Genomic DNA, 111,075 nt, shown 5'->3' on the forward strand with positions numbered 1-111,075 from the left:
GTTCACTGGGTTACTGTCATACATACAGTGTGGGCGCACTGTGTTATTGTCATACATACAGAATGTGGGCACACTGTGTTACTCATACGTAATGTGGGTTCACTGTGTTACTGTCATACATGTAGAAGTTGGTTCAGTATTGACAGCAGACATTCCTTGAAGAACATGTGAACACAGGAACATCAGTGGAACCTCACCATCTTTACTGCATGAGAAAACCCTCTCTGATGTTCTGTTTATACTCAGAGCTTTCCAACCTGTTCTTAAGTTAAACGTTGCGATGTTCTGAAAATTCACTTTCAGTATTTGACATGTCATGTGGTGTGCTTACCACACATGTAAATTATTGGCGCCTTCTGGTAAATTCATCTTTAAACAATATTCCACAGTACTCTGAAAAAATGTTATGTTTATTATAATGATCAATGGTTGCCACATTTTGAACTGATCGCACAAGGGGGTGTACAACATTACTACAGACAAATAACCAGTAAAAAATAAAAAATAACCTGTATGATTAAAAAAATGTCTTCAATCTTGAACTATTGTCGGCGTGTCTTTCTACAGGAGGCCTTGTCTCTTCAGATCCTCGTACGTCTTCTTGTTGATCACATTTCCGCTGAAGTCTCCGTACTCCTAGAAAATTGATATTGTATGGCGTCAATATTGTGCAATGACCACGTAACGTGATAATATCTATAATCCTGACTCAACGCACTCACCTCTGTGTCCGGCTGCCAACGCTCCGAAGCCTTCTGGGTCTTCAGCTTCGCCCACACTGGAGCAAAAAACACAAACCACTGATCAAAACCAACTTTGAACATTTTTCGCGACACGGATTTTATCACCGAGCTCCAGAGTCTTACAAGACACGGCGTCCTCAATCTGTGTGACGTTGGCAAAGTGAGCTGTGTTGGGGATTCCAAGACAGCGCATACCGTGAGCATGCCTCCACTCCTGCAGAATAAACAGCACAAAACACGGTTAGCTGCAAAGGAATGCAGTTACTATAAACAGGATTATATTTAGGTGCTCAGATAAACTGCCTTCTCTGTGGATCTTCAAGTCAAACCACCACTTACTGCAAAGTGTCGCTGGAAGGCTTTGGGGCCTCTGTAGTTGAAGTTTCCACAGATCTCACAGTTGTAATTGATGTTCAAGCCGTGGAGTTTATACAGCCAGTAGGGAATGGGCTGAGGGCAGGAAGCAGCGTCAGGTTCATTCAGAGAAATCAAAACCCAAAACATGACAATACGGACAAACGAGAAGTATCTGAAGATCTCATGAGAAATGTGTTAGACGACATTACAACACAGCAGCAGACAGGCTAACACCCGCTGCAGTGAAACATTTCACAAACACAACAAAGAGTTAGCCTAGAGCTGCTAGGAGCAACACCTGTCCGCTAGGTGGAGAGAAGAACCACCACTGGGCAGCGATCGGAACCACAAGATAACGTCAAACATCCTGAAAAGCTACGATAGTGGTGGTTAGCTGCTGGCTGTAGACATGCTAACATTTGCTGGGGTGCTGACTGCAGACATGCTAATGTTAGCTTGGGTGCTAGCTGCAGACATCCTAATGTTAGCTGGGGTGCTGCCTGCAGACATGCTAACGTTAGCCTGGGTGCTGGCTGCAGACATGCTAACATTAGCTGGGGTGCTGACTGCAGACATGCTAATGTTAGCTTGGGTGCTAGCTGCAGACACCCTAATGTTACCTGGGTGCTGCCTGCAGACATGCTAACATAAGCTGGGGTGCTAGCTGTAGACATGCTAACATTAGCTGGGGTGCTGGCTGCAGACATGCTAACGTTAGCTGGGGTTACCTTGCCATCCCAGCCCAGAGGCAGATTCTTATTTTTAGACACTCTGAACTTTTATGCTCTTGCGGGCCACATTAAATGATGTGGCGGGCCACATTTGGCCCCCGGGCCTTGAATTTGACACCAGGATTTCTCTTAAAGTCTCTGTCAGAAGAAATCAATGTTGGGGCAGCAGTGGCTCAGTGGTAGAGCGAGTCGTCCAATGTTCCCAAAATCGGCAGTTGTGAGCTGACAGTGGGAGGTGTCAGCTCACCTCCGGAGCACTGCCGAGGCACCCTTGAGCAAAGTGCCTGTCAGGTTCATGCAAATTTAAAACACAGACAAAAAGGAGAAGACAACAGTTTATATTTTTTACTCGCGAGGAGAACGGACAGAGGTGTGCTCGATACAAACGTCAATCCGCTCTAAGGATTTCTCTGCCGAACCCTCTTTTTATTTAGGGCAGTCCCTGTTTACATTTATTTTTTCTAAGGGATGGGGGGCAGAAAGACGACAGTAAAACAACATCTGGCATGATGCAGTCATTCTAATCTGTTTTAGGGCATCCTCTCCTTTGAAGATAACAACCATTGTCATTCTTATTGTCATTCAGAGGTCGCATCCTGCTCAAATGGCTCCCACCAACACTCTGGTGGTCCCCCTGCTGGTTTCGTCTGCCTAGAAAAGAACTTAAAACATAGCAATACACTTCATACAGATATAAACATTAACATGGCCATGCTACAAAGAATAAAGGAATATAAAAAGAGTAAATATGAGATAATTTATATACATTATTCTAACAGTGCCATCCCCCTTTACAAGATTCTCATTTGGGCGCTCCTCCACAAAAGGGCTACCCGCCACTCTACCACCCCCTGCAAGCGTACAGCCCCCCCCCCCCGGTGTGTGTGTGTGCTACAGGGGCCTATACAGACTAACGTGTATACATGCATTTGAAGCACAGTGCGCCCTCGTTCTTTGCGGTCAATGTGTTCCAGGAACCACGTGCGATTGAGCAATCCCAGATCGTGATCTACTTATCTTATTATTTACGGTAATTTAAACGTTTATGACCCTCCCCATACTGATATTAAACCACCCTCTATCTGTAATACCTTTTCCCACACTCTGATAGACTGTTTAAAGCACTTTTGTGTCTCACGAAAGTCAGAGCCTGACGGAACAGAGTAAACTTCCAGATGCGGTCAACCAATACAATGCGCGTACAGTATCACGTGACTGCCTACTAAAAATCCGCGATGAGGTGGAGCATACCTAGACGTGATTGGAGCAGACTTCAATGGACATGTTGGTGCAGGAAACAGAGGTGATGAGGAGGTGATGCGCAGGTTTGGTATCCAGGAGAGGAACGCAGAAGGACAGATGGTGGTTGACTGTGCAAAAAGGATGGAAATGTCTATAGTAAATACAGAAGAGGCAGGAACATAGGGTGACCTATATGAGTGCTGGTAGGAGCACACAGGTAGACTACATCTGGTGTAGATGGTGTAACCTGAAGGAGATCAGTGACTGTAAAGTAGTGGTAGGTGAGAGTGTAGCCAAACAGCATAGGATGGTGGTGTGTAGGATGACTCTGGTGGTGAGGAAGATGAAGAGGGCAAAGGCAGAGCAGAAGACGAAATGGTGGAAGCTAAAAAAGGAAGAGTGTTGCATGACTTTTAGGAAGGAGTTAAGACAGGCTCTGGGTGGCAAGGAGGTGCTTCCAGATGACTGGAAAACTACAGCTGATGTGATCAGGGAGACAGGTAGGAGAGTACTTGGTGTGTCATCTGGAAGGACAGTAGATAAGGAGACTTGGAGACATCTTTTCCTAAGATGGCGCTGCACTAGTGGCGACTGATTACGGCAGCTCTCCCACACCGGTCTTTGTTTCCTTTCTTTTTAACTGTTTTTCTTACTTATTTTTTCCATCTATTTTTAAGTAACTAAGTAGTGTGCCGTGGAGACCAAGTTTGTTGTACTCGCGCTGGTCTTCATGCTGTTTTTTACATTGGTCACGACCGTGTCTGTGGACCCTGTACGCAGCCCTATTGTTTACAGTAGGGATCAGCTGTTGGCGCTCCGTAGAAACACGGTGCTGCCACAGGAGAAACCCGACATCCCCCGGGAGCTGAGGAGGAGGAAGCGGGGGAAACGTGCCGGAGTTGCACGCTGGGCCAGGAGGAGGAAATTCAGACCCGTCCTCCCGTCCATCATCATGGGGAACGTACGATCTCTCCCCAACAAGATGGATGAGCTGGCGGCGGTGACCCGGCATCAGAGGGACTTCCGCGAGTGCAGCGTCATGGTGTTCACGGAGACATGGTTGAACGCGGCGATTCCAGACACGGCCGTTCATCTGGACGGGTTCAATCTGGTGTGGGCGGACAGGACCAGGGAGAGCGGAAAGAGGAAAGGAGGAGGGCTGGCAGTGTTCGTGAATGATCAGTGGTGTAACCCTGGACACATCACTGTGAAGGAGCGGCACTGCTGCCGGGACATTGAACTGTTGGCGGTCTGCGTGCGGCCGTATTATCTGCCGCGGGAGTTCTCACACGCCATTGTGGTAGCTGCGTATGTCCCCCCCTCTGCCGACGCGGATGCAGCCTGCGACGTCCTCCTCTCCCTAACGAGCAGGCTGCAGACGCAGCACCCACAGGCCCTCATCCTCATCTCTGGAGACTTTAATCACACACACCCGTCCTCCACTCTGCCCACCTTCACCCAGTATGTTACTTGTTTCACCAGAGACAGTAAAATACTGGACCTGTGCTATGCCAAAACCAAGGAGGCATACATATCACCCCCCCCCCCCCTGGGAAGAGCAGACCACAACCTGGTTCATCTCCTGCCCGTCTACAAGCCTCTTGTGAAAAGGCAACCAGCTGTGTCCCGCACTGTGAGGAGATGGTCCGACGAGGCAGAAGATGCTTTGAAGGACTGCTTCCACAGAACAGAGTGGGATTTATTCTGTGATTCTCACGAGGAGGACATTGACGGTCTCACAAACACCGTCACAGATTACATTAACTTCTGTGTGGATAACACCGTACCCACCAGGACTGTACGGTGTTATCCCAACAACAAACCCTGGATCACCCCGGACATTAAGGCCCTTCTTAAGGAGAAGAAAAGGGCCTTTAAGTCTGGAAACAAGGACGAGCTGAAGGCTGTCCAGAGGGAGCTGAGGAGGAAAATCAGAGAGGGGAAGAACATGTACAGGAGGAAGATGGAGGACCAGCTGCAGCAAAACGTCAGCGAGGTGTGGAGGGGCCTGAAGACCATCTCAGGCCATAAAGGACCCGACCGCCAGGTCACTGGGGACCAGAAGTGGGCAGATAACCTAAACAAATTTTTCAATAGATTCGATCAGGCATCCAGGCCCCCCCCAGCCCAGCCCTCCACGCTGTAGCCCCCTCCTCCCCCTCCCCCCCGGCCCTGCCCCTCTCCAACACCACCACATCTCCTCCCCCTCCCCCTTTACAACAATCAGCTGACGGCCACCCCCCACTGCTCAGGTCATGTTACAGCCACCCCCTACAGTTCACCTCTTCAACCCACCCCCCTCACCCACACCCCCCAGCACACAGTCCCCCAGCCCCACCCTGTCCCTCACTGAGTCCCAGGTGAGAAACCAGGTGAGAAACGAGGAAGGCTGCGGGTCCAGACAGCATCAGCTCCAGGCTCCTGAAATCCTGCACAGACCAGCTGTGTGGGATTGTTGGACACATGTTCAACATGAGCCTGAAGCTGGGAAGGTTCCACAGCTGTGGAAAACGTCCTGCTTGGTTCCCGTGCCCAAGACCCCGCATCCCAAGGACCTAAACAGCTACAGGCCGGTGGCACTAACGTCCCACCTTATGAAGACCCTGGAGCGTTTGGTCCTCTGTCATCTCCGCCCCCCGGTGAGCCCATCACTGGACCCACTCCAGTTCGCTTACCAGCCTGCCATCGGGGTGGATGACGCCGTCATTTTCTTTCTAGACCGAGCACTGTCCCACTTGGAGAGGCCTGGGAGCACTGTGAGGATCATGTTTTTTGATGTCTCCAGTGCTTTCAATACGATACAACCGGCACTGTTGAGGGACAAACTGGAGATCACTGGGTTGGACCACCACCTCACGGAATGGATATTGGACTATTTGACCAATCGCCTGCAGTTCGTGAGGACCCGGGACTGTGTGTCGAACACAGTTGTCTGCAGCACGGGGGCACCACAGGGAACGGTTCTGGCTCTGTTCCTGTTCACCCTGTATACTGCAGACTTCTCCTACAACTCCCCCACGTCACCTGCAGAAGTTGTCTGACGACTCTGCAATCGTCGGCCTCATCACCGATGGGGACGACAGAGTACAGAGAACTGTACTCTCTGCCAGAGGAGTTCAAGGTGGAGGTGGGACTGCATCAGAGATCAGCTCTGACCCCCTTCTGCTGTAGCTGTGTTAAGTATTCTTTAACCCACTTTTTCCAGAATAAATCTGACATGTATTGCACCTGCTTCCATCACCTGTGAGCATACACATCAGCCTCCTGGCAGTCACCTGGTGGTAAAGATGGTGAGGTTTTCAACAGCAACCGGTGGTTGGGTGTCAATGTTTCCAGGTCATTTTGATCTGTAAATGCTTTGGTAATCGGTCGGCTATTGATTATGGATTTCACCTCGCAAAGAACTGTGTGAAGTTCCTCTTCAGCCAGATTTTGCACATTCAAAGTAAAATTTAGGACTTTTCTCACAGAACAAATTAGCCGCTCCCAAAATCCTCCGTGATGCGAACCAGCAGGGGGGGTTAAAGGTCCATTTGATTCCTTTCTGAAGAAGTGCATTATTGATCTGTGACTGGTTCCACTGCTCAATGGCTGTTCTTAACTCACACTCTGCTCCAATGAAGTTCGTCCCATTGTCTGAGCGCAGTTCCTGGACTTGACCTTGTCTTGCTATAAAACGTCTGAGTGCATTTATGAAGGAGTCGGTGTCCAGTGAAATTGCCACTTTAATGTGAATTGCACATATAGCCAGACAGGTAAAGATAACACCATATCTCTTCACAACACTCCTTCTGCTCTTCACTTCAAATGGTCCAAAAAGTCCAATCCAAGATGAGTAAATGGTGGCTCATCTGGAGTCACTCTTTCAGGAGGTAGATCTGCCATCTGCTGGAACACCCGCTGAGCGTTCAGTCTACGACAGATGACACACTTAGATAAAACTCTCCTTATGGCTGTACCAGCCCCAGTGTTCCAGTACCTCTCCCGCAGTTTGGCTAGCCTGTGGTTACGGCCACCATGTCCCACCTCTTAGAGAATATGCCTCAGAAGCATGACTGAGATATGGAAGTCTTTAGCCAGTACTATGGGATGCTTAGCCTCCGCAGGCATAGATGATCTACTCAACTGACCACCAACTGCCAGAACACCATCTTTGACACGTGGGCAAAGTTTATAAATGTGGCGATGGCCCTTAACACTTTCGCCATTTTGCAGCCTGGAGAATTCTTCTGGAAACTTCTTCCTCTGGCAGAACCTGATGATTTCCAGTTCGGCTTTCTCCAGTTCTTCCACTGACAGACGACTTGGAACTGTCTTCCTCTTGAAAGCGTCCATATCCTTCTCCAAAGAACATCTTCGTTGCGTCACATCCAAATCAGATTGTGAGAGTTCGGTGTTCAACTGTTTCCTCTTCTGGTAACAAGCTACGAGCCAGTCCTTGAATCTTAACATCCAAGCCACGGACCTTTTCTGACCAGTCCAAGATGAAAAGTAACTGATCATGTAAGTCACAGAATCACTCTCTTCTCTGGACTGTACAGCATTCACAGCAGCAGCTTTTTTGATCTCAGGGTCATCTGGTGGAAGCTGATGAACTTCCTCGTGATTAACAGTTCACATACATTCAGGTTGACGGAGAAAAGGCAGACCCGAAACCCATGTTAGATTTTTGAGAAATGCATCCACTTTCAAATCCACATCGGCTGGGTTCCTTGCAGTGTCTACATACCTCCATTGACAAGACGGTGAGACCTAGATAATTTCTGAAACTCGGTTGGCAACAAAGACTTTGAACCCGGAAGTCTCATTCTTGATGAATTTTAGCACAGATGCACTGTCTGTCCACAACACAGAATTGTGAAGTACCATGTGCAACTCTCTCCTCCACAAGACATCCATGCGGCTTGCCATGGTGGCAGCAATGAGCTCCATACGAGGGATGGTAACCGACTTAAGGGAGCTACCCTAGCCTTTCCCATGACAGAAGCACTGTGTAGTTGTGAGTGCGTGCTATGTAACAGCAGGTATGTCACTACTCCGTAGCCATCTTCACTTGCGTCACAGAAATGGTGCAGCTGTGCAGTAGCTGTTTCTCCAAAGTCTGGTGGTTTCAGGCATCTCATGATGTTAAAATTCTCTAGACGGCACAGTTCCTGCAGCCAAGTCATCCATCCATTAGCAACCGAGTCAGGTATGATGTCATCCCAGCCAACTGATTTCCTGCACAGGTCCCTTAATATTTTCTTGGCAGGCAACACAACAGGGCTCAGGATTCCAAGAGGATCAAAGATGGAGCTGAAAGTTGAGAGTATTCCTCTCCTGGTGAGTGGTCTGTCCTTAATGATGATCTTGAACTTAAAGCTATCGGACTGAATGCACCATTCCACACCAAGCACTGTCTCCAACGGTAGCTGATCCTGATCCAGGTCCAATCCTTTCATGTCCTTGGCTGTGTGACTTTCAGGTATTACAGTCATAACCTCACATCTGTTGCTTATCCATTTCCTAAGCTGGAAACCACCCTCCGCACAGATGGAGACAAGGTCATCATAGAGAGATACAGCTTTGTCTTCTGAAGGCACAGACACCAGACAATCACCGACATAGAAGCAATGTAGGACCTTATCAATCACTTCTTGGCTGAACTGTTCTTTATTATCTTCTGCACATTTCCTGAGAGCAAAGTTGGTGCAGCTGGGAGATGAAATTGCCCCAAAGAGATGCACCAACATCCTAAAGTCACTGAGTTCTTGATTTAAATCTCCATCAGGCCACCAGAGAAACCTCAAGAAATCGGCATTTTCAGCTGATACCTTTACCTGGTGAAACATGGATTCAACATCTGCCATGATCACCACTGGTTCTTTTCTGAATCTGGTCACCACCCCAATCAATGAACACGTCAGATCTGGTCCTTGTAGGAGCTGAGCATTAAGAGATGTTCCTTGGAAACTTGTTCCACAGTCAAAGACAACTCTGTTCTTCTTCTTTGTTGGATGGTAAACGCCATGGTGAGGAATATACCAGACCTTGCCATTGCAGCGTTCCAACTCCTCTTCAAGCACCTTTTCAGCATAACCTTTGGCAACCAAATCTTTCATAAGGGATGTGTAGTCTGAATAAAACGATGAGTCCTTCAAAAGACTTTTCTTCAAGTACTTGGCACGTTGCTCCACAATCATTCTGTTATTTGGCATGTTGAGTTCCTCATTTCCGATCTGGTAATGGCCATTCTCTTGCTTTCCTAGTTTGTAACCAAGTCCATAAACCTTTGATCCTCTCGACATTCCAGCTTGCTCATCCATACTGCATTCAGGGAAATCCATCTTGAACTGTTGCTGCCAAAGTTCATAATTCACAACTGACACTCTGTTCACTGACAACTCTGGCTGCTCACAATCTACTGCTTCCTCACTTTCTCCCTTTAGGTCCATTCACAGTCCATCCCAGCATTGTCCTGATAGAACAGGATCCTACATTTACACTGTGAATGATCTGTAATGGTTCCAAGGCCTTAGGAACATTTGCATCTATTTCAGGCAAATAAACTTGTTTTAAATGAGGCCAGCCCTGAATGTCCCTCTGTCTTGGAATGTTCCCACTGTGGACAGGAATACGCTCCTGTGTGTCTTGGGCAGTTCACAGAAATTATCATATTTTAAGACAGCCACCCCAATCCTAGATAGAAGGCCAAAACAGAGCCCTTTCCATATACAGGTAGTCGCCGACTTACGACCGCGATTGGGACCGACAGATCGGTCGTAACTCGACTTGGTCGTAAATCGACTCTTAAGTGAAAATTAAATCCAGCAGCGCTGGTTCTTGGCTGGGGGTCGTCCGGATCGTCAGCTGGGGCAGCGTGTGGGTTGGTGGGAGCGCGAGACGATCTTTCATAATCATTGTGAGCTTTGTCTGAATTGTTCGTTTCTTTTTCTCCTCATAAATTTCACGATATGGACGGAAAGCGTCGTTTGCCATCCGTTCAATCCTTGCAAATGTTTATATGTTCTATGTCCATTTCTTCAAAGTGTGCACGGAGTTTAGTTAACAGGGAAAAGCCTTCTGACAAGCCTTTGGTGGTGAACATTTTTTCTGTTTCCTCCTCTTCTTTCTCTGCTTCTCTTCTCTCTTCTTCTTCCACTCTTTCTTCTTCCAGCGCGATCAGTTCTTCATACAGCGCGATCATTCGTGAGTTCTCCAAGGAGAGGTTTTTTGCCAGTTTCACTATTTTCTCCAGAATCTGATCAAGTTCTTCGTCACTTTCAAATCCAGCAGAAGAGTTCACGTAACGCTTGACAGTTTTTCCATACGCCATTCATACATTTCTCCGTCACAGCCTCCTAAGCAGCCCAGCCCATCAGTAGTGGGCTGGGCTGCTGATCTCAGTGTGACTGAACAGCGTGTGTGCGCCGTGGGGACTGAAGAGAGCGCGGGAGTCTGAGAGCGTGAGTACTGTGGCTGGAGGGAATGCCCGCGTTACCCGGACATTGTGGTCGTAAAGTCGGTCGGTCGTAAGTTGCACAGGTCGTAAGTCGGCGACTACCTGTATGCAGAAGCTACTTTCTGCTGATTTCCAAAATGATCCCTTAGTCGAGCTTTAGCCTTAACATAGCCGCTCTCTGGGTTCATGTGCTGGCAGCTTGTAACTAGTTGCTTAGGATGTCCTCTAGTATACTGCTCCAAGAAATAGAGTCTGTCACTGTAGTTTTCAGTGTTTCTTTACACACCATTCTCAAAAGCTTTAAGGAATGCATGATATTTCAATGGATCACCATCAAAAATTGGGATCTCTCTCCTTGGTAATGATGAGAGGCATTGCTGTTGCATCAGAAGTGTAGTTATTTCATTTTGCTTTCTCATACGGTAATTCCCAGCATATTGTTTTGATCCTCATTCTGTGATCCAAATTCTGCATTCCATACATCTCTATTTTGAGTTTGGGTGTTCTCATTAGCACTGTAATTCACTCAATATTGTTTGGGTTTGTTAAGTGACACAGGTTCAGAATGGATGAAGTGAGGTGCAGTTTCCTCCGTAGGCTTTGCTCCTGGGTCCATATAATCATGTTTAATTTCCTTTTGTTTCAGTGACATTTGTGGAATAGATGAATTTGCATTAGCATTGAGAGCTTTTTGGTTTGATTTTTCTTTTTCCAGGTAAGAGTTCATTCCATCAGAACGCTTGGATAAGGAACTCTTTCCACTTCAAATGCTCTGAGATCGTAAAACGTTTAACATAGCCATGTGCACTTCAATATCTTCATCCAATTTAAGCTGCTCTTTCTTTCTCTTCAGCTGTTCCTCTTGTTCTTCCAGCTCCTGTTTGTTCTTCAGAAGTTTCTGTCTTGCCATTAAAGCTGCCAAGTCAGCCTCAGCCTTAAGACGTGCAGAAGAAGCAGAAGAAACAGTTGACTTTCTTCCAGTAGAGGAGTTTTTGCTTCCTACATTTGATATACTGTCACTTGGTTGTATGTTTTCTTGAATGTCCTCTGTCAGGAATGTGGACACAGCCTGAGTTGGTGTTTGATGTTCATCCTCTGTTGGATAATGAAGGACTCCTTCTCTAATTGCAGCAGGATCTGAATGTCCAAAGTTGATATTATGTTGTGGTCCTTCAGATTCACTTAGCCACTTTTTAACCTCTTATTCAAATGTGTTACTGTATTCCGTGATGCTGGCAAACCATTCGTTTTGTTTGCTTTGTTCATCCTCAGGCAGCAGAGGAATCAACACATTATGTGATATGATAGCATTTTCACAAAGTTGAATTAAATACTCAAGATGAGGTTGAACATATCAAACATTTTCCCTGCTTTTCATTTCAGGTATGAACCCTTTTATTTTATTCACAGTGATTTTGTGTTCATGCTGAAGTTTTTCGATTTTATTTGCCCAGGCCTTGGCTGTGAGTTTAGTTTCTCTTTCCCACACTCCATTTCAACACCAGCATTTGTTTCACTCATTTTCATAATTTTCATTTTAATTTTTTTGTTAAAGTTTGTACCTTTTTGATTTATTATTTATTTTATTCAATTTATTGTTTGTGCATTTAAACCACATCCACAGGCGAAAATAAGGGTCATCCAGTAATCATCATCCCACACAGCAGCAGCACAGCAGAACGGAGGTTCATACATTCATTACATGGAGATAAGTTCAGCATCAGAATGAACGATGATGATAACACCAATGCGCCGAAGAATTCAGTCAACAACACGCCATCGTTCCCAATGAGCAAACAGCAGTCAATATGGAAGCCGCGTTCCTTCCATCAATATTCAGCCTCATGCGTGCATCTACAGGTGTGGCTCACCTGGCTGTATTTCACTTTGCCAGCGGCTCCAAATCTGTTAAACAACCAGCTCCTGCCTCCGTAGTTTATCTCCGATGATAGTTGTTTGATTTGATCCACTTCCTCCTTTTGTCCTCTTGATCATTTCTTCCGTTGAGCTGTCAGACGATGTTTCCTTTTGATGCTTGCCTTTTTGTTGACAAAAACGTAGCGATTTCAAAACCAGTAAGTCCCTGAGAGGCTGACGACGGGGCTTCCTTTGTCAGACCCGCCTCCAGACAAAAATGCCACGATATAAAAAAATAAGTTTAATCCTTTATTAACGAAAAAAGAATAATGAACTCATAAAAAATGTTCACAGACTCATATAAGTGATCACAGACTCGTAGCGATAAAAACGTTACGTGATGTGTTCGGAGTTTTGCGGTCAACAAAAATACAGCAACCCCGCTCAACCTGTCTCTCTCCTCCACACAGGTGAGATGATGCCCCGTTTAACCTATATTAACGTTCACACCCACATCTATTTGACCCACTTATTCCCTCAATAAGATCACGAAAAACAACATCACAAACAACAGCATATACAATATTCAAATCATCATATCATCTCATAACACAAAATAACTATAAATTAATTCATGGCTCCTACAAAGGTGGTTTACTATCAGTATGGGGAGGGACATTAACGTTTAAATAATTGTAAATAATAAGATAAATAGATCGCAATCTTGGATTCCTCAATCGCATGTGGTCCCTGGAACACATTGACCGCAAAGAACGAGGACGCACTGTACTTCAAATGCATCTATACATGTTAGTCTGTACAGGCCCCTGTAACACACGCACACACATGGGGGGCCTGTACGCATGCAGGGGGAGGTAGAGTGGCAGGCAGCCCTTTTGTGGAGCGCCCAAATGAGAAACTTGTAAAGGGGGACGGCACCTTGCTCAAGGGCGCCTCGGCAGTGCTCCGGAGGTGAGCTGACACCTCCCACTGTCAGCTCACACTCTTTTGGGCGGGAGCGGGAATCAAACTGCCGATCTTAGGAACATTGGACGACTCGCTCTACCACTGAGCCACTGCCGCCCCAACATTGATTTCTTTAAGAGACTTAAAGAGAAATCCTGGTGTCAAACTCAAGGCCCGGGGGCCAAATGTGGCCCGCCACATCATTTAATGTGGCCCGCAAGAGCATAAAAGGTCAGTGTCGAAAAATAAATGAGTAAAAAGTATGATTTGACCAAAAACTACATTTCCCGCAATGCAGTAATTAAACCCATTTTAACTTGGACAAAACCATTTTGAACAAACTTAATGTCTTGACGTGTCTGATGTTATTTTTCTTTATTTCTTTACAATTGCAAAGCGGCTGTGAAATATGGTGTCTAAAAATGATCAGTCAGAGGAAAGCTTTCCGTGGCTGCTTCCAAGAGCTCGAGATGTGATACAGTTTTCGCATGATTTGAAGGACTCAAAATAACATGCTTTTTCTCTCGAATATATTGTTATACTCATGTTTCAGATGTAATTATTTTATGAATTAAAATAAAATTTGGTGTTCAGTGTTTTTTTAAACTTGAGTCTTGATAAAGAGGGGGTCTTCTTATAATCAGGGTCGTCTTACATTCGGGCCAATACGGTAATTGCTTTGATTGCCAATTTAAAAGTCCTACAGCTACCTACCTATTTATATTTACAAGGAACGTTATTATTATTTATTATTATTTTGCTCTAAAAGGTTCAGGAACATCAGTTCATTGATGCAACGTGAAACTGGAAACGTTCTAATTATTATTCTGTTCGTAGTGACCCGATTGGCATAAAATTCTGGTTCAAAGCCCTGGTCCTGTACGTCCTTTATTCATTTACCGGTAATATGAATCCATTAACGTCAGTAGATGTTCTGGCTTCATGTTTGTTGACCAGCTGTTTTATCTGTCAAAAACGTACCTGAAAAGGTCTCCACACATTGAAAACTATCAGGCTTCTAACTCTGTGTGGATTCTCATGTGCTTTCTGTAAGTATTTTTCCATTTAAAGTCTTTATCACATGTTTCACACCTGTAAATGTTCTGACATGTGTGGACTGTCCTGTGTTGAGCCAAAGCACTACTGGACCTGTTCTCTTTCCCACATATTTCACACCTGTAAGGCTTCTCGCCAGTGTGGGTTCTCTTGTGTACGATCAACACACTATTGTTAATAAAACATTTCCCACATGTTTCACACCTGTAAGGCTTCTCAACTGTGTGGATTCTCTTGTGTACTATCAACCCATTATTCCACATAAAATCTTTCCCACATATTTCACACCTGTAAGGCTTCTCGCCAGTGTGGATTCTCTTGTGTGCAATCAACACACTATTGTTAATAAACCCTTTCCCACATGTTTCACACCTGTAAGGCTTCTCAACTGTATGGATCATCTTGTGTCTTCCCAAATCACTGTTGGACCTAAAATCCTTCCCACATGTTTCACACCTGAAAGGTTTCTCACCAGTGTGGATTCTCTTGTGTACGATCAACACACTATTGTTAATAAAACCTTTCCCACATGTTTCACACCTGTAAGGCTTCTCAACTGTATGGATCATCTTGTGTCTTCCCAAATCACTGCTGGACCTAAAATCTTTCCCACAGGTTTCACACCTGTAAGGCTTCTCACCAGTGTGGATTCTCTTGTGTACTATCAACACACTATTGTTAATAAAACCTTTCCCACATGTTTCACACCTGTAAGGTTTCTCACCTGTGTGGATTCTCTTGTGTACTATCAACCCATTATTCCACATAAAATCTTTCCCACATGTTTCACACCTGTAAGGCTTCTCACCTGTGTGGATTCTCTTGTGTACTATCAACCCATTATTCCACATAAAATCTATCCCACATATTTCACACCTGTAAGGTTTCTCACCTGTGTGGATTCTCTTGTGTACTATCAACCCATTATTCCACATAAAATCTTTCCCACATATTTCACACCTGTAAGGCTTCTCACCAGTGTGGATTCTCTTGTGTGATACCAACGTATTCCTGGACCTATAATGTTTCCCACATGTTTCACACCTGTATGGCTTCTCATCTGCATGGATTTTCATGTGAGATTGCAAAGTCTTGTGGTTCGTGTAACCCCTCTTACATATTTTACAAACATATTGTTTCTTACTGGTGTTACTGGTTCTCTGGGACTGAAACTGAGACTCAATCTCAGCATCTTTTCTGCTTGTTTCTCCTCTCCCTTCATGGCTGACGGATACATGAGAGCTGTTAGAGATCAGCAGGTCAATGTTTGCTGCTCCCACCACAGAGCTTATAACCGGCAGGTTGTCAACAGACTCTTTCAGGTGTAGAAGCTCTGGTTCCTCTTTCAGGTGTAGAACCTCTGGTTCCTCTTTTAGGTGTAGAACCTCTGGTTCCTCTTGGTCCACACTGAACTTCCCCTCCTGGTTCTGGAGCTGCTGGTCAGCAGGAACCTCCACCTCCTCCTGCTTACAGACATGATGCTGTGGGCCATCTGGAGGGACAACAAAAGGAGTATCACGTTAGAGGTAAGATCTTCAGCCCGAGTCCAAGTTCGGACCGAATTTCGGGTCGGGCTTTAATACCCGCGGGCTTGGGTCGGGTTGTATTTTTTAGGCCCGATCTTACCTCTATATCACGTTACTATGACTACCAACTAAAACTGTCACACAAACGGAGACATGCCAGGAAATCAGTTGTTTGTTAAAATATGGATGAATTGACCGTCAAATCTCCTGTTCTTTCATTAAATGACGTGTTGTTTACCTATCCTGTGTAACTTCAGTTCGGCTCTGAGGCAGAGATCCAGCAGTCGGCGTTGATGATTTCTCTCTTCTTCGTTCTTGACGGTATTTTTTCTTAAAGCTCCAAAAACTTCCTCTTCAGCAGCTTTTAGTCCATTTACAAATGAATTTCCCAGAGAATCAAATGAAAACATTTTTTAACTGAACTAAATACCACAAAAACTAAGACAAAATAGATTTTCACTGACGTCGGGAACGCAGAAGCTAAAGCTACTAAACGTGTTTGTTGACTTCCGCTTGTTGTCCCCCAGAAAAACGTCCGACTAGGAAATCGTCCAGGTTTTTAATTCTGCTGTAGCTGAAGGTATGGATTCAGAATTCCACTGTTTCAGATCGATAGAAATGGTGAATATACTTCCTTCACTTAATTCTTTTTTTTAATTCACTCAGGACTGAAAAAATTCGTGGACTTTAATTCTAGTTCAATAGGAGAGCTGGTACATTGATCCACCTTAAAGAAAGTAGTTTAAATCAATCAACTGGACTTGTCTAAACTTCCTTGAGGACGGTTGTGATTTACATTTCTCCGTACGTTTTCTTTTGAAGAATTACCACAGTGAAAGAAAATATTTCTGAGAACATTAATTGGTTAATATGTATTTGACTTTACTCAGCTCCTTTGACAGATCCCCTGAGATTCTTTGTTCATCAGCTGATTTACTTTTCAAGTATCTACCCTGCAAGATTGGACTATAAAATTAGTCACTTGATTGTGAGAAGTTTATTTTTGTAATGAAACATAGAAACAGAACAGAATCTTCACCTACATATTCCAAAACAATGCTACTTTAACACAAGATGGTCACATTTGTTTATTTATTAATTTAGTTGGGGTCTTTTTTCAGACATGTCATTACAATAGACTTCACCAACTTCAACTAATTTACAACATCGACAACATTTGATGGGGTGACGGGTAGAAGCCATTTGGTTTGTGTAGTTCTCGTCCCCAGAATGAATAAAACACCTCTCATCTCAATGTTTTCATCAAAATCAAATATCCATAACCTGTCTGGTAGAGAATATTCTATCAATGGCACTGAATGACCAGCTCAACAGTTCCATTGTAGATGAGCAGGACACTTGACAGTGTCTTATGTATCTCTCCAGCCTCATAGAATCTCTCAGTCGCTGTCACTAGTCCTTCGTTTCTCTTATCAATGTCTCGGAGGTCACCCAGAGCACAGTCACATTGACATTCTTGGAAGGAACAGCAAGTTTTGTCAATGTTAAAGATCACATGTGTCAAACTCAAGGCCCGTTGGCCAAATGTGGCCCGCCACATCATTTTATTTGGCCCGCATGAGCATAAAAGGTAATAGTGTCTAAAAATAAATAGGTCAAAAACTACAAGTCCCACAATGCAGTAATTAAACCCATTTCAAATTTAACAAAGCTATCTTGAACAAAATTAATATCTTGATGTGTTTGATGTTATTTTCTTTACTCATTTGGATACTTTGATTGATGGAGTTCTGTGGGTTTAATAACCTAACAAATTAAAAGGATTCATGTTAAAACAGACAAAGAAGCAAAGAAATTTTTCTGTGTTTTCTTGGTGAAAATGAGTTTGACACTCCTGCTATAGATGATCAAAACAAGAAGTTGACCTTGCTAGTGTTATTATAGTTTCTGTACAGTATTGTTACAATCACATTAACCTATTACCATATTAGGAGTTAACCAACATTTCCATCTGTACTGTAAACTTGCAATGATAACAATGACAGATCATTATACACTACTTTAAAGGCAGACAGGGTTCCAAGACTCCTAACTTTGTTGTCCAAATTGTTCCACAGTTGGACACCAGCAAAATAAATCACTATTATCGAAGCGTACTAGTAAAAACATTTTCACCCCTGTGGACCCACCACCCGCAGGGCAGATCAATGGGGTTGGGTTCGCTGCCATATGGGTGGCAGTGATGACAGGGGGTCACGACGGACCAGACCCGGGCAGCAGAAGCTGGCTTTAATGGGGAAGTGGAATGTCATCTCACTGGCGGGTAAGGAGCCAGAGCTTGTGTTGGTGGTGGAGCATTACCAGTTGGATCTGGTGGGGCTTACCTACACGCATAGCCTTGGATCTGGATCCATGTCCTGGATAGGGGTTGGACCTCATTTTACTCTGGAGTTGCTTCAGGCATGAAGCGCTGGGCAGGTGTGGGGATACTAACAAGCCCCCGGCTGAGCGCTGCTGTGTTCAATTTTACCCCGATGGATGAGAGGGTCGCTTCCCTACGCCTTAAGGCTGTGGGAGGGAAAACTCTGACTGTTATTTGTGCGTATGGAGCAAATAGCAGCTTGGGGTATTTGGCCCTCTTAGGGTCCCTAAATGGGGTCCTTCACGTGATCTCTGTGTGGGACTCAATTGTTCTCCTGGAGGACTTCTATGTACACAATGGCAATGATGGAGACATCTGGAAGGGCGTGACTGGGAAGAATGGCCTACCTGATCTAAACCCGAGCGGTGTTATGTTGTTGAAATTCTGTGCTAGTCATGGATTGTCAATAACTAACACCGTGTTCGAGCACAAGAATGCTCATAAGTGTACCTATTAACAGTGCACCCCGGATCAGAGGTCAATCACCAATTTTGTGATTGTATCACCTGACCTTTGACCGTGTATTTTGGACACTTGGGTGAAGAGAGGGGCAGAGCTGTCAACTGATTCCTAAATGGAGATACAACAGATTTAAGTTCTCCTTTATACCTATATCAACTACGCTCCTTAATAATTCCATAGCAGAAGGAAGAAGGGGCGGGAGGAGATGACGTTGAGACGCTGTTAAAAATGTGGCTCTTGTTGCACTAGATACATGCTGCTCTGTTTTTTCTTCTTATCTATTTATTAGTATTTATTAAGTATTACTATGAGAGTGGTCGATGTGTTTAGACCTGTGGGGGTGTATGAGTCACTGTGTGCCTTATTGTACTGTACTGTAATGTCCTGTAATGTATTGCATGTATTGCTGCAAGTCTGTATGTCCAAGACAAATTTCTCCTCGGAGACTAAATAAAGTAACCTTGAACCTTGATTACCACCTGGTGGTGAGTTGGGTCCATTGGCGGAGGAAACCTTTGGATAGACCTTGTAAGCCCAAATAAGTAGTGTGAATGAACTGTCAATGTCTGGAGGAGGACTCTGTCCGTGGGGCTTTCAATTCACCCTTCCGAAGGAGCTTCTTGTGCTTCCCTGAGGAGGCTGGGGACATCAAACCTGAATAGTCGATGTTCAAAGCTTCCATTAGTGAAGCTGCAGCTGAGAGCTGTGGTCTCTAGGTCTTGGGTTCCTCTAGGGGTAGTAACACCGGTGTGGACCCCAGTGGTCAGGGAAGCCGTCCGACTGAAGGAGGAGGCCTTCAGGGGCATGTTATCCCTGGGGACTCCTGAAGCAGTTGCAGGGTACCGACAGGCCAAAAGGACTGCAACGTCGGCTGTTATGGAGGCAAAACAGAGGGTGTGGGAGGAGTTCGGAGAGGCCATGGAGAAGGACTATCAAACGGCACCAAAGTTGTTCTAGAGGACTGTCCGACACATCAGGACAGGGAAACGGGGGACCATCCAAGCTGTATACAGCAAGGATGGGACACTGTTGACCTCGACTGAGGAGGTTGTCGGTCGGTGAAAGGAACACTGAAGAACTCCTCATTTGAACTACCCCAACCGACCCATCCTCTGAGGCACAGGCAGAGCTGCAGGATGAAGGAGGCTTCAAATCAATCTCTTTGGGCTAAGTCACCGAGTTAGTTAAACAACTTCATGGTGGCAAAGCCCCAGGTATTGATGAGATTCATCTGAAATTGCTGAAGGCTCTGGGTTTTGAGGGGCTGTCATGGATGACACGACTCTTTAACATTGCATGGAAGTCTGGGACAGTGCCGGAAGAGTGGCAGACTGGGATGGTGGTTCCTCTTTTTAAAAGGTGGACCAAAGGGTGTGTGCCAACTACAGGGGCATCACACTCCTCATCCTTACTGGGAAAGTTTACTCCAAGGTGCTGGAAAGGAGGGTCCGGCCGATTGTCGAACCTCAGATTGAGGAGGACCAATGTGGGTTACGTCCTCGTCATGGACCAACGGACCAGCTCTTTACTCTAGCAGGGATGCTAGAGGAGTCTACATGTCTTTTGTGGACTTAGAGATGGTGTACAATCATGTCCATAGGGATATACAGTGGGAGGTACTGTGGGAGTATGGGGTGAGGGGGCCTCTCCTCAGGGCCATCCAATCCCTGTACGCCCAAAGTGAGAGCTGCGTTCAGGTTCTCGGCAGTAAGTCGGATTTGTTCCGAGTGGCTTTTGGCCTTTGCCAGGGCTGCGCTTTATCACCAATTCTGTTCGTGATTGTCATGGACAGGATATCGAGGCGTAGTCGTGGTGAGGAGGGTTTACAGTTTGGTGGGCTGAGGATCACATCGCTGTTTTTTGCAGATGATATGGTCCTGTTTGCATCATCGGTCTGTCACCTGCAGCACTCACTGGTCTGGTGTGCAGCTGCGTGTGAAGCTGCAGGGATCAGGACCTCCAAATCTGAGGCCATGGTCCTTAGCAGGAAGCCGGTGGACTGCCTTCTCCGAGTGGGGAATGAGGTCCTTCCACAAGTGAAGGAGTTTAAGTATCTTGGGGTCCTGTTCACGAGTGAGGGAACAATGGAACGTGAGATTGGATGGAGAATTGGGGCAGGAGGAGCCGTATTGTAGTTGTTTTACCACACTGTTGCCACAAAGAGGGAGCTAAGCCGAGAGCTTGAAAAAAGAGGGAGCTAAGCCGAGAGCTTGAACGGTAGACGGAGAGCAAAGCTCTTCGTCTACTGTTAAGTCTTCATTCTTATCCTTCATTCTTATATACGGTCATGAGCGATGGGTTATGATCAAAAGAACGAGATTGCGGATACAAGCGGCGAAAATGGGATTTCTCAGGTGGATAGCTGGTGTCTCCCTTAGAGATAGGGTGAGAAACACTGCCATTCGCAAGGGGCTCAAAGTAGAGTCATTGCTCCTTCGCGTGGAAAGGAGTCAGCTGAGGTGGTTTGGGCATCTGGTGCAGTTGCTTCCGGGTGCCTTCCTAGGGAGGTGTTTCTGGCACACCCAGCTGGGAGGAGACCTTGGGGCAGATCCAGGACCAGGTGGGGGGATTTTATCTCAACTTTGGCCTGGGAACGCCCTGGGATCCCCCAGTCAGAGCTGGTGGATGTGGCCAGGGAAAGGGAAGTTTGGGGCTCCCTTTTAAAGCTGCTGCCCCCGCGACCCGACTACGGATACGTGGTAGAAGATTGATGGACTAGTGAATTTTTGTGGTAAGAATTTGTTGGCTGCCTTATAAATGAGTTGAGCAGTCCTATAGCTTCTGAGGTCATGTAACCTAAGTAATTACGATGTCATGAATGAACTGACTTGTGTACTCTATAATGGGCATTGTGAATAATTCTTATGGCTTTATTACTGAGTAATAGAGGCTGTGTACCGCTTTTATGTTTCCCCTCACCTCCGCGCAGTAGTTCAGATAGGGCAGAACTAATGCACAATGCAATATATAAAGCACCTTCTTTATCAGTTTCTGGGCTTTCTATAATATGGACACATTTTTGGCTGGTTTATTTTAAAGTTGTCTTATAAGAGGCTTCGGAGGTAGCATCTCGTTAAGGATTACCCCTAGCACTGTGTATTCAGGAACATGTTCTATGTTTACCTCGTTTACCATGATATTTATTCCCCGTTTAATAACATGTATTTGACTTTACTCAAATTCAGCGATAATATATTAACATTGCAGCTTGGACAATTTTTTTGTCTGCAAATATTATTTTCTGGACACATGAAAACTTACACGTCATCTTTGTATGGTATAAACAGTTTCGGACCCAAGACTGACCCCTGTAGTACCCCACATACAGTATAATGTCTGATCTTGTTGATGTCCTCCCTCCCATGTGACATATTGCGATCTCTTGTTTATGTAGCTCTTTATCCATTCCAGTACTATACCCCAAATTGCTCCAATTTCTGAATTAGAATTCCATGGTCAATTGTGTCAAAAGATTTCTCGAGGTCAATAAAGAGTCCTATTTAATGCAACATTTGATCGATGGCATCAGTGCTAATTTCCATTGCTTCGGTTAGTGCTAAAGCAGTAGAATGGTTCCTCCGTAACCGTACTGGCTGTAATTCAGAAGATTGCTTTGTTATGAATTTATCCAGTGTGTTATAAGTTTGTCTAGAATTTTTAATAATAGGGCAGCAATGAGACAGGCCAGTAATTGGTAAATTCATGTGAAGCCCTATTCTTATATAATGGTACAACTTTGGTAATTTTCATTGTGTTAGGAATGACAGATTACAAATGTGCGTCAGTGGTAATATCATTCCGTCCTGTATGTCCTTTATTGATTCTATATGAAATCCATTCCTGTCAGCAGATGTTTTTGTATAAGGTTTGTTGACTTGCTCTTTTATCTCTGTCAAAAATGTACTTGAAAAGGTCTCCACACATTGACTATAAGGCTTCTAACTCTGTGTGTATTCTCATGTGCTTTCTGTAAGTCTTTTTTCTATCTAGTGTTTATCACATGTTTCACACCTGTAAAGCTTCTCACATGTGTGGACTCTCGTCTTTAGCCAAATCACTGCTGGACCTAAAATCTTTCCCCAATGTTTCACACCTGTAAGGCTTCTTACCTGTGTGGATTCTCTCGTGTCTTTTCAACGCACTAATGTTAATAAAACCTTTCCCACAAGTTTCACACCTGTAAGGCTTCTCACCAGTGTGGATTCTCTTGTGTACTATCAACACACTATTGTCCATAAAACCTTTCCCACATGTTTCACACCTGTAACGCTTTTCGACTGTGTGGATTCTCATGTGGTTAGCCAAATAAGCACTTATTTTGAAATCTTTCCCACATTTTCCACACCTGTAAGGCTTCTCAACTGTGTGGATTTTCTTATGTGTTACCAACCGACTACTGGAACAAAAACCTTTCCCGCACGTTTCACACCTGTAAGGCTTCTCACCTGTGTGGATACTCTTGTGTGATACCAACGTACTCCTGGACTTTAAATCTTTCCCACATGTTTCACACCTGTAAGGCTTCTCACATGTGTGGATTCTCTTGTGTGATACCAACCCACTACTGGACCTAAAACCTTTCCCACATGTTTCACACCTGTAAGGTTTCTCACCAGTGTGGATTCTCTCATGTCTTTTTAACGCACTAATGTTAATAAAACCTTTCCCACAAGTTTCACACCTGTAAGGCTTCTCACCAGTGTGGATTCTCTTGTGTACTATCAACACACTACTGTCCATAAAACCTTTCCCACATGTTTCACACCTGTAACGCTTTTCAACTGTGTGGACTCTCATGTGGTTAGCCAAATAAGCACTTATTTTGAAATCTTTCCCACATGTTTCACACCTGTAAGGCTTCTCAACTGTGTGGATTTTCTTGTGTGTTACCAACCCACTACTGGAACAAAAACCTTTCCCGCATGTTTCACACCTGTAAGGCTTCTCACCTGTGTGGACACTCTTGTGTGATACCAACCTACTCCTGGACCTAAAATCTTTCCCACATGTTTCACACCTGTAAGGCTTCTCAAATGTGTGGATTCTCTTGTGTGATACCAACCCACTACTGGACCTAAAACCTTTCCCACATATTTCACACCTGTAAGGTTTCTCACCAGTGTGGATTCTCTCGTGTCTTTTCAACGCACTAATGTTAACAAAACCTTTCCCACAAGTTTCACACCTGTAAGGCTTCTCACCAGTGTGGATTCTCTTGTGTACTATCAACACACTACTGTCCATAAAACCTTTCCCACATGTTTCACACCTGTAACGCTTTTCAACTGTGTGGACTCTCATGTGGTTAGCCAAATAAGCACTTATTTTGAAATCTTTCCCACATGTTTCACACCTGTAAGGCTTCTCAACTGTGTGGATTTTCTTGTGTGTTACCAACCCACTACTGAAACAAAAATCTTTCCCACATGTTTCACACCTGTAAGGCTTCTCACCAGTGTGGATTCTTTTGTGTACTATCAACCCATTATTGCTCATAAAATCTTTCCCGCATGTTTCACACCTGCATGGCTTCTCACATGTGTGGATTTTCATGTGGGATTTCAAAGTACTGCGGTTCGTGTAACCCCTCTTACATATTTTACAAACATATGGCTTCTTACTGGTGTTACTGGTTCTCTGGGACTGAAACTGAGACTCAATCTCAGCATCTTTTCTACTTGTTTCTCCTCTCTCTTCATGGCTGACAGATACATGAGAGCTGTTAGAGATCAGCAGGTCAATGTTTGCTGCTCCCACCACAGATCTTATAACTGGCATGTTGTCAACAGACTCTGTCTGTGCTGCACCATCTTCAGCTTTCATGTCCAGAGTCTGATCTTCACTGTGGTCATTTTCCTCATCAGTAGGAGTCAACTTTTTGGCATCAGTCTCCTGCTTCACTACAAGCTGCTCTCCCTCCTGACTGCTTTGGAGTTCCTCTTTCAGGTGTAGAAGCTCTGGTTCCTCTTGGTCCACACTGAACTTTACCTCCTGGTTCCACAGCTGCTGGTCAGCAGGAACCTCCTCCTCCTCCTCCTTACAGACATGACACTGTGGGCCATCTGGAGGGACAACAAAATGAGTATCACATTACTACCAAACAGACTCCATTACGTCCGAATGGGGGACTGTTTGACTTCTATGATGACCAGCAACACGGGGGCGCCACAGGGGACCATGCAGCTATTTGCTGCTGTGTGTCCTAAACAATTTTTTAACTAGTTTTTAATGTCAGGCTACTAATTTACTGTCAAACGTGACGCTGTTTTACTCCTAGAACTGACTTTAACTTCGGTATGTCACTGCTGTGAATCTCACCGCACGTCGCTGCAGACAGAATACACAAGCCTGGATGGATGGATGGATGGATGGATGGATGGGTGGGTGGGTGGGTGGGTGGGTAGGTAGGTAGGTAGGTAGGTAGATACTTTATTAATCCCGGAGGAAATTGTGCGCCCCTCCGCCGCCCACCCAGAGCTATCAACTACATTTGTAAATCAATGCAGCAAACCACACACCTTTGCTAGCAGTGACTGATCTTGACATTTCAGAAAAGGCTGGAAGTTCAGCTTTGAGGGTCTTTCATTCACCTTTATGCCAGTTTCTCCGTGTGTTTCCACAGACTAATAGAATGGACCGTCACTAGATTCCAGATGACAGCACAATGGCATTTTTAAGACCAATTCAGTTTAAAGTGGGTTATTTCCGACGCCAAATAGTTAGGAAATACTGAGATCAGTCAGTCAGTCAAACTTTATTAATAGAATTGTTGAAAGTTCCTCATGTTTTGCTACGTAACCACCGGTGCTCCTAGTCTGCTCTACCGTCTGAGAGCAGCTCAGTCAGAGCCGGGACTTCGGTGACGCCCCTTGACTACCGTTGTTAGGGGCCGTGGGCCCGAGTGCCTTGTTAGAGGGCTCCTCTGGTGGCGGAGTGCAGCATGACTGGCAGCCAGACTGCCGGCTTTTTTTCAGCGATCATGTTTTTAACCAATATTAATATGAATATTAATCCATATATAAGACGCACCGGATTATAATGAGCACTATGGGTTTATGAGAAAATTTTAGGCTTTTAGGTGCGCCTTATAGTGCGGAAAATACGGTACGCTGCAAATTAACACGCTATAAAAATTAATGCAATTATTCGTGAGTGGCAACTCAATGAGCAAGCATTTTAAATTTGGCCAATTGAGTGAGCCGTAGGCTGCAGTGACGTTACGTCGTACAGAGATGGACACGACACAGGAGAGCGAGGCAAGCCCACTCTGACCTTTGGGCGGTAAGTTTATTGACAAGAAGAACAAATGCAGGACTATTGGGTCGGCAGTGGCTCGGCGGTAGCGCAATCATCTTGAAGACGGATCACCCAACCATCGATGGTTCGAGTCCCGCTCTCACCATGACATCCACTGGAGCGTTAAAAAATCTTTTCTTCATGTTGTGTTCTATTGATTAGTAATGCACTGCAATTTTGTAATGTCCTAGAATTCAAATTATTTATTTGGGGGCCTTTAGCAAGTGTGAGATTAAAATACAATTAATTAGATTAATTACAAATCCTGTAATTGATTATTTTTTAAAATTTTATACTGTTTATATTTTAGTTTTAGTTCAGTATGTCCTGTTAGTGCTGCATGTGTCTGTTAGTGTAGTGTATGTCTTGTGGTATTTATTCCTTATGTAATGCCTGAGCAGTCAATAAGTGCAATTTTCTCCGGGATTAATAAAGTATATATGTGTATAGGTATATATAAAGTATATAAAGTATATAGGTGTGACAGAGGAGTTCAAGGTGGAGGTGGGACTGCATCAGGGATCAGCTCTGAGCCCCTTCTTGTTCGCTATGGTGATGGACAGGCTGACAGACGAGGTTAGACAGGAATCTCCATGGACTATGATGTTTGCAGATGACATTGTGATCTGCAGTGAGAGCAGGGAACAGGTGGAGGAGAAGCTAGAGAGGTGGAGGTTTGTCCTGGAAAGGAGAGGAATGAAGGTTAGCCGCAGTAAGACAGAGTACATGTGTGTGAATGAGAGCGACCCAAGTGGAAGAGTGAGGTTACAGGGAGAAGAGATCAAGAAGGTGGAGGATTTGAAGTACTTAGGCTCAACAGTCCAGAGCAATGGAGAGTGTGGAAAAGAGGTGAAGAAGCGTGTCCAGGCAGGATGGAACGGGTGGAGGAAAGTGTCAGGTGTGATGTGTGATAGGAGAGTTTCAGCCAAAATGAAAGGAAAGGTGTACAAAACTGTGGTGAGACCAGCGATGTTGTTTGGTCTAGAGACAGTGTCACTGAGGAAAAGACAGGAGACAGAGCTGGAGGTAGCAGAGATGAAGATGCTGAGGTTCTCTCTGGGAGTGACCAGGATGGATAGGATCAGGAATGAGTCCATCAGAGGGACAGCACATGTTAGAGGTTCTGGAGATAAAGTCAGAGAGGCCAGACTGAGATGGTTTGGACATGTCCAGAGGAGAGATAGTGAATATATTGGTAGAAGGATGCTGAGTTTTGAACTGCCAGGCAGGAGGCCTAGAGGAAGACCAAAGAGGAGGTTTATGGATGTAGTGAAAGAGGACATGAAGGTAGTTGGTGTGAGAGAAGAGGATGAGAAGACAGGGTTAGATGGAGGACACTGATTGGCTGTGGAGACCCTGAAGGGAGAAGCCGAAAGGAAAAGAAGAAGATTAATAAAGTATATATCTATCTGTGACTACAAACTAATACTGTCACACAAACGGAGACATGCCAGGAAATCAGTTGTTTGTTAAAATATGGATGAATTGACCGTCAGATCTTCTGTTTCGTTCATTAAATGACGTGTTGTTTACCTATCCTGTGTAACTTCAGTTCGGCTCTGAGGCAGAGATCCAGCAGTCGGCGTTGATGATTTCTCTCTTCTTCGTTCTTGACGGTATTTTTTCTTAAAGCTCCAAAAACTTCCTCTTCAGCAGCTTTTAGTCCATTTACAAATGAATTTCCAAAAGAATCAAATGAAAACATTTTTTAACTGAACTAAATACCACAAAAACTAAGACAAAATAGACTTTAACTGACTTCAGGAACGTAGAAGCTAACGCTACTAAACGTGTTTGTTGACTTCCGCTTGTTGTCCCCCAGAAAAACGTCCGACTAGGAAGTCGTCCAGGTTTTTTATTCCGCTGTAGCTGAAGGTATGGATTCAGAATTCCGCTGGTTCAGATCGATAGAAATTGAGAATATAGTTGTTGTTTTTTTTCTTTTTTTCATTTCAATCCGGGCTGGAAAAAAACTTGGACTTTAATTCTAGTTAAATCAAATCTGCCACAGGAGCTGTTGGTCCTGTTCTACACGGCAGTCATTGAATCGGTTCTGTGTTCCTCCATCACAGTCTGGGTCGGTGCTGCCACCCAAAGGGACAGGACAAGACTGCAAAGGACAATCAGGTCTGCTGAGAAGATCACTGGGACCTCCCTGCCCTCCCTCCAAAAGCTGTACTCCTCAAGAGTTAGGAGTCAGGCAGGGAAGATCATCTCAGACCCAACACACCCTGGACACCAACTATTTAAAAGTCTACCCTCTGGTAGGCGCTACAGAGCCCTCCTCTCAAAAACCACCAGATTATTAAGGCAGAATCGCACAGCTGAGCTTTGCGACAAGAACATAATGGCGATTTCCAGGTTCGAAATTAAAGTAGGAGAAATGGACAAATTGTGAATGTTTTTGTTGAATGGAAGTGCATTTAAAGCTGGCGTCGCTGTCTGACGATCGTGCGTCCCTGTCAGAAAATGTGCGTCAAAGACGCAAGGACGCACACAAGAACACTGATGTTCCTGACCAATCACAACCTCAAACAGAGACGTTTGGGCTGCATGTAGATGGGTCGTAATAGTTTTCTAACCGTGGTCCGGATAAAGGAAAGCTCACCTGCAACATGAAGTCAAACAACTCCAGGCCGTAGCCGTGTCGCTGCAAATTCTCTGATATGTAGAAATCCAAAACACAGAGTGGCTCCGCCTCTATGTGTACACCCTGTAGGTCCTGGAGAGGAGAAACAATCACACACGTTCACACACACACGTTCCACCTTCAATTCATGACTTTAGATTCACCTTAAAAGGAAATATGGGAAACATTGACTCACAAGCAGAAACAACTTCTTGTGGCCGACCTTGAGAAATCCCACAATCGCACCTCGTCCTCTGTTTGCAGGATAAGAATATTCAGTGACAGAGGTTTGTTTGGGTGGGGGTGAGGTCTGGCAAACGAGCCCCTCATAGTTGGATTCTTGTGGCGGCTTGTAAACGTTTACCAGTTGAGCAACATTTAATTCAGTGGGAGCACTCGTGTTGACAGGCACTGGGCAGTAGGGTGTGTGTGTGTGAGTGTGTGACGGATGAAGGCGGAGGGTGTGTACCTACCCGTTTCTCTCTCCTTCCTTCAGCAGGTACAGCTGGTGTTGCTGGGACTGCAGCTTGGAAGCACTGGTGATGGGAGCTGGAAGCTGTTGGGCCTGGGGACACAATGGTTCAAGTTAAGCTTAAGTGTCTGGTGTTTCCTGTAAACAGGACAGATGATGGTTGTGGAGATGTTTTAAATCAAGTTTGGACTTTTATGGATAAGTTTACAGGCCTGGCAGCCGATCAGGCCAATAATATCACCTGTTAGACCAAAATATTTGTGTAAGGAAAAGATGAGATGTTCGCTGCATTGTTCATTATCAAGATAAAGACGGAGGACGATAAAACATCACACGGAACGGACTATTAAAAGTCACTGACAAAACATGAAACTAGTACCAAGGCAGTCACAGACTGCAACATCCTGCGACACCCCTGAATTCAAAATTTTACCCTGACCAACTAGGTAAAAGATCAAAGCTAGTGCTTTGACCTACTGTCATAGATCAAAGCACTAGCTTTGATCTATGGTCTTACCCACACTGGCCTTCTCCCTCGTCTTTCTATCGTTATCCTGTTCCTGACTGTTTTTGGATGTCGTTGTTGATGTTGCAAATGTGAGGAAGGTGAAGTCTGTTGTCGTAACATGTCCGGAAAGAAAAAATAAACAAAAAAAGTATGACCATGAACTTAATGTTTGACAACTGCTTAGAAGCTTTTCCCATTAATAAAGTCTGTAAAAGTCTTTAAAATCAATCATAGGTTCTGTCTCCCACAGTCTCTTCAACAGTGGGAGATCACACCTTTCCTGTAGTTCTTGATCATTGATCAGGTTTGTCCACTGCAGCAGGACTCTGGTCCACTCCTCCACACAGATCTTCTCCAGATCCTTCTACTCAGGTTTCAGGAGTATGGTCCACTCCTCCACATAGATCGTCTTCCATCAGGTTTGGGGCTGCTGCTTGACATCACGGACATTCAGCTTCATCCAAAGGTTTTCTATTGGGTCCATGTCTGGAGACTGGCTAGGCTGCTCCAGAACCTGGAGATGCTTCTTCTGGAACCACTTCTCAGCCCTGGCTGTGTTTTGGGCTGTTGTCGTGCTTGAAGACCCAGCAATGACCCGTCTCCACTGCTCTGACTGAGGGAAGGAGGTTGTTGGTCAAGATCTGGAGCTACATGTCCCCATCCATCCTCCCGTCAGTACGGTTCAGTCGTCCTGTCCCCTTTGCCTCCATGCTTCACGGTTGGGGTTGTACTCATCCTTCTTCCTCCAAACACGGTGAGAGTTCAGACCAAAAAGCTCTATTTTTGTCTGGCTTCTTTTTCTCTGGGTGTGTCCCGTTAGTGGTCTCCACAGCGTGTCAACCTTTTCCATATCAGCCTCCTGTCTAACACCAACTGCCCTCACGTCTTCCTCACTATGTCCATCATCAGAACTATAAGCAGGATAAATGGAACTATAGAGAAAACATAGAAGTGAAAGAACTCTAAATATGTTTTCTATTTTAGACTGTTTCTTTGATAACAGTTTTGTAAACTCTTGGTCTTCTCTCCATGAGCTCCATGAGGTCGTCATCTGAAGTGGTTTTCACCCCACAGGTGGGACTACACAGGCTCATTTGTGGATTTTATTGCCTTCTTAATGGGCTGGGACCATTGGTTGTTTGCACGCACGCACACAAATACACACACACACACACACACACACACACACACACACACACACACACACACACACATACACACACACACACACACACACACACACACACACACACACACACACACACACACACACACACACACACTTCACACTTTAGAGAGACTCACCATTGCTGAGGCTTTTCGGAGTTCATCGATAACACTGCTTATGTGTGCCTGAAGATCTGGCCTGCAAAGACAAATGGACCTGTTCATGGTTTAGAACTACTCATCCTGCGCAAGGTTGTCGCACAAATGGTGCATATCCCAGGTGACACTTGGCAGGAGGCCTGGTCAAGAAACAGAACTGACCCTTCACACCTTGGGCAATTTAGAGACACCAATTGACCTCTACTGCGTCTTTTTGGACCATGGTTTCCCCCTACGGAAAACCCACAGAGAACCCATGTAGACATGAGGAGAACATGCAAACTCCACAAGGTCTGAGTCCATACCCAGCCCTTGGTGGACTACAAAGTTTCTCAGACTCTAGGTCAGGAGTATCAAACTCATTTTTACCAAGGGCTATATGAGTATAATGGCTGTCCTTAAAGGGCCAGATGTAACTTATAAATGTAACTAAATGTAACTATGTAATGTAACAAATGTAACTTATTTATGTTAAATAACACTCAATTTATTATTTATTCATGTTACAAACATTACAGTTGCACAGAAAAAAAAGTTTGTCTATTGTAACATGAACTCTTTTAATTTGTCAGAAACCCACAGAACTCCATCAATCAAGGATCAAACTATAGTCAAGAGAATTAATACAATAACATCAAACACAAGTTAAGCCATTAACAAAATGGTTTTGTTAAAGTAAAAACGGGCTTAAGAAACCAGCGGTGAAATACAGTACTTAACGTCTGCACGTTTTACACGCTGTAGTGAGAGAGGAGTTAGTTAGACCTTCCAGAGCAAGAATAAGAGTCCTGTTTGGTTTGTCTGTCTGTTAAGTTAGTTAAACCCTTTGGCTCTTTGGGGAGCATAGGTCATTAATGAACTTCTTCCAGCTGGTTTGGTGTTGAGCGATCTTCTCTGCTTCCTTCCAAGATGTTCCTTTCTCGAGTTCTGCCTCGACAGACCTTTTCCAGCTGTTTTTAGGTCTTCCCGGTTTGCTTTTCCCCTGAGGGTTCCAGGTGAAGGCTTGCCTAGTTGTGTTGGAGGCTGGTTTTCTCAAGGTATGCCTGATCCAGCCCCATTTCCTGAGTCTTATCTGGGTTTCTATTTGTTCTTGTTGTATGGTTTGCCAGAGCTTTGCATTTGTGATGGTGTTGGGCCAGTAAATTCCTAAGATGTGTCGTAGGCATTCGTTTATGAATGTTTGCAGATTGTTTGTTGTTGGTTTTGTGGTTCTCCATGTTTCCGCACATACAATAAAACTGACTTGATGTTGGAGTTGAAGATGCAGAGTTTAACTTGCTTGGAGATGTGTTTGGAGTTCCATACCTGTATTAGAAAAGCTGTTCTAGCTTTCCCTATTCTAGCTTCTATGTCTTTGTCTTGCTGCCTCCATCCCTCCCTACGATGCTTCCCAGATATGTGTATGTGTCCACCTCTTCCATTATCTCTCCATCCAGGTTTATGGTGTTGTTTGTTTTGTGGTCAATATTTAACACCTTTGTTTTGCTTTTGTTTATGTGAAGTCCTGTAGTGGCTGCTGTTTCGGCAAGTTTTGTGAATTTGGTTTGCATATGTGCTTGGGTGGTGGACAGGAGGACTATGTCATCTGCAAAATCTAGGTCTTCTAATTGAGACCACATTGTCCACTGAATGCCCAGATTTTGCTCATCTGTTGTTTTCTTCATTATCCAGTCGACTGCCAAGAGGAAGAGGAAAGGAGACAGTAAACAGCCCTGCCTGATTCCTGTCTCTACTGTGAAGCTGTCTGTGAGCTGACCATTGTGTATTACTTGTGTATTACTGATTGTAGATATAGCTGTTGTGTGATTGTCATGAACTTCTTTGGAATACCATAGTGTGCCATGAGTTTCCATAGAGTGTCTCTGTCCAGACTATCAAATGCTTTGTGGAAGTCAATGAATGTGAGGTAGAGAGAAGTGTTCCATTCCATGGTCTGTTCAATAATAATGCGGAGTGTGGCGATGCAGTCAGTGCATGATCTTTCTTGTCTGAAACCAGGTTGTTGCTCTCTGAGTAGTTTATCTATCTCTTTGAGAGTCTCTCTAAGAGGATCCTGCACAATATCTTTCCTGGAACAGATATAAGCATGATGCCCCTGTAGTTGTTACAGTCTTTCAGATTGCCTTTTTTGGGAAGTTTCACAAGGTGGCCTTCAGTCCAGTCACTTGGTACTCGTTCCTCTTCCCAGATCTGTCCGAAAAGTTGGTGAAGTAGAGCTGTCACTGTTTCTGAGTCTGCTTTAATGGCTTCTGGGGGATTACGTCAGGTCCTGGTGCTTTGTTGTGCTTTAGTTTTTGGATAGCCTTCTTTATTTCTTGTTCGTTGGGTTTGTTTGTGTTAAGCTGTAGGGGGTATGCCGAGGGAGGGATGTTGGCTAGTTCAGTTGGTCTGGGTCTGCTCAGTGTGTCCCTGAAGTGTTCAGCCCATCTCTTCAACTGGTCCTCTTGTTTTGTGAGTGTTTTGCCTTCTTTATCCAGTATTGATCTGACTTGGGTTTTGCGTTTGTTAGTCAGTTTCCGTGTGATGTCGCAGAGGGCTTTCATGTTGTGTTGAGCTGCTGCTTCTTCTGCTTGAATTGCTAAGTTGCTGATGAATTGTTTTTTGTCCTTCCTGATGCTCTGTTTTACCAGTTTATCTATCAAGGTGTATTCCTGTTGTGCTTTTGCTTTTGCAGCTCTTGTACGGCTGACGTTTTGCTTGTCTTTGGCCTGTTTACGGGTCTGTATCTTCTGCAGAGTTTCTCCTGAGATCCACTCTTTGTGCTGTCTTGTTTTCCTTCCACATGTTTCTTCACATGTCTCTATCCATGCCTCCTTCATGTTCTGCCATCGCTGGTCCACTGTTTGATGTTGTTCTTCCAGTGGGCTCAGCGGGTGGAACCGGTTTGAGAGGCTTAGTTTGAATGTCTCTCTGATGTTCTGGTCCTGGAGGAGGCTGACATTGTACCTTGTGCTGACTTTTCTTGCTGTATTTGTGAATTTCTAGTGTTCCAGTTAGGAGGTAAGGGTCTGTAGCTGCATCCGCTCCTCTTATCACCCTGACGTCTTGGAGGGATTTCCTGAATTTTTTGCTGATGCATATATGATCAATTTGGTTTTTCGGTTTAATGGTCTGGGGAAACCCAGGTGGCTTTGTGCACTCTTTTATGCGGGAACACACTGCCTCCTATGATGAGGTTATGGAAAGCACAGAAGTCTGTGAATTGTTCTCCATTATTGTTCATTTCCCCTAAGCCGTGTTGGCCCATTATTTGTTCTTTTCCTGTGTTGTCTTGGCCTATCTTGGCATTGAAATCTCCTGTCAATATGATGATGTCTTTTTTCCTCTGCTTATTGATGATTTGTTGTAGTATGTCGTAGAAGTTGTCTTTTGCTTGCTGTTCTGCCTCATTTGTCGGTGCATAACCTTGGATGATGGTGACTTTCTTGGTTTTGGTGAAGAACCTTGCTGTAATTATGCGCTCGTTCACTGCCTCCCACTCTATGAGGGACCTGGCTGCTTCTCTTGATACCAACTCCCTCTGTGTGTTGGGCGTTGTCCTGGTCATGACCTGAGTATATTATTGTTTCGCCACTTGAGAGTTGTGTTTTACCTGCTTGAGTCCATCTTGTTTCGCTGAGCCCTATTAGGGATAGGTTATATTGCTTCATTTCTGCTGCAATTTGGGCTGCTTTACCCGCTTGGTACGTTGTTCTAATGTTCCAGGCGTCAATCTTTGTGTTGTGTTTGGTTGTTAGAAGGAGAGTCAGCTGAACAACCTCCTTACGGCTTTTGTTGTCCAGTGTCATTCTTGTCTGGGGAGAGACACCCTCTGCTTCCCAACCTTGCTGAAAGTTTCTCATAAATGTTTCTGTAATCTTCTTTGGTCCACTAAGTGAAGGTTTGGTCCACCTAGCTTCACCAGAGCCCCGTTGGCCAACACAAGTTTCCAGGTGGATCCAGGCAGGCCTTCATGGCTACCGTAACAGCCTGGATGGCAATAAAACCACCCACCATACTTCGCCGTACCTGGCAATCCTGTACTTTTTTGTGCCGTTACCGGTCTCTCACGTCATGGACGTGGGGTTGGACCTTGAGAGACCTTTGAGGGACGCACGATCGTCAGACAGCGGCGTCAGCTTTAAGTGCAATTCCATTCAACAAAAACATTCACAATTTTTCTATTTCTCCTACTTTAATTTCGAACCTGGAATTCGCCATTATGTTCTTGTCGCAAAGCTCAGCTGTGCGATTCTGCCTTCTTAAAATCGACCAAATGGCAACATAACGTCTGCGTGTTTTAGACACTGTAGTGAGAGAGGAGTTAGTTAGACCTTCCAGAGCAAGAATAAGAGTCCTGTTGGGTTTGTCTGTCTGTTAAGGCGCTTTGAAATGTCTACTGATGTGATTAAGTGCTATACAAATAAAAGTTTATTGATTGATTGATTATCACCATGCCTCCGAAAAAGATGCAAAAGTTGAAGAAAAAGCAAGTGACAACAAGTGCTTTCTTGAATAAAAAACTATCAAAAGTTAATGAAGGAAAAGAGACAGATATTACCACAGATATTACTACAGATATTACTACAGATGTTACCACAGATATTACTACAGATATTACTACAGATATTACTACAGATATTACTGAAATCTGTGTGTGAAGGTTCTGTCAGCTTGGTGCAGTGTCCACAGGAGAATATATGAATTAAAAGAAAATAAAACTATTAAGTGAAAAGCAAAAGTGGGGGGAAAATTGTATTACATCTTTATTTATTTCTAAAACTGTTTTTTAATGACTACCAGGTTTTAACACGTTGTTAAAACTAATATATAATTTTACTTTTTATTTTCTTTTTACTCAAACAGTTATGACATTGTTTGATGTTTAACTATGGACTACTGTACATAGGTTACTGCTGTAATAAACAGCTCTTATGAAGAGGAAAGGCTGACCTGTGTCACAGCAGGAGTCTGATCCCTGTAGTATAACTGGTGCTCACATGTGGTGGGTTTCTTCTTGCCGCTGAATGTTTTCATCTCTCCGCTGTAGCACAAGAGCCTGGAGCCTGTTCTGATGGCGTACGATCGGCCATCGCCAAAATTCCTGTCGTTCCTGGCAAAGCATTACCTTCTAACCAAGAGTGTTCCTCAGGTATGTTCTTTACTTTACCACCAACGTAACACCGCATGTTGGTTTGTTTCAATCTGCTGCACACTGTACTAAAAGCTAAAATCAGAACTGAAGAGGCCTCTTCAAACTTTAAAAGGAACTCCAGTTCCTTCATATTCACCTAGCAAGAATCACAACGACCTGCATGAATGAGAATCTTCACCAACGTATGTAAATAAACTCCGTCCAGTTCAAACAGCTGTAGATCATTGAGACTGTTTTCCATTCTTTGTTCTTCTTTCCATCTTGATTTTCAACTCTTGACAACTCTCATTTATTTTTACTTCAATCTATTTGCACATGATCTGTTTCCTCTATCTTTGTGGTTTTGGTGGTTCTTTAAAGGTCTCACGTTACATGAAATACTCGTGTTAAAATAAAAAAAGTATATCCCTGACCCCAATCATGGGAAAAGTATTCTATCAGAAACTATTTCCCGGAAAACACCTTTCAAATCTGAGGTCAACAATAACGTCATAGTGGATTTGATCTCTCCTCCAGGAAGGAGACTCTGCAGGTCGGCTGTCTGAACTTCCCTGTATAGAGGGAATATATGCGGGCAAAAGGGTATATTTACATTATGCAAATAAGTTTAAAAAATGAATGAAATAAAATGAATTAATGTTTAGTTTTGGACCTTTGTGCCAAATCAATATTTGGTCTGCTTGTTTCTGTGTTTTAACAATAAATGAAATAGTTGGTCCAGACAAATTGAATATGTGTTCTTGCTGAAAACTGTAGGAAGTCAAGTTCCAGTTACGCTTGAACAAAAACCTGACACTGTAATAATATTCAGGGTTTCTACACAGACAGAATGATTTCTATTTGTATTGAACGCTAACTTCTGTCCTTGTGCATGTTTATTTACCTCCTTTAAATTCTGTTCTGTCCAGGTCAATAACTTTGTGGTGTTTGAAGGGTTTTTCCTCAACAGATCAGGTAACATTTTCTTTACCTTGATCCTCTCAGTTCTGTTTTCTTCACATTGTTGAGGAGGTTTACAAAAGTCAGCTTCTGACGTCCTGAGCTGCCAAACCAATGCCAATGTCGCTGGTGTTTCTACGTCTGTCCTATCTGTAGGGTTATAGCTGTCAATGTACTAACTAAAGGACAGTATGTAGGGTTATAGCTGTTAATGTACTAACTAAAGGACAGTATGTAGGGTTATAGCTGTTAATGTACTAACTAAAGGACAGTATGTAGGGTTATAGCTGTTAATGTACTAACTAAAGGACAGTATGTAGGGTTATAGCTGTTAATGTACTATCTAAAGGACAGTATGTAGGGTTATAGCTGTTAATGTACTATCTAAAGCAGCGGTCCCCAACCTTTTCTGCTCCACGGACCGGTTTCATCTCAGACAATATTTTCAGGGACCGGTCTTCATTTGCTGGATAATCGTTAACACACCAGGACAGCTGTAGTCTAATAATAAATCATCAGTGGTTTAATGTAAAATACAGACAGCAACAGACAATAAACAACCTTTTTTTCATAAATTAATAATAAACGTCTTTGTAAATGAAATAGTTGTAAGAAATAATTATATTAAAAACTGGATTGAAGTGACAGCACTGATGAGGTTTATTTTGAAATATAGCGACTTACAATCAGTTCATTCAATGTAGGAGAAATACTGATCATTTCAATCAAAGGGTGAACAAGTCAATCAAATAATAATAATTACAGTAATGACCATTAGTGGTTGGGGACCGCTGATCTGGGGGTAACGGAGACAATGACACCTGAAGTGTGTTCAGACGTCCGGTCTACTCCAGTTTGATTTTCTTTACGGTCACTGCAGAAAATCCCACGTCACAGAGACAGGAGGTGGAAATGGAAGTAGGGATTAAGATAGTTTTAGGGTCTCAGGATAAATCTGGTTTGACTCTAATCCAGAACACTGGGGCAGTTGTGGGCGCTTAATTTAGGGGTAACGGCTGGTAACCTGTCACGTGACCCAGACCTGTCAAGAGGCACAGGCGCACACATTCGTCTGTGTGTCATTCAGCACAGACGTCACTTTTCAAAATAAAACATCTTTCAGACTGAGAAATAAATAAAACGGAAGTAATGTAAATTATTTTTTATTTCTGAGCGGGCCGGTACCAAATGACCTACGGACCGGTACCGGTCCGCAACCCAGGGGTTGGGGACCACTGGTCTAAAGGATAGTATGGAGGGTTATTGCTGTTAATGTGCTATCTAAAGGATAGTACGTAGACTTTTATCAAATGTTTTTGTTCTCTGTGTTCTTCTTCACAGCAGCCCATTTGAGGAAGGTCGCTGTAAAGAAGCCAGAGGGAGAGATTAAACCCTACTCTCTATTGGAGAGAGAAGGTAAAGACCGTGGGACACTTTTACATTTCCAGATTGATATTTCAAACTTTAAAGCTTTGTGAATCAAGTCAAATACAGTGAGGGGGTGTTGGGTACCCCTATTTTTATTGTTTTTTTACTGCTCTCATGCCAACTCATTTTGGCAGTATATTTCAACAATGGGAAAATCAAATAGCTCGGATGAATTTGAAAACATTTAAACCAAATAGAACGCTCAGAGCGTTTCACTTTGCAAATTTAGGGCCAACACCCCAAAAGGAATTAAAGATGATGTCAGTGCAGATGCTTCTTCTTTATAGTGTCTTCATACCCTAGAGGTCGGTTGGTCATGTGACATAAACGTCATCGTCTTGAACAAATAAACTGTTTGTATTTTACTTTGAAATAAGATTTTCCACTTTTGTGGTGTTCTTCCAGCGGTGCGCCAGGAGCTGGGCTCTCGTCCCTGGCCGTTTGCTCCTGCGGACTCCCCCCGGAGGTCCGTCTCCCACCTGCAGGGACCCTGTACCTACAGGTGGGACACTGGGTACAGGGTCCCTGTACTCAAGAAAGGATGCCCTACCGAGCTCAGCGACCACCAACCGGTCGCTCTTACCTCCCATGTTGTGAAGACCCTAGAGCGACTGGTCCTGGAGCTCATGCGTCCACAGGTGCAGGGTGCTATGGACCCTCTCCAGTTCGCCTATCAGGCCAAGGTTGGGGTTGACGATGCTGTCTTGTACCTCCTCCACCGTGTGCTCTCCTACCTGGACACCAGGGGCTGTGCCGTCAGGGTGCTCTTCTTTGACTTTTCAAGCGCCTTCAACACCATCCAGCCCCGGCTCCTGCAGGACAAACTGACCTCCATGGCTGTGGACCCCTACCTCGTGAGCTGGATCACGGACTACCTAACGGACAGACCCCAGTACGTCCGTCTGGGGGACTGTTTTTTCTTCTATGGTGACCAGCAGCACGGGGGCGCTACAGGGTACCGTTCTCTCCCCCATTCTCTTCCCCCTCTACACATCGGACTTCAAGCACAACTCGGAAACATGCCACAAACAGAATTACTCCGATGACACTGCTATAGTGGCATGTATCCGGGAGGGTGATGGAGGGGGGGGTACAGGGCAAACTGGGCTGACTTCATGGAGTGGTGCCAACAGAACCAGCTCCAGCTCAACGTCTCCAAGACCAAGGAGATGGTGCTGGCTTTCCAGCGGGAACCTCCCTCTTCACATCATCGAGGACAGTGAGGTGGGGGTGGTAGGAAACTATCAGTACCTGGGACTGCAGCTAGACAGCAGACTGGACTGGTCATTCAACTGGGACTGTGTGTACAAGAAGGGGCAGAGCAGGATGTACTTCCTTAGGAGGCTGGCCTCCTTCAACATGTGTCCTAAGCTCCTTCTCATGTTCTATCAGTCCGTAGTCTCCAGTGTGCTGTCATACGCCATTGTGTGTTGGGGTGGGGGGGCCAGGAAAAGAGATATGGACCGTCTGAACAGACTCATCAGCAGAGCGGGCTCAGTGGTCGGGCTGAGCCTGGACTCTGTGGAGACAGTTCTGGAGAGCAGGACCATGTCTAAATTCAGGGCTATCATGAACAACACCAGCCCCCCCCCCCCCCCCCCCCCTACACACCACCTTCTCCCAGCAGAGAAGCACCTTCAGCGGCAGACTGCTGTCACACAGCGCCTCCACAGAGAGGCTGAGGTCCTCCTTCGTGCCCCGTGCCATCAGGGGGTACAATGACTCTCTCAGGAGGAGCGGGGGGGAGGTGGCGAGGTCAGCACGGGGTTGAATGTGGATTTAATTTAAGTTAATTTTGTACTGTTTATATTTTAATTTTATACTGTTTATATTTTAATTTGAATTTTTTTAGTGTATGTCCTGTTAATGCTACATGTGTCTGTTAGTGTAGTGTGTCTTGTGGTATGTCCTGTTTTGTTTTCGTTTTTCCTGACTCTCCCAGGAGGAGTGGGGGGGGGGGCGAGGTCAGCAAGGGGTTAAATGGATTTAATTTAATTTTATACTGTTGATATTTTAATTTTACATTGTTTATGTTTCAGTAATAGTTTAGTATATAAGTCCTGTTAGTGCTGCATGTGTCTGTTAGTGTAGTGTCTGTCTTGTGGTATGTCCTGTGATGTGTTTCTTTTTCTCCTGGTCTTTATTCAATTTTTCCAGTATTAATTCGTTAAGTAATGCCTGCACAGTGGATATGTACAATTTCCTCCGCGATTATTAAAGTATCTATCTATCTATCTAAGTCCAACAACATTTAACCATTTAAATAACAAAAATCATTTTAATCCGTTCCAGCCTGTAAAAACTCCCCAAACCCTTTAAATTATGAAAACTAAACATTTTTATCAACCAAAAGACATGCAAAGTTTACCTGTGTATAATTAATTATATATGTTACGTGAACAATGACAAAGAAAAGAAATGCAAAAGTCAGAAAACACACAAGCTACATCTTTACTCCACCAATGAGAATGAGATCCGGTCTCACTGATGTTGTATCCATCCACCAACACGTGGTAAAGAACAAGATCCGGTCTCACTGATGTTGTATCCATCCACCAACATGTGATGGATACAGTCGGCACATGGACGGTCTGGCTGTTGGACGACTGGACACACACTTACCAGGTAAAGATTCATCAGAATGAATGAGAATGATTTCCTTTCCTTCCTTTCCAGCTTCACACAGTGAACCCACACAGTGGGTTACAGAATATGGGTTCACTGTGTTACTGTCATACATACAGAATACGGGTTGACTGCTTTACTGTCATTCATAGTGTGTGCGCACTGTTACTTTCATACTGAGTGTGTGCACACTGTGTTACTGTCATATATACAGAATGTGGGTTCACTGTGTTACTGTCATACATACAATGTGGGCACAGTGTTACTGTCATATATGTAGAAGTTGGTTCAGTATTGACAGCAGACATTCCTTGAAGAACATGTGAACACAGGAACATCAGTGGAACCTCACCATCTTCACTGCATGAGGAAAACTCTCTGATGTTCTGTTTATACTCAGAGCTTTCCAACCTGTTCTTAGGTTGAATGTTGTGATGTTCTGAAAGTTCACTTCCAGCATTTGATAAGTCATGTAGTGTGTTTCACACAGACCAAAGCACACATGTAAAATTATTGGCGCCTCCTGGTAAATTCATCTTTAAACGACGTTCCACAGCACTCTGAAAAAATGTGATGTTTATTATAATGATCAATGGTTGCCACATTTTGAACTGATCGCACAAGGGGGTGTATAACATTACTACAGACAAATAACCTGTAAAAAATAAAAAATAACCTGTATGATTACAAAAATCTTGAACTATTGTCGCCGTGTCTTTCTACAGGAGGCCTTGTCTCTTCAGATCTTCGTACGTCTTCTTGTTGACGACATTTCCGCTGGAGTCTTCGTACTCCTCCTAGAAATGTAATATTGTATGGCGTCAATATTGTCCGATGACCACGTAACGTGATACTATCTATAATCCTGACTCCACGCACTCACCTCTGTGTCCGGCTGCCAACGCTCCGAAGCCTTCTGGGTCTTCAGCTTCGCCCACACTGGAGCAAAAAACACAAACCACTGATCAAAACCAACTTTGAACATTTTTCGCGACACGGATTTCATCACCGAGCTCCAGAGTCTTACAAGACACAGCGTCCTCAATCTGTGTGACGTTGGCAAAGTGAGCTGTGTTGGGGATTCCAAGACAGCGCATACCGTGAGCATGCCTCCACTCCTGCAGAATAAACAGCAAAAAACACGGTTAGCTGCAAAGGAATGCAGTTACTATAAACAGGATTATATTTAGGTGCTCCGATAAACTGCCTTCTCTGTGGATCTTCAAGTCAAACCACCACTTACTGCAAAGTGTCGCTGGAAGGCTTTGGGGCCTCTGTAGTTGAAGTTTCCACAGATCTCACAGTTGTAATTGATGTTCAAGCCGTGGAGTTTATACAGCCAGTAGGGAATGGGCTGAGGGCAGGAAGCAGCGTCAGGTTCATTCAGAGAAATCAAAACACGATGATACGGACAAACGAGAAGTTTTTCAAGATCTCATGAGAAATGTGTTAGATGACATTACAACACAGCAGCAGACAGGCTAAAACCTGCTGCAGCGAAACATTTCACAAACACAATAGAGTTAGCCTAGAGCTGCTAGGAGCAACACCTGTCCACTAGGTGGAGTGAAGAACCACCACTGGGCAGCGATCGAAGCCACAAGATAACGTCAAAAGTCCTGAAAAGCTATGATAGTGGTGGTTAGCTGCTGGCTGTAGACATGCTAACATTAGCTGGGGTACTGGTTGCACACATGCTAACGTTAGCTGGGGTTACCTTGCCATCCCAGCCCAGAGGCAAATTCTTGGGATTGTAGATGATCTCGTTGTCTTCGTCTTCACTCTCGCTCTCGCTGAGCTGCTCCTCCTCCTCTTCCTCGCGCTCCTCTCCAGTTCGAGCCTGTTTCCTTTGGACGTTTTCATGAGTCAGCTGCCTCTGCTCCTGTGAGCACCGACAGGACAACTCAGTAAGCCGGGTGAGATCCTTTTAGTGTACATCTTCAAAAGAGGAGTGATAACACAATGACTCACCCCGAGGATCTCCACGTATTCGTACACTTGCGCCTCCAGGAAGCCAATTTCCTTGTTTCGCTCTGTGTCTCTAGAGTGATGGATGGAGAAGTTTGTGAATCAAGAGAAAACAAATATGACGTCTGGATTACACAAAGTTACAAACACCCACTAACTTCTTGGGGCCTTTGGCTTTGGGGTTCTTGGCAAACAGTGAGGGGTCCAGAGATTCCAGGGATTTTCCTTTGGTGCTGAAGAGTCTCTGAGCTCTCTCCTCCAGGGTCCTATTGAACATGAGAACATGATCCGGCGTCAGAAGGTGAATGTAATGTAAAGGTGAAGCTCCAGAGAAGTTCCACAGACTAAGAAAAGCCACCCAACCAGCATCAACACAAGGATCAGACTAAACAGAAGACGTTTAGCTTAAATCGTAGTAAAAGAAGTTCAACTGCACAACTCATTCCATCATCTCTCCCCCTCCCTTATATATACACACATATAAATTTAATTCAGTATATACATGTACACACACACACTTTCCACACTATAAGGCACACTGGACTATAAGGCGCACCTTTAATGAATGACCCATTTAAACAACGCCCCCTCACTACTGTTGTCAGGGAGCGTTGTCCTGCCAGATTACCGGCCAGAGTGCCTTCTGAAGGCGCCCCCTGGTGTCGTAGTGTGGCATGACTGCTGGACAGACCGCCGACTTTTTTTCAGCGATCTTGTTTTTAACCAATATTAATATTAATATTAATCCATATATAAGGTGCATCGGATTATAAAGTGCACTGTAGGTGTATGGGAAGATTATAGGCTTTTAGGTGCGCCTTATAGTGCGGAAAATACTGTACACACAAAAAGGAGGTTCAGGTGTAGAGTTTCATTTTCTGTTTATTCCTTTTACTTTAGTTTTTGCACCATTATTTTCTGTATGTCTGGACGTTCTGCATACAAACACACTCACCCTCCACATTTCAGTCCTAAAGCCATGAGAGCAGACTTCAGTCTGTCCAGACCCAAGGAAGCCAACTCCTGTGGGGAGAATTGATCAAACCAGCATTAAGACCAACGTTCAATCTGAGCTTTAAAATATCTAGAGATCTTTTGTTTTCACCTCCCAGGAGGAGAACGCAGAGAGGTCCAGATGAGCTCCAGCGTGGGTCAGAGCGCTGCTCGTCTCTTTCTGCATTTCAAAACGACAGGTTAGACGACACCACAACAAAACCACCACAGAGGAAGAACTAGTCTGGAGAACTTACTGGCCATCCTGGAAAGGTCCCAATCTCCCATTTTTTCTCAAAGTCCATCAGAACCTTTCCGTAGAGTTCGTTCTGGTCCAGCAGAGGTTTGACCCGGTCTGTGTAGTCCTGAAGATACTCCAGCAGCATCTCCAAATACCTGTTATGTGACGTTCAATGAAATCAGTAAACCAGCACACTGTGTCCAGGGGTACCCTGAAGGAGACGGCTGACAGCAACCAACTTTTTGTACTCGGCGTTCTTTCTGTCCTTTGGGATGTCGAACAGCTGGTCGAACGACGACAGGTAGGTGATGTACTCGAGTTTCTATGGGGGGAGAGAGCATCATCAAATTACAACGGGCATCTCGGTCTGAACACACAAATAAACCAGACTCTGGCAGATCAAGACCTCAGCTCCCTTCAGGTTGATGTACTTCAGGTAGCAGTCATGGAGGTCGAGGTAGCGCCCATATCCTTCCTCGTCCGTGAACTCCACCAGGTCTGCGGACAGAGATGTCTCGCTCATTAAAGACGGGAAGCTTTGGCAGAGGCACAGTACCATGAAAATCACTAGAACTGGAATCGAACCGGTTGTGAGTGTGTTTGGACCTACTCTGGGCCTCCTCACTGGGGTTGTCCCTGGCCTTCATCATCTCCTCAAACTCTGCAGCCATGGGAATGGAAATCTATGAGAAGCACATCAAGATGTTAGCATTGTTCCTTCTTTTAAACACGTTCCAGACCACTCTGAGCGATTCGAGTCCAACTACCTCATTTGGGCGCTTCCTGTGAAACTCCTTTATCTGTTTCAGTCTGTTGTAGAACTCTGCAAACTCATTGGGTCCCGAGATGGCAGCGAGTTCATCTCGTCTCATCCTAACAAAGAGAAAAAGAGGTCGGACTAATTACGGTTTTAAAAATACAAACATTTAATAAATGAGAAGGGACAGGTGTGAGGCTATCAGGGTCGTTAGGGTTACATAATGAAATTTAACTTTACAGCCATACTGGCAAAAGAATGATAAGTACAATGGAAGACAAAACGAGTCATATTATGAAAAACACGGTGTTCCTGGTCTCTACATATACTGGTCCTCTCTAACCCTACCAACCCCTAGAACCTGGAAAACAAACAAAATGAGAACAGTGTAGTAGAACGTCTGATAGATATTAAAGAGGCAGTCACAGACTGCAACATCCCGCAACACCCCTGAATCCAAAATTTTGCATTGACTGACTTGCATAGGTCAAAGATCAAAGCTCGTGCTCTGACCTACTGTCATTGATCAAATCTAATATTTTTAAGGACTCGGATTTGATTGTTTTTAGGACCCCAGTGGGTAAAAGCAGTCGGTATCTATCAGACAAAAACAACGACTCCTCCTCTGTACCTACATCGGAGTGTCGGGGAACACACACAGTGTGAGTTTAGACACTGGAAGAGACTCACCCGTCTTTGTCTTCATAGGAATCTCTTAGATTGGCACCGACTTCCATATATCTCTGTGGAAACAAAAACATGCTGGAGTTGTTTCCATGCTGGGCAGCGACAAGAATTCAGAAACACAGTGGTGTGAAAAAAGTATCAGCCTCCCTCCAGGTTATAGAGAATGTTCATATCACACCTCCCTTATTTACGCCCCTGCGATCGTCAGTTTTTCTGTTCCAAACTGACCCTGGCCCCCCATCAGAGAAGGGAAAAAAGATTTGGCCCCAACAGGAAAAAGTTTGGAGACCCTGATATATACGCTACAGATTTCCAGTGACCAAGGAGGAGAGCAGCCCCAGCATCTCACTGAGCTCCCATCATGCTTCACTTCGGGTAGCGGGGTTCATACAGCATCACCATTTTTCTCTAGACATACTGCTGGTCCAGAGCCCCCCCCCCCCCCCCCCTCATGTGAGAGGAGTTAAAGAACACCTCTCTGAACACATTGACCTCCATTCCCACCGTTCACACCTGAGTGCAGCTCACTATCACAGCTCACTAATACAACTCACTATTACAGCTCGCCTGAAAGGGGGGGGGGGGACTCGTGTGTGTGAATGGGCACGACTCCTAACGAGAAAACTGAGTTGTTTGTAGGTTTTCTGGTCCTCTGAAACTTCTTGAACCATCCTAAAGTCTAGTTTATTCTCTTTTTTTTTTGGTTGACTGAGAACCATCTCTCTCACACACACACACACACACACACACACACACACACACACACACACACACACTTGTTGTAGTCTGATCTATTTCACCTGTTCTTCTTTGGTTATTAACAGGTAGTGCATTATATAGTTTCTTAATAAATACATCATTCAATTTGTCTCGACAGAATTTACTTACAACTGTATTAAGGACAGTTCAGCTGCTGATGCTACCATTACATTAACCTGCTGATGCTAACACTACATTAACCTGCTGATGCTAACACTACTACATTAACCTGCTGATGCTAACACTACATTAACCTGCTGATGCTAACACTACTACATTAACCTGCTGATGCTAACACTACATTAACCTGCTGATGCTAACACTACATTAACCTGCTGATGCTAACATTACATTAACCTGCTGATGCTAACACTACATTAACCTGCTGATGCTAACACTACTATATTAACCTGCTGATGCTAACATTACATTAACCTGCTGATGCTAACATTACATTAACCTGCTGATGCTAACATTACATTAACCTGCTGATGCTAACATTAATTTAACCTGCTGATGCTAACATTACATTAACCTGCTGATGCTAACATTACATTAACCTGCCGGTGCTAACATTAATTTAACCTGCTGATGCTAACATTACATTAACCTGCTGATGCTAACATTACATTAACCTGCCGGTGCTAACATTACATTAACCTGCTGATGCTAACACTACATTAACCTGCTGATGCTAACATTACATTAACCTGCTGATGCTAACATTACATTAACCTGCTGATGCTAACATTACATTAACCTGCCGGTGCTAACATTACATTAACCTGCTGATGCTAACATTACATTAACCTGCTGATGCTAACATTACATTAACCTGCCGGTGCTAACATTACATTAACCTGCTGATGCTAACATTACATTAACCTGCTGATGCTAACATTACATTAACCTGCCGGTGCTAACATTACATTAACCTGCCGGTGCTAACATTACATTAACCTGCTGATGCTAACATTACATTAACCTGCTGATGCTAACACTACATTAACCTGCCGGTGCTAACATTACATTAACCTGCCGGTACTAACATTAACCATCTGTAAAGAATTTAATGTTTTGCTTACGTCCAGCATCGCTCTGGTTCGGTGGTCGGAGTTAATCTGTTCCCGCAGCTGTTAAAAGAAGAAACGACATGAAGCCATCAACAGACGAGCAGACGGCCCCGACGCTCCCCGTCCGTTAGCATCCCCGCTCACCGTGGACTTCTTGTGGAGCATCTCTTTGGTCTTCGCGTCCATCAGCCGCTCCTTTTCTTCGTGGTAGCGACGCTGTTGCTCTAAAATTGTCTCCATGGTTGGAGGTTTCGTAAAGTTCAGTAAAAACGAGTCTGGGTCGCTAACTAGCTTAACAATCAAGCGCGTATTTTAATGGCGTAGAATGAACCGGCGGCGGTCCGTCACTGTTCTCCGTTCGGGGGGAAACAAGAGCAGGCAGAACGTTCCGGGGAGGAACCGATCACTTCCGCAAGGATCTAGTTTTACTGTCATACAGAGAAACATGGTGTGAATGGATTTATTAATTACAGCATGATTGAAAACGTCATTTATACATTCCAGATACAGATTTACATGTGGTTCCGGTTAACATCCAGGAGGCTCTGTTGCTATACCAACTGGTGATCCAGTTCAGGAGCGGCACTTGTGTGAAACAAGCAGGTGTGATGGTGTGTGTAGGGGACTCTCACAAGATTCAAGTTTGACTCTCATCAAACTTTACAATGACTGAAAACTTCCCCAGACTTGAATCAATAGGAGTCCTTTAACACAGTTAAATTACACAGTATTGAGTAACAATTCAGCAACTTGTTCCTTGCTGAACTCGTTTTTCCTCTGCTAGCGGAGGTTTTACTGAACCATGGCAACGCTGGTCAAGAACAGGAATTTTATTGATTGTGTGTTATGGCTAATGTTCACTGTGTAAAGAAAAACCTCAGGTTTCCTGAAGTCTAACTGGATCTACAGCTGTAGCTCAAGGGCAAGAAGAAAAAACAAGACAAGAAATGAAAAGAAGACTTTTTTTTTATCTGATTCCCCAAAACATCAAACCTGTGTTTGTAGAAGAGAACAGGACTTGTGACATGGCTAACTCAGCCTAAAGACATTTACAATAAATTGAATAGTACTCCCAAGTTCTTGAATTATTAATTTACCTATAAACAGTGTGCGTATGTGTGCGTGTGCGTGTGTGTGTGTGTGTGTGAGCGCACGTGCACACGGGTGCATGTGTGTGTGTTTACACCATTAAACCAACAACCTGCAGCAGCTCCATCTTTGTGCTAATGATCAACCCGTCCTGAAAACCAGTTAGTCAGTGTTCCTGCTTCAGAGTTCAGGCGTGGCTTCTCCTCGGCCTCTTGCATTAAGGACAGGTAGGTGTCCGACTGGAGGAAGCGTGGATAACAGTCTGTGTCCAGGAGTGAGTAGATGCCTTTCTGGGCGAGGGACAGGGACGTGTGGGAGGGAGCCTGCAGCAGCTCGATGGTCAGATCCCTCGTCTTACAGTCAAGGTTCACCTGAAACGAGAAAAACACTTCCACATTCATCCACTGGCCCGTTCAGATCTTTCTGATCACCTGAAACATCTCCTGACCTTTTATTTATTTTCAGAGATGGGAGAGATTGTGAGGGGAATGACGGTGTTCATTTGTTATTATTAGAATTTTGTCAATGATTTAACACAATGAATCCATTATCTATTTTTATTACTAATTTCACAAAATACATTGATTATTATTTATAGTAATATTCTCCAAGCTACAGAGGATAAATTAAGGTTTGCTTGAGACCCTTTAAAAAGGTTCTAAAGAATGTTATGATGAAGTTTTAAAAAAAATCTAAAATGATTTCTGCCTTTTCTGGTGCCTTGAAAACTTACATCAAACATCTACCTTACTTTGAAAAAAGTAAGAGATGAAGTAAAAGTACAGTCAAACCTCGGTTTTCGAACGCTTCTGTTCTCGACCAAATCGGTTTTCGACCAGAGAATCCAAGAATTTTACGTCTCTGAACTCGACCAAAATTCGGCTCTCGACCAAACCGAAAGAAGCCGAGCGTACCTGAACACAACTCACTCAGGAGCGTACCTGAACGCGACTCACTCAGGAGCGTACCTGAACGCGACTCACTCGGGAGCCGAGCGAACTGCCCAGGAGGCTTCCTCCGTAGCGCATTTGTGTTCAAAGTTTGATAGGATGTCTTTTATTAAAATAAAACAGTATCTATTTCTACCCTTTTATTTATGGTAAACAGTGCAGTTTATGGTGTAAAATAGTTTAAAAAAAAACTTAGAAAAAGTTGTTTTTTAGACTTGGAACAGATTAAAATGATTTACATTAATTATAATGGGAAAAATAGTTTCGGATTTCGAACAACTCGCTTTTGGAACAGCCTTCTGGAGCGGATTATGTTCCAAAACCGAGGGTTGACTGTAACTTTGAGAAAAGTAAAAGAGATGAAGAGGGAAAGAGAACGAGAGGGAGAGAGAGAGAGAGAGAAATTTAATTTGGACAATAGTTTATTCGTGTTTGAACTGATGAATCAGTGTTTAAATATTGAAGTGATCATTATGACAGTTATTCTCTTACCAGACACACACACACACACACACACAGACACACACACACACACACACACACACTCAGTTGTGTTGGCCTATCAGACGCAGGATCAGACGACGTTCTATTCACACTAGGAGAACTGGGCATCTGGTTCTATTGCAGTTTGAGCCAACATGAAACCAGCCCGTACCTCCCGGGGGGCTCCTGGCTGGATGTAGGTGCTGCAGATGTCCTTGGCTCTCCTGTGCAGAGTGAAGTTGTTGGACGAGTGTCTGTACTGCTCACAGGCCAGGTAGAACTGCAGGTTCTCCTCGCTGAACTCCGAGCGAAGGAACGCTCCAAAAACTGAAACACCATCTAAGAGGAGGAAGGTTCTTTGAGTTTAACCACAGCATGGAAGTAATAACAGATGGACACACTCACACACAATCCGTAAGGCCATCAACACATTCACACTGAAACAGCACTGTAAAACCTTACACACTTCCCCTCATATGTTTGCACAGGCCGTTAGTCAGAGACGGGTCAGGATAACTTTCTGTCTTCACCTAGAAAAATCTAATTTCACCAAGGAGGGCTCTAAGTGACCATAAACTAATTTCATATAGTTTTTAGAAAGTTTCCAGTGATTTCTGTAGAGAGGTGGATCAATGAACCATAAACCAACAACCCATCCCATATTTCGTATTCAAATATGGAACCGGTTGTTGGTGGTAATTACTTACCACAAAAGATTTGGTAAGTAATTAAATAACATTACTTTAACATTGTGATAACCGGATTACTTCTCTGAATACATTTAAAGTGGTAACTTGTACTTTGTCATTTGTACTGTTACAGAGGTGTTGACGGTCTGGTCTAGGTTAGGGTTAGGTTATGTTTAGGTTAGGGTTATGTTTAGGTTAGGATTAGGTTTATGTTAGGGTTATGGTTAGTAAAGTCAGCAAAATTACATCCTGTTGGTGTTTCAGAGATTTAAGGCTTTAATGATGTTAGACTGCTGTAGGTTGTGGGTGCAGTCACAGATGGCAATGTGCACTAATAATTTTGGGGATTACTGCAGGTGACGTCATCGCTGTTTTCCTCATTCAAAACAGACTGATTTCATCACCTGCGTCTAGTCAATCATTACTCAGAATGATTTTTTTTCTCAGATTTTTATTCCTTATTGCTTCTTGCCACCTTTTAATGCACCCGACACCTGGTCAAGTTCCTCGCGTGGTAAACGTTACTGTACCTGGCAATGAATTATTTTCTGATTCTGATCATTTTTCTGATGGATCTGCAGACTCTGAATCGTCTCGGTCCTCTAGCATAGTGGGGACCGAGGTACTCACCAGGTAAGGGGTTGGGGATGGATGGATGGATGGATGGATGAATGGATGAGTGGATGCATGGATGGATGTTAACAGTAACAGTAATATGCCCAATCTAATGGTGCTCACACTCCATTCAGTGATATTTTCTGAAACATCAACACTACACTGTACTCACTTTGACTGGCCAGCAGTGCATTCAGGGACTGGCCCCACTCCTCCAGCTCCTCCCGACTGATTTTCCTCTTCCGACTGTGGCCCACCTGACTCCACTGACGCATAAATTGCAGACGAGACCTCCTCTCTCTAGCGCTACAATCATGAGGACAGGGCGGCACAGGTTAGCAGAAGAACCAAGACATGGCTGTGACATCACTCAAAAAGTGTCAGGAGCACACCTTCAGGAATACCGTTGGGTGTCGGTGATGTTGGTGCATGTCGGTGTGTGTGGTGTCGGTGAGTGTAATATTGGTGGTGTTCGAGAGTGTCAGTAGCAGTCAGTTGGTTTGGAACTGATGTGAAGGCAGGATCGTGTTGTTACCTGTCTTTTTGTTCTGAATTGAACAGGTTGGAGTTTGATGAATGAGGACTCTGGAACAGAAAGCACAAAGTGAAGAGAGGCATAAAACAATGTTTGCTAACATCACCAGGAATCACTAGACGTAAGCATGTACAGTGATAGGCGGCTAGGTGGAGCAGCGGGTAACGCTGTTGCCTCAGAGCAAGAAGGTTCCAGGTTCGATTCCTTTTTGTGCAGTTTTTTGCCTCAAACTTTCCTCCCATAAGCAAATATGCCGCTCAGGTGATGTGGTCACAACATATTGACATGTTGATGATGTTCTAACGTTACCAGTGACCGGAGACTGAACACCGTCCAGCAGGAACAAGCAAACCTAACCTAATCTAACCTTTCGTAAAAGTAACAGCACAAATAAATAAGAGTCTCTGACGGTTGTCCCACCTGACCAAACAGGCTCCTGAGGTGCAGTTTAGCCGATGACAGTTTGGGTTTGTTGTGAAGCTTGTTCCTGAAAGGGAAAGTATTGGAAGAAGATGAAGGGGACGGGGGAGGCAGCTCTTCTTGCTCCACGCTCTCGGTGCTGCCCTGGGCAGCCGGGGCCAGCTGGCCGTCGCTGTAGGCCTTGCAACCCGCGTTGATGGTGGCTACGCCGAGATGGACCGTGTCCCTTTTCCCCTGCACACTCAGGTTCTCCGCGCTGACACTGCGCTCCCTGTTCAGCTCTTTCTTCGCCGCCTCGCCGGGACTCCCTATCGGCTCCAGAATAGCTGGGCTGGTTAACGTGGCATCCAGCTCATCTACCTTGTTGCGAGGTGTGTAGGTGCCAGAGTCTCTGCTGTTCTGATGATCCGTGTTCCTCAGTGGCATCCGTTTCCATGGGAGGAAGTCAATTTCGAGCAGGGATCCCTCAGAACTGAATCTACGCATGGTGGCGCTATTAGAAGTGATGGGGAAGAGTAGAAGAGGAAGGGCTGCAAAAAGATGAGCGAGACAAGAAATAAGAGGTAAGAAAGAGATGGGCTGGTTAACGGAGCAGAGAGGAAGACTACTGAAACTATGGAAGTCAACCAATACATTACTATATCTACCCACGGAACAGCAGCACTTAAATACAGGTAGTCCTCAACATACAAACATAATTGGTTCCAAGAGGTTGTTGGTAAGTTGAATTCTTTGTAAGGCAATCTGAGGGAATTTAAATGTCATTACTGCTCTAAATACTAAAGGTCTATTCAGTAAGACTGACCAGAAACACAGGACATTAAAACAACACATAATAAATAAAATAGTGAAGTACCGCAATGTAACATCTCTATCTCCGCTGAATGAGATTTAGAGGCTAAGCTAAGCTTAAATCCACAGAGGATTTCCACCACACTTACATGAATGACAAGATGCCACTTTATGTTTGATTACTCTGTTTTATTTCTATTAAGTTTATCAGTTAACTCGACCAGTAGTTAACATCATATTAAAACACTCAGATTCAGTGTTCAGAGTTCGTGTCAGGTAATGTTTCCAGTCAGTAACCTAACCCATAAACAATGGTTCATGCATCCTGTACCAGCATTCAGATTAGTTTATCTTAAACTTTTGCTCCTTACATTTTAATCCTTGAGAAGAAGAAAAAGAAAACATTTCAAGGAACTCGCCACCAGTTTTAAGTGCATCCAACAACAGTCAAGTCAACTTTATTTATAAAGAGCTGAATCACACCCGTTGTGCAGTGAAGTTGGGTTGTGACTCATAGCGGGGCTAAATACTCAGGGTACTTAGTTACAGTAGGCCCTTGTTATTCGCGATTAATGCGTTCCAGGAACCACACACGATTAACGAATTCAGCGATAGACCTACAAACTATTTATCATCATTTAATTTAAACATTTATGACCCCCCCCCCATTCTGATATTAAACCACCTTCTATCTGTATTACCTTTAAAACACTGATAGACTGTTTAAAGCACTTTTGTGTCTCACAGAAGTTCGAGACTCACGGAACATAGCACACTTCCGGATGCTGTCAGCCAATAGAATATGCGCACTGTATCAAGTGACGAGTGCTGGAATTGCGTGAACGCAGCGGTGCTGCCCCCATGGGGGCTGTGGCAGAAAGGGAATGGCAGGACAATCTATAAATGTTCGTAAGTTGAAGATTACCTGTGTACATACATAAGGGCTCCATCACTCAGTTCATTAGCATTTCATGAGTCTTCATTCAAGACACTGGTGACTGAAGTGTGTGTTCAGAGACATCCAGGGTAGAGGTTGGGTTTGGGTTTTACCAACAGCAGATCAGCAGTTCAGGTGGTCTTCTTGCAGTAACCTCCACAGGTAGACACGGTCCAATACTGGACTCATGGTTAACCAAAGCTGTTCAAATCAATCCACTGGACTTTAAGAAAGCTCCTTGAAGACATTTCACCTCTCATCCAAGAGTCTTCTTTGGTTCTGGTGGTAGTTGGTGTTGCTTCAGCTTCTAACCTCTGAGGAGTGGCCAGCTGAGGCAACGCCAACCACCACCAGAGCTGAAGACGCCTCAACACCAAACACCACCAGAGCTGAAGACGCCTCAACACCAAACACCACCAGAACTGAAGACGCCTCAACACCAACAACCACCAGAGCTGAAGACGCCTCAACACCAACCACCATCAGAACTGAAGACGCCTCAACACCAACCACCACCAGAGCTGAAGACGCCTCAACACCAACCACCACCAGAACTGAAGACGCCTCAACACCAACCACCACCAGAACTGAAGACGCCTCAACACCAACCACCATCAGAGCTGAAGACGCCTCAACACCAACCACCACCAGAGCTGAAGACGCCTCAACACCAACCACCATCAGAACTGAAGACGCCTCAACACCAACCACCACCAGAGCTGAAGACGCCTCAACACCAACCACCATCAGAGCTGAAGACGCCTCTTGGACGAGAGGTGAAACATCTTCAAGGAACTTTCTACAAGTCCAGTGGATTGATTTGAACAACTTGGGATGAGCGTGTCCTCCATGAATGAGACCCCACACAGACCTTGTCCTCCCTTCATTTGATCCACACTCTGATCATCATATTTACTCACAAACAACATGAACCAATGAAGGACTACGATGCGAGTTCACGCCGCGCTCATGAATGGTGTTCAATGTGCGGTTCTACCTGGATGAGGTCCGTCAATAAGGAAGACCAGTCGAGTCGGTTCAGCCTGTGGCCCTCGGTCCTACCGGGTCCGCCTCACATACAGCTGTGGTCCATTAACGTGACCGTGACGTGACCTCCGGGGGACTTTAGTTCATGTCAGACACGAATCCTCCGCAACACAAACATGCGCACCGGAGAAGTCGGTGTGTGACGCGTTACTCAGCCCTCCGCTCCGGTACCGACACCAACCCACCGACACGACCCGACGGGCGGCGGAATGAGGACGGACGACCGGAAAAGTTGTTCCTGACAGTAGGCTTCCTCCTCCTCCCCGCCACACCTTCACCTACTGGAACCAACCGACACACACACACACACACACACACACACACACACACACACACACACACACACACACACACACACACACACACACACACACACACACACACACACACACACACACTGTAATTTACAATGTATCCCAATCTACCCATTAGTAAATCTAGTTCTAGTACTAGGCTTAATACCAGGACTAAGAAGTAGTAATACATTTATTTTCCAGTATAAATATTCGGATATGAACAATTTGTTTTTATTTGTTTGTTAACGTCCCTCTATAATGAAATGGGGGCGTTTATGTTGCATTCAAGGTCGTGGGTTATTGTACACTTGGAACTAGATTGTCAACAGAACTAAACAGTTAACAATCGAGACAGATTATGGTATTTAAAGCAACGCATCTACCAACAAATGTGTGTGTTAATGTTCTCCATGAGGACCTGTGTTCAGTGTGAGCTGGTTCCTTCCTTCCTGTAGATGGCAGAAGATATTTACTGGTGTGCAGCTGATTGGAGGGTTTGGTTTGACAACCAGTGTGAAGAAACTTGCCAGAAGGTTTCAGTGTAAACACAGTGGAAAGACAGGTGATCTGTAGTTTTATTAAAGCACCACAAAGGCAGCAGTTATTTGGTTCAACATTACGGCTTAGTTTTAGTCAGAAGAATGAATTCTATTTTGACTTTGGACTTCCGCAGTGAGTTCTCCATTTTTATAACATGTGACTCAGACACTAGTTGTGTGACTGGACTTTTATTTGGTTGCCTTGGAATGTTGTTAGTCATACGATCTGGAATCTATCACACATGATTGTGGTTGACTTCATGTGTTTAGGACCATAATACATTGAATTTGGAGCTGAACTGTTCAAAGAACAACCAGTGGAGCTTCTCATCCATTAGTTTGTTTCAGAGCTAACAAGAAAATCAATTTCTGTGGCACCTTTACTTCCAGTCTGGAGTTAGATACAGGGTGAGATTGTACAGGACACTGACAGTAAAATCATACCTGATTATGAAATCTGGGAGCAAAATTGTACAATAACCTACTGTATATACAACCAGTTTTTATTTTAATAAGCAGCTAGGAAGACAACATGATTGACTGTAAACCACCATTTTTAAAAATTCTTTATCTTGGTCAGACTTTATCATGTGATGGACTCAGGTTTTCCAGATTGAGACAAACTTGGGTTGGTTAATAATGTTCATCTCTGTTGGTTACATAACATATGCAAGATAGACGGATAGGCAGAGATTACTGATCACTCAAGATGGTCCTCAAATGTGAGTGCAATACACTGGCGACGCATCCGGGGTGTACCCTGCCTCTCACCCGTAGCCAGTTGGGATAGATTCCAGCAACCCCCATGACCTGCAAGGAGGAAAAGCAGCTGAAGATTGGATGAAAATATAACATTAATTTTCACTGCTAGGCAGATGATACCCAATTACATTTGTTAAATCTCAAAACCAGACTCAAAAGCTTCCTCTTTGATAAAGCTTACAATTAAGGATCAACAAAGACGTCTTTAGATGAGCTGCTATAGGCCTAGACTGCTGAGGGTATTTTTCTCTGTCTCTCCTGTTAAAGGGGGTTACACTATTTACTTTAGGAGCTTCTGTTATTTCTTTCTTTGCTTTTCTTGCTCTTAATTGTGTAAAATACTGCTGCTGTCTATGTGCTTCTGCTTGACAAGTGGGGAACAAGTATAGAAGACATCTGAAAGCCTGAAAATCCCAGCCTCACTTCGGCGGCTGGATCTAAACTTTGAACTTCAGACTACAAATCCATCAGGCCTTTCTGCCAGTCTCTCTCTACCTCTCTCTGTCACCCTGTTCCTATCTCTATTGTGATTCCTTTCCACTCAACCGGTCAAGGCGGATGACCGCCATCCAGGGTCTTGCTCAGCCCTCCAGAGTCTGGGTCCTGGCCGGAGTTTCTTCCTCAATGAGGGAGTTTTTACCCGTTGCTGTCTCTTATCCTCGCTCTGGAGGGCATTGTTGGGTTTCTCCATCTGTTAAAGCGCTTTGAAATATCTGCTAATGTGATTCAGTTTTATAAATAAAAGTTGATCGATTGATAAAATAATAAAATTTGAATATTTTCTGTGGTCAACATGTGGTTCTATTCTATTAGCTGATTTATGACATGTATTTTAAGACTGTGACCCAAGACCAGCCTGTGGAGTGTAGCTGTCTGTGTGTTGAATAAACAAAGGTCATCTTTAACTCATATAATAACTTTATTTTATTAACACAACCCAAATCCACACGGTGCAGTAGTACAGGAGGAAGAGAAGCAACACAACTGTGGTGTTTGTGAACAGACACAACCATCTATTAGGTAATATTCGTTCCATGATGGATGGCTAACACGATGCCAGAATTCAGTTCAGCATGTACAGCAAAGAAGACAAACTGTCCTGATGATGGACTCAGTCTCATTTAGGGACAAAGGATTCAACACACTAAAATGCATGCCCAAACGTGTCTCTATCCACAGCGGGGAGCAGTCACTGTCATCTGTCAAGGTAGCAGGTACATAATTCTTCTCTAACATTTCTGTTAGAAGGATTGCACATTTTTTTCCTTAATTATGGGAAGAAATTCAAAGCAACTGCCAGCTATTGTTTCTTTCTCCAACTGTAAGGGGGTCTAACTGATGATAGAACATTTAAGATTTGTCAGAACAAAGGTGAGAGAATCAAACATCTTAACACGTGGAATCGGGTTTGGTTCAGGTTTGTTAGTTTTATGAAAAACCCCACGTTGCTAGTTTTGTTGTAACTATGAAATTTGTTGCAATTTTTTTTTTAAGTGATTTCTTTCGGAGAAATATTTCTGACGTAGAATTGTTTTTAGCTTCACTAAAATTAAGTAAGGCATTTATTGACAACTGCAATGTTTGCATCTGTGGTCTCGTCTTTATCTGAGATAAAACACTAAAAACCCACTTAAGGTCCTCTCAGTGAGAGTCAATGGTCTGTAAACTGTAGGGACAAAACCTCGACACTAATCTGAACACAGATCTGATGGCTGAGATGCTGTGTGTGTGTGTGTGTGCGCGTCGTCATACAGTCAGATGGCTTCACCTCCTACGATTAATGAAGATAAGGAAACATCCATGCTAATTTGTCCAACCTGATTTTCAGGTCACGTGGACTCTTGGAGTCTTTCTCATGGTGAGCCAGTTTTTCTCTCCCATTAAACCGATGGACTTAAATTCTTTTTCTTTCTTTTAAAACTTTGTCCTACCAGCGTCCTATTACAGCTGTAGGACACCACCACCTGATCCTGATGATGAAACATGTCTTTACTCTTTTGTCACTTTTCAGGTGACTCTTCCTTTGGACGTAACTGATCTAGATCACTAATCTTCAAAGTCCTGTAATCTGAGTCCAGCCAGTGCTAGAAGTGGTTTGGTTCCATACATTCAGTGATATAGAACCACATATCTACATAGAGCTGTATGGAGCTATGATGTTGTTCGTCAGTGTTTCTTCGCATGGAGGCAAGATCAGCTGCTACATCAGTTCCTCTACATCCACCAATAGCAGGACTTTTGGTTTATCTTTTGGGTAGACTCGACACAGCAGGACACTGACACACATGAAGACCATCTACACAGCCCTGGTTTTAGGAAAGCATACCTTGTTGGTGCCCCCTTTGTGCAGCAACACAGACTACGATAGGAGGATGATAAAGCGGGCTGCTACCATAACAGCAGGGTGAGGTGGGATATTTACAAATGAATTTAACATTTGGGGAATGGCTGAATAAAAATTTGTTCAGATCACTGTTCACCCGTATCCCTAAATTACAGCCAAGAGGGCAGCTGAACATCAGTCTGAAGCGTTGACACATCTCAGACTGATAACACCAGCAGACTGGAGATTGAAATCCCATCTTCTTGTCTCTTTGGGGACGCAGGCTTCATGTAGAAACATCATGAGAAGGTGTGTGATGCTGCTGCTCTTTGACACGAGTGGTTTTCAGTCATATTATGTACTAATGTTAATGTTATGAAGCGCCAATCAGTTGAATCTTGTACTCAACTGGGCAAGCTCAGATTCTAAACTGCAGTATCTGACATTAAAAGTGGACCTTTAGAGGACAGCTCTTTAAGGAGATCTGTTTGAAATCATCCCAGTCTGGACAGAAAAAATGAATAGACACCATGTCAACGAACAGCTACAAGTTCTGGTAGAAACAGACGAGAAGACGAGCAGGATGAAGTCTGGACTGAGCGTCTAAATCAGAGCCAACAGCATGACTTTGACACGCAGCCAAACCTTCCTTTTAATGCACTCGGAGAGTGAAGGAAACGTTCGTCACACAGATCTTGGACACATGGCTGAATCCTCCAGCCGCTGTTCTGAGGTCAGTTTGGGATCTCCTTGAGTGAGGACAGAAGGGAGGATCAGATGGAGAGCAGGTCGTTCCTCCTGCAGCCCGAGGGCAACCAGAGCCCCGATCATGACATGAGTGATTCTGGAAAGGACGGGGGGCTGAGCCGGCATCACCTGCAACCCACACACAGGACGTTAAACAGCGATGTTCACCTGAGTGAGCAGTGAATTGAAAAAAGCTGTCCCTCATTTTACATCTGTGTCCACCTTTGTTTCCACAGCTGCATGTTGTTTTTGGCGTTTTGACAACATGCATGAATAAATCTGATATCGTACTGACTCACGTAAAGCTGGGCTGTGACAGCATGGAGGTATTTTTACTCCAGTCCCGCTTCCAAAGGTTATGTAAACTAACAGCCCACATTCAACAATATTTTACCGTTTTAGGGTAGAACTGCGGCGCTATCCTTTGTTTAGCAATAGTTTTAATCCAACCTCAAAACACATTTGACATCGCTTCTGGTAGACGGGTACAGTTTATCAGAGAAAGACGACAGTTTGCAAGATGTGTTTCAGCAACAACCCTGTGGAAAAGACGACACAGCTGGTAGACTCCCAACCCAAACATCCGTCTTCAGATAGAAAACAATTCCCCTTTTCAGACCTCATTCTGGTACACATCATCAACGACTCCAATAACTCTTCTTGTCCTTTTCTACGTCAGCCTACCTTCTTCATCCTCCTCTCTAAAACCAGCTGCTTTCATATCTTCCTCACTACATCCATCCACCTTCTCTCTGGTCTTCCTCTTGTCCTCTTTCCTGGTAGCTCCATCCTTATCACCCTCATCACTAACATCCTCAACATCTCTACTCTGGATGTGTCCAAACCATCACAGTCTGCTCTCTGACTTTGTCTCCAGAACATCTCACCTTGGTCGTTCCGATGAAGAACCCATTTCTGATCCGACCCAACCTGGTCACGCCTGGAGAACCTAAACATCTTTCCACTTCCTCCACCTCCACTTCCTGTCTTCTTTTCAGCGCCACTGTCTCTAATCCGTCCACCATGCCTGTCCTCACCACTGTCTCTAATCCGTCCATTATGGCGTCCTCGTAACATCGCGCCAATGTTTGTTTCTTGTTGGATCTGCTAGCTTGGGAGTTTCAATTGAGCAGTAATGTATTTTGTGTTAGCAGAGCGGCCCCTTTAAGGGGGTAGTCATGTGACCAAAGGAAAGCATCTTGACAACAGAGTGACTCATAGACAGATGTGGAGGAGAGAATCCACTCACTTAAAACATCGTTCTGAATCAGATGAGAAATAAAACAGAAATAATGGAAGTTCGACTGACCCAGGGACCAGTACCGGTCCACGGACTGGGAGTTGGGGACCACTGGTCTAACACGTCTACCAGGCTTGTAACTGCTCATACAGATTAACAAACAAAACGTAAACAAACCTCAGTCTAGATTTTCGGAGTTTACCTACCCTCAACTTTCCTTCCATGTGTTTCTGTCCTAAACTCAGATTCCTGAGTTTAGGACAAACTTCAGTTTACATGACATCTACTTCACTACCTGCAGTTTACCAAACCAAAATTAACCTAACCTCACCAAGTTCAGTAACAGAATCAGAGACCGTCCCGTTTCCAGATGGATCGCCTGAGGTGACCCACCAGTGACCGCCTGAGGTGACCCACCAGCGATCGCCTGAGGTGACCCACCAGCGACCGCCTGAGGTGACCCACCAGCGACCGCCTGAGGTGACCCACCAGCGACCGCCTGAGGTGACCCACCAGCGACCGCCTGAGGTGACCCACCAGTGACCGCCTGAGGTGACCCACTAGTGATAAATTAATGGGTACAGAGTGATCAAACATACTTTACCTTTTCAACTTGATGACAGTGAATGAGTCCATCCTGTCCAATGTAGAATGTAGAGAAGGCATCAAAGGATCTGGAACACATGATACGTGTGCAACGTGACGTACAGCTTGTTCCAAATTATCAATAAAACGTACAAATGCACATATAAATACCGAACAATGCATATTTAGTGCTCCACATTTAAATATGCAATGTGTAGCACTGAATAGTGCTACACATTCAGCTCCACCAAGATAGGGTTGGTTGTTCTTGGGTTGGTCGTTCTTGGGTTGGTTGTTCTTGGGTTGGTCGTTCTTGGGTTGGTCGTTTGTTCACATTTATTTCCAGATTTGTACAAACCTGTTAAGCAGGTATTGTGGTCTCATTGTTGTGAACATCAAGCAGAACCCAGCAGATGGTTTGAGCTGGTCCTTCACACTGTGACACTAGTGTTGGTTCATTCAAAAACTCAAACTGGTTGAAATCTAGTTTCACAGTTAAAAACTCTACTGATGTCACAGCCAGAAGCCGCTGGTGTTCCTCACACAGCAGGTAGTTCAAAGACATCAGGACTGTGAGTCGGCGGTTCTGAGTGGCCTAACATGTGGTCCTAAAGATATGTTCCTCATTGGAAGCCTCCAAACGATCAGAGGACCATTGCAACACGTCTGTTACCTGAACAAGTTGGATTTGTCTTTCTGGTAGAAGCGCAGCAGCAGAGAGTGCATGGGAATGCCCCTGACCCTCCAGCGCGCTTTAATGGTCCCCTGTTCTACGTGTGAGGTGAGTTTGAGGACCTCCAGCTTGGCCATGGCGTACCAACACAGACACAGGAAGTGCCACAGAGAGAGGTTGAGTCGATACATCATGATGCCTCTACAACAACAACAAACAGTCAGATCACAATGGAAGAGGACAATCAGGGTAGTGATGAAGTGGGGTCACCGTCGTTCACCTGGTCTTGGTATTCAGGAAGCCGTTGATGAACTCGATGTCACTGGAGTACATGGAGTAGTCGTGTTTCCTGATCAAGATGTTTGGAAGCTGAAAGTAGACAAAAAACAGGTGGTGGACGAGAGCTGGAGATGAGCCTGGCGAACAGCCGCTAACTGTTAGCAGGTGGCTAACATCCTGCTACAATGGCTGCCTGCTTCACTTCCTAATTCTCATTACAGCGCATCCTCTTTCCTCATAGTCAATGTGTTCCAGGAACCACGCGTGATTAACGAATTCCGCAATATAGGGACAAACTATCTTATTATTTACGGTAATTTAAATGTTTATGAACCCCCCCATACTGATGGGGGGGTTCATAAACACCTTCCATCTGTATTACCTTTTTCCCCACACTCTGATAGACTGTTTAAAGCACGAAACTCAAAGACTGATGGAACGTAGCACACTTTCGGATGCAGTCAGCCAATACAATGGGCGTATGGTATCACGTGACTGCCGACCAAATATCCACGACGAGGTGAAGTCGCGAGTGCTGATGCGCTAATTCGTGAGGGCGCACTGTACTGATTTTTAAAAAAAATTAAAAACAGAAAAGTTACAGTAGTAAGTTATTTGACATACGAGTTGTCACTCTGTCCATATTTTTTTTCCCCATATGAGATTTGAGTCATTCTTGAGGACACCAACACCCCATTGGTGTCGGCGGATGGATACATCAACTAAAGCCGGGTCTCGTTCTTTCTCTTAAAGGGGCGGCAGCAGCTCCGTCCACTAAGGCCCCGTCCGCAAGTCGCCAGATCTTTTTGAAAACAAAACTCTTTTGTTGCGGTTACACCTTTCATCCACACGACAACGCAGATGTCCAGGACGAACGAAAACGTTGGCCAAAGTGAAGTTTTTTGAAAACACCGGGTCTGTGTTGTCTTGTGGACGCTGTAACCAAAACGTTTTCTATCTGGGGGGCGTCTTCCTGCGACAAAAACCACTGTGACGTTAGTGTGTGTGACCCGTCTACATGTACACACAGAGGGGACCGGCTATTTTCTGACAAATAACAGCTTCACGTCGAAGACGCGTCGATTAACATGATTGACAGTAGGATACACCTCAACGGACTATGAGTCATAAAGTGTATTTACTTATTCTTTCATTCATTCTCGTTCCTCGCCAAAGACACCAGCTCTGGGTCAGACTGGGATGCGCTGCCCCCTGGTGGAGAACTGTGATGGAGGTCGTCCCCAAGGAGGAACGCCGTGAATTTCCACACGTCCCGGTCCCGTTCTCTGAGTTGTTCTGCTAAGAAACGTGTCAATTATTGCACTTATGCAGCTACGTGCGTGTGGACGGAGATATTTTCGAAACGCTGTCATGTTGACGCAAATTTTTTTCAATGAGGGGTTAAAAGAAAATCAGTTTTCAAAAAGATCCGGCTACTTGTGGACACGGTCTGAGTCTTAGGCTGGGGACCGGTTCAAAGTGGTTCAAAATGTTCGGAGTGTAAACTGGTAGTTTAACAGCGTTGATTTCTTCTTTTCTTTTCTTACAACGAATTAAAATGATTTTTGTAGTTTTAAATGTTTTACTTGGGAGTTCAGTCACAGAGCGGATTACACTTGTATCTCGAGGTAGTACTGGTCCAGTTCAAATGTAAGTATTCACTCCCACCACTGCTGCAGCAGTGTTTACGTGGCAGATATTTTTTTGTTGCTGTAATTCTGTTCAAAATCTCAAGCAGAACTTTTGAACAATGACCGCTGATGAGTTTACGACACACCTTGTGACGTGAGAACTTGGACTCGTCCTAACAGAGTGTGCTTCCTTACCTCCACCCTCAGTCGTTCGTACATCATGGCCATTTGCTCGGCTCTCTTAGAGTCTCTTTTACTCTGCTTCCCGTCCGTTTTCCCTGCGTGGCTGCAGAGAGAGAGATGGAGCAGCAGACGCCAATCCGCTGCTTTGTGGTCCAGTCCAACATGTTGCCTGTGTTCCAGCCTCCCGCCGGGCTCTGTGCCCGGGCAGTGGAAGCAGTAAAAGTGGGAGCCGTATGTGAAGGGTGCCGGACATCTCTCCGCGTCAAACAGAGTCCTGAAACAGCCGTGCTCTCTCTTGAAAAGATCCACCCCTTGTCTCCTGAAGCCGTCGATGCTGATGTCATCCTCTCGGCTGCCGTCCACCGTCGTCAAGGGAAACGCAAACTCGGGGCTCAGAGCGAGGAGTCCTCCTGCTTCATGGTGGCCGAGCAGAGAGATCTCCAGCAGGGTGTGGAGGCCCTCACGCTCGCCCTGTCGCACCAGCACGCACACACTGAGGGAGTCCTCCCGGCAGGAAGCTGCTTCCCGAGGCTGGGGGGCGCGGTGGAATGGGTGGGACAGCGCCGGGGGTTTAACTGTCTGATATCTTAAGGTGTTAGGGGGTGCCAGGGCCCATGATAAGCTGCTCAGGGTGCGAGTCTGGCTGAACCAGTGCCATCCCACCACCTGAAGGAGGAACAAGTACTCAGGTTATAACTAAAAAAACCACCAGAATAACAATGAATGAGCTGGTTACAGTTGGCAAGTGTCTACGGTGTGTGTGTGTGTGTGTGTGTGTGTTTGGTGCAACGACAACATCCTGCCTGCCTATGTGATGTCATTTCCTCTCTATTTGGAGTTGTATTTAAATATGAATTTATAATGAGTCTGTATTTAGATGTGTATACAACATGTGTACACACACACACAGACACACACACACACACGTTGCATAAATTAGTTTTAAGGATTAATTTATTATTAAAATTATGACTTTTTATTTTTAATTAATTTTATTATAAGAACTACAGTGCGCCCTCATGCATCAACGCTCGCGACTCAACCTCATCGCAGATTTTTGGTAGGCAGTCATGTGATACCGTACACACATTCTATTGGCTGACAGCATCCTGAAGTGCGCTACATTCCGTCAGTCTCGGACTTACATGAGACACAAAGCGCTTTAAACAGTCTACCAGAGTGTTTTAAAGGTAATACAGAGAGGTGGTTTAATATCAGTATGGGGAGGGTTCATGAACATTTAAATTACCGTAGATAGTTTGTCGCTCGATGGCGGAATTCGTTAATCGCGTGCGGTTCCTGGAATGCATTAACCGCGAGGAACGAGGGTGCACTGTACCATTATTTTATTTCATTAATTTTATTATAAGAACTATTGTGCTCTCAGCCAACCAAAAAATGTTGTTAAATGTTCCCAGGAGATAATCCTATTTCATAAGAAACTACATGAAGAAAAAACAAATTTTCCTGTGTTTCTTGCGTATTTTCATGTATGAGAGTAAAACAAACAGACCACAGGAAACGGTAACATTTGTGACAGGAGAGCACGTTGGAACCAGGGGATCACCTGACTGAGAGACCAGCTCCGTCTCCTGATGGGTAACCTTCTGCTGTGGCTGCAGACACAACTCACACAGAAGGCCAGACCCCCTCTGCTCACAGCCATTCACCACAGGGGAAGGGGCGACCCCAGTCACCAGCTCACCATTCCCCAGAGTCTGAAGGCGCCGCAGACAGACGCTAATCAACCACGTCCAACAGCAGGTTCACCTCGACGGACCTGAAGGCACAGACGGGATAGAGCTGTTCACCCCCAACCTGCAGACACCCCGGACCCACTCACCTCATTTATCTGAGCAAACCCCCCCACATGTCTGGAGTGAAGTAGAGTCCTGAGATACAAGCTTCTCCACATACGACTCATTGAGATACGAGTCGTCCATATTTTTGTTACATAAGACACTCGATCGAAAAATCCAAGTTACGCTTCGGGACACTGCCGCTAGTTGGCGGATGGATACATCAGTGAGACCAGATCTCGTTCTTTACCACGTGTTGGCGGATGGATACAACATCAGTGAGACCGGATTTCGTTCTTGTTGGTGGAGTAAAGACGTAGGTGACTCGTGACTTTTGCTTTTCATTCTTAATCATTGTTTTGCATAACTTAAACATAATCATACAAAGATAGAGTCAGCATGTCTATTGGGTGATAAAAAAAGTGTTTTCATAATGTAGGGGGTTTGGTGCTTCTTTACGAGGGTGGAACATATTAAAATGATTTTATTTACTTAAATGGGGAAATGTGGTTTGATTTATGAGTGTAGTCATGAACGGATTAAACTTGCATGTCGAGGATCTGCTGTGATGGAAAATGTCATTAGATGTAATTTAACATCTCTATCTCATGCACTGCTGACAGGACAAAGTCACAGTTTGAGAAAATAAAATGTAATTCTGAACATTACCTTTCGCAGCTTTAAATATTAAGTTGAAGACTGAATTGACATCCTATTGGTAATAATGTACAATAGTAAATAAAGGACCTTTCTGTTCTGGGCTTGCGCTAGCCATTAGCCACTTCGCCATAGGCAAAGTAAATTCCAGATTGGCTAAGAGGTTTTTAGCCTGTGTAGCCACAGTGGCGTTCTTATTTTTAGGGAAAAAAGGCTAAAACTTTTTCGCTCGCTCCGTTAGGCTACTTCCTAGCGAGTGGCGCTAGCGCCTGTACTTCCGCTAGTGAACGGCGCTAGTGACACTATTTCCGCATGCCGACGGAATTTAGCCGAAGCATGCCGACGGAAATAGCCAAAGTGACCTGAACGCTCCCGAGACACAAATGCACTCGGGTCATGACCTCCTCTCGTCCAATGAAAAACAAAAATAATGTTTTTTTTATAAGCTAAACCCGCGAATTGGTGTACGACAAGGAGAGGACCATCGATCAAAAGAATCCAGTGTTTTCTAGTAGAGTTTGTGTTAAAGTCCTCATTAATAAACAAATGGTGAATGCTGAGAGGGGGGGTGAGTGGAGACAGACCGATCAGAAGGTCAATGAAAGATATTATCAATACTTGTTTGTAGTCTTAGACTTTTGTTCCCTCTGACCAGCAGGAATAACCAGCGATGATGTAAATGTGTTTTCACCTCACTTGATATTTTATATACCTTTTTAAATTGAAATGAAAAATCATGTTGTTGAATTAAAAAAATAAAAATAAAAACTATGTCATACCAATGGTGTTGGTGGTGGTCAAAGTTTAAATGTCTTCTAGTCTCAGTAAACTACCAGTAAACACTGAGTAATATTTAGTCTGACTGTATCTTCACAGAGTGAATGAAGTTTTCAATGGTTGAATCTCACATTCATTCCTGCATAAAGTAGGACAGAAATAAAGAGAGTTCAGCTTCAGCTGTTGGCTTTAGTGGGTTTTTGGAGGTTAACTAAACAGAAGATTTTGCCCTCAGAATGCAGGAAAAACCCTTTTTTACTGAAAAATTTCCAGGGGGAGGCCCCCCGGACCCCCCCAGGGGGGTGTCCGCCCGTGCGCCACCGTCTTGGACAGAGTGTGACTTTTTGTGGATTACTCAATTCTTTCACACTGAGCCACAGAGGGTAGTCACACCAGCTCCTGGTGCAGGACCAGCTCTTCTTACTAGTCAAGAAGCGACTGCCTTGCAGCGAACCACAACCGACCCGCATGAAACTGAAGCGATGGGTCGATGGTGAAGCCCCGGTGATCTCATGTGATGGTGAAGCCCCGGTGATCTCATGTGATGGTGAAGCCCCGGTGATCTCATGTGATGGTGAAGCCCCGGTGATCTCATGTGATGGTGAAGCCCCGGTGATCTCATGTGATGGTGAAGCCCCGGTGATCTCATGTGATGGTGAAGCCCCGGTGATCTCATGTGATGGTGAAGCCCCGGTGATCTCATGTGATGGTGAAGCCCCGGTGATCTCATGTGATGGTGAAGCCCCGGTGATCTCATGTGATGGTGAAGCCCCGGTGATCTCATGTGATGGTGAAGCCCCGGTGATCTCATGTGATGGTGAAGCCCCGGTGATCTCATGTGATGGTGAAGCCCCGGTGATCTCATGTGATGGTGAAGCCCCGGTGATCTCATGTGATGGTGAAGCCCCTGTGATCTCATGTGATGGTGAAGCCCCGGTGATCTCATGTGATGGTGAAGCCCCGGTGATCTCATGTGATGGTGAAGCCCCGGTGATCTCATGTGATGGTGAAGCCCCGGTGATCTCATGTGATGCATCGAGTGAACCAGATGACAACACTTAGTCTCCTGGGAGGAGGCCAGAGCACACATGGGTTCGAATGCACCGAAGATCACCACTGATCCTGTTAGTGTCATCACTAAAGGAGCACAAGCGCTTTGAAATGTCTGCTGATGTGATTAAGCACTGTACAAATAAAGCCTGATTGATTGATTGATTGATTGATTGATTATTCATCTCAACCTGGTAGTTCTAGTCACAGCTACATGCTAACAGCACACAAACAACACTGAATGTAGAATCAGTAAGAGTTTTGCAAATATATCGAACAGATATTAGATAATGTTGCTACTGATGATGCATGCAGTAAAGTTAGGGTTCACACCCACGGTCCTGTTTGGGGGTGACGAGTCTTTCCGTGTCTCCCCTTAAAGCTGCCATTATAGGACATCCTGCAGCTTTAGCTGCTAGCGTTAGCTAACTGTGCGACCTAGCTACCGACTCAGTAGACGCCGTTCTGTTACCTTCAACCGGTCAAAGTCGCTGACATCAAGCTGCAAATGTGGTCCGGGTGGAGTTTCTTTGTTTTTCACCAAAGTGCAGACAGGTTGTTGCTGGTGACGCTAGTGAACACTGGTGAACCGGCTAGCAGGGCGACATTGAAGCTCTCAGCCCCGTGTCCTTGCCGGCCGCGCGAGCTTCTCTCGGTCTGTGCTGCGTTCACGGCCGCAGGAAACGGAGACACCGCTGACGTCACTGAAAATGCTGCGTTTAGGACCGAAGGAAACGGCGCCACCGCTCACGTGATGCTGCGTTCTATTCTACAGGGAACGGCGCCACCCGTTTTCACTAAGCTATAGAAACCTTAGCTAAGTCAACCCAGAAATTAGGGAAAACCAGGGTTTCCGGTTTCTCAAAGGGAGGTACCTTAACCCAGAGTCAGAGGACTAAACCTAGCCTATTTCACAAAGCAAGATAACTGAATCTCTGGGTTTGTTACCATAGTAACAGACTCTCTGGATCTAAATCCTGTGTTGGTTTTACCAAAGTTCAATTTTGTAAAAAAAAAAAAAAAAAAAGCTCTATATTTTAAAGGTATTTTAGAGGCTAACATAGCATGTCCGTTAACTAACATCTGTCCAGGTCATGTGTGAGGCTGCACACTACATTCCTGATGTGGAGGCAAAGTGGTCTGGGTCGGTTACTGGCTCACGGATGTGTGGTCTTACCTAAGCAACAGACTGCAATGTGGTCAGTACGCCAGTAGTAGTAGTAGTCAGTAGTAGTAATAGTCAGTAGCAGTGATAGTCAGTAGTAGTGGGTAGTAGTAGTGTTGTAAAAGTTTGAAAATTTGTTTTGTTGTTTCCGTCCTTAAATCCACTCTAATATATCCACTATATATCACAGGAGACTTTGATGTCGTTGAGACTTTGATGGTCTTTCCTGGGGGACATGGGTTACCCATGGCAACTGAGGCTGCTGTCCTCTGACACTGACCCAGGCCCTCAACAGAACTTCAACTGGGTTCACTGCAGTTGAGGTTCTATTGAGGGCCTGGGTCAACAGAACCTCAACTGCAGACCAGACACTGGAAAGCTCGTTTCCAGTGTCTACGTCACCTCAGGACAACCCCTGACAGGGCCTGTGATATAACTGTGCTGTTCTTCGTACTATTGACTCTATTAGAGGAGTACCATACATGTGTATCATGTGACTAAAAGAGGCAGAAAATAAAACTTTAAAGCTGTTATAAGCAGTACAATTCAACAGCTATTGATGTAAGAACTGACGCAGTTTGGGCTATTATCAAGGAAGAGCTTCTTATTCATCATTATGGTGACCCGTCGAATCGGGCTTCTATTGATAATGGCTTATTAAAGTCGTGTCACACCTGCTAAACTGCGGGTCAACTTACCCTGGGTTGATAAAACTAACCCTGAACAGCCTTTGTGAAACCGGAAACCCTGGGTTTCCAGGCTCAGGGTAAATCAACCCAGAGCCACAGGTTTTACTCAGGATTTGTTAACCCTGCTTGGTGAAACAGACCCCAAATAAAGACTTCCAATATGAGACGTCCTCCTCCATCATGAATCTAAAGTCTGCCGACAGGTAGAAGTTGTCTTGAACCTTTCTTTGAGCAAAGGTACAAAGAAGTCTTCAAGTAATGTTTCTTCTATTTTCTACTATTTGTGGGACCCCTGGTAGAAAAAAGTAGCTTATTTAGAAGTATGATTTGGACCAATGTTGAATAATGACGTGGGCCTGCCCTGAATTTGGACCATAGTGTTAAAAAGTAATCAATAAAATGCATTGAGTCTTAAGGATTGCCATTTCCATATGTGATAGAGATATGTTATTTAAAGAAGAATGAATCTCTAGATCACTATGTTTCAGTGTCACTCATATCCCAACAACTGTCAACAAATATAGTAAGGTAATGTACAATTATATCTAAGGGGAAAAAATATCCAGATGTGTAGGGCAACTGAGAGAACAGAAGCCTATCTGAGTTGACTTTGAGCAAATCACATTGCATCACAAGACCACATAAAAAGACAGACAACCATTCAAAGTCACATTCACACCTATGACCATTAGAGACACAAATTCACCTCTGATGAATGTCTTTCTGGTGATGGGAAAAAGCTGGAGAACCAAGAGAGAACATGCAAAGTCCTGTCTACCGATGGATTTCAACCCAGAATTTTCTTCTTGCGAGGCAACAACACGACTGACTACACCCCGGAAGGGAAAAAAGGACATCAAATTACACAGGATATACCTCAATCTAAAAAAAAAAAAAAGACAGGTAGTTGGAGGGGATCACACTGTTTTCTTACAGGTAGTCTATCGTCTACATTGCTGCTCTAACTTTCATCCTGACCTGAATTGTCTTCAGTCTCCATGTTGGTGAATGTCTCCATGAACATGAATATGTTTAAATGCTTAGGCCTTATATATTGCTTAATACATTTTTTAATGTTAAAAAAACCAACTTTTTTTAATGAATCACACTATATATGAAGACTTTATCAATAAATATACATTTGACTTAATTATACCCTCATTTTGACGTGCTGCTTACTTTGGTTAGAAAAAGTCTGCTTGACATTTATTGCTGTCAAACCTGCTGTAGGTTAAATATGCTTAAACACCAAGCCTCCACCAAACATCCCATAATGTCAGGTTAGACGACCGGCAGGAGGAACCAATGAAGCGACTGCGTTCTAATCATAGATCCCGCCTCAACAATTTTTCATACACTGTCTGTGATTGGCTAATATGTTGTAGTTTGGTTGAGCTATCAGCGGTTAAGGTTGGTTTGTATTTGGTACAGGATGAGAACGTTAGCCAATCAGAGCCAGAGTGGGGCGGGACTTCCTGCGGTAGTGGGATTCTCTCCGTGTGTCATACATGTGTAAGTAGCATCCGTCACCAGGCCGAGAAACATTCCCGGACAGCAGAAGCCAAATTTCCAGCTCCGACATTTCAGAAACTCTATGTGAAAAGAACGAAATGCCAAAGAAAGCGAAGGAAGACGCGGAGTGGGTGGACAACGATGCCGCCCCGGAAGCTGGTGAGGAAACCGGAATGTTTACGGATCCGTTAGCCGCTAGCTTCTAAGCTAGTTCAGGTTACGTTAACCTGGGGAAGTTCGGCTCCGACAAACTCCATGAAAACATTACATTTTCACAAAAACAACCGCATTGATAACGGATAATTTCTGGATATAGAAACCCTGAACTGTTTCATGACTCATCAGCATCTGATAATTAATTCGGAGTCACTCTGGTTCACCATTTGGCAATAATGTAATAAAATAGGAGCCTTTTTAACTACTTGAAGGCCCAGCAGGGAGCTAACGGGGGGGGGGGGGTTCTGTTAGAATAAACGTGTATTCTAAGAATTGCTCTGCAGCTGTGAGTGGGAGAGGATGTGAAGGGATTGAGGCTCATTCCTGTCAACGTGGTGGAATTCTTTGTCCTGAGGAGGATGAGGTCCTTCAGCATTGTAACACCATGATGAGGATGTTCTACCAGCCTGTGGTGGTCCCTGTGGTGTCGTGGGGCAGTAGTCTGAGGGAGGGGGTCAACAGGCTAATCCACAGGGCTGGAGACATTGTTGAATGGACTGACTGACCACTGGAGAGGAGGACATTGTCCAAACTAAAGGCCTCTTGGACAAAGAGTTCCACCCACTGTACAGAACACTGATGGGACTAAGGAGAACCTTCAGTAGGAGGGTGACCCTTCCTAAAGACACCCCCTGAAGGCCAGAGGGATTCTTTCCATCCTGCTCTCGCTGACAGAGGAATGAACAGCAGTAAAGTCTGACAATCCGTATTTACAATACGTTTACATTTTCTTTTAGTAATTCTCTGCCGCGTGGCAGAACGCTGGTAGCAGTTTTAGCGATGATCAGGCGCTGAATTGGTGGCTCTCAAACCACGTCCCCCGTGGACTGAGCGCCTGCTGTCCTCAAGTGTCTTCAATTCATGACAATAATAATAATGACATTGCATCTCAAAATATTGACTTAATATCGTGTCGTATTGTCACCACGGTGACATCAGTGCTCTGGCTGACGGTGTGGAGGACCTGACACTAAGGAAGAGTGTGTGAAATTAAGTTTTTCTTTTTTTCTGCAGAAAAAAATGTGAAGAAGGGGAAGAAAGCCAAAAAGGAGAAGAAGAGTGTGAGTATTTGGAGTGGCTCATTTGTTCGGTTTGAAGAGTAAAACGACTGACGATGGATGTGGGTCTGTTGCAGTTCTTTGAGGAGCTCGCCACAGAAAGCGTCCCTGAGAAGGCAGATGAGGTGGTCGTGAAAGGAAAACAGGTGACGTCCCTGAAACACAATGGAAAACACGATTTCCTGTCTGCCTGTTGGTTGTAATGACGGGATATTGCTGGTGATCTGGAGCTTCATAAACAGATGATAAAAGTCCAAAGCTGTTCTAGTTTTCAAATAGTTTTCATCGTACTTCTATCCACAATCACATTTACTTTGTGTTTTTCTACTGACATTTTTACAATTTTAATCTCAGCCTCAGAAAAAGAAGAAAGACAGACGGAAAGCGAGAGGTGTCGAGTCAGATGAGGATGAAGATGTCATGCTGAAGCTGAAAGAGCTTTCGGTGCAAGCAAGTGATGAAGACGAGGCGCCAGGTGTGAGATTTCAAAACTGATTGTTCCTTGACTTTCCTGCCAGTGAGTAATGTGGATGGTCGTTTTCATGTGTTGGTTTTTCTTTCTTACAGTCGCCAGTAAAGGAAACAAGAAGAACAAGGTGTGTTATTCGTTGGCACTCTGGGTCATCTCTACTTCCTGTCCCATGTTCCAGTATAAAACACCCCGGATGTCTTTCAGGGTGGAAACATCTTTGCTGCTCTCGGCCAGGGACAGAGTGATGAGGAGGCTGACTTGGATGAAGATAAACCGCTGACGAAGGTACAGTGCTATGTTACACATGAAGCTGTCTCTTCTCTGGTTATTAGGCGCCTTCATACATGAGCTGGAAAAGATTTCTGTTCACCGGTCAGCTCTAGTGCTGCTAAGGTTCTTCATAGTTGCTCTTTGGAGTTAAACTGAGTGAAACTGATGCAAAGAAAATCATCACAGCCTGCAGAAAAACTTCTCAATCAGAAATCTACAAATTTGAAAAGGTAGCATTGCATTACAGTTAACTAATATCTAATATGTCCGGAAAGTTTACTAAATGTTTAAGCTAAAAATTGAAGCTAATGTCAAGTCATGTGCAGCCCCCAATTTACAACACTGTGTAAAACTAATGGAAACCGAATGTGATTATTTTATTACATTCTATATACAGTATATGGCAACAATGAAGTAACAATGTTTTTATTTACTATGTACACAATGTCAGAGAAACCGTTTCTTAGTATAAGTATTTGAGTGCTGTCCAGTTGGTTGAACACATTCCTAAACACTTCATAGATCATGAAGCCCAGGTTGATCAAATGTAGTCCACTTTCCTCCACATGATGGTGTTTTTGTGTGTGTGAATGAAATCCGTGACTCCCTGACCAAAACACATTCGTCTCTCGTTCCACTTCTTTGAATCCTGTTGCTGCACAAACAGCTGGACGTCCTCTGCCTGCTTTAATTCACACTAAACTAGTGTGAGAACAGGAGTCGTGTTCAGGTTCCTATCAGTTACTATTGTCGTAAAAGTTACATCGGTATTTAATGAGACAGAAACGTGTTTTCAGTCCTCTGGTTTCAGTGAGACCTGGTACCATCAGTCACATGACCAGGGGCCCAGGCTTTGGGACGGATGAGACCTTTTCCCAATTGGGGGGGGGTTAAACATGCGTGAAAGCAACAGCAGCATCCTGAATGAATGGGGGCGGGGGTCAGAGTTGTGTTTCTGTTTGGGGATTAACTTCAGTTACCTCAAAAGGACTACAGTACTTTATCAACTCTTATGGAATTACTCTAATACTACTCAAATTGAATTATTCTAGCATTTACTCTTTTTGAATTACTCTAGTATTAATTTTTATTGAAGTACTCTGGTATTTACTGTTTTTGAAGTACTCTGGTATTATATCTGGTGTTGACTTGTTTCACATGCACATTAATGTAACACGGGGCATCTTCATGAAAATTTGTAAAATAAGCCAAATCTTTTATTATATTCCACATATTAGCTACTAAACACATAAAAAACACATTTGTTGAATTGAAACTATTAAATCAATATTTATGAATATATTTTTAATGTGTTTTAAAAGCATGAAGGCGTGTGAGTGTAACACCACCGTGTGATGTCATTTAACCCCCGCAGAAAGGAGGACCTGCTGAGCCAGCGTTAAGTGAAGATGAGGAGAAGGACGACGATGATGAGAGTGACGGCGGTGACATGATGATGGTATGTCGGTCCTCCTCAGGAATTTCCTTCTTTCTCCAGCGATCATCAGTCCTGATTTGTCCTCCTGTCTGTAACCGTCAAAGAGTGCGGAGGACGCCATCGCAAAGCAGGAGAAACAAGAGGAAGACGACCCGTTTGCTAACCTCAGCAAGAAGGAGAAGAAGAAGAAAAAGAAACAGGTGACACCTGTTGATGCTGCTAGAACACGTCGATAATCTGAGCTGCAGACCTTCTGTAATGTACCTGCGTGGTTTCAGCTGGAGTACGAGCGTCAGGTGGCGAGCGTCCGAGCTCAGAGCGCCCTGGAGGGAGACTTCTCCATCTCCCAGGCTGAGATGTCCTCCAGACAGGCCATGCTGGAGAACGCCACCGATATCAAGGTTCCACCCTCGTTGTGTTCTCATTGATGATTGGCTCTGAACTGTGTTCAGTTAGTGACAAAATGTTCTCCGTCATCCAGCTGGAGAGGTTCAGCATATCTGCTCACGGCAAAGAGCTGTTTGTCAACGCCGACCTCCTGATCGTGGCGGGAAGAAGATACGGTTTAGTCGGACCAAATGGGTACGTCGTCGTGTTGCCGTCATGAAACGAGAAGCTGTCCGCGACCGCTATCGAATTCAGCGTTCTCTCGTCTGCGTCTCGTCCTGCAGCAAAGGAAAGACCACGCTGCTGAAGCACATCGCCAACAGAGCTCTGAGCATCCCCCCCAACATCGACGTGCTGCTGTGTGAACAGGGTGAGTCGGCCGGCTGAATGCGCCGTCCGTCGTTCCTCCGCCCACGCTCACCCTGTCGTGTCCCCCCGTCATTTGATAGAGGTGGTCGCCGATGACACGCCGGCGGTGCAGGCGGTGTTGAAGGCAGACACCCGCCGCCTGAGGCTCCTGGAGGAGGAGCGGCAGCTCCAGGCCCGTCTGGACAAGGGAGAAGACAGCGTGGCCGAGAGGCTGGAGAAGGCAAGTGTCGTGGGGTCTAACGGGCAGTGGGAGTCGCTTCCCGGACAAGATCAAGATGGTGAAACATAGAACATCACAGAATGTAGGGGTGAAGGTTTAAGACTGGAGGGACAGCTGGGTAACCTACTGCCTGGTCGGGCTAAGATAACACGACAGTTTGTGAAGAAATATGTTCAAAGCAAAAAGACGTGTGCAGTAAAAATCTACGTCACTTCATATCCAGATAACGCATGAATTTAATGCATCGAAAATAAACTGAAAAAATCTGAAATAAACTGAAATAAAATAAAAAAAAATGAAAATATTATTTTCTTGAATAAAATAAAAATAAACTGAAAAAACTATTAGCTCCAGTATTTAGTATTAACTACAATACAATGCCGACACTATAGACATTTCACTCTACCCATGCCTAACTGGGCCAGTTTAAATGCTTTTGTATTTCTATTTGTATATTCTTGATGGTTTATTTATTACTCTTTCTATTTGGTGTTGTACTACTTTCTATGTGCTGGTGCTTTCTGTGTGCTTTTTCTGTGTTTTTGTGTACTCACTGCTGTGTGTAGTACGACGGAGAAGTTAATTTCCCTGACGGCACCCCCTTAAGGGATCAATAAAGTTCTACTCTCTACTCTATTTTCCACACTGTAAGGCGCACTGTGGGTTTATGAGAAAATAACAGGCTTGTAGGTGTGCCTTGTGGTGCGAAAAATACTGTATTTTTAATGATAGTAGTCTTAAGAAATTGAACTAATTTACCAGTACAGTATTTTCCGCACTAAGGCGCACCTAAAAGCCTTTAATTTTCTCAAAAACTGACAATGTGCCTATAAATATATGGACAAGTTTTGTTGAAGGTGCGTCTTATAGTGCAGAAAATACTGTAATTCTTTAGGTCTGTTTTGAGTCTTTAGAGGTGTCCCTGACAGTGAGTTGACACGTGTGGGGGGGTCTTCTCGGTAGGTGTACGAGGAGCTGAGGGCCATCGGAGCGGCAGCAGCTGAGGCCAAGGCCAGGAGGATCCTGGCTGGTCTGTCCTTCACCCCCGAGATGCAGAACAGAGCGACCAAGAGGTTCTCTGGGGGCTGGAGAATGAGAGTCTCCCTCGCCAGGTGAGTCCAGGACAGGTGGACCAGACTGGTCCAGGTGAAGTCTGTCTGTCACTCACGTCCACCCCGTGTCCCCACAGAGCTCTGTTCATGGAGCCCACTCTGCTGATGCTGGATGAACCCACCAACCACCTGGACCTGAACGCTGTCATCTGGCTCAACAAGTACTGACCAGCATCTTCGTCTCACGTCATCGTGTCTCTCCTGCTGCCTGTCAATGTTAGACGCCAAATAGAATAGAAATAGACTCCAAATAGAATAGAAATAGACTCCAAATAGAAAAATAGAAATAGACTCCAAATAGAATAGAAATAGACTCCAAATAGAAAAATAGAAATGGACTCCAAATAGAATAGAAATAGACTCCAAATAGAAAAATAGAAATAGACTCCAAATAGAATAGAAATAGACTCCAAATAGAAAAATAGAAATAGACTCCAAATAGAATAGAAATAGACTCCAAATAGAAAAATAGAAATAGACTCCAAATAGAATAGAAATAGACTCCAAATAGAAAAATAGAAATGGACTCCAAATAGAATAGAAATAGACTCCAAATAGAATAGAATAGACTCCAAATAGAAAATGTTTTCATATTCATACACGGTGAACCAGATTTCAGTAGGAGGGCTTCACCTTTCATGTTCGTGCTCAACCTGTCAGACTCAGAGACTCGGCTGGTTGTCCAGTCGTCTCAAGGCTTCACAGGCGTTCTCACCTTTACCTGCACAAGTAACCATGGTAACCTGTGGTTAAATGAAGTCAGATTAGATTTCAGTTTATTAATCAAAGCAAAGCCCCCATGGCCCCTTTGTTGTCCCTCTGGCTCATTAGGGCCCCTATGGCCCCATCATGGTCCCTCTGGCTCATTGGGGCCCCTATGGCTCTTCTGTGGTCCCTCTGGCTCATTGGGAACCCTATGACCCCTCTACGGTCCTTCTGGCTCATTGGGGCCCCTATGACCCCTCTGTGGTCCTTCTGGCTCATTGGGGCCCCTATGACCCCTCTGTGGTCCCTCTGGCTCATTGGGAACCCTATGACCCCTCTACGGTCCTTCTGGCTCATTGGGGCCCCTATGACCCCTCTGTGGTCCTTATGGCTCTTTGGGGCCCCTATGGCCCCTCTGGGACGTCACCATTATTTACATTTCTTGTAACGGTTTGAAGCGATTTTAGTGACCTGAGTCTGTTCCAGGGAAGAGTCCTGATTGGCTGGTCGCTGTCCAGCAGCTCTGACGGGTGTTTGCTCCTCTTCTCTTCCAGCTACCTTCAGGGCTGGAAGAAGACGCTCCTCATCGTTTCCCATGACCAGAGTTTCCTTGACGACGTGTGTACCGACATCATCCACTTAGACAACCAGAAGCTCTACTATTACAGAGGGAACTACTGTGAGTGTCAGGACCCTGACAGACTGGATCTATGGTGTCTCAAAAATAGAATTGAATAGAAGAATAGAATCGCTTTTATTGTCATTGCATCAAATACTATGTAGGAAATAATTAGCGTATGACCTTTAAAATGCCTTTTTTTCAGTGACCTTTAAGAAGATGTACGTGCAGAAGCAGAAGGAGCTGCAGAAACAGTACGACAAGCAGGAAAAGAAGCTCAAAGAGCTGAAGGCTGGAGGAAAGTCCACCAAACAGGCTGTGAGTAAAGAGTAGGACCTCATCAGCGTGAAAGAGAGATGAACCCGTAGAGAGCAGAACCTCCACCTCTGGGGTTTCCAGCTCCTCACTGGACCAGAGCTGGAGGACATCAGGATGAACCTGTTGACAGCAGGCTGTGTTTGTCCCCTCAGGAGAAGCAAACGAAGGAGGCTCTGACCAGAAAGCAGCAGAAAGGCAAGAAGAAGGGAGGTCAGGAGGAGGAGAGCAAGGAGGCCACGGAGCTCCTGAAGCGACCTAAAGAGTACACCGTCAAGTTCACCTTCCCCAACCCACCTCCTCTGTCTCCCCCCATCCTGGGTCTCCACAGTAAGAACCTGCTACTCAGACGTCAGCGCTGACGGAACACATAGCGATCCTCTAACGTTCTGGTTTCCTCTGGCAGGTGTGGACTTCTGCTACGCCGGTCAGAAACCTCTCTTCAAAAACGTCGACTTTGGGATCGACATGGATTCTAGAAGTGAGTAGTTTGTTTCTCCGATGATGTGAGGGTGACGCTGATCAGTGAGAGGAACGGCAACACACTCCTGAACCGGTTTACTGGGGATGTACCACAAAGAGGGAACAGAAGGGGTCAAGGGGTGTATTTTAGTTATGCAAATATGTTTTTAGTTTTATCAATACATTACCGTATTGGTCCAAATATAAGACGACCCCCTCTTGTTCAAGACTCACGTTTGAAAAAAGACTTTTTGAACACCAAATTTAATTTTTATACAGAAAATAATTACAGTACATCTCCGTACATTACACCATATTTCACAGCCGCTTTGCAATTGTTTGAAGACTCTGCCTCATTTATCACCCTCATCATAACTTCTCCTCAGCTGCTGGTTAACCCGGCCGATCTTCGACCCACTTCTCTCCAGATTGTTGCTACGTTTCTCCATTTTCTGTTTCTGTGGGTCCTGCGATTAACTGGCGACTTCTCCAGGGTGTACCCCACCTCTTGCCTGTAGCCAGCTGAGCTTAGGCTCCAGCATAACCTTTGACCCGCATGTGGATAAGAAGATGAATAAATTCATCAATACTAGTGGCGCCACCTGTGGTGAGACAGAGAATTACAACTCAGTTGGGCGCATGTTTCATGCACATGTGTCAAACTGAAGGCCTGGGGGCCAAATGTGGCCCGCCACATCATTTTATGTGGCCCGCGAGAGCATAAGAGCTCCAAGTGTCTAAACATAAATAAGTCAAAAGTGTGCTTTGAGGAAAAACTACATTTCCCACAATGAAATGTAGTTTTCCCACAATGCAGTAATAAAGCCCATTTTAATATTGATGAAAACATTTTGAACAAAGTTAACGTCCTAACTTGTGTCTGATGTTATTTTTCTTTATTGATTGATAGTTTGATCCTTGATTGATGGAGTTCTGTGGGTTTAATAACCTGACAAATGAAAAGGATTTATGTTAGAACAGAGAAACAAACAAACATGTTCTTTCTGTCGAACTTATTCAAGTTACAAACATTGTTATAAATTCAGAGTTATTAACATTAAGGAGTAGTTACATGTGTTACATTACATTTAGTTACATTTATTAGTTACATCTGGCCCTTTGAGGACAGCTGTTATGCTGATGTCGCTACGCGTGGGCCACATTTTATTTTTATATTTTATTGCAGGCTGTAGTTTGGACACCTCTGCACTCTGGGCTGAATATCTGCCCTTAGATGAGTTCATTGGGTCATTTAACCCTCCAAAGTGAAGAGATCAATGTTAGCCAATATTTATTTGGTGTGCATAGTTAAGTGGCTGGTAGGTATATTATGGGATTGATTGTCTCCTACCATGTATGTAGATACAAGCGTCGTTAATGTTTGGATGTCCTATTCTTGCCCCCTCCAGTTTGTATCGTTGGGCCAAACGGCGTTGGTAAAAGTACGCTGCTGTTGCTGCTGACTGGGAAACTAAATCCCGTACGTATGCAGATCATTTATTCACATGAACTCCAGTCGGTGACGCTCTGGGTTGACCAGGTGTGTCTGTTTTACAGACAAAAGGTGAGATGAGGAAGAACCATCGCCTGGTGAGTAACTCGGGCTCGAACACTCCATTTGAATGATCCAGTTGACTCATTTTGATCAAAGCAAACCAAACATGAGTGTGAAGGAGGACCTGGACTGTGTGTGTGTGTGGGGGGGGTCAGCTCAGTCATGTGTGTTTCCTGTCTACAGAAAGTGGGGTTCTTCAACCAGCAGTATGCTGATCAGTTGAACATGGAGGAGACGGCCACCGAGTACCTGATGAGGAACTTTAACCTCCCCTACCAGGACGGCAGGAAGTGCCTGGGACGCTTCGGCCTGGAGAGCCACGCCCACACCATCCAGATCGCCAAACTGTCTGGTACGAACACGCCCGTCGATGCTTTGCGTCCGCCGCCGTCCTGCTGGCGTTCTTGACCGTCTGGGTTTGGTTTGTTCCAGGTGGTCAGAAAGCCAGAGTCGTGTTTGCTGAGCTGTCCTGTCGCCAACCGGACGTCCTGATCCTGGTAAGACCAAACCCCCAACCCCCCCGGCCTTCAGGCGCCACGTTCAACCAGGAGAACATCCACATTCACCTGTTTTGTCTCTCTCAGGATGAACCCACAAATAACCTGGACATCGAGTCGATCGATGCCTTATCAGAGGCGATCAATGAATATAAAGGAGGTAAGAAATTTAGTGTCTGACGGGAGGCGTCCAGCAGCTGATGTCTGATCAGTAACGGATCAGCTACCGCCTGACAGAACTCATCACCACCACTCAGTGGTCGTGGGCGGTGACTAGTGATGTGCTACTCAGGCATGAATCCCATCCTAAATTCAAACTGCAGTTTGACCTACAGTAACCTCTCGCTACTCGCGGTCAATGCGTTCCAGGAAGCACCCGCACAAACCAAATTCCGCGAAATAACGAACTACAGTGCACCCTCTCACGTCGACACTCGCAACTTCACCTCATCGCAAATTTTTGGTAGTCATGTGATACCGTACGCGTTATTTTGGCTGACAGCGTCCGGAAGTGTGCTACGTTTTGTGAGTCTTGGAACGCAACGCACTTCGGTGAGACACAAAAGTGCTTTCAACAGTCTATCAGAGTGTTTTAAAGGTAATATAGGTGGTGGTTTAACCCTTAAAGCCCGACTATCACGGCGCCGTGATCTGAGCGCATGTGTTTTTAAACCCTTCTTAACTAATGAAGTCTGTCATGTGGGTTGCTGTGGTCATGTTTCCGTGACAGTATGGATGTGAAACTTTCTTCCGGTTTTTATTTGGAGCCGATTGACCCCGGAAAGCGCTCCTTATCCACAGGCGGCCGACGCCGTGTTTCTCTCCATGTAGTCGCCATTATACAAGTGATTCACGTGATGTAAACATGTTTTGCGATTCGTACATGCTTGTCATGTGATGCAAAGACGTACGATTGGTGCATCTTGTTACGTGACGTAAACGTCACAATAACGCACGCCATTACGCGCACGATTTACGCTTGACGCATGCGCATTCTTACTTTGAAGCACTCCTTTGAAGAGTGGCACAAGTGACAGAAACTACATATAGTAATGTTAGAAGTCTATGGCAACCTTTTTTGAGTTCAAAATCAAATTCAATGAGCATTTTTTGGGGTTTTTATGTACAATAAAATACAATTTGTTCCACTTTCGAATTTGACTGTGTCTATTTGGGCCCAAAAAAACTCCTTCAAGAGTGGCACAAATGACACAAACCTTTTTAGAGTTCAAAATGAATTTGATCAGCATGTTTTTGGTTTTTATGTGCAATTACATAATATTTTTCCATTTCCGGATTTGACTGTGTGTGTGTGTATTTTGCTCCAATATGTCAATATAGTAAGTTATATGGAAATAAAAACTATCTTCATATAGCTGAGGTTGTGCTGAAGATAAACATACCAAGCATGGGTATGTTAAATCATTTTAATGTGGTATATAGAGACAAATAACAAAAGTACCAAAAAACGGCCAAAATAGGTCAGGGCTAAAAGGGTTAATATCAGTATGGGGGGGGGGCTCATGAACGTTTCAATATCTGTAAATAAAGTAGTTTTTCACTCTATCGCAGAATTCGTTAATTGCGTGTGGTTCCTGGAACAAATTAACCGCGATGAACTAGGGATCACTGTATGTACTGTATTTTATTACTGTAATTTAAACATTTACGTACCCTCCCCATACTGATATAGACTGTTTAAAGCACTTTTGTGTCTCATTTAAGTCCGAGACTCACGAAACGTAGCACACTTCCGGATGCCATCAGCCAATAGAATGCGTGTCTGATACGTGACTAAAAATCCTACAAAATACCGACTAAAAATCTTTGATGTGAAGCCGTGTGTGTTGATGTGAAAATGCGCGAGGGATTGCTGTATTTCGTACATAAACGTACTGACAGTCTTCCTCCTCATGTCCAGCCGTGATCATTGTGAGTCACGACGCGCGCCTCATCACGGAGACTCAGTGCCAGCTGTGGGTCGTGGAGGACTGTTCCATCAACCAGATCGATGGAGACTTTGATGATTACAAGCGGGAGGTGCTGGAAGCCCTGGGAGAAACCATGGTCAACAAGGTCAACGTATGATCACATGACCTGCTGGTAGGACTGTGTAGGCTGCCTATGCTCACCTGGACCGGCTGGCGTCACTCATCACAAACTTGATAAATGTATGAAACGATCTGATACAAAATCCACCAGAGCTAAATAAAGTTTTTCCTTCATGATTGTGGGTTTTTATTTCCATACGTGAGTCAAACATCAGAGTCATCAGCAGCCCTGCTTCAGGTACGCCTTGTAGGTCTTCCTGACTTTAGCCACTTCCTTTTCATCGGGTATTATTTCACTGTACCACTTATACCAGGTGTCCCCATCAGTGAGGGCCGGGGGACGAGGTGTGGACCCCACAGCATCATGGGAATTGGAGTAGTCCTCTCCAGAAAATTCTACGTATGGAATTTGAAATTGGAGTAAACCTGAAGGAGAACGTGTGATGTCAGACAGGAAGTACGGAAGCTGCTTCAATACACGCGTGTGTGTGTGTCCATACGTTACACGTATCGACATTTATGTACAGTTGTGTTCAAAATAATAAGTCCCACATCGCTAGCCAGATAGACTTCAGATTCTAAACTAAACAGTATTTTCTGCACTATAAGGCGCACCTAAAAGCCTTTTTCTCAAAAACCGACAGTGTGCCTTATATATCGAACCACAGATGTGAAGCAGTTACCAGAAACTGTGGTTAATAACCTCAATATTAGATATGATTAAAGTTGAATCTTCAAGAATTTCTTTGTTCATAAAGATGTCAACACTGCTATTTTTTTACATTATATTTCTTGACTTTCTGTAAAATATAAAATTCAATGAGTTTTTCTACTTTTCTTGCTTCATGAGAGAATGTGCAGTGACCCCAAAGCATTCGTGTGCATTAAAATAAAAAATATTTGAAGAATTTTGTGCTGTTACCTTCATCTCGAGCGGTTGTGATGGCCTCCAGGAGCTTCTTCTGCTGCTTCCTACACACACCTTCAGAGAGGAGATCAGACATGAGCCACTCGGCGTTTCCCCGGTAACGTGCCGACGGGCCGACCGCTTACCGGTGAGGTGTGTGTCGTGCACCATCCCGCTGTGAGGACTGATGAACTGCTCCAACAACGCCACATTCTACACCCCAAGACACACACCAGAGAAACGGAAGCAGCGTCTCGCGCACACGCACACACACATATACACACACACACACGCACACACACACACACACAGTTATGTAGTTAAATTAAGAAGCGATACCACCGTCTCATGTTCAAACAGAAGAGTCAAACCCCCTCCGTGGGCGGCGAACCCACCTGAGGGTGGATGATGATGTTTGGGTCCCGACAGATCGGACAGGGGTTCCCGCTCACTTTCTCTCCTCTCTGGAAACACAAACACAACCCACATCACAACCGACACAGCTGCACGGGCGTCAGGTGGACGTGGGGTCGCAGCTCACGATGCAGGTCTTGCGTGTTTTCTGTGGGGGGATGCTTCCTTTGTGGTTCCTCCTGTAGCCGCTCCACACGGGACTGGACCCGTACCGCTCCTCGTACTCTGATGGGGAGAAGAACACACGCTCACACTGGATCACGTGTTAGGGAGGAGTGACACACCCCCTCACACACACACATACACACACACCTGTACTCTCCAGGTAGGCCCACGGTTGCTTCGTGTAGCGGGACGCCTCAGCTACGACCTTCTGCTCCTTCTGGAGCCACGCTGCCGTCCCAAAACCGTGACTCGGAGGTCCACGCAAGCGGGGGTCCAGACGCGAACTCACCACCAGCCGGTGGAGGCAGCACTGAAAGAACAACCACGGCAAAGCTGAGTTCTCATTAAAAAACAATCAAAAGGTGATGAGAAAGAAGAGACAGATATTACTGTTGACATTACGGATAAAGACGCAGGAGAAGGCAAACCAAAACCGGCAAAATTCTGAAAATTTGAACCGCAATGGATGCGATTGTTTCTATGGGTGAGGCACGGCTAAAAGTCAGCACCCAAGACAAAATGATGAGGTGCAGCTTACAAAAAATCTGTGTGGAGAAGGTTCTGTTAGGTCCACAAGAGAATATAGGAATTAAAGGCAAACGAAAACTATTGGGTGAAAAGTAAAAGGGAAAAAAAACAACTATACAGTTATCCTTCGTTACTCGCGGTTCATGTGTTCCAGGAACCACACGTGAGTAACGAATTCCGCAAAATCATGACTATTTATTTTATTATTTACGGTAATTTAAACGATTTTAAACCCTCCCCATACTGATATTAAACCACCTTCTATCTGAACATACGCTCCTCAACGTCCGTTTTAGTTACGTTCCGAACAGCCGAACGTAATGTGAAAATGAACGTAAGTTGTTACTGTACGTTCCAGTAATGTGACCGTTCATACTGTATGTACATCCATAAATTCTATTACCGTATCTTATAAAACACCCCCACATCATTAGTTATAAACATAACATTGTAAAATGGTAACATTAATTTCAAATAAATAGGACGTCTTAACACAAGGGTAACACGCAATGAACTGGGAAGAGACAAGAACCCTTCAGTCTGTCGTTTCGCCGTGTAAACAATGGACGCAGTGTCAAACGTAAGTAAGATCGTTTGAACGTCTCCTACTACGGAGAGTGAGCTACGCTCAAAAATTCACTCACAAAATTTTTTTTACACAAAATATTTTACAGTTTAAACGTAAAATCGAAAAAACGTAAAACGAATGGACGAAAGTAGAGAAGCGTCTGTATTAGCTTCCCCCACACTCTGATAGACTGTTTAAAGCACTTTTGTCTCTCGGACGTGCGCTGCCTTCCGAGACTCACAGAATGTAGCACACTTCCGGATGCCGTCAGCCAATAGAATGTGCGTACGGCATCACATGACTGCCTACCAAAGATCCACAATGATTTCTAAAACTTTCTTTTTAGGAATGACTACCAGGCTTTAAAATTTAGATAAAAATAATTTATATTTTTACTTTTTCTCTTTAAACAGTTATGACATCATTAGTAATACAATAATTAAAAGTTTTTTTTGTTTTTATATTGTACTATTGGCTAAACTCAATCCTTCCGTACTCATCTACCACATATTCTGTTCTTGCTCTTGGGACGCACACATTTTTGTGAAGCGCATCCCGGCATGCACTGCTTTCTGGAGCTAAAGTGGAGCAGCATTTAGCTTCCGCTAGCGAGCTAACGTTAGCCTCCAGCCTGTCGCGCGACCGTGGTAGCAGTTAGCGGCGCGAGCCTTCAGTGAATGACGCTGATCAACAGCAGAACCGAACGCGGTACCGGTGGGTGTCGGATCGGACGCACCAGGGGACGAGACAGGCGGGACAGAGCCCCCACAGCGGCGGTCACGGAGGCAGCCATGTTGGACCGGGTCACTTCTTCTTCGCGTCTTTCGCTGCCGCTGTTGAAATGAAGGTTCTTCCTCGTCTTTCTTTTTCTCCTATTACCGCCACCTACTGGACTGGAGTGGTAAACAAAGGATATGGTAAAAACACTGATTACTTTCTCTAAACCTTAGTTTCAAAGATTTAAAGAATGGGATCTTTAAAAAAATACCTGAATCAACAAATTTCCTTTTTATGCATCAATAACAAAGTCTGAAGTATTTATAACCGTTAATTAAAAATATTTTCTAACAATTTAAAACCTTTTTGAAATATTTTGCAAAATCTCCACAACAGTCTGAAAACATCAATGCCACAAACAAAGCCAATTATTTTTCAAAATTTCAAAAGTTGATTTTTAACAGTCATGCACAACTACTTAAAATTATGTCATAAAAATATTTTTAAATTTACATTTTATTTGATTTTGACCTTTTTCTCTCATTACCACAACACCTTTTACAATCTACAACCTAAGTTTTTATATTTTATTGAAAACTGACATATTTTCAAAAAAATCTGGAAAACTTTAAAGAAGTTAACACGGATATCGTGCACATGCGATCAAAGACAAACTACTTTTTTTTTTATTCATCAAAATAATGCTAAATGCACACCTGTTGCGGTAATGATACATGCATTTCGAAAATGAGGTTGCTGGTTTCGGTAATGATAATAAGTATACAAAGACAGTCAAAAATATTTTACCATTTTAACGTAGAAAACAATGTAATCAATCAGGTAATCCATTTCATTACAAATTAAAAAAATATTTTGGGGAAAAACATGGCCAAAATTCTGCCCTCATCTACTCCTCCATCTGCTAGGCAAAATACAGGTGTGATTTTTCCACAGGGAGTTTGGGCTGCCAACACCAGTCAGTCACTGCTGACTTCAATACACTATAGGGTTCTACACATGTTCTCTGAGAGCTTTGCTCGGATCTCAGGTACCACACAGAAGAGTGGAGCTGATGATGTGTACTCTGTACTGGGACGATGTTGCAGACACGCGGAAAGTGATGCAAGAACTCCATTATGGAGATTACCTCCTCCAAAGTGAGCTTCTTTTATTTCCCTCACTACAGACACTGGCCAGGACAACGTCCCTTGGTGATGATGTGACAATGGCCCCAAGCTGATGCAGCGTCTTTTTTTTCAGGTCCAAGTTTTGTTGTGTTTTGCAAAGTTCCGTGTTGGCTCAGCACAGAAGAGCCAACACATCAGGACAGGACTTGGCAGTCTCCCCCCCCTCAAGGAAGAGGGACACTCATTTCAGGACACAGATGTTCAGATCTTGGACAGGGATGATAAATGGTTTGAGAGAGGAGTGAGAGAGACCATCCACGTCAAAGTGGAGAAGCCATCTCTGAATAGAGGGGGTGGTCTGGGACATCACCTTTCTCCCATTTACAATCGTGTCCTTTCAAAACTCCCAAAAAGGTTGTCTCAGCAGATTAACCCACGTGATGTCTCTCATGCTAATGACCCTCATTAGCATACAAAGGTGTAACGCACATTTCAACGACCCCCTTTGACACCCCCACCGACAATCGTTGAGGAGTCGGAGGGGTTTCAACAACAGTCGTTGGAATGTGAACAGTACTGACCACACCCCACAGGGGTGGTAATCTGACCACACCACACAGGGGTAATTATCTGACCACACCCCACAGGGGTAACAAGCTGGGACAGGATCAGCCACTCTCTGAACTGAACAAGTCTCTTGGATGAGAGACGAAACGTCTTCAAGAACTTTCTTAATGTCCAGTGGATCGACTTAAACAGCTAATCATTATCAGCTTCATTAATAATTTTTTGTCAGTGACTAACTTTTGTGTTTTATACCTAAAATTATGGCCGCCATGTTGATCCACTAATTTCATGAGAACGACCCATGTCTTACTGGTTATAACGGGTTATAACCGATCTAACAGTCATGGTATTTTCTTCCTTAAATAAGAAAAGGGGTTTTGAATTATTTAACTCGAGTGACATCATCAGTTTGATAAATCACTGAAGGATTTGTGGCAAAAACATCTCGGTTTGTGTTTTAACCTCAAAAATCCTGTCGCTTTAGATCCAACCATCAAAAATCACCAACGTTATTAACGTTTCGTGTGAGTTACAGGTGTTGGTGATGAATGAAACGTTTCTACATAAAAAACATCAAAGACAGTACTGTAGTCCATTTTAGGCAGCGTTTCTTAAGATCTCGTTTCCGCTGAAATATCGCGAGATTTGGACGTTCCGCATGGCGGTGGTGGAAACATCAGCCGGCGCCATTTTGAAGAAATACTATAAAGTAAATTTATACATCAAACAACAGATAAAAGACTTCAAAGCACATGAAGCCGGCTGGGGGGTCGTTGGGGGGTTTCAATGGAATCAAAGCTTCAGTCACATCACCGGAAGTGTGAAGAGGAAACGCCACAGACTCGCGGGGCGCCATTGTGTCCGTGACAGCCCGCGGGAAGGTCGCGCGTCCTCCATTTTGTTCACGTGAAACGCGCGAGAAACCGTCCGCGTGACGTCAAAATCGTCACGCGGTATAAAAGCGAGGTCCCACCCGTTCGGGCTCATTCCGGGATTTGGTCGAAGGTAGGTGAAGTCTGAAACAACCACACGAGCGCTTTTCAACCGATTGTCCGTGTTTTACGTAACATTTGGCACCGAATGCGATGAAAACCCATGAAAAGGCGGCTGGTTCGTCTTCCTAACGCTGAACCTGCTCTGTTTGTTGTGTCTTTCCAGGTGTGAAACTCTTTGATGACGACTTGAACCATCGAGGACTTTTGAACAACCCAACTCAAATTCATGTTTTTTTCTTCAAGTAACGGACATTTGATTACTCTTTTTGCCTCCAGTTTGTTCCCGAAGGACAGGCTAGCGTGTAGCTCCCACAGCCCCACCCATGAGCAGTGTCAGTTGATGTTAAAACCATGAAGGTTGACGATAAAAAATTGATGAAATAAGAGAAATAAGTGCCTGAAAAAGCACGCTCTTATGTACCCGAGCCGCTGAGGATCTATATTATCAATAGTAAGTCGATTTTGAAGTTGGAATTAAATCCGAAGCTCAAATGAAATGAAAACTAAGCGTAGGCTCCAGGCTAGCTGCTAGCAGGATGAGCTCACACAGGAAAGCGGACGGAGACGCCCCGCTTCTTTGTGTGAGACGGATTGGACCCACTGCAAATAAAACAAAATGCTTTATTATAAAGAAAGAATTGTAGCATAATCGTAAAGTAATCATAAGCAATCTGTGCATAAAGATTGCCTTGTTTTGGTAGACCCCAGCCGCAGCTCATCAGGTCGGACTTCTTGCTGTCACAGTCGGTCTTCCAGGCGCTGCTTCCCCCGGAACGAACCGCAATCTGCGCATAAAGATTGCGTTAGTCTGGCGCCCGCGGACGTTTCTCCCGGTAAAATGTCGCTAAAAATCAGCTCAGTTCGGACAAAGCTGGCGGGGAGGACTGAACGCAGTCTGTGCGGGAGTCGCGAACATGTCGGACCGGGGGGGTTGTGGTTGTCGGGTTCCCCGGGGCCGGGAGGCTCCGAGGCTGGCCGCGGCCCGCCTGGAGCTCCGGTCGGACGGTCTCTCCCGCACTGAGGCAGAATAAGTGGCGGCTGGTTTGTGAGCTCCGGTGTGTGTGGCGGTGTGGGCTCCATCCCTTTGTTGCTCCAGACGACCCGTCGCTGAAGTGGTTAATGGAGGCAGGGCTTCAGCGCCAGGAGCCGCCATGTCCTCCCTGACGGCGGGCCGGCTCTTACGTAAGCCGGGCTGAAGCCAGGCTGAAGCTCCCCGGCTCATGTCTTCACTGCTTCCTGGTGCCATGTGCCAAACATATTGGTTCCCTAATAAGGGGAATTGATTTTTTAACCCTTTTTTTAAATTTTAATGCACTGATCCCCGTAGGGAAATTGGTAAACCACTTGATCCTGTCATGGAAGACGAGGCCAGGCTGTTGTGTACCTGAACCAGGGCCATGTTTAACACTGATGTTTGTGTGTGTAATCATTGTGACATTTACAGGAGTTGGGTAATTTGCGATGTTGTGGAGGTCTGAGACAATATAGACGACAGTTTCTCTGGTAAGCCCTGATTCCTCACCTCATGTTTCTGATGAGTAACTAGCACCAGAACCACGGTGTGTGAGAACCACACTGTGTGTGTGTCAAGTCGGCCTGTAAATCAACAGTGTGTTTGTGTGTGTGTTCAGTCCCTGAGCTGCTTTACTCTTCAGCAGAGCTCAGTCATCTCTAAAGACCTAATGACCTAGTTCTAATCATAGGCTTAGAAAGAAGGGTATTTAAATATTACGCAGCAGCGCTACAAAGTTAGTCTTCACATTAATGTATCGCCGCGTTCATCAGTGTCCCGTGATGCTGTTCCAGCGATGCTCTTAACTCATATTACTGTTCTTATTGCTTAGCAACAGGCGCAGGACAGTGGGCTGTCATCCGCTGACCTGTAGGTGATGATGTGGCCTGATTGGGCCCCCCAGGCTTGATAGCTGATCAGTGTAGACTAGCTTCAGTGTCAAAATTTATAGTCCAATGTAGATTAGCTTTAGTGTTTAATCTGTAGTACAATGTAGACTATTCTCAGTGTTTGATCTGTAGTCCAACGTAGACTGTTCTGTGTTTGTAGTCCAATGTAGACTATCTTCAGTATTTAATCTAGTCCAATATAACTATCTTCAGTATCTTAATTTATAGTCCAATGTAGACTAGCTTCAGTGTTCAAGTAGACTCGTCAGTGCCTTAATCTGTAGGCCAGTGTCTACTAGCTTCAGTGTCCTAATCTGTTGCCCGATGTAGACTAGCTTCAGGGTTTTAATCTGTAGTCCAGTGTAGGCTAGCTTCGGTCTCGTCACACATTAAGGGACAGATGAATGCACCCCAACCCCAACCTGTCACATCTTATCTACAGGCTGGCTCTATTCCAACTTTTCATCAGACCTTTGAATTAATTAAACTGGTTTCTATTGATCGTTGATTCTTGTGTTTCAGTTCAACATTTGCATCAATGTCAATGTTTGTGATGGATGTTTCATTAAAAGTTAGATAAAAAGTAACATCAATTGCAGATATTCTCTCTGGAAAATCTACTGTCAATAGAGTTCCCCTATTATTGTATTTAATTTCTCTAAAGATGACATTAATGTTATGTTTTGTCACCTTTATAAACAGTTGTAAATCATTTCCTGTGTGATCAAAGTTTAACGTACATATCATGAATGGGCCACATGCCAATAACATCTAACAGACACAATCCTACCTTGTAAGTGAAGACATGAACATGATGTGACTGAAGCCCACTCCAACAGCCTGTCTGGCTCCCAGCTGCCCTTGGACCACTTCTAAGCCGACACTGAAGCCTTGGTTTGCTGTTAGGGTCCAGGTTGGAGGTGTGGCTGGAGGAAACGGCGCCGCCTGTACGACTGTCCTCGTCCTTTGTGTGAACAGGACTGCTCTTTGTTCTGTCAGCCCGACTTGTCCTCCTCCTTGACCGTTGGGTAGATGAGTGTTGTGATCAGGAACATAAAGAAGCCCTTTGATGTGGTCAGTTTTTGAACCTTGTTGAGGGATCAGCTCTGATGAGAACTGGTTGGTGTCGAATGATGACTAGGAAGGACTCCTGTGATCTGTCTGGCGTTAGTCTTGAGGTTGACTGCTGTTGGGCTTGTTGGCCTGGGGTTGTAGAAATTTCGTGAGCTACAACAGGGTTTCTGGGAGTCCTGAACAAAAGTCTGTTCAGACCTTTGACTTTCAATTTGGCAGAAAATGGTCCCCTATAAAGAGCTTTTCTATTCCTTTGACCATAAAGTTTCCGTCTGGTGAGAAAATGTGGCCCGTCAACATCCCGTTCTATCGTTCCAGGTATGGCAGGAGGACTGGTGGATCCCAGAGAGATTCTGAAGGGAGTGGAGGCGTTGCTGGGAAAAGATGGAGAGTTGCGCAGCCTGGAGGGAGTCCCAAAGGTGTTCAGGTGAGCTAGCCCACCTGTGGCTTCATGGTAAAACTAGACTATAAGTTATGTGACGAACACAATAGCAACTGCCTCTTCTTCGTTTCAGCCTGATGAAGGCTTCGACCAAGATGGTCAGTAGATGTATGTATCTTAACATCCTGCTCCAGACCAAATCCCACGATGTTCTCAACAGGTAGGACTCAGCTGTCATCCTTTCTTATTACCCATCTAGTAATGAAGACTCTTACAGCATAAGTACTAGCGAATCAAGATTAGACATGTGAAGATTGTTGAAATGGACGTGTTTAATGGTGTTGTGAGAGTAGATTGGGTCAATGACGTGGTGTGAGCAGTGTGTTCAGGTCTGAGGCTTCATTCCGTTTCCATTGACGTGGTTGTTTTAAATATGTCCATCCAGGTTCATTCGGGTTGGGGGCTACAGGCTGCTCAACTCCTGGCTCACCTACTCCAAAACTACCAACAACACCCCCCTTCTGCAGCTCATCCTGCTCACGCTGCAGAAGCTTCCTCTGAAAGTGGATCACCTCAAACAGGTACCGTCCCGGTTCACCCGTTGCACCACACCACCACATGGCTTCATCATACCTTGACTTCATGCTTGTGTCTCTAACCAGAACAACACAGCCAAGCTGGTGAAGCAGCTGAGCAAGAGTGCAGAGACTGAAGGTAAGTTGGTTTTCACCTCAGAGATCCAGACTGGTGTGTGGACTGCAGCATCTCCAGCTGATGTTCTTATTATTATTTCTAGAACTGAGGAAGTTGGCATCTGTGCTGGTTGATGGCTGGATGACTACAATCCGTTCCCAGAGTGTCTCCAGCAGTAGCAGCTCTCCTGCAGGTAGAGACCGATCCGTTGACTTTTAAATGTCATCTTATAATGTGGTGAAGTCACTGACAGCCTGTGTTCATTCTGTAGAGAAGAGGAAGAAGAAAGAGGAGAGCAAGGTCCTGGTCAGGGATGTCAAGGAGAAGAGTGGCGATGAGGAGAAAAAGAAGGAGAAGCCTAAAGCTCATGCGCCCAGCCATGCAAAGATTCGCTCCATAGGTAACGCTTGCCCTGGTCGTCATGGTGACGTTGAAGCTGATTTTTTTTTAAAGGGTGGGCAGGAACCAATCAGTGTGTCGTGTGTTGTGTAGGGCTAGAGATGGACACCCCCAACCCTGCTCCTGCTAAGAAGACGCCTACGGCACCACAGTTGGGCGACAAGTACAACATCAAGCCTCCAGTCCTCAAGAGACCATGGTAGTGTGCCCCCCCCCCACTGCCGCATGCAGCACTGCGCCATCTAGTGGTGTATTTGTGCCAAAGCCATTCACGTTTCTGCCCTGAGGGGTTCGGGATACTGATGAAGTCAATCCACTGGTTGTAAGACTTGCATCTTAACGTCCAGTGGATTGACTTAAACAGCTTTTGGATAACCATGACCTGGATGACTGAGAACCTACACAGATACTGATGAAGTGTCTTTTGTTTTCATTGTCCTCCATCAGCACTGGTCCATCAGACGCGCCACCTCTGGAAAAGAAATACAAACCTCTAAACACCCCATCTAACGCCGCCAAAGAAATCAAAGTGAAGATCATTCCAGCGCAGCGTAAGTTCAGACCCTCCCTATGACAACTGTCCATGAGTTTTAGAGTGGTCATGTAGCATCTGAGAGTTAACTGCTGTCCTTACTGCAGCCATGGAGTGCACAGGGTTCCTAGATGCCCTGAATTCTGCCCCAGTGCCAGGGATCAAGATCAAGAAGAAGAAACCTGGCCCCACTATGACAGCGAATACCAAAGCAGTGTCGCCTACGTCTAACAAGGTACTGACTCGACTAAATGCTGTGGGAATGGGGCTTGTAGCGTCACAGGTTACAGAGGTGTACCCCGTTTAATCCTGGTGTCTCCTTGTTTTTCTCAGGCAAGTCCATTTGACAGCAAAACCTCAACGTATTCTTCGTCACCTGCTAAGCCTTCATCTCCTGAAGCCTCTGCCTCCACCATTCCTGCTGATGAAAAGCAGGAAGTGGAGCAGCCAGGGACCCCTGTTCCCTCCGAGGACCCAGAGGCTGCCGACAATGGTAGGGCCTTGTCACACTCACGTTGATTTGAAAGGATGCAGGCCTCCACAGCAGTGTTTCTGAGTCTAGTGTAGAGTTTGAGGGGAGATTGAAGTGCTCTTAGACTACCTGTGGAAGAAATGATTGTTTCTTCTTATATTCACACTGAAAACACACACAGGAACTTAAAATAGCAAGCAGCACAACATTACCTGTATTGTAGTCACTTGTGTAACCTGTATAACCAGTCTGGTAGAAAAGTTTACTTCATTCACTGAGATAAAGTCACATGGCACACTGAGCACAGAGTAGAGGGATTTCATGTTAGCTGCTAAGGGAGTAAACAGAAATGAGCAGCAGTAGACTGAACTTTAAGGTTGTAATGACAGATAACTGAATGCTTCTGGTGGCCTCAGCCTCAGGTGATAGTCATAAAGGTCCATGTTTAATCTGTTACGCTGCTGCCACAAGATGTGCTACCACTGACACACAACAGGAAGAGAGGCATTGCCCCAACTTTAGCACCTCAGATGGGATACAAGACAAGGACAAATGGAAGTTGTGCATTCTGGTACCTGGCTTAGAAGCGCCCCACAGTGTTTCATGTGTTCCTTGTACCCTCTTGCTTGTAGGTGAGAAGCCTAATGCTCTGGCAGAACCACGTGGAGAAGAAGAAGGTTTGACCAAGAAGGGCAAGAAAAAGAAGACTGTTCACTGGGCAGAGGAGGAGCAGCTCAAGCACTACTTCTACTTTGATTTGGATGAGACGGAGAGAGGTAAGGGTGCTGGGGAACCCGCTGTTGGACTGGTCAAAGATAACCGCTACCCAACATCTAATCAGAACAGAATGAATGAATGTTGGGAAGGAGACCACAGGATACTTGAACTATTCTACTTGGGAATCAACACAATCCTGACCAATAGAGTGCAATCCTCCCTTTCCCAACTGAGATCAATGGCGTCAGCCTTGTGGGTGCTGATTTTCATCCCAGCCACTTCTCATTGAGCAGTCAGATGTTTGTTTGACAAAAGAGGTCAATATCAGGACAGTATCATCCACAAACATCTGAGAAACAACCCTGAGTCCACCAAAATGACACCCCCGCCCCATGGTTGCACGTTAAATTCTGTCCATATAATGAAGAGTTATCAATATTTGCTTACAGATATCAGCTTTGTTGTATTCCATCTGTCACTGGGAACAAGTATAAGCTTTTATACAGGGTCCAATTGGTCCATGAATTTCAGAGAGAGACTCATACCAGCGTCTCTGTTGTCCCAGTCTTAGGTGGCTTCTGGTCTCCCTTTCTGAGTAACATTGTGCCAGGAAGAGTAGTTTTTTTTTTCTCCAAAGTATAAGAATATGATTCTCTAAATTAGTCCAGATTTGTTCAGTGCTTTAATACCAAAGAATGTCTTTCCTTCAACAATATGAATTGTTGGTATGTCTTATCCCCAGTCAACGTCAACAAGATTAAAGACTTTGGTGAGGCTGCCAAAAGAGAGCTGATGATGGACAGACAGACGTTTGAGATGGCCCGTCGGCTCTCCCATGATGCAATGGAAGAGAGGGTCCCCTGGACACCCCCTAGGCCACTTACACTGGCTGGCAGCCTGGTAGCGGCTGGAGCCAACAGCACGGAGAAGCTCACCCAGAGGGACCGAGAGATGGGTATCCTGCAAGAGATCTTCCTCAGCAAAGAAAGGTAGACATGAAGCCAGAACCGTCTGAGACTTGCAGATGATTGTAGGCTGTAGACATGGGTCATCTATTTGTGGCTTCTTCTAAGACTCAGTCATTCACTTAGAAGGTCAGTCTTCAGGGGTATTTTCATGTCTAATGACCTCTATCCTCCCCAGTGTGCCTGACAGCCCACATGAACCCGACCCAGAGCCTTATGAACCCATGCCACCTCGTCTCATACCTCTGGATGAGGTCAGTCCACCAGTACATTCAGTCTGCCAGCCCCTCTACCCTGTGTCGTTCTGCTTGTGCTTAATGTTCCACCTCTGCACTCCCCTCCAGGACTCCTCCTCATTGGACGATGGCTTCAGTGAGCCCATGGACACCACGTCTCAGCAGGGCTCTGTCATGGCTCAGACCGAAAACTCCAAGCTGCCCCCTGTCCTCGCCAATCTCATGGTCAACCTGAGCAACAGCTCCCGCAGTCCTCAGGCCTCCAACGCCACCAGCAACCCCGCGACTCCGTCTGTCAACGTGCAGGAGTTGATCTCCTCTATCATGGTAACTACGCAATCTCATTGTTCCGGTCGTTAAGAGATGTGTTGTGAGTCGTGCAGTGACTAACTGAAGCTCTGTGACCACCAGGGGGCTTCTGGTAACCAATCCACTGAAGACTTGATCAAGCAGCCTGACTTCTCAGACAAGATCAAACAGCTTCTGGGCTCCCTGCACCAGAACCAGAGCCAGAACCACGGTGGACCTCCCCCAGGTAAACTCAGTCCAGCTTCTTAAACGACAGTATTTTCCGCACTACAAGGCGCACTGGTCTATAAGGCACACCTTCAATGAAGGGCATATTTCAAATGTCTTTCCACATATAAGTCGCACTGGATTATAAGGCGCACTGTTGGTTATCGAGAAAATTAAAGGCTTTACGATGCGCCTTATAGTGTGGAAAATACTGTACACACAACCTTGTGTTACATCGACTATTTGTGGTTTTCCTGTTGTCTGCTGTTGTTTGAGGGTCTTGCTCGTGTCTCCCCAGTGAACCAAGGTCTGCTGGGCCACAGTCCCGGTATGAACAGCATGAACAACATGAACATGCACATGCAAATGCCCATGAATGGCGGCTACCCACCCAACAACAGTCCCAACGGGCCTCGATTCAACCACCCCCCACCTCCCCATAACCACGGTCCACCCTTCAATGCCGGTGGAGGCCCACGAATGATGGGACCACCACCGGGCCAGGGTCGGGGAGACAATGGAAACTACTGGGGAGACGAGTCTTTGAGAGGAGGACACCACCGAGGAGGTCACTTCCACCGAGGAGCCCGGGGCCGAGGAGGAGAGCCAGGCTTCAGGGGCCGAGGGCGTGGAGGGCCCAGAGGTGGACACAGCAACATGAATGGTACGCTGCTGTTTGTCATGGTTGTATCAGTTGGGATGTCCTTCCTAGATGTACAGCCCGATTTAAAGCTCCAGAAGAGATGAAGGAAGGACTTCCTGCATTCACAACGTGTTGGGGATCCTGATGGCTGTTGTGTCTAACTCTTGTCTTCTTTTGTCCTGTCAGACATGTCCAAGAGGCCTGTGTGTCGTCACTTCATGATGAAGGGAAGCTGCAGGTACGAGAACAATTGTGCCTTCTACCACCCTGGAGTCAATGGACCTCCACTGCCCCCCAACCACCCTGCTATGAACCAACACAACCAGCACCCACAGCACGGACACTAGGCGTCACTGCTGCTGACCTGGAACCCTGGAACTTGCGTTGCGTTGGACTCTAGACATCATTTCAGATCCATACAGGTGTTCTCCACTCTGAACTCTGTGAAGTTATTGTGTTCTCGACTGACGTGAAGCACCTGAGGACAGCAGAGGGAACGAGGGCTGAGCTGGTCCCCAGTGGTACTGTGGGGTTTTTAATGTCATTTTAGCAGTGATACTGAAAGCAGCCACTACACCCGACCTACCGGTACATGTCTGGGTCGCTGTCCCGCCGTGCACCCACACAGATGGATGGTTCCTCAATCAGAAAGCTCTCCACACGACTGAATCCCTTTTGATTGTTGGCCCTAGAGAGCACTTTATAAGAGTTTAAGGCTGGCAGAATACAGCTACTATTTAATCAAAGGAATCTGAAGAAGACAGCAAACTTTATTTCTCCAATTCCACAAATCCTAAAGGTGGACAGATCCAACTTCCCTTTCTCTGACAGCTGCTGTTTCATGTGATCATTGAGAAGGAGTGACAACAGTGTTCGTCATATTTAAGCTTTCCCTTGCAGCTCAGCCACAGTCCGCTCCGTGTTGGTGTTCAAACATCTGTGGTCTTTCAGAAGAACCAAGGTGCTGCTGCTGCTGCTGCTGTCTGGACCCAGGATGGGTTCGACGTTCCGTGTTAGGAGATTCCGAGTGTTTTCTGTGAAAACTAGGACCTGACTTCTCCACTGGGACTGATCAATGTATGGTTTGTGTTGCTGCCTCCACCCCCTCTTTTTTTTTAAATTTTTGATACAGACTGGAAAATGTTGATGATCCCTTGGAAATGGGTTTTTGTCTGTATGAAATCTTTGTATTCATGTGTTTGTATAAATACAGAATACACATTACTCCACCTGTCATCATTTCATTTAAATTGTTTTGTACCAGTGTATTAAATAAATGTACAAATGTAAATTGTGCTGTATGTTCCTTTAGAGGAGGACTACTTATGACAGGTACCTGGGATCAAATGAAAATGTTGGTATGTTGTTGGTGCATATTAAAGGAGACATCTAGTGTGTTGGGGACACCACAAGTTCAGTGGGTTATTGCTCAAGAGAAGCAACATCCAGATCCTGGCAAATATTCTGAATGTTAATTTCATGAAGTTACCGTTCTTAGCTCTGTAAATCACATTGCTTCTACATTGAGCACTAAGTTCTCATAAAACAGACATTTTCCATGTCTTCCCACTGAACAGCATGTTTTTCATGTATTTTCAGTGCATTCTGAAAAGCACGCATCCTGTGGACGTTCAACCACTGACTGGGATATGTTCTGTTTTGAGCCTGTAGGTGGCACTGTGGTACTGCCATATATGATCTGCAGTCAACAGCTCAGTAGAGGAAAATGCCAAACATCAACCAATATGCAACCCAACCAATATGCAACCTTTGCTTGTCAGGATTGACTAATCTACCACCGTAATAGTCCAATCATTTTGTGTAGTATAAAACATTCTGTTCCCATGAGTTGTGTTGGATAAAGCCACCAGAGCTTGAAGCCTTTTGCCTGGGGTCTGATTTCTTAAGTTTTTCTGAACTGGGATCTAGTATAATAATCTCAAATAGGAGGGGGCAGGGTACACACTGGACGGGTCACAGGTCTTCACAGGGCCAGACAACCAATCAGCTAACGTTCACATCTTCACAAGTGTGGTGGGAGGATGCTGGAGAACCTGGAGGGAACCCCATACCAACATATCAAACTGAGATTGTGAACATTCATTCATCTTATCTGCTTCTTCCACTTCTTCCTGCTGTTCCCCAGGATCGGTTTATTCTTGGACATGTTCTTCCTTTCCAGAACTGTCTCCACAGAGTCCAGGTTCTGACCAGTCACAGAATCAGCCCTGTGGATGAGTCTGTTCAAGCGTTCCATTTCCCTCTTACTGGCACCACCAACCCAACACACAGGTGTACGGCAGCACACTGGACAGGACAGACTAGTAGAACATTTGAAGGAGCTCAGAGCAGATGTTGAAGGAGGACAGTCTCTTCAGGAAGTACATCCTACTCTGCTCCTTTTGTACACACAGTTCAAGTTGGTAGACCAGTCCAGTCTGTTATCCAGCTGCAGCACCAGGTACTTACATTGTTCCACCACCTACACCTCCCTGCCCTCAATGACCACCAGCTGGAAAACCAGAACCATCTCCTTTGTCTTGGAGATGTTCAGCAGGAGCTCAGTCTGTTGACACCACTCCATCAAGTCCATCACCATTCTTCTGTACTCCCTCTCCTTATCCTCACTGATACATGCCATGGCAGCACAGAACATGGACCGTTCAGATTCAATTTGCCCCACCACCCTGGAATGAGGATCAAGGCTTTGCCAAAGGTGGGAGTTGTAGACCAATTCAATTGGGTCCTCAGCCAGATGTAGCAGGAAACCCTCACTATCCGTTCGAGCCTCCCATGTCTGTCCAGCATTTTCATCTGCTGCCTGATCAAACTCACCACCAGGTGGTGATCAGCTCACTGCTCAGCTCCTCTCATGACCCAAGTGTCCAGAATAAATGGCTGATTTGTCTACAAAGTCGATCACTGATCTCAAACCTACGCTGTCCTGGTACCAGGTGTACATGTGGACACCCTTATGCTTGAAAATGGTGTTTGTTATGTCAAATGAAGTTATTTAATTTGTATAGCATATTTAAAAGCACAACAGCTGACCGGAAGTGCTTTACAGTGTCACGGCCCCTGGGCCTTGGTCCTTCCAGGTCTTTACTTTGTGTTGCAGGTCCACAGCTGAGCGGGATCATCATCAAGTAACTGGGAACACCTGATCGGTACTCCCAGGTTATTTTGATTACTGCCACGATGTTTTATTGTATAGATTTGCTGTTAATGCGTTTAATAAACCTTTGTTATCTTTTGGAGCCACCCGCCGTACGTCTCCTTTTGTTTGTTTACGAGCCGGTCGTAACAACAGGCATAACAAGGATTGATTAGCCTTTTGGTTAAGATGAAGTGTAGTATCTAATCAGTTTAATATCGGATAGTTCTCTATCTGATATTAAATCGATTTTTACATCCCACTTCAAAGTGGTGATGTATTGTAATTGTCAGCATTTGTGTGTTCGTCCATTTGTCCATTAGTCTGTTTGTCCATCCGTCCGTCCATTAGTCCACCAAATATTCTCACAGCCGTTGCAGATAGAAAGATGACATAAAAAGCCCATTACTCGGGCGGCAAAGGGGATGAAAACGAGATGATGACCTTGACCTTGAGAAAACTGGATCAAGGTCAAATTTTAACTTTTGTACACTCAGGAACTGGATAAGATAGAAAGACACGGGAGAAGGCCAGTGTGAGTAAAGATCATAGATCAAAGCTAATGCTTTGATCAATGACAGTGGGTCAGAGCTTTCAGCTTAGGTCAGGGTAAAATTTTGAAGTCAGGGGTTTTGTGGGATGTTGTAGTCTGTGACTGCATTGGTTTACCCTGACATACAGTATATAGGAAGTATAGCAAGAATAAAAGGGGGTCAAGAACTGAACTTTGAGGGATGCCAAATCCCATATCCACTGGAGAAGAGGAGTCATTACTTCGTTCCACAGAGACAGTGTGTTTAGTTAAATAGGATTTAAACCCTGTAGTCCAGCTCTATTTACTAGGTGATCAATAAGAAGACCATCATCAACGATGCTTTTCAAGGAGGATGAGCAATATACTTGATCCAGAACCAACTACAGAATAAAACTGCTTTTTATACAGAATGTAGAAATTGGTCTCAAATTACTAGGGTCATATGTTCTAATACATAAGCAGAGAAATGAGGAACTATGAGTAAGCCCAGAGCAGCCCACTGCCTCTCACCCGGGAAACTCCAGCAATATAGAGGGTCCAGCTGCCATTGAGACGGGGTTGGGACTGCCAAGGGACTGCCCAGTGCACACTGCACCAGATCCGGGGTACCTCTGTGCCACAGGAGACCCCACCAGGGGCAAATTACGATTACAAATTGTCCCAGAAATGACAGCTTCTAAACTCATTTGTCTATTCATACCCCTCCACCACGGTAAGGTGGTTCTATTCTATTCTATTCTATTCTATTCTATTCTATTCTATTCTATTCTATTCTATTCTATTCTATTCTATTCTATTCTATTCTATTCTTTCAATATTATTGGAATTGTTAGAATTTCATACCAAAGTCATGTTGCTTCAAATAGTGGACAAGCAGCTTAATAGTATTTGGTTAGATGTTACACTATGTCTTGCTACAACCTCAGGGGGTTTTGAAGTTTAGTTCTGATTTAATAGGTATCTGTTTGTACTATGAAGCAATTTCATCCCAATGAGTGTTTAATCGACTGATTAAGTCTTAATATAGTGGATGCTTGAAGGCATTGAACTCAAACATACATGAATGAACACAGTGACCGGAGCTAACGGTTGCCGACAGATGGTCTAGGTAGTTGACACACTGTGGTGGTATTCCTCAGCTTTATCTGACTCAGGTTAATTGTGATGTTCTGGTGTACCGTAAACCAGGAAGTTGCATCCTATTTGTGCATTCTGACCAATAGCAGCATCTGTGTTATCAGGGCAGGGCTGAGTGCAGCTGATGAATGGGAAGGGTTCATAGGAGCAGCCAACCCTGCCCTTTAGTTTAAATATTGACCCTGGCACTGTGACAACACTCCATGAAGGGAGAGGAGGCAGTGAAAGCTGTGAGGAAAGACTGGAAGTTAAGGACACCTCAGCACTAGACGTCTGCCACATCCTGGTTACTTGTCAGCATCTATTAGAGATTTAGGAGGCTTAAACAGACCGATGCATGGAGCACAAACAGATTTAACATGATGGAATGGTTCATCAAACATTTAGATGCCAACACAGCGTTAAGTCTGCTAATGAGCTAAAAATACATTCAGTAGTTCCATCTCACTGGAAGGTGCAGGCATAAAAGTAACGTGATGGTTGGCAGGATTGTTTAACATCACGTCTTCACACCAGAATTTTCTCCAAGCTGTTTGCTGTATGTTACGTGTTCATGGAGAGAGAGGATTGATCCCAGTCACATGACCAAAGGTGCAACGTCACTTTCTTATCTCTGGTCTGAGTGGACACCTTCATCATGTGCCATTCTGTTGATATGGTTGGTGACTGCTGATGTTTAGGAGGATAAAGTTAGGGACTCTTCTCTACATGTCTAAGACTCCTACATGTCACAGGGTCTCCATTTCATGAGACTTGTGTGATGCATGATGACTATGACCAAAAATAGGTCAAGGTCAAATTTCAACTTTTGTACTCATAGTGGATTTTTGGAAGGCAGTCATGTGATACGACATGGCTGATGGCATCCTGAAGTGCGCTACGTTCTGTGGGTCTCTGACTTCTGTGAGACACAAAAGTGCTTTAAACAGTCTATCAGAGTGTTTTAAAGGTAATACAGATAGAAGGTGGTTTAATATCAGTATGGGGAGGGTTTATAAATGTTTAAATAACCGTAAATAATAAGATAAATAGTTTGTCGCTCTATCGCGGAATTTGTTAATCGCGTGTGGTTCCTGGAACGCATTAATCGCGAGGAATGAGGGATCACTGTATACCCTTTTAGGTACACATCTCTGAAACCTGATGAGATATAATCACAAAACAAAAAGCAACATTTTCAGGAAGCCAGAGGCACAAAAATGTGTAGGTCAGGGTAAAATGTTGAATTCAGGGGTGTCGCGGGATGTTGCAGTCTCTGACTGCGTTGTTGGAACTGTATTGATGCCAGCCAGCCAGACAGCCAGACAGACAGACAGACAGCCAGACAGACAGACAGACAGACAGACAGACAGACAGACAGACAGACAGACAGACAGACAGACAGACAGACAGACAGACAGACAGACAGACAGACAGACAGACAGACAGACAGACAGACAGACAGACAGACAGACAGACAGACAGACAGACAGACAGACAGACAGACAGACAGACAGACAGACAGACAGACAGACAGACAGACAGACAGACATTCGTCCTATACCTAAGGAACCCTTAAGGTACAACGTTAGGTTAAGTATCCTGCTCAAGGATATCTGGTATATTCTGAAAGGACATTCATTTGGGCTTTAAGTGGGACATAAATTTTAATTGTGGAAGGAAAATTGGAGAAATTAAAGGATATATATGATTTCAATAATATAATGCCTTCAAAGAACCACTTAATAAAACAATGGTGTATATAATAAATCCAAATACTAAAGAAAAAGATTGAGTTTAAATCAATACCGTATACGGTGTTTGTCTTATGATGTGGTCATTCAAACTAAAAGAAGATGCTACGTACATACGGTTCATTTGTTATTCAGTCGGTTTAGTAATAGTTTTTTTTACATTAGAGATTTGAAACTTTATTTTTCATCTGCTCTCTAGCCCGCCACTGTCTTCTGCGCACTCCCTGAAAAGTGATTCAGTACAATACGTAATCATCCAAATTATCCAGAAAAGACAAGTCAAAAATATTCAGTCCGCCTTTTTTATCTTTAACAATTGTCCCTGTCTTGTGATTTAATGTGTTGCTTTCTACTTATTTTTTGTAAAGCAGACAAATTTGGCAAAGTGGGAAGAAGGAGTCATTGCGTATGTTTTTGGTGACTGGTGTGGGTGGTAGAAGAGTTCTGTGTCCGGGATAAAGGCAGTGCAGTGAAAGGGCTGATTCACTGGCCAGGCAGCAGCAGGGTTGTCAGGAGGCCCAGACAAAGGAACCATTCATATGAGAGCAGCTTGTTGAGCCCCAACGCAGGACACACAACACCATTAGGATTTTTCCAGATAAACCTATCAGAAAATTTACACAAATTCTACTTTGAATTTCACTAAATGTGTGCTCAGTGTAATGTAGAGCTTGGTTTAATCAAAAGAAAACAGATTGTCATGTGTTCAAGTCTTGTGATTCCTAAACAACTTTCCTTTATTGGGTTAGTACTACTACACACTGCAGTCACCAAAATCCTACAATCCTGTATAATGTATGAATAATATTCTTTTAATAATAAAAGTGAGTAACCACTAAAACCAGTGAGACTGTAATATTCACTAGTGTTACCGTTACTGGTGTTACCGTTACTGGTGTTACAGTCTCACTGGTGTTACACTCACTGATGTAACAGTTTCACTGATATTACAGTCTCACTGGTTTTACGGTCCCATGAGTGTTACACTTACTGGTACAACAGTCTCACTAGTGACACAGTTTCATTGGTGTTACAGTCACTACTGTTACAGTCTCTCTTGTGTTACAGTAACTGGTGATACAGTCTCACTGGTGTTACAGTAACTGGTGTTACTCTCTCACTGGCATTACAGTCACTGGTGTTACAGTCACTACTGGTGTTACATTTATTGATGTAACAGTCAGTAGTTTTACAGTTATTGGTGCTACATTTACTGGTGTTACAGTCATTAATGATGCAGTCTCACTGGTGTTACATTCACTGCTGTTAAAGTTACTGGTGTTAAAGTTACTGGTCTTACAGGTACTGGTCTTACAGTTACTGGTCTTTCCTGTTCAAGCTGGGTGCAGTCCATAGATTAAAAAAATAAAATGGAACACCAGTTATATATTGTACAGCACCAGAGGACAGAAGGTTGTAATATGTTCATAGTGAAACAATTACACACATGGTTAAAAAAATCAAAAATACAATTTTGTTATTGTGTGGCTTAAATGACAACATTTGTACCACCTACAACCATCTAGAGAAACACAGAGGCTAGTCATTCATTTGTTGGGGAAACGGCATCACCACACATATAAGAATTACTTTCTTTTTTTCAACCTTGGAAACCCCACAATTTGGGACACTGTAGGGTGAATTGATTAGTGGATTTGTGTCGCCCAGAATCTGCTCCAGTGTGTAAAGACTGTCGCTATGAAACCTGGATGTCAAACACAATGCTTTGTTCATCGTCATGACTGAATAAATATGTTGACTTTGTAGGATAGACTGTTCAGTTGTACGTTTATATCCTGAGCCAATCACAGAGAGACCAATCATCTAGCCGCTGATCACGTTCCATAACTATACTTAACGCTGACTTGTCCTTGGGTCCAAGCCAAACCTGCAATCTCACCTACATTACAATATCTGTGTGAAAAATATAAACCCAACTTAGTCATGTCTTAACATGTGTTAATATGTCTTAAAAAGGTTAAATGCAATACAATTGAATGATAAAAGTCTGTTTATTTCCCAGGTGTGCATTAGACCTACTTCAATCAAATAAATTAAATAAATTAAAATATAATGAATGAATTGAACCCTTAAAACTGACAGACATTAAATCTTTCTTTAAACTATATTTGGTCATGATTCCTTTGCTGTGACTAAGTAAGAAAGGTTTCATGTTACATGCATATGAATCAGCTTGTGTTATATGTTTATCTTGTAGCTTCATCCTCCTAACATAAAATACAAGGATCAAACATAGTGATGGTGGAGGCACTTATGTTACCTAGAGGGGTTTGGTCCGGAGCCACAGTCGTCACTGTGGCATTCACTGTGGCAATAGGAAGAGGGCGGGCCCATGGAGAACAGGTGTTTATATGCAGGACAGGTGAGAGAAGGGACAAAGCAGATCCTGGAGCCGTGGTCCACCTACTTTCTCACCCGACTGGTCAAGAACAGGTAAGATTCAGAGCTTGTCCCATACTCGTCAGACAGATCGTAAAGAACTGATTTATTCCAACTTAAGTATGTAAATGCTTTTTACCTGTAACTGTACTGGCTATAAAATTACTCTATTAATTATTTGAAGTTCAGCAAAGTAAAAATGAAGATGGAGGTCGCCTACCTAACAAAGAACTCTTCAAACCATTTCAGTCTGTTCAAAAGTGAACAAACTCATCTTAATTTTGTGATTGTTGAAAACACAGTGGCACAGCTAAATGTGACACAGCTCCATGTCTTCCTTCAAAAGCATGAATGGATGCTCTTTGGTGTCAAAATAAGTAAAGGTTTGCATTTCAGTTATCCTATAGTACATGGTAGTTTTTATTTACTTCTTTTACTTTGAGTTCATCCATAGTGACATTCACGTGTCACTATGTAATGATCATTGGCTCTATAAACTCTCAAAATCTGTGCCCAATTCCACAGACTTCCAACATTGTTAATAACTTTTTACAAATAAATATCATGAAGAAAAAGGCATTGTTAGCTGCCCTGACAGTATTATTAAGGTCCAATACAACCATAGTGGTGGTCCATTTGAAATGTACCGTTTTCTTCCTGTTTGCCTGACAAACACAATGCTAGAAAGGCTTGATGTAATCCTTTAAAGGAGGAGGACAAACATCCCTCCTTTCTTGACTGATGTCGTTTTGATACATTCATTCCAGCCTTAGTTTGAAGATTTGATCCACTTGATTTGTTCTCCAACTGTTTTGTTCATCATGTCCCAGGAAGCCTGTAAAATGATTAGAGGAGTGTTGTCGATGCTCTTGGTCCTGGTGACTGTATCCTCCACCTTAGCAGCTTTTTACATCCCCAAAACTGGAAAGAGGATCCCTCAGACTCTGTCCAGAGGTCCGTAAGCATCACCAGCATCTCTGACGGTGAATTCTGGTGTGATGTCATTGAACTGATGTCTGGGTCTGTCCAGGTTGGGGTGATCAGCTGATTTGGGCTCAGACTTACGAGGAGGGGCTATACTGGTCCAGGTCAAGGTAATGAACAGTTTGGCATTGAGATGTTGTTTTAACTGTCACTGAAGCTTCTTATTGATTATAAATCAAATTGATTTGTGTTTTAGAAGCAAACCTCTGATGGTCATCTTCCACCTGGACAACTGCCCCCACAGCCAGGGTAAGTGTGCAGATTCCTGGGGAGCAGCCCTATAAGCCCTATAAGTTGAATTAAGAGCCAAAGCTATTAATAGAGTTGTGTTTGCTGAGGTGTGATGTCACACCTCCCTGACTGTCGTACAGCTCATGAGAACCTGTTGTACCTCTTGCAGCACTGAAAAAGGCTCTTGCTGAAGACTACGAAATCCAGAAAAATCTGGATGAGGACTTCATCGTCCTCAATCTGGTGGTAAGTTACAGGACCTGAAGCTAAAGAACACGTCAGTCTCTCTCAACCTTCATTAGTTCCAAACTAGTAGCAAGAAAATAATTTAGATTAGTCGTAATGATGTTTTATTGTCTGCAGTCATTATTTGGACTAGTCAAATAAGGATGACATTAATGTGATATCAGCACTGACACCTTTCTGGGCCCGATGATTCAAAGACTGACATAGATATCAGAGTCTCAGTCAAAAGGAAGTTTGCTTGGCTGCCATCTTAATTTAAGATTATTCTACTAATTTTTGATAATAAGCTGTTGCAATAATCAGAAGAGTTCTGACAGAAAATGCAAGACTATCATACGTAAGATTGGCTTTATATTAAAAGGCTTCACAGTGGGTGTTTGAGGTGTCTGATGTTTTGTCTCTTACAGTATGAAACCATAGACAAACATCTCTCTCCTGATGGACAGTATGTTCCCAGAATCCTGTTTGTCGGTAAGACGTCCAACACATCTCTGTCATCAGTCAGGAGGCCTTAGGCCAATGACATCCTATGACATCACATTCCACATTCACGTTTTATTGGGTCCGTTGCTTCCTTTCACACCACGCCAGGACACTATGACAACATCTGGACACGCATAAAGATTGACCTGACCTGTAAATTATTGAACGTCACATTAAAGGTCTATGAAGTCCAATAAATCTCAGCAAACAATGATAGAAAGAGCTAAAATTACTGGTCATCATGTAATCAAACAACAGATTTGCTTTAATGTTTACTCAATGATATAAACCTTATAGATTCATTTTTCTGTCTCATTTTTAATGATCATTGTTTTCATTTGCTGTTGTTTATTGTGTGACTCAAACTGGTGTTTAGTTGTCAGACTAAATACAAGAACACAAAAAAAATCTATTTAGCTGTTTTCTTAAAACAGTAATGACGTGATAGAATTTGCCTGATTTACTACATGTACTGCATGTACTTCAGTTCTGTGGGTTCTACAAGTACTTTTGAACTCTATAGACTGCATGTATTGCATGTACCACATGTACGTCTATACTGTATGTACTGCAGTACATCTGTACTATCAGGAGAACGTGAAGGGTTGTGATTGGTTAATGATATACAGTATTTTCTGCACTATAAAGCGCACTGGATTATAAAACGCACCTTCAATGAATGACCCTTTTAAAGTCTTTTTCATGTATAAGGTGCACTGAATTATAAGGTGAACTATCGGTTTATGAGAAAATTAAAGGATTATATGTGTGCTATAGACAGGATGTGCAGAGATGCAGTCTTCCTCGAACCTTCATGATTCACCCCCACCACCATCATTGTCTCCACAGACCCCTCCATGACAGTCAGGGCTGATATCAATGGTCGCTACTCCAACCGAATGTATGCCTACGAAGTGAAGGACACTAAACTCTGTACGTAACAGGTTCAATGTCTGGTAGCAGCATTAGCATTAGCATTAGCGTACCTGAAACACAGACACATTAAATGTTTCCTACTTCTTTCTCAGTGCTGAGCAACATGAAGAAGGCCAAGAAGCTCCTGAAGCCTGAACTGTAATCCACCTGTGAACCTCATCCAATCACCACAGCTTCAGAGTGGATTCTTTAAGCCCTGGAACCTGGAACTCCAGCTTTACTTAGTTGTGACTTGTTGAAATTTATCCCTAATTTCTACCTTTGTTATTACTGTTGTACATCCGGAATGTCTTTTGAATAAAATGGAATCCATTCAAGATAGATCATCTGACGTTTTGATTTAGCGATACATCTCAGAAGAGTACAGTAGTACCTTGAGATACGAGTAACTTGACATGAAGTTTTTTGAGATGCAAGCCGTCACTCTGTCCATATATTTGTTGGCGATATGAGTAAAAATCCAATATACGAGTCGCGCTTCAGGATGCCAGTCGGCATCAATTTGACTGAAGGCAATACATAGTCCAGCTGCAGATAGTGGATAATTTATATTTATTTCATAATAATTATTGAGGGGTGACACGGTGGCGCAGTGGGTAGCGCTGTCGCCGCACAGGTTCGAGTTCCGCTCTGTGTGGAGTTTGCATATTCTGCCCGTGTTCATGTGGGTTCTCTCCAGAACCCCGTGACCCACAACAGAGGAAGAAATGAGTGAATGAATGAATGAATAATTATTGATGGGCTTTAAATTAATTTGCCTTCATATGATAATTAGCAAATAAAATACTATAAGACATTAATCGTGAAGCCTTCGCTGTGGCTCTGGAGGTGGCCTGGTGGATCTGATCTGTGTTCCATTGATTGTTCTGATCTGAGTTCGACTATTTAGGCTGTATAAGAATATTGTG

General features: G+C 44.3%; 10 protein-coding genes across 17 annotated transcripts; 4 read left to right on the forward strand and 6 right to left on the reverse strand.

The window, feature by feature from the left end:
* Positions 1-346: 346 nt before the first annotated feature.
* LOC137607122 (splicing factor 3A subunit 3-like) lies at positions 347-16,426 on the reverse strand. Of its 4 annotated transcripts, XM_068332620.1 has the most exons (5): positions 15,538-15,645; positions 1,083-1,193; positions 867-957; positions 723-778; positions 347-636 (listed from the first exon to the last, which is right to left on the reverse strand). In XM_068332620.1, exons 1-5 carry the CDS (start codon positions 15,628-15,630, stop codon positions 562-564), a joined length of 426 nt encoding a protein of 141 aa, XP_068188721.1. In that variant the 5' UTR covers positions 15,631-15,645; the 3' UTR covers positions 347-561. The 4 variants fall into 4 exon arrangements, with proteins under 4 accessions (XP_068188721.1, XP_068188719.1, XP_068188718.1 ...); XM_068332618.1 differs by lacking the exons at positions 347-636; positions 723-778; positions 867-957 and adding an exon at positions 16,158-16,426 and having other exon boundaries at positions 1,089-1,193; positions 15,538-15,885; XM_068332617.1 differs by lacking the exons at positions 347-636; positions 723-778; positions 867-957; positions 1,083-1,193 and adding exons at positions 2,187-3,201; positions 16,158-16,426 and having other exon boundaries at positions 15,538-15,885.
* Positions 16,427-21,363: 4,937 nt separating this feature from the next.
* Positions 21,364-36,039, reverse strand: LOC137607121 (alpha-tubulin N-acetyltransferase 1-like). 3 transcript variants are annotated; one of them, XM_068332615.1, is made up of 6 exons: positions 35,928-36,039; positions 30,975-31,035; positions 29,163-29,254; positions 28,886-28,943; positions 28,669-28,782; positions 24,602-24,826 (listed from the first exon to the last, which is right to left on the reverse strand). In XM_068332615.1, exons 2-6 carry the CDS (start codon positions 30,975-30,977, stop codon positions 24,749-24,751), a joined length of 345 nt encoding a protein of 114 aa, XP_068188716.1. In that variant the 5' UTR covers positions 30,978-31,035; positions 35,928-36,039; the 3' UTR covers positions 24,602-24,748. The 3 variants fall into 3 exon arrangements, with proteins under 3 accessions (XP_068188714.1, XP_068188716.1, XP_068188715.1); XM_068332614.1 differs by lacking the exon at positions 35,928-36,039 and having other exon boundaries at positions 30,975-31,277; XM_068332613.1 differs by lacking the exons at positions 28,669-28,782; positions 28,886-28,943; positions 29,163-29,254; positions 30,975-31,035; positions 35,928-36,039 and adding an exon at positions 27,594-27,868 and having other exon boundaries at positions 21,364-24,826.
* LOC137606958 (alpha-tubulin N-acetyltransferase 1-like) lies at positions 34,948-39,719 on the forward strand. The gene is made up of 6 exons (XM_068332319.1): positions 34,948-34,956; positions 36,025-36,126; positions 37,038-37,083; positions 38,410-38,484; positions 38,902-39,134; positions 39,630-39,719. Exons 1-6 carry the CDS (start codon positions 34,948-34,950, stop codon positions 39,717-39,719), a joined length of 555 nt encoding a protein of 184 aa, XP_068188420.1.
* Positions 39,720-40,824: 1,105 nt separating this feature from the next.
* On the reverse strand, positions 40,825-47,949 carry sf3a3 (splicing factor 3a, subunit 3). The gene is made up of 17 exons (XM_068332388.1): positions 47,744-47,949; positions 47,612-47,659; positions 45,771-45,823; positions 45,091-45,196; positions 44,934-45,006; positions 44,730-44,821; positions 44,563-44,645; positions 44,340-44,478; positions 44,195-44,263; positions 44,045-44,112; positions 43,248-43,355; positions 43,093-43,162; positions 42,839-43,003; positions 42,365-42,475; positions 42,149-42,239; positions 42,005-42,060; positions 40,825-41,918 (listed from the first exon to the last, which is right to left on the reverse strand). Exons 1-17 carry the CDS (start codon positions 47,837-47,839, stop codon positions 41,841-41,843), a joined length of 1,506 nt encoding a protein of 501 aa, XP_068188489.1. The 5' UTR covers positions 47,840-47,949; the 3' UTR covers positions 40,825-41,840.
* A 107-nt stretch (positions 47,950-48,056) lies between these two features.
* si:ch211-152p11.4 (regulator of G-protein signaling 8) lies at positions 48,057-55,367 on the reverse strand. Its single transcript, XM_068332390.1, has 6 exons — positions 55,107-55,367; positions 52,381-52,910; positions 51,961-52,010; positions 51,598-51,731; positions 50,294-50,460; positions 48,057-49,059 (listed from the first exon to the last, which is right to left on the reverse strand). Exons 2-6 carry the CDS (start codon positions 52,864-52,866, stop codon positions 48,823-48,825), a joined length of 1,074 nt encoding a protein of 357 aa, XP_068188491.1. The 5' UTR covers positions 52,867-52,910; positions 55,107-55,367; the 3' UTR covers positions 48,057-48,822.
* A 2,271-nt stretch (positions 55,368-57,638) lies between these two features.
* c14h6orf136 (chromosome 14 C6orf136 homolog) lies at positions 57,639-69,861 on the reverse strand. The gene is made up of 7 exons (XM_068332389.1): positions 69,170-69,861; positions 65,982-66,194; positions 64,427-65,080; positions 62,602-62,690; positions 62,322-62,522; positions 61,668-61,737; positions 57,639-59,952 (listed from the first exon to the last, which is right to left on the reverse strand). The coding sequence occupies exons 2-7, from the start codon at positions 66,078-66,080 to the stop codon at positions 59,761-59,763; spliced, it is 1,305 nt and encodes a 434-aa protein (XP_068188490.1). The 5' UTR covers positions 66,081-66,194; positions 69,170-69,861; the 3' UTR covers positions 57,639-59,760.
* Positions 69,862-72,028: 2,167 nt separating this feature from the next.
* On the forward strand, positions 72,029-83,986 carry abcf1 (ATP-binding cassette, sub-family F (GCN20), member 1). The gene is made up of 24 exons (XM_068333841.1): positions 72,029-72,222; positions 73,294-73,340; positions 73,415-73,483; positions 73,692-73,812; positions 73,905-73,933; positions 74,014-74,094; positions 75,455-75,538; positions 75,622-75,717; positions 75,796-75,918; positions 75,999-76,099; positions 76,189-76,274; positions 76,354-76,493; positions 77,457-77,605; positions 77,683-77,766; positions 78,865-78,989; positions 79,135-79,247; positions 79,400-79,574; positions 79,651-79,725; positions 81,116-81,186; positions 81,264-81,296; positions 81,445-81,613; positions 81,694-81,758; positions 81,846-81,918; positions 83,680-83,986. Exons 1-24 carry the CDS (start codon positions 72,162-72,164, stop codon positions 83,844-83,846), a joined length of 2,337 nt encoding a protein of 778 aa, XP_068189942.1. The 5' UTR covers positions 72,029-72,161; the 3' UTR covers positions 83,847-83,986.
* On the reverse strand, positions 83,882-87,284 carry mrps18b (mitochondrial ribosomal protein S18B). Of its 2 annotated transcripts, none has more exons than XM_068333843.1 (7): positions 87,104-87,284; positions 85,443-85,605; positions 85,258-85,355; positions 85,112-85,180; positions 84,863-84,929; positions 84,732-84,791; positions 83,882-84,235 (listed from the first exon to the last, which is right to left on the reverse strand). In XM_068333843.1, the coding sequence occupies exons 1-7, from the start codon at positions 87,182-87,184 to the stop codon at positions 84,030-84,032; spliced, it is 744 nt and encodes a 247-aa protein (XP_068189944.1). In that variant the 5' UTR covers positions 87,185-87,284; the 3' UTR covers positions 83,882-84,029. The 2 variants fall into 2 exon arrangements, with proteins under 2 accessions (XP_068189944.1, XP_068189943.1); XM_068333842.1 differs by having other exon boundaries at positions 83,906-84,235; positions 87,128-87,284.
* Positions 87,285-89,551: 2,267 nt separating this feature from the next.
* On the forward strand, positions 89,552-101,589 carry ppp1r10 (protein phosphatase 1, regulatory subunit 10). 2 transcript variants are annotated; one of them, XM_068333840.1, is made up of 19 exons: positions 89,552-89,807; positions 89,961-90,248; positions 93,092-93,200; positions 93,289-93,375; positions 93,601-93,736; positions 93,818-93,869; positions 93,952-94,041; positions 94,120-94,248; positions 94,341-94,446; positions 94,695-94,798; positions 94,887-95,014; positions 95,113-95,272; positions 95,884-96,027; positions 96,711-96,957; positions 97,112-97,187; positions 97,278-97,496; positions 97,581-97,704; positions 97,984-98,349; positions 98,515-101,589. In XM_068333840.1, exons 3-19 carry the CDS (start codon positions 93,094-93,096, stop codon positions 98,673-98,675), a joined length of 2,436 nt encoding a protein of 811 aa, XP_068189941.1. In that variant the 5' UTR covers positions 89,552-89,807; positions 89,961-90,248; positions 93,092-93,093; the 3' UTR covers positions 98,676-101,589. The 2 variants fall into 2 exon arrangements, with proteins under 2 accessions (XP_068189941.1, XP_068189940.1); XM_068333839.1 differs by lacking the exon at positions 89,552-89,807 and having other exon boundaries at positions 89,816-90,248.
* A 5,648-nt stretch (positions 101,590-107,237) lies between these two features.
* agr2 (anterior gradient 2) lies at positions 107,238-110,488 on the forward strand. Its single transcript, XM_068333328.1, has 8 exons — positions 107,238-107,341; positions 108,118-108,241; positions 108,318-108,381; positions 108,468-108,520; positions 108,672-108,748; positions 109,156-109,219; positions 110,081-110,164; positions 110,260-110,488. The coding sequence occupies exons 2-8, from the start codon at positions 108,130-108,132 to the stop codon at positions 110,307-110,309; spliced, it is 504 nt and encodes a 167-aa protein (XP_068189429.1). The 5' UTR covers positions 107,238-107,341; positions 108,118-108,129; the 3' UTR covers positions 110,310-110,488.
* Positions 110,489-111,075: the final 587 nt, after the last annotated feature.

Source organism: Antennarius striatus, chromosome 14 (assembly GCF_040054535.1).
Source record: "Antennarius striatus isolate MH-2024 chromosome 14, ASM4005453v1, whole genome shotgun sequence".
NCBI lineage: Eukaryota > Metazoa > Chordata > Actinopteri > Lophiiformes > Antennariidae > Antennarius > Antennarius striatus.

Coding starts and splice junctions, on each gene's coding strand:
- si:ch211-152p11.4 (XM_068332390.1), bottom strand. CDS start 52,866: ATGCGTAGATTCAGTTCTGAGGGATCCCTGCTCGAAATTGACTTCCTC. Junction 51,732..51,960: donor AATTCAGAACAAAAAGACAG/GTAACAACACGA, acceptor TCATGATTGTAG/CGCTAGAGAGAGGAGGTCTC. Junction 49,060..50,293: donor AGCCAGGAGCCCCCCGGGAG/GTACGGGCTGGT, acceptor TTCTCGTTTCAG/GTGAACCTTGACTGTAAGAC.
- abcf1 (XM_068333841.1), top strand. CDS start 72,162: ATGCCAAAGAAAGCGAAGGAAGACGCGGAGTGGGTGGACAACGATGCC. Junction 77,606..77,682: donor ATGAGAGTCTCCCTCGCCAG/GTGAGTCCAGGA, acceptor GTGTCCCCACAG/AGCTCTGTTCATGGAGCCCA. Junction 81,919..83,679: donor GATCAATGAATATAAAGGAG/GTAAGAAATTTA, acceptor CCTCATGTCCAG/CCGTGATCATTGTGAGTCAC.
- LOC137607122 (XM_068332616.1), bottom strand. CDS start 16,329: ATGTTTTCATTTGATTCTCTGGGAAATTCATTTGTAAATGGACTAAAA. Junction 15,886..16,157: donor ACTGAAGTTACACAGGATAG/GTAAACAACACG, acceptor TTGTCCCTCCAG/ATGGCCCACAGCATCATGTC.
- ppp1r10 (XM_068333840.1), top strand. CDS start 93,094: ATGGCAGGAGGACTGGTGGATCCCAGAGAGATTCTGAAGGGAGTGGAG. Junction 94,447..94,694: donor CCAGTCCTCAAGAGACCATG/GTAGTGTGCCCC, acceptor GTCCTCCATCAG/CACTGGTCCATCAGACGCGC. Junction 98,350..98,514: donor TGGACACAGCAACATGAATG/GTACGCTGCTGT, acceptor TTGTCCTGTCAG/ACATGTCCAAGAGGCCTGTG.
- c14h6orf136 (XM_068332389.1), bottom strand. CDS start 66,080: ATGGCTGTGAGCAGAGGGGGTCTGGCCTTCTGTGTGAGTTGTGTCTGC. Junction 65,081..65,981: donor GGAGCTGGTCTCTCAGTCAG/GTGATCCCCTGG, acceptor TTCCTCCTTCAG/GTGGTGGGATGGCACTGGTT. Junction 62,523..62,601: donor TTCCTGAATACCAAGACCAG/GTGAACGACGGT, acceptor TTGTTGTTGTAG/AGGCATCATGATGTATCGAC.
- LOC137607121 (XM_068332613.1), bottom strand. CDS start 27,765: ATGTTTTCATTTGATTCTTTTGGAAATTCATTTGTAAATGGACTAAAA. Junction 24,827..27,593: donor ACTGAAGTTACACAGGATAG/GTAAACAACACG, acceptor TTGTCCCTCCAG/ATGGCCCACAGTGTCATGTC.
- sf3a3 (XM_068332388.1), bottom strand. CDS start 47,839: ATGGAGACAATTTTAGAGCAACAGCGTCGCTACCACGAAGAAAAGGAG. Junction 45,824..47,611: donor GAACCAGAGCGATGCTGGAC/GTAAGCAAAACA, acceptor TTGTTTCCACAG/AGATATATGGAAGTCGGTGC. Junction 44,264..44,339: donor GGACCTTTCCAGGATGGCCA/GTAAGTTCTCCA, acceptor TTTGAAATGCAG/AAAGAGACGAGCAGCGCTCT.
- agr2 (XM_068333328.1), top strand. CDS start 108,130: ATGATTAGAGGAGTGTTGTCGATGCTCTTGGTCCTGGTGACTGTATCC. Junction 108,521..108,671: donor CAACTGCCCCCACAGCCAGG/GTAAGTGTGCAG, acceptor TACCTCTTGCAG/CACTGAAAAAGGCTCTTGCT. Junction 108,749..109,155: donor TCATCGTCCTCAATCTGGTG/GTAAGTTACAGG, acceptor TGTCTCTTACAG/TATGAAACCATAGACAAACA.
- LOC137606958 (XM_068332319.1), top strand. Junction 37,084..38,409: donor GTTTTTCCTCAACAGATCAG/GTAACATTTTCT, acceptor TCTTCTTCACAG/CAGCCCATTTGAGGAAGGTC. Junction 39,135..39,629: donor TGGAGCTCATGCGTCCACAG/GTGCAGGGTGCT, acceptor TGGTGCCAACAG/AACCAGCTCCAGCTCAACGT.
- mrps18b (XM_068333843.1), bottom strand. CDS start 87,184: ATGGCTGCCTCCGTGACCGCCGCTGTGGGGGCTCTGTCCCGCCTGTCT. Junction 85,606..87,103: donor GTCCGATCCGACACCCACCG/GTACCGCGTTCG, acceptor TTGTTCTTTCAG/TGCTGCCTCCACCGGCTGGT. Junction 84,792..84,862: donor GCACGACACACACCTCACCG/GTAAGCGGTCGG, acceptor TCCTCTCTGAAG/GTGTGTGTAGGAAGCAGCAG.